Source organism: Apteryx mantelli, chromosome 5 (assembly GCF_036417845.1).
Source record: "Apteryx mantelli isolate bAptMan1 chromosome 5, bAptMan1.hap1, whole genome shotgun sequence".
Lineage (NCBI taxonomy): Eukaryota > Metazoa > Chordata > Aves > Apterygiformes > Apterygidae > Apteryx > Apteryx mantelli.
Genome location: NC_089982.1, coordinates 73,686,336 through 73,823,779, shown reverse-complemented (window position 1 = coordinate 73,823,779; position 137,444 = coordinate 73,686,336). Strand labels below are relative to the sequence as shown.

The 137,444-nt window shown below is 41.4% G+C and overlaps 2 protein-coding genes across 4 annotated transcripts; one reads left to right on the top strand and one right to left on the bottom strand.

The window, feature by feature from the left end:
- The first annotated feature begins 20,261 nt into the window (after nucleotides 1-20,261).
- CRMP1 (collapsin response mediator protein 1) lies at nucleotides 20,262-71,915 on the top strand. 2 transcript variants are annotated; one of them, XM_067298244.1, is made up of 14 exons: nucleotides 20,262-20,633; nucleotides 37,653-37,741; nucleotides 43,012-43,196; nucleotides 45,161-45,325; nucleotides 50,511-50,572; nucleotides 51,699-51,779; nucleotides 54,592-54,660; nucleotides 57,026-57,146; nucleotides 58,817-58,973; nucleotides 62,252-62,393; nucleotides 64,088-64,258; nucleotides 65,918-66,097; nucleotides 69,002-69,167; nucleotides 70,911-71,915. In XM_067298244.1, the coding sequence occupies exons 1-14, from the start codon at nucleotides 20,262-20,264 to the stop codon at nucleotides 71,000-71,002; spliced, it is 2,052 nt and encodes a 683-aa protein (XP_067154345.1). In that variant the 3' UTR covers nucleotides 71,003-71,915. The 2 variants fall into 2 exon arrangements, with proteins under 2 accessions (XP_067154345.1, XP_067154344.1); XM_067298243.1 differs by lacking the exon at nucleotides 20,262-20,633 and adding an exon at nucleotides 23,014-23,279.
- Nucleotides 71,916-77,281: 5,366 nt separating this feature from the next.
- EVC (EvC ciliary complex subunit 1) lies at nucleotides 77,282-134,141 on the bottom strand. 2 transcript variants are annotated; one of them, XM_067298241.1, is made up of 21 exons: nucleotides 133,944-134,141; nucleotides 130,344-130,454; nucleotides 127,903-127,986; nucleotides 127,151-127,383; nucleotides 125,976-126,060; nucleotides 123,627-123,725; nucleotides 121,134-121,271; nucleotides 119,013-119,171; nucleotides 117,262-117,478; nucleotides 114,808-114,956; nucleotides 112,227-112,325; nucleotides 98,968-99,180; nucleotides 92,986-93,095; nucleotides 91,407-91,617; nucleotides 87,888-88,094; nucleotides 86,977-87,121; nucleotides 83,916-84,024; nucleotides 81,846-81,972; nucleotides 81,068-81,161; nucleotides 79,225-79,336; nucleotides 77,282-78,210 (listed from the first exon to the last, which is right to left on the bottom strand). In XM_067298241.1, the coding sequence occupies exons 1-21, from the start codon at nucleotides 134,121-134,123 to the stop codon at nucleotides 78,129-78,131; spliced, it is 2,964 nt and encodes a 987-aa protein (XP_067154342.1). In that variant the 5' UTR covers nucleotides 134,124-134,141; the 3' UTR covers nucleotides 77,282-78,128. The 2 variants fall into 2 exon arrangements, with proteins under 2 accessions (XP_067154342.1, XP_067154343.1); XM_067298242.1 differs by having other exon boundaries at nucleotides 83,916-84,021.
- Nucleotides 134,142-137,444: the final 3,303 nt, after the last annotated feature.

Here is a 137,444-nt window from a genome sequence, read left to right as displayed (position 1 = left end):
AAGTTCCCCCTTTCAGAGATTTACCAGCAAGTCTTGCTATCTCTTATCTGTAGCTTTATGTCTGTTGACAACTGTTCTTTTCTCACTTACCTATTCGTAGCAGAGCCTAAAAATGCAGAGATTATCTGCATCTGTAGCCTTCTCTCTGCAGACAGACCTAGAGGATCTCTGATAATAAATAGCATCCTTGCTCCACGGGATTTTAACTGCACTGAAGGTGACTAGGGGATGCAGGAACGTGCTGCCCTTATAAACTCCTGGGACTGTGTGGTCAAGGCATAGTGTGATCTCTGATACCTGTCTGCCACTGGTGATCTCCAAGAACTCCCTATAAAATTACAGTCTAATGCATTAACAAGGTATAGGAGGGAAGGATGAATTTTATGTAAATTTGGTCAGAAAGTCTTTGGAACTAATTGCTTAAAATGGGTGGGGAAAGCTGATGGAGCATGATAGACACAGAGACGTTTTTTCCTGCTTTCAGCAGAGATATAGTGTTGATTAACTGGGCTTAGTATAGCGCTGCATATATTACCTTAGCAGGGAATTGTTGTTAGTCCTGGGGAAATGCATTCAGTGCTGATGGACTTAACAGGCCGTGCTATGGAAGTTATTACAGGTGCAAATTTAGAAAGTCTTAGAGCTATATCCCTGCAGATAAAGCCACTGTTCTTTGGTGAAGTTAGTTGGTATTGAATTATTGTTCTATTCTATTGTTAATATTTTAATTGATGATGAAAAATGGAAACGAGTGCAAAAAGAGGTGTTGAAACCATATCTACAAAATGGACCATATCTACAGAATAACCTGATATCTACAGAATGGACTCCCATAAAGCCTCAAACTCAGGAGTAATGCTAGGCAAATCCTCCCCACTTCACAGTGGAGAGGTTTTTGACAACATGCGAGTCCAAATAGAGTCTCCTTAGTGCTGGCTCCTGGGCAGACATATAAAGTCCCTGACCACTGCCATGACGATTTCACAGGGATGACTGGGGGATGGGAGGCAAAATGTAAGAGGTTAAAGGAAAAGGCAGTGCAAGAAGCAGCAATAAGAAAATGTGATGGAGTGAGCTTGCAAGTTAACAACTGAATTTAAAAGAGTGTGTTAATATATAACTGACATAAAATAACTCAAAATCTGATCTCTCTCTAGAAACAAAGCCATAGTTGGACTGATGGGCAGTAGCGGAAGAAAAGTCTCGTGAAAATGATTCAGTGTCTCTGTTTGTAAGCACCAGGGTGAGAACATATAAGGGCTACAGGTGTCTGGAAAATTGAAGGTTGAGATTTCAGTGGGTATCCTTTAATAGAAAAAAAAAAAAAGACAGATATGAGCCTTTGAGCAGAGCACAAGGTTATGTAGCAGTCACGCCATATTCTGTTTTACTTATTTGGGACAGAATGCCAAATGCATCACTGTTACATAAGCCTGCTGACCTGTATATAGAGCTTTGTGCTAATAGGAATTTGAGAAGAATAAATCATTTTCAACTCAGTCAATGTGCAGATGTGAAAATAGTGTCTTTTTAAGTTTTATTGCTGCTTTCTGTTTGCTTTCTCTGGAGTTATATGGCTATACAGGATGTGTTTAAGGGGGAAACCCCCCCCCCCCAAAACTTGTTATTCCCTGAAGGGCTTGCTTTTGAAAATAGACTGGGAGGGGATGAATACTTGGGGTAAGGAGGAAGGGCAAGGAGGTTATGAAGGCTAAGAAAGTGCAGTCTGCTGAGTGATGGGTCAGTCTGTAGGTATATGGGTCTGGACCACAAGATGTGCTGCACACCATCCAGAATTGCATTCTCCAAGAGGAGCAGTGTGGTATAAAGACCATTCCATTTTGCAGAGGATATTGATAGATTTGTTTAGTTTGTATTTATTCTGATTTGAATTGAAAATGAGGGCTTTTTTTGTTTTGTTTTGTTTTGTTTTTTAATTAAGTTAATGCCACCTAGAACTGGAGGCATCAGAAGCCTTGGGGTCCCCAACTCAAGGCAGTCTGTCTGGGTACGCTGGCTGCCTGGGCTGCCAAGGAGTTGCACATTTCCAGAGCTTCCAGACTTGCTTCTTCTCTCTGCCTGGTGGGCTAACAGGGAGCTGGCAGCCTCGAAATTTATGAGCAGGGATCCTCTGCTCCGAGTTTCTTGGCAACCTGCCTAATGAGATCTGTAGCAGAGCCAGCAGCTTAGAAGCTCTGAGATCTCTGAGACAATCCTGGAGCAATAACTTCTTTCAAACTCCCACTCTCTGTCAACCTGCCAGGAGTACTGTTGAAGAACAGGGTTAGGGACCTGGCAGGAAATCAGGCATGATTCCTGCAGCCTCATCAAAATTAAATGTTCTGTGTAAAATGTTTGTGACTGCTTTTAGTTATCCCATGCTGGAACCCTTGCATTTTAGTGCCTGATTCTGGAGGTCCTGCAGCCTCTTACTTTAGATATAATAGGTACAAAGCCCAATGAGGAGGAAGAGAGCAGGAAGAGATCTCTGCATCACCCTAGCGGTTCTGCTAGTTCTGAATCATCTCTGCACTGGTCTGGAATTTATTGGTTATGTCCATACATAACTCTGGCTGGGTCAGGCTAGAAACCAGCTCACTCCCTTGCCCCCTTACATAGCTCTATAGCGGGAATGCAAGTCAGCTGCAGCTCTTCATGTAGCGCTAAGTCACCTGTAATCAGATGACCTCCAAATCCCAATTGCCCTCATGGCATATGAGGACATGGTTGTTCAGAAAGTCTCTTGACTGGCCTATCTGGCTGATATGATGGTACTGCAATGACAGATGAAATACATGTTAGCACTCTGAGCTTTTTTCTTTGCTTGCCTTATGGCTGACCTTACAGCCCATGTCTGAGTAGAGATATTGGTCCAAACAATGCAGACAGGAGAGTTGTCTGTGCATGTGTGTCCCAAGCATTCACTTAAATTTTAATGCAGACATTCTGCATATAAGTTATAGCACCCTGAAGGCTACTCTAATTTATACTTATAATCCATGGCTATGGAGTGATGTTTCAGCAGTCAGGGGTCACTGGTAGTGAGCACGCTCTAACTTTTTCTAGCCATGGATCAGGAAGATGATGGTACCACAGGCTCTGTGGATCACAGTTGTGACTGTGGCCCCTGTAGGGTGAATTAGGACTACTGATGCAATGCAAAGCTGCCCGAATGAAGGAGAGAATCTGGGCCACTGTGTTCATCTTGTCTGATTTCCACATTTTTCAGTGCTCAGGGGGACAAGATTGTAACAAAGTTGACTTCCTGCTATGTAGGTCATTTGCTATATGCTGAATCCTTCACTACAGAGCATAAAACTTGACCATGGAAGCTTGCTCTGCCTCTGTAAATATTGATAGAAATAGCAAATGCTTTTTTTTCATTAATAATTTTCAAGCAGTTAGATTTGGGATACAATTACTTAGATTTTTACTGTTGGTGAGTCATTTAAAATATGTTGTAGTGACATTGTGTTGCAGTTACTAAACTCAGCAGTCTTTAGATTGCTGCATCTGAGTGAAATTCACTGTTGATTTGGAGATCTTCCAGATGATACCTGGGCTACCAGCAGGTGTCCCAGGGTACTACCCCATAGCACCCTTGAGACCATGGCCATATATTCTCTGTGGCTGGCAGACAGGGCTGTGCAGGCTGGTACACAAATCTGCTGTAGCTTGATCTGGCAACAGGGTGAGGAAGGAACCATAGAAAGCCATTTGCTATTAACTAGCTCCCAGACTTCTAGTGATATTGTTTTGATGGCTACTTTAAAAAGAAAAAAAAAAAATCCAGGCTACTCTAGCAGTTATTCTGGCTTTCAGCAGGCATTTGTAAAGATCAGGTGGAAGAAAAAAAAAGAAGCTCAAATCTTTGTGTGCTCCTGTCTTCCTGTGCTCTTGCAATGTCATGCAGTGCATCTAGAAATCCTCTACCTCATCTGTTCTGGGTGACCATACATCATTTCTCCCTGCATGGCTGGAGCGGGCTACGGAAATGCTTTGCTGAAATGCGATTTTACCTGAACATTTTTCTTAGGCTGACAGCAGCAAGGCAAAGCTGCTGATGAGTTATTCATATGACTGTGCATTTAAGAGGAAGATATTTCTTTGTAACTGCTGCAGCTCCATTACAGCAATTAAAAAAAATGTGTCTAAGGAGGTGGCAATAACTCTGAGACTGTCTTTGGTGACTAAACATTATACTCCAAATATTGCAGTGTCGCTGATGAATTTTTCCAGCCTGCTGTGAGTCATAAAGTCTTGTCTCGTACTGAGCAAGCCATTCTTAATAACCTTGACTTTTAAAGAAAACGCCTGTGAACAGACTCCCCCTAAATCAAATAATTTATATAAATGGTTTTCTGTTGGACATTTATAGTGCTTTTCAGATTATCAAAAGGCCTGAAGGACAGACAGGCCCACATTGGCATGGCACTGCTGCTCTTCCCAGGACAACACTCCTGTGGAGCAAATGTTGCTGTGAGTTAGACAAATGCGACCCTTGTTCTGGGCAGCCTCTCCCCTTGCAAATGTGGGTACGTCTGGCTGGGAAGATCATCTAGTAAAAACCTAGCATGTTTCAGGGACTGAAAGTCTCAAATGACCTCTGCTTCCAAGGACCTTATTTTGTCCTGCTCACAATTTGTACTCTTTCTGTCCTGGCAGATCTTTCAGATTTTCACGGTTGCACTTACCTCCTCAGCTTCCCCAGCATCGCCCTCAGGCCAGGGTGTTATTCTGAGGCATGGGGTTTCCCCTCATAGTCTGTCAGTCCAGTCTGCAATGCATTGCTGTAAGGAGATTCAATCAAGTTCAGCAAATGAAGCACATTTTTACAAGCTTCATAGCTATTACATGTTGCAAATACATGTGTTCCACTGGTGATTTACAACTGGTCTGTGAAACTATATTAAACATTGCCAACAGAACCTTATCATTAAGATTTTGATATTAGAATAGCTCTGTGAGGCACTGCAAGGGAAAACAGTGGCCCAGTGGTCTGAAAGTTTGGAGGTAACTGAGCTGGGCTCCCTTCTAATGCAAATTGTTTTGGAGCTGTTGTATGTCAATCTGGATGTTGTGTTTTCAGCACTGGAAGAAACACCATACGTTCCCTTTGCAACTGGATGTGTCGTGGTGCTAAAGCACACGGGCTTTGCGGTGAAATGTGTTAGATGTGAATATTTGTTGTGGTTGTTGTTACTGTCTGTTACTCTTAGTAATTTTTGATAATGCCCACTTCTTTCATTAACCTCAGTGAAATATGCATATGATGGGGATTGTCTCCATTCTTGACTTTAAAAGATGATCCTTTTAAAATATGCTGTTTCATTGTACTGAGATATGTTATCGTTTTGAGATGTTTCTCAAAACCAATATGCCTGCTATATAGAAGGTAACATACTAATATTGTATTTGGAGGTGTCATGCTGTTATTGTCTCTATAGTATGAGGTTAACTCATTTGTATTAGTCCTTAAATCCAGTACAACTGTCTTAGTGGGAGAGATGTAAGTAACACTGGGTTCATGTCCTCAATTTACCTTAGCACAAAAAAGAGTCCGTACTTAATAGGTGCCACGAGATTTTCAAGGCTAGGAAAAGCTCTGGGGTGCACTCCATAAATGGAGTGATGACTGTACATGAAAACTGAAACAGTAAGGTAAAGGGGGTCCTGTGAAAGATACTTTGAATACAAGGGTGTCTTAATTATTGGAATAGGGCCATCCTTTAATTAGGAATAGCATTGGGCAAACTCTTTATCATTAAAAAATGAAGTTGGTTCCAGCTGGGGTTTTCATTTTTTGTGTGTTCTGAACAATTTGTGACCAGACTTTGAGATTTCCTCATTTATCATTTTAGTGTTGGACTGCTTTATGTCAGTGTGTTTCACCCTAAGCTTATTGGCAAGCTGGCTTGCTTTGTCTGCATTTTCACAATTTTGGGTTGGTGACTGATCTCTTAAGTTTATGTTACTGCTGCCTGCCTGCAAAGTTTTGGAATATTTGATGAGCAGGAGGTTAGACATCAGGATTTCTCTGTAAGCATTTGCATCTCAAAGCTGGGTTCTTGCACAAGAACAAGAAGTTTTTGCAAGGATGTTATGTTAGAACATATTTTGAAAGCAAATATATTGTTTGTAAAGATTTTTATAGTCCATGAATAGAACAGGTAAACTTCTAGAGCAGCCCTCAGCATACCAGTGAATTCATCTGTCACATAATGCACATCTATGAGATTCGATATTTTCAATTCTTGCTCACTGTGTTTACCCAACCTTATTCAAGACTATAAAATTGTTCTTCTCCAAATGGTGTGAAAATGAGTGTGTGACATTTTACTGAAGAGTTCCATAACATTTAATAGCAGCACTAGTCGTATGTTTTATATTGATCATATTGTAGATTCAACTGTTTATGAAATTAATTTGCACACAGTATGATTAAAACAAACCTCGTTCTGCCCTGCATGAATTCATTTTACCAGAATTACTATATTAGTTTCATAAGAAAGAAACTAGCATAAAGCTAGAGCTGAACAATGTTCAGTCAGGTCTGTACATGCAGTACTACTTACTATGTTATAGTATTTACTGTATAATACCTTTTTTAAGCACAAAAATGTAGAATAATATAATTTCATTTTCTAACAGAAGAGAATATACTTTTTTCATGGTTTTCAACAGTCAGGGTTGGTTAGCTGCTTTTTTTATTGCTGGGGATGCAGTTTCCTGGGATGCAGCTGACAAAGCTTTTGCTTTACTGTGAGATATAGGCAAGCTCTGTTGGCCTTTGGTTGTAATTGGGATCAATACATCTTCATTCAGAGTTTAATGAGATTCTTACATCTCACAACATGAATCTATCAATTAGATACGAACTTTATGAATAGCAAGTCGTTCATGAGAAGAGTACAGTGACTACTATTTGATTTTTTTTTTCAAACATGGAAATCTGAAAATTAAGTGTTTTCATAAGGATCAGTATGCTTTATGGAAATGCTGGGGGAACCCATGTGTATTATGAAAAATGCAGCTTTGCAATATTTCCTTTCTTGCGTACATTTTTTTTTCCATTTCTTCTATATGCAGGCCATGATATTTTTTTCTAAAGATGTTTATATTATGAAATAAAGATGTACTATAAAATACATATGAAATAATTTAACATAGATAATTTTCTATTGAGTTATGTATGACACACACACATTTGACTTTCTGTAGTTAATATAAATGGTAAGATTACTGAATGTTAATGAATGTGTTAGACTAAGCAAAATATGTGTTCCCTCATATCAAATATTGAAGAATAGAATAAGTCTTAATGCCTGACATTTTCCTCTCATTTGTTCTGCTGTAGCTCAGGAAAAGTGGGAGGAGCCAGCTGAGCTTCAGTGATACCAAAGTGAGGATAATATGCAGTGCTTGGTAGGGCAGGGGTAGAGCAGAGTAATTCTCTTACGTTTTGCAGCAAGAACTCTTTTCAGTTGTTGTATAGCATCTTCTTTAAACATTTGTTCAGAATAGCAAAAATATGTATGTCCTTGTTGGGTATAAAGAGATTTATTAATACGTTGACTTTTGCGCTTTCTTCCCTTCAAATATCTCTAATGATACAAAGCAATGGTAATATGGTATAACCATCCTGTAGAGCAGGGGGGAGACGTAAAGCACTTGCTATGGACTTGTGACTTCAGATCAAAGATGTTAACAAACTGGACTGTGTTCAATGGAGAGCCACCAAGATGGTTGGGGACTGGAGCACATGTCCTGTGAGGAGAGGCAGAGGGAGCTGGGCTTGTTCAACCTGGCGGAGAGGCTGAGGGGGACCTAATAGCAGCCTGCCAGTGCCTACAAGGAGGTCTTTGAGAAGACAGAGCCAGGCTCTTCACACAGTGCATGTTGGGAAGATAAGACACAATGGGCATAAGTTGAAAGAAGCAAGGTTCAGAGTGGATATAAGAAAACCTTTTTCCCATGAGGACAGTCAGACATTGGAACAGGCTGCCCAGAAGTGTTGTGCAGTCTCTGTCCTTGCAGGTTTTCAAGACTTGACCAGAGAAAGCTCTGAACAACCTGATCTGACCTCATAGCTGATCCTGCTCTGAGTAGGAGTTTGAACTGAATGACCTACTGATGTCCCTTCCTATGATCCTATAATTTCCTGAGACTTAGCACGCAATGAACAGGGGTAGATGAGGAAGGCTAGGAACAGCCAGAACAAATAAATGCAGGTGGTTCACAGAGGTCGTAGAAGATTTGGAGAATGTCAAGTGAGAACATGAAAGTGGATCACTGATTTTTGTTATGCTGGAAATGATTCAGTCCTGACTAGTATTATAAGGCTATGTTCCTCTGGAAATTGTCTACAGCTTACAAGATGCTCTCTAGCTTCCCTTTAGTATCAGCTATCCTCATCTTCCTGTTACACCTGTAAGGTAAACAGTTTTGTTGTGTCCAGTGTGACAGTTCTCACTGTTGATTTAACTTTCCTTGCATCTGTCTTGCAATGTCCCAAGATGCTGTTGGGGTTCAGGGATCAGATGGCACAACCTTATCATTTTTATTTTGTAAGGTTTCCTTTAAGACTCCAGTGTCATGGAGAAACCACTTTTGTTTAATGACCTTCTCCATTAGCAGTTCTTTGCGTTAGTGACTGAAATTGATTTTGCTCATCTTGTGATATGAAGGAGCCTGAGCCCAGTCTCTGCACCATTGCTCAAGCATGTGCTTTAGCCCTAATAAAGAAAAGGAAGCTAGCAGATTTCTGAGCACCAGAAATACCCATGCTAAAGGTCTTGGATAGCAGGACTGTTGATAAAGACTCAGCTGGTTTTCAGTGATGCACAGCTGGAAACTGCGCCTTTGGGCTTAAGCACTATAAATGTTTGGTCAGTATTTTTCTCTGGTAAAATGACATCGTGAAGACCTTTTTTATTTGCATCAAGCATTTCACAAAATAGACTTCCTTCCTGACAAGAGGAGAGGGATTATAGGTAATTACAAAACAGTTCAGTAGTGGCTTATGTTGCTGGGTTACTTAGAAGAGTAGTGTGAAGAAAAAGAACAAGAGAAGGATGAAGGATAAAGGTGTCAGCAAAATAAGACTGTAAAGAGCAAAAGGATTCAGAAAGACCTGGAGAGCAGAATAAAGGGAAAGATAAATAAAGTCACATGGGAGGGAGCAAGGACACACTTAGATGGAAAGAGTGTGAAAGGGAAGGCAGAGTCAGACAAAAATGAGAGAAGAAATGTAATTGGTGAATATTTCAAGAAAAAAACATAAAAATGGAAGGAAAAAATATGCAGAAGAATGACTTTTAAGTTTTTGAATGCTCATGTGTTTTACACTACTTTTAGCAAATATCCTTTATCCCTGATTTTGGAAAAAGGACTGGGTTATTGGGAACTCAGTTTAAATTCAAATTGGTGGATGGCAAAAGATGTGGTCACTAACGTGCGAAAGATACATGATCCTTGAAAGAATGAAGTTTGAATCTGGTTCCACTGTTCTGGCCACACCTGCTTTCAGACCTGATATTTTAGGGACTGTTTTCCCTTTGAAAGAGTCAGTAAATATTGGCAACAACGGGTGGCTCCTTTGTGAGCAACAGGAGGATGAAAAGTGTAAACTCTCTGTCTTCTCAAGTAACGTGAAGTTTTAGGAGGACCTAGAGAGAAAGAGATCAGAGACATCTCATCCCTCTGATCCTCCCTGATAGTGATGGGATCGCAGCAGGGAGAATTTGTGTACAAGTAAAAGGGCAGAGACAGGAATGTATTTCAGATCATCCTAAAACGCAAGACCAGCTCTGCTGTTACCACAACATACTTCTCTTTGTAATATTAATTATAAAGGGGAAAGTGCCTGGTGTCCTGCAAATGGTTCTTGGAAACTGTGGATAGCAAGTGCTATAAATGTGTGCTGTTGGCTCTTGTCCCATTGCAGTTAGCCTAGAAGGATTTTAATACAAGAAGATAGTCCATGGAGACTGGTTTTTCATATGGGCACACCGGTATCCTTCCCTTTACTATCTGAGGACAAGAATGAACTACCATGGACTCTGCTTGTTTACAGTATGGCCTGGGCTCTGTTTGACCTTAAAGAGAAAAGGGATTTCCAAACCTGTTTCATTTGGACCGACTTCCAAAGGATGCAGAGAGAAGGTATAACATCTTAAGAAGGCTGCAAAAAGCTCCTGGTGTTGTTTTGAATCAGAAGCAAGTCTGAACTTTTGCTACCTTCTGATCCAAGCTGGAAATCTGAACTAGAGAGTGTGGAAGGGTGCCAAATGCCTCTCATCACTGGGCTCATAAATTTGCTCACAACTGGCAGTCTCCTGGCTAAGTTACTGGTTCTTGCATACCTCGCTGGTTTTGTTTTCTACAATATCCTGTCTAGCTGCTTCTCCAAAAAATAGTGGTCTCCCCTTTATTACTCTGCTTCACTCTGCAGGATTTTTTCAGTTCTGTTCTTCATGCTCGAAAAAAGTTGCCCACCTGAAAGTACAAACTGTAAAGGCTCTCGCCTTTCTCATTTTTTCTCTTTTTGGGGGGAATGTCAGTGAATGGGACATGTTTTAAGAGTGACAGTTAATTACTATTACCAGCCTGTTATCTAATAATAATTAAGATATAGTAATTAAAAGAAATCCTTATGTTGTTATCATTTTCTATACTCCTGATGTACTAAGATGTATATTTCTCCAATAGACATTGAGTTGTAGCCAGGGTTAAGTATGTAGGCAGTGCATCACTGATGATATTTAACAACAACAATGATAATAATAGTGACAGCCAGTGGAAATTTCAAAGCCAGATATAATGTTTTGCAGGCTTTGAAACTTAATATCTGAAGAAGAATTCAAAAGATTAATATTGCTCTGGAAAGAGGCATAGAAATAGGAATTACTTGGAAGGTTGGATTTGTGATGGCTGTCATCCTTGGGATGAACCTTATCCAAGAATCGTCAACATACCATGAGTCTATTTCTGTGATCCCTGCCAAGGGGATTATGAAATGGTGTTAGGAAAATGTAGTAAGTGTTCATTCTCATATTAATAAACGGATGAGAGGAAATTGTTTACAAGTAGGAAGGGCAAAGTGGAAAAGTATGGGATGTGTTCTTCATCTTAAAATTAGTAAATCACAGGAGAACATCTCAATCACAAGATAACAATTCGGTTTCCACACTGTGTTCTCTCAACATGGACGTTATGTTAATGTTTGAAAGGGAGCACCAACGTACACTGCTTTTCAAATGCTTTATTTTGGCCTTGAATGAATAGCGATTCTTTAAATTATGGAAATCCGATACTTATTGTATGTTTTAGTGACTTTGTATTTTTCCCTTCCTCTTATCCAGGGAAGAATGTATTGGGCGTGCAGAAGAAGCTAATACTACTCTGAGGGAATGATGAAAGGTGCTTTTGACCTGGTGGTTACCACAGCTGCTTCATTACAGGAAAAGCTGAAAAGCTGCACCAACTTATCAACTGCAATGACTTAGGCACATCTTGTCATGGAAGCTGGTGACACAAGCCAAGCCAGTTGTGTGGTTTGAGGGTTTTTTCTGTTTTGTTTCCTTAGAATCTCAGCATTTGCATTTTAAAGGAATTGTCATGTTTAGCACAAATCTCAGTCTTTGCTTATGTGGGTATGTAATATAGAGCCTTATATGGCTTTGAGCATTCTTGAAAGAGGTGCTGGCTTTGATCTGAGTTCAGATGTTTGGTGTTTCTGAGGATGTGGTACTTGAGGGTACAAACTACCCCAAGGAAATGAGACAGACCTGCACTTTACAAGGGTAGGTAGGAACTGAGGATGCATTTAATGTGCACTGAGAAGCACTTGGAACATCAAAGGACTGTGTCCTAATACTCTAGATTGATTATTTCAATCACATGAATAGTCCACACTGAATTTAACTTTCAGATAAGGTATTCACATGCATATGTGTTTTTTCTGAAAGAGATGCTTTTGTACACACAGGTTGGTAACAATTTATGCAGTGCACATACATATGCAACCACAATGTACAACACAGATTTATGAACCCATAATCCATGCTATTCATACCTGAGTAACTATTTGTGAATGCAGGGAGATGTGAACACAGGCACAAGACTTGTGCATAAGAGGTCGTACGGATATGCACAGTCGTTCTTTGACTAAAAGCTTGCACACAGCCTCCTGCTATTCTGAATGGGAACACCTACTTTCCCAACCTATCCCTTACAGTGTAATGCACTTCCAGTTTTGATAACCATTTTGCAACTTGCATTTATTCTTAATTTTTTTTTAAGTTAGCTAATTGCTAGAATGTGCTGCTCTTTACAGTGCTTAGTCTCCCAGTAATTCCAGTTATCCTTTGAAAGGAGGCAGAAGGATAATAAATTGTGGAATCCTAAATCAGATTAATTTAAAGTGCATTTCTAGGTTATGATTAGTAACAAGATGACACGTTGGCATGGTAACACTTGAAGCTTATCTACAAGTTCTTAAAATAAAGCAATGACATATGTGTAGGTTTCTCTCCATTTGCATACTATCCACCTGAAAACATATCCTTTCCACAACACACATGCAATTAAACCGTACTTCTTACTTTCAAGTTAAGTGTTCAACAAAAATATCATGCCTCTTTCCTAATATTTATGCATAACCTCCTACCATGAATTATAAATGTTGGTAATAAACCTGTCCATTTTGTAACATCTTAGGCTTTCTGCCATTTGGTTCCATTTTAAAATGATTAACATAAGGAATATAAAACGTGCTTCATTCTCTTTGTGGTGCATACAACATTCATCTCCCCTAAATTTAGCCACCTCCTAGTGTGAAAATTGTTTTACCAATATTGGAAAATTCTGCTTATTAATTAAATTGATAGACCAGTGGATACATTTCATGTGGCTGAGGATGGGGAATTAAAATCCCAGCTTTACCTCAAATCACTGTAATAAAGCAGTAAAGCTTTTAATGTGAAACTGTTCTTAGCTGAGACAGAGCACCTAGCTATTATTTTCTAGTTGCCTTATGGTGAGGAGAAAAGTCTTGCCTATAGAGTCTGTTCAGTTTTCTTTCATTAAGCAGAGTTAACTTGTTCAGATATGTTATCTATGTGTGGTAAAGGTGCTGATTTTCAGGGACTGTTTTACTTGTATCATTTTTTCATGTTAAACTGTTTCTCAGAATGCAAAATTGGGCACTTTGTTTCAATTGCTTTATATGCACAGTATTACTTTGACCAAATTCATTGCAGTCAACATTAAGATGCTGCTATAAATTCAGCTTATGTAAATACAACCTTCTTCTGTCACCCTGAATGGACAAAACAGGCAGTGCTACATGTGAAATATGATTTCTTTCTCAGTTCACTTATTTCCATATACTCTACTGTATAAAGCATGGCAGGATACTGAAAATATAGCTTACAGTGTTTCCACAGCTCTTTACACAACCTGAAAAACCCAAATTCTCTTGTTCACACCACTGTGGATGGCAGATGCTGGAAGTACAGAGATTGACTCACTGCATGATAATCATGTTACATTCAGAGTAATACAATTGGCTGGGAAATATTTCACACACACGGTAGAGTTCCCAAGATAAACCTCCTGCTAAGGCACAGTTGATGTTTGTCCTTGTGGCCTTTTAAAAAGTGGAAACCCTGATCTGTATTTCATAAATCTACCTGTATTTGTAACTTGTAGGTGAAAGATTTTAGTATTTGAATTTACCATGGTTGTGGAGTGGAGGGAGGAGGGACATGTGCATGCTGGGTTTTGCCACTAATCCTTTGGAAATCCTTTAGTGCCTTAAGGAGGCAGAGGAGGAACAGACCTTAGGATTACAGAAACTTCTTCAAACCTCTTTCCAGCTTCAGCAGAATTCCTTTAAAAAATATTGTGCCTTTGGCTCCAAACATATTTGCATTAGAAATCAGTAGCCATGGGATTATGGACAGGAATTTTTGTCCCTGCACTAATCTTAGGAAAGAGAGTATAATGTTTCTTATATAGAACATGAAGTAAAAATATAGATAACTGAGGTTCTACCACTGGAATGCATGCATAAATCATTATTTGACAACTAGGAATATTGCAAGTTCGAGATTAAACCAAAAAAAAGATGAAGTTTAAATGTAGTGGATGAAATACTTGTACCACTGAAATGACTGGCAAATTTCCACTGGCTTCCCTGGGACCAAGATTTCATGCTTTCTCCTACTTGGCTTACAAAATGCTCATGTATGATACCTAAGCATCATGCTCTCTTTAATGTTTTCTATGCACACAAGAGAGAGGAAAACAGAGATTAGTAGTTGTGGAAGCCTGCTTTGATCTGGAGTTGTTGGGATCTGTGGTATAAATCTCTATTCACTATTGTTTCTCTATGTAACATAGACTCTTGCTGTGGGAATATGAATATGCAAATGTAAATTCCAGTGCAAGAGGTTACTGCGCAGTGTGCACTAATGCATACTCAACAACTGCATTCCTCTGCTCTCTGAATTGTGGTTTTGTCTTTTTTTAAAAAAAGAAGGAAAATGTAGTTAACAGGTGAAAACCATTCCTGTGCAAAAAGCCTGTGTGAGGCAATTCATGCACTCATTTAGGATCCTAAGCAGATCTTAGGTAAAGCTGAATAGGCCCTTGCCTCATGGATGAATTTTACCTTTTAGTAATTTAGAGCAATTTATTGGTACAGAGCTGAAAAAAGAAAAAAAAAAAGAGAGTTTGAAAGTGGGTGTGGTGGTGGTCTTCTATTTTGCTCCCTGTGATAAGAAACAAGTTTTAAAGAACATGTAAATAATTAAAAGAAAATCATTCCATGACCATGGCTCACAGTATGCAAGACAAGACTCAGCATGGAACAGATTTTTATGACTTTTGTTTTGTTTGTAAATTAACAAACTTCTGTCTTTTGTTTGGAACTTTGAAAAAGTAATCATGTAAATAAGACTTACTACACACATTTCTTTGACTGGAAAAAAAGATATTTCCTCACCCCCTTTGGTATTAATGAAAAATCTGGGATGCATAATATATGCAGGTTTTGGCTTTTGAGCTCTAGTGCCATGCAGCTATTTAACTCTTTCGCACAGCCAACAGTGATGCTAGCCAGAAGTCATGAAAAGCAGTTTTTAGGGACACAAATTAGGATCCATTTGAAGAAGTGCCAAAGAATGCACAAAAAGCTTGGGGTTTATGGTTTGATACTTATTAACCAGATGAACCAGCTTTTTTTTTTTTGTTGTTTTGGTTTCGCTTTTTGTAAATAAGTGCAAAAAGTTTAAACTCTTACCCATGACTGCCCTGCAACTGGGTGTCAAGGTAGAGAAGCTAACTGATGTTTCAGTAATATCAAAGACGCCACTCTTGTTTTGATCTATTCCATTTAAACCTTATGGTTAACTTTTCAGCAGTGACTTTCACTTTAAGACATTTGTCACAGATATCAAATGTACATATGTATTAATTTTCGGTGTAACTAAGGAGGATGCAGAACTGTAATGCAGTCACAAAAGTCTACTTGATGATTACCACAGATTTGTAATTCTCACTTAAATTATGTAAGATAAGTTGACATTTTATCTTGTTAACAAGATGTATTTTTCTATGTTAGTTAAATGTATAATTTGTATAATTTTGTATATTAAATGTATGCATATTTTAAATTAAAAACTTTATAATTTTAATTATTTTTAATGCTAAAATGGTGGTGGAGATTCTAAAACATAATTGTAAATACAACTCAAATTAAGTGGGGAATTATATGAAAGGTGACACATTTGTACATTTGGGAACAAATGCAGAGCATCAGGTGTGCTTGTCTTTATGTGTTGTGATGTAAAGTGAAACACAGGGGTGAGATATCACAGGAAATGTCACAGGATTTTGCAAAACATGAGCTGGTTTTACGTGACTGGATCTAATTTTAGCTCAAAATACACTGGTATAATGTCAAGAGGCTAGTTATTGTGGATCCTTAATTTAAGAGTTGTGTTCTTTGAAAACTAGCAGTCTGGTACTAGCAAGACCATATGTGGCACCAACCTTAGATACCTAGGCTTCCCTACTCAGTTGAGAGAGACTGTATCCCTGGACTCCAACCTGAAAGTCTCCGTTCTGAGGAAGGGGCCACCAACCACTAGCTAATTGGTCTGCTAAGAGAGAGGTAAGGCAACAGCTGTGTCTGAGCTCTTGCCTCTTTTGGTGGGGGTGCTGCCATTTGGCTTTTGCTGAGCTAGCAAAATTAATATGAATTAGCAGAATACCACAGGTTTGCTTACTTACGCTTACTCGGGAAGGTGGAAACCTGAGCCTTCTTCAGCTGGTGAGGTTTTGGACCCATGGTTCCTACATGTCAGGAGACAGCCCAAACCACCAAATTGTCAGATGGGATTTTTGGGGGGAGGAAGAGGACACAGCAGCTAGGAACACAACAGTCCTTTAGAGCAGAGAGAGGGAGTGTGACCCTGTGACTTAGCAACTCAGGTCACTCATCTAGGAGAAAGAAAACCTGAGTCCAAGTTGCTGTCTCATTCTCACTTGCTCTGGACTTTTGCACTTTTTTGTCTGATGATTCTGTTGTAAAATGCTCAATACAACTTAGCAAAAATATGTGGGAAATGTGCATTGCATGTACTGTGAGCACCGTGGCAGGATTTGCCCCTGCACTGGGGGAGTTTTGTTCTAGTTTATGGTGTTCACACTGTTGCAAGAAGAATTCCAGGTACAACCAGCAATCTGGTAAACGATGCTTTTCTCGATAGACTCTTGTTGAAGGTTTTTGTGGAGTGCAGCAAGCATGTCTCCAGGTTTTCACTGCCTCTCATCTAGCCTACTCTGAATATAATTCGTTTATCATTGATGCTGTACAGGTATAAAGATTAAAGATCCTATAGGAAGAGGGGGTACTTTCAATCAAGTTTTGTTCCTTTCTCACCACATTATGCCAAGACAGGATGAGAAGCAGTGTCTGCAGGAGAATGTACCAAGACAGTATATTTCTCCAGAGTCACACATACATTTTTTAGATAAACTTGCAGGGTTGCAGGATGACAGGGTATCAAGCTGTAGCTATGTCTTCCTCTGTAGTGGCTAAAGCTGCAATTTCATCTTAGTGAGCAGAACAGTATGCATCTGTCCAGTTAGAACACAGTTCTTAATAAACTAAGGGCTATAATTTGAAGAATTTCCATTTAAAAGCAAAGAAAGATTCTGATAGGATTTTATGGTGTTATTTCTCACTTGAAAGTTTAATGCTGTTTTCTAAAGGAAATATTTGACATGTTCTGAGTCTTGTGGTCTCTTTATGTATTATCACTAAGAAGAATATGCTAGCTAATGCCAAAACCGCCTCCACTTTTCTTTGTTACTTCAAAAAAGTGAGCAGTTCTAGAAACCTGAACAATGTTATCTAACCAGATCCTGAGTGTAAATAAGCCCATCTTTCTTGGCTTTATGGATATTAAACAAAAGATGCTATTCAGCTCTGAATTCTTTGTCAGACACATGCACCATGTACTGTGGGACCTACTATGGGATCATCAGAAATATTTTTTTCTGGAGGTTCTAATTCATCTCTTGACTGGAAAGAAAGGTCCAGTAAAATGAATGATTTCCCCAATACTTAAGAAGACATACAGATCACTCATGAAGTTACATGTACTGCCTTTATATTTTACTAACTGTCAGGGTTTGTTATCCTGTGGAGGAACAAAATGACCTTTTTTTCCAACATGAACCTCAATATGAATCTCCAACATGAATCTCAATATTACCATTAAGAAAAAGAAATCAATATTTGCCTATACACAAGTATTTAAGAAAGTGATGTCCTAGGAGCTATACTTATTTTTTTCACACACCAATAAAATTTTCATATAATTATAATATGATCACGTTATGTGTTAGCATTGTTAACATATGTTAATACAGTAGCAAGGCTTATTAAGTAAGCTGTGAAAACGTATATATGTTCAGAAATGTCAGTCATGATGCTGAGACTATTAAAATCAGTGTGTTAATAATCAATGAACTAATTCCCTAACTCCCCTGACATACATACACAGTGTTCCAGGGCATTCAAGGCAGGAAATACTGCTGTATTATAAAAAGCTCAGGAGAGAAAGATGTTGTCCTCTGATGTGTTACAGCACTATTCAGGTACGTTATATCACTGCTTATTACATGGTTTCAATATATGGGTAACTGTAAATGAGAAAGATGCTTATCTGGACTTGCTTCCTGTGAAATCCTGGTGACCTCTGTCTTTAACCTCCCTCTTTTCCTCATCCATTTATAACTTGCTGTTTTTCTCATGCTGGGACCACCAGGCACGCCTGTGGGCCATAGACAATAGTGCTGCCTGGCTGGGCTTGTATTCAAATGACATGAGTATGTTGCACATGAGCGGTAAACAGTTCTTGTGGTTGATCCAATGCTTCAAATATGCTTAGCCATTTAATCAATTGCAGAACAGTTTGTTCTAATATATTATTTCAGAGCAACAGAGAATGTTCCTTATGTAACTGCTGGTGTGTTCAGGGCCTGTCAAAATTGTCTGAGATGGGGGAGAGGGGGGAATAGGAGGGTGGAGAAAGTGGGGAGGGATGGCCAAGGTTTTGTGGTTTTAGGGGATGATCTCCTTCGGCACCTAGCGTTATAAGACAAGTAGATGTGTAAAGACAGACTTTCCGAAGGGGGCAAAGCCCTCTGAGTCAGATTTCGCCGGTTGTCTCCAGTTTGCTGAAACGAGCCCCGGCGAGAGGCTCCCGGCCGGGGTTACACGTACGCGGGAGCGACCCTCCCCGGCGCGGGGACAGCGCGGCCGCCGCAGCGCCGCCCGCCTCGGGGTGCTGAACGGACAGCTCCGCGGGGGCGCCGCGCTCCCGCCGCCGCCGCCGCCGCCGCCGCCGCCGCCGCCGGGCTCCGCGGGGGCGCCCCGGGCTCCGCGGGCTGCTCCGTGGGCCGGGCACCCCGGACGCCGCGGGCTGTTCCGCGGGAGGCGCCCCGGGCTCCGCGGGCTGGGCAGCGCGGTGCGCGGAGCCGACGCGCGGGCGCGGGGTGGCGGTGGCGGTGGCGCCGGGAGGGCTGGCCGCGCAGGCAGCGCCGGCGTTACCGCTTCCGTGTCAGGGCTGGCCGCCTCCGCGATGCCTGCTGCCCCCGCGGCGCGCTGCAGTCTCGCAGCCGCCCCCGGACGCCCTCGCCGTGCCGCCGCGCCGCGGCGGGGGGGCCGGGCACAGCGGTCGGCGGCAGCCGGGCGAGCAGGGTCGGTCTCCCCCCCCGCCCTCCCCCGGGCACCAGCTGCCGCGGCTCGGCACGCACGGCGGGGAGAGGGCAGCGCCAGCTCCCCCTGTCCCGGGGCCTGGGTCTGCCTGTGCTTCCTCCCCCCCGCCCCGCTCTGCGCTCATCGCAGGGGCTCCCGCGGCGGCCGCTGACAGCCCTCGGCTGGGGCGGCCCCCCGGGGGGGGAGCTGGCGGGCCCCGCGTCCCCCCACCCCCTCCCCGAGGGCTGTGCCCCCCCGCCCGGGCAGCGCTGGCCCCCGAGCCGCCGGCGGCACCGCCGCAGCCTCCTCCTGCAGAGGAAGGGGAGGGGGGAGTGTGAGTGTGCGAAGTGGGAGAAACTCCATTCGGCTCCCTCGGGGGGAGATTTGGGTGTCTTTTTTTTCTTTTTCCTTCTTCTGTTTTTTTTTTTCCTTCCCCCGAAGCCACGTAGCTGCAGGTGACGGGTGATCTCTCCGGCGGGCCCGCCAGGAAGGACCCTGCGCGCACGGGCTGCGTGTGCAGGCGAGGGACTCCCCCCTCCCCTCCCTCCCGCCCCCCGGCTCATTCTTTATACCGGGGGAGCGTGTGCACTGCGGTCCTTGCTCTGGGATTGCTGCTTCTCTTCCCATTCGTCAAGGGCTTTCCAATCACCTGCCACTGCCACCCTCTCCTCTCCTCTCTTTGTACTTTATTTTCACGTGTTCTTTACTAACACGGCTATTTTTAAATTCCGCTTGGATTTATTTCTTTCTCTTTCTTTTTTTCTTTCCTTTTTTTTTCTTGCAGGGGGTGGATGGGGGGAGGGAGGTTAACGTTTGCATCTCCCTAAGGGAAAGATCCCACCAGCCAACCCAGCTCCACCACTGCTGCATCCATCCATTCATTTTTATGGTCACTAGCAGCCTATCCCGGTAGTGGAAGGTGCAGAGAAGAGGGAGGCAGAAAGAGAGAGAGAGCGGGAGGGAGGGAGAGATCCGGACAGCGAGAATGGCCGAGAGAAAGAGGAACTGGAATAAAGAAGATGACCTGCCTGTATATCTAGCCAGGCCGGGTACGACAGCCCAGACGCCGCGGCAGAAATACGGGGGGATGTTCGCCTCTGTGGAGGGGGCCTACGAGAACAAAACCATCGACTTCGACGCCTACAGCGTGGGGAAGAAGGGGTCCCGGACCCCGCGGAGCGGCAGCCGGCACGACATGCTGGACGGAGGGGACAATTACAGCGAGACCGCCAGCGACATCAGCGAGGTCTCCGGCTCCGTGATCAGCTCCCCGGGGGACCGGGAGGACAAGACCCCGGGCGTGGAGATCCGCTACCCCATGGGGAAGGAGCTGCTGCAGGGCCACGACAATGGGCAGGTACGTGAGACCGGGGCCGGGGCCGGGGCCGGGGCCCTGCTCGCCGGCGAGCCCCGCTGCAGAGCCCCTCTGCGGCGTGCCGGGGGCATCACCGTGCCGGGGCGGCCGCGGGGCAGGGGCCGGGGCCGGCTCCGCGGGGGAGTTTGGGCACGGCAGGCCGAGTAGGCACGGCCTCCCCCCGCCCCTTTCCCGGCACGGTGATGCTGGAGGAAGAGCCCGTCCGGCCCACGCCAGGACCGTGAACTGTCTCACTTGCCTCAGCTTGCGGCGCGGGGAGGGAGCCCCAGCAATGGTTTCCCTTTGTAAGCCATGGCGGTGAGTTTCCTCCGTTTTCCTTCCTGCCGGCGGAGCGCTGCACGTGCCGGGGGGCGGGGGCGGCCCGCGCCCCCTCCGGGGCCGCCGCCCGGGACGGGGCCGGCGGCGGAACAAAGCGCAGCGCCCCCGGCCCGGCCCCGCCGCGTCCCGCCGCCGCCGCCGGGAAGAGCCCGGGTGCCGGGCCCGGGCCCCGCGCGGCCCTGGCTGCCCCCACCGCCCCCTCGCCCCAGGCTCCCCTCCTGCAGCCCCGTGCGCTTTCACCGTCTCCCCGGGGCCTTCTGAAACCTTTGCCCAAGGGTTTCCCACCTCTCCGGCCGCAGCCTGGGAACGTACTGGAGACAAGGGAAAAGCCAGGCCCGTGGGGCTGGCTAGCAGGAGCCCCTGCCAGGTGTGCTGCTCTGTCTTGCCCCTGCCAGGCTCGCTTCTCCGTCTTACCCTGGATAGGGCACGCAAGCCGGAGGCAGACCACGGGGGTGGCTCCCCAAGGAATGGAGACTGTGAATGGTTTCCCCTTATAAATAAATGTGGCCTTGCAGTGATGTCCCTGCTCAATACAGCCACTTTGCACTACATCATAGATACATCCTTTCCTTTAGCACCCAGCCTGGAGGCTCTATGGCCTGTCCATGCTCTGCCCTTCTGACAAGCTAAACCAAGAGTTTTCATTCTTTTCTCCCACTCTTCAGTTGCAGCATGAGTGGGGTGCTGGCCTGGTCCCCGTGGGGCTGGGGCAGGGCATGGGGTGCAGCTGGGGAGTGCCTGCTGCGCTGTGTGTGCTGGGGAGAACCAGTAGCGCCAGGCTGGGCATGGCACCTGCGCTGTCTCCGCTTGATTGCAATGACCTCGGCGTCACCTATAGCGGCTGCCACCTGCAGTGCAGTTGTCTCTTTCCCGGCTCACAGTAACCCCGGCTTCCTTCCCTCCAGCCACCCCCAGGTGGTGGGGGGCCAGGGCACACCCCGAGTGTCCCCTTCCCCCTTGCTCTGGGTCCTCTGGATGCCCTCCTTGCTCCTCAGGGCTGCTACTTGGTCCAGCCTGGGACCCAGGGGGGGGTGGCCAGGCGTTATGTGCTACCTTTCCAGGTCTCACTGTGCTTCCAAAGTTGTCTGGCTCTGGATTGGACTGGGAGGTGGGGTGGGGGATTGGGGGAGATGGGGTGTAAAATAGGCAATATATGATTAGTGGCCGAGGAAGGTGCACTGTAAGCCACATGCTTGCCCGCATTGGGGGTCAGGGTTTTCTTGCAAACCCTCAACAGCCATTTCAGGGGAGAAGTGTCAGGGATGTGGCATGGGTGGGAGATACCTTGCATGTGTGTGTACTGGGTGTGTGTGTGTGCAGCTGGCTCCTTTCTGCTGGGAAGGGCAGTAACTTGGGGGCAGGTGCGCAGTGCCTTGGACCCTTTCTGCGGTTGCACGCGGAGCCTTAGTCAGGCACAGGGCAAGGGGGAAGGCATTCTGAGTCGGAGAGATGGAAAGGTTTCAATCAGCAGTGTGTTTCCTCTTCTGTGGCTGCTGGCATAGTGTCCACCTGGCCCGGCCTGGCTGTGCTGGGTTGTGCCAGGGGGTCGGGACAGAATGGGGCAGTGCCATGGGGGGGAGCATGGCTGTGCCATCGGGGGCTGTGCCAGGGAGGCAGAGCGGGGCTGTGTCACAGGGGAGCAGTGCCATGGGGGCAGAGTGGGGCTGTGCTGTCGGGGGGCAGTGCCATCGGGGGGCAGTGCCATCGCCATGTGCTGTCCACCAGGACCCCCCCCTCGCCGGGGTACCCCCAGACCCCCCCGCGGCCCCCCCCGCGTGGGACCCGCCAAGGCCCCGCAGCGTGCGAGGAGGGCGGCGGCGGCGGCGGCGCGGGGCGCGGGGGAGCGGCGTTGCCAGCGCCGGCGTGGGAGGGGGCTGAGGCTGGATTGATGGGCTGGGTAGGGGGGGCAGGGGGACAGGAGGGAAGGAAACGCTTCCTGGGTTGAGCCGAGCGAATCCTGCTCCGACCTGCAGCCGGGAGGGCGCTGCTGCCGCCTGGAGAAGCAGCTCTCGCCGACCCCCCCCCCGGGAGCCGCGTCCCTGTTTTATTGCAGCCGGAAAAAAGGTGCTAGGTTTGCCTGGCTCCCCTCCTCCGGGCGAGGAAACTTTGACTCCATTACACAGCTCTCCCTCGGTCGCCCCCTCCCGCCCCACCCCATCACCCGCACAGGCTCTGAATTACTATTCTTTTTACTATTATTACCATTTTTTTGTTTCGCTCGGGTTGGTTCCCGGGGTGTGTTGCGTGCGCCCGGCGCGAGCAAGAGCCGACATGTCTTACCAGGGCAAGAAGAGCATCCCCCACATAACGGTAAGCGGATGCCGCACGCAGCGAGCCGCGGAGTCGCTGCCCTGGCTCCTTTGTTAGCGGGGCGCGAGGCGGGCGCGCAGCGGCCGCGCAGTGTCCCCGCGCAGCCCTCCGCGGCGGCGGCGGCGGCGGCGGTGGGGCTCGGCGGGCCGGTGATGGCGGCGGGGAGCCCGCAGGGGAGGGCAGGCTGCGGGATTGCGGCCGAGGCTTCCCGGGGCTGGGCGGATGCGGGCTCCGGTGCCCTCTCCTCCTCCTCCTCCTTGAGCTCGGGGCTGGGAGCAGGAAAGTGCAGATTTCCTCCGTCCCTCCATTATTTTATTTTATTTTATTTTATTTTATTTTATTTTATTTTATTTTATTTTATTTTCGTTTTCTCGCCCCCCGCGCAGCCGAGGCTCTCGCCGGCTCGGAAGCGGCGGCGGCGGGGCGGCTCGGGGAGGCGGTGGTTCGCCGCCGGCGGGGCCGGAGCCGCGGCCGCCTCCCGAGGAGCCGGGCCCGGGGAGGCTCGGCCGCCGGGCGAGGCAGAACAAAAGAGGGAGGGGACGAGCTGCAGCACGACGTGCCCCCGCCGCCGCCGCCGCATGCCGGCCCCGGGCAGGGGCAGCGTGAAGCGCCCCGGTGGGGCGAGGGGCGGTGGGGTGGGATGGGCGGGGGGTGAGGGAAGGGGGGAGGTAAGGGGAATGGGTGGGAAAAAACGTGGAAAATCAAAGAGCGCCATGATGCCAGCATCAACACCTCTGCGCGCTATTAATACATCAGCGTGGTGGGGCTCAGAAGTAAAAGAGTTAATATCACACCCATCCTCTTCCTATCTGCGCCTGTATTCCACTAGACGCTTTCATCCCCAAGCAAGACTACAATAGGTTGTGGTTTCAGTGCCAGAAAGAAAGGATTTGGGTCCTTTGATTCAGTATATTGTTTCCCTTACACACGCCGCGACTGACAGAGGCTGAGGATAAAGAATAGGCAGAGCTGGCGGGGGGGAGGAGGATTTCATGGGAAATCTCACCCGCTTGGCCCCACAGAGCCTTCCCCAGCCCCTGTGTCATCCTGGAGGCCAGGCCCGGTTTCCTTTCTCCAGGCCACATCGGCAGGAGCCGAGTCACTGCTGCAGTGGCGCAAGGGGCAGAGATGAAAGGGGAAGCGGGATGAACTCGAAAGAGGCTTTGGTTCTTTGAGCTTTTCCTGGAAAGCTGGCACCATTCAGGGTGTCTGGAAGCAGGTCAAGTTTTAATAGACAGAGAGTGGGTTAATGTGTGGGTGTGGTGACTTAAGCAAACCTGATGGAGATTGGAGGGACAGATTTTTAAGAATGCTCTTTACCTCAGGAGATGGTGAAATACACTTTTGAGGAGTTATTTTAGCCAGTGTTATGATATTTGCAAACACCTTGGGGCCTTCTCATTAGTAAAAAAAAAAAAAAATCCTTTAACCAGAGTATTTGGACAGCAGTGGAACAGTCCCCTTCTAAAGGAGGATTTTACTGTACCAAACTGGTGCATACATACAGTTTTACATGATCAACAGGTAGTATTGCCCAGTGGCCAAGGCCTGAGCCTGGATGTTGCAATGACTCTTTGGGTGACCGCTCTTTTCACCATGGGCCTCATCGGCTCCTGTGACTTGTCGTAATGCAGGTACCTCTTTGCTCACCAGCCTTTTCCCCTGCCCTGGGGAGGGCACTGACTGCGCTCTGCATGTGCATCGTGCTCAGGGTAATGGCTGAACCTTTATTTGCAGCAGGAGTGCGAAGGTTCCCATCCATAGCTAGCTGTTTGCTGTCCAGTTTGGAGTAAAAGAAGAAACTAAAAGAGTTAAAAGTGTTTGCCTTGGAATCAAGAGTTCATTTTAATCTTTTCACTTTTTTCCAATTTCCTTTTCTGGGCGGGTGAGAGGATGGCTCACAAAAAGAACCCCTGCCTCTTCTCTTTGAAATGGGATGTGTTGAAGTGTCTATAGATGAATATTCATTAAGGCTAGTGTGGAGTTTTATGACCAAATGAAAGGCATAAATTAACATTAGTGAAGCTGGTAGGCATCAGACATGGATTGCCTTTTTTATTTTAATGTTTTACACTCTGTCCCTTCTTCCCCTCCAGCAAAAGCAAATCAGACACTCTGTGTTATGCCTCGTGCACACTTCCCATCCCAGGACAGCCCTCAGGATCTGTCTGCATGTTCTGAGAGCCCTGTTCCAGTGTGGTAAATTAGATATTTTATCCTGCCACTAAGGAAACACATGGCAGCTTCAAGACTGGTGGGCTCTCAGTAAATGTGATAGCTCTGTAAAGTTATGTAACTACAACAGCAAAGAACAAATCATATAAAAATATCATTTGATTCTGCACTTAATGTTCCCCCAGCTCCTGCTTTTTGGATCTACACCAGCCCCTGGGCTTATTGAAATATTTATATAATATGCATAAAATATATGTGTAAAAAAAGAGATTTCTGATTGAAATAGTATGAAACTCATTATTGATGGTGTCCTGTGTACTGATATTTGGCTGTGGATTTTTGCATACTAAACTTGCATTCCTCACATAGGGGCCAGGAGGCCTCCTGAGCGTACAAGGGAAATAGCACACAGCATCTGATGCTAGGCCAGTTTTGGCAGGCAGCGGGGTCTTCAGCAGACTGCGGTCGGTGCATTGACAACCAAACAGGAATCCTTTACGAAGCACACCCATGCCAAAGGCAGTCTCTGCAGTCAGTGCTAGCTGAAACTTCCCTCTGGGAGTTTGCTCTGGGTCAGGTCTGCAGCATCAGGAATTTTGGGAAGGAAGAAGTAGGGGAAGGTTTCAGCTCTGACTTTGCCTCACCTCCTGACCCCTTCAGGCTATCAGCAATGCCTGGCTGATATCCCCTTCACCCCTTCCTCCCTGAAGTGGCTCGATTCCCTTCTCCCATTTCTCCTAGAAGTGCCTAGGACAACAGAGACACTGTGTTTCAGATAGGCCCCTGTTTACACAGACCAGCTCCCTGCTCTCATGTGCTGAATCTGCCTGTGCTTTTCATTTCAGCCCCTGAAAATTCACGTCTTGCAATTTGTCCTGTTTGTGACTCTCCTCCTTCCCCTCCAGCTCCTCTCTTTGTCCCCCTCCCCAGCATCCTGAGCTGGTGTTGGCTAAGCCCCAGGACTCCTCTAGTGTAGAGTGCTATTCAGTTGTGAGTCAGACTGGAGAAATCAGTTGCTTTCACTTTGGGAAGAGCCTCTGTCTTTTTCTTTGAAGCCCCAAGAAAACTTCTGGGTGATGTAAAATAATGATACACTGAAGCAATAAGTGTAAGCACTTCCAGTCACATCCTCTGCACTGCGCTGAAGTCCTTGGAGGGGGGGTCTCACCTCCCTGGTTCAGGAGTACTAGGTGGGGAGGGGATGGTATGTAAGGAGAAAGGATGGCCAACAATGCATCTGCAGAAGCATATTTCTCAGTATGCGTAGGACAGCCAGCCGTCACAACCATTTCTGAGGTCTTTTTCTGCACACGGTCACAACCCTTTGTGCATCAGTTCTGCAGCCATGCTCTCATGAAGACCAGATTCTCCAGGATGCATTCCCATTGCTTTTAATTTTGCTCTTACACCTCTCCTGTGTATTATGGGGAATCAGTGCTGGGGATGACACTGAAATATTTGTTGCATATTATTTTGCCTTTTGTGTTTTGGTAGTTTTTCAGGCATTTAAGCTAAGGTCTCAGCCCAGATGAACTCAGAATTATGTTATATACAGAGCACACATAAAGAAAGCATGTGGAATGCAAAATGTGCTTTACAGGACTAGTTAGTTCCAACACTGATTGCAACCATTAAAACATAGTCAGAGTGAGCTCAGTGAAGAGGAGGTGTGAAGACTACTGTGCAAAGGGAAAACAGTCAAATGCAAATGCAAGGAGGGATAGGGAAGAGAAGGGAGTGGTATTTCTGGGAATGGTCCAAGAGTTGGCACTTGAATGGGGGAAGGAGGTGCTGGGTCCTGAGCTGGCAGACTGTAAGACATGGGGAGACAGAGAGCCCAAAGATGACATGTAACAGAGGAAGGGTCTCACTATTGAGCTCAGAAAGTAAAGAGAAGAATTGGAACTGTATAAGAAAAAGAAGCAGATGTGAAAAAAACGAAGAGAGGGTGGAGAAATTCAGAGGAGTGGGCACAGTGAATAATTTTAGTTTTAGCCTTTTGAATTGATTAATGTGAAGAGAGCTGAGAAGTAAACGGGCTTCAGCTGATGTAGCAGAATACTTTGAGAGAAGGGAAAAAGCACTGGTCTGTTTTTTTCCTGTGTGAGACGCATTGGTCTCAATCTCACTACATAGGGTCAAGACAGGTAGCTTTCTGTTTGGTCTGAGTAAAGTGCTGGGGTAATGTAAGGTGTTCTGATGTGAAACACCAGCAACGTGTGAGCAGCCAGTTTTTTAGCAAACTCACTTTGGACACCAAGGGTGACATTTCCTAGAAATCTGAGGCATGGTGAATAAACACCAGGAATGGGGAATTTAAGCCCTGGTTTGAATATGGATCTATTTCATATCTCCCATGGCCATGCTATTTTCTCACCTACCTTTATTTAACAATATGAAGCTACATACAGACTGGTGTGTGACTTGATGAAAGTGTTTGGAAAGTCTCCTTTGTGCTGGGCATGGGAAAATTTTCTCACTCAAAGACAATGTTAGAATTTCTCACATGTTGGTGCAGGATTTATCCTGATGTTTGTTCTGTTTTAAAACACCTAGGCCTGGAATTTGTAGATCACTTCTAGCTCTCGAATATGTGTTTAATACACAAAGTTCCTTCTTTTCCATCAGTAGCTGTTTAAGAGACTTGGTCCTTCTCAGTTTACCTCTCTGCTCTGAGCATTTGTGAATTCACATAGTGTACTGTACTGGACTTGAACTTGGCAGCTCTGGAGATGCTTTAGCTGGTTTGATAGAAGTCATTCACCTAACAAATAGCAGGAGTTGCTTAAACATATCATCCCATATTGTTCTTGCTCTACTGAATCCCCTAGGATACTCAGTCAGATTGACTAGCTCTTCAAAACCAAGTATATCTAGAAGAATGTCTCACCAGGACCTAGTAACTCAGACTGATGACACATGAGATCAGGTGTTTCTCACTCTGGCAGTTCAAGGAGCTGCCATCTCAAGCTCCTGCTCCTCCCCTCTGTCAGAGGGTTGCTGAGAAATGGAGATGGTCCCGACAAGAGCTATCAAAATGCTGCAGAGCCTGCAGCACATGGTGCACAAGGAGAGAGTGAAGGTGCGGGACTTGTTCAGTGGCCTCTTGAAGGGGACTCACAAAGATGGAATCAAGCTCCTCTTGGCAGTGGCATGTGGTGACACATGCTGCAGTGGTCATAAATTTCAGCTTTAAGACATAGCTTCTTTAGGAGGGTCAGCACTACAGCGCTGGAATGAGTATCCAGGAAAGCTGTGAACTCTTCATCTTATAGGTTTTGAGGACTGAGCTGGACCTGATCTAGTGCTGGCAATAGTCGTAGGAGCAGGTTGGACAGTCAAGCAGCAGGCTGGACTTCCAAACACTGTTTTTATGATTCTGTGATAAGACTTTTTCTTTCCTTTTTCTATGGGAGAGTGTGCCCTTGTTTCTCTTCTATGAGAAGTCTGGTGTCTTAAATTACATTCACAGTAGGTCTTTTCAGTGGCATTTCTATGGAGATCGAAACCTTTGGCAGAGGGACAGAAAGAACAGTTCAGGGCAGTGCTTTCTTTAACTACCACAGCAAGTTTGTCAGTCAATGCCCTTAGCTGTGCACACCAGTGTTTTCAGCATCATGGTTACTGCCAGTGGGAACTGAACTGCATTTTGCTGGAAGCCATGCAGGTTTGGAAAGGGAACAGTTGCTATCTGGGAAGACAACTGATGCAGTGAGGTGGTTGTTCAGGAGGTCTGAATCTCCCCCTCCCAAGTGCTGAGAGTGACCACTGAGAATGCACCACCTTCCTGACAGGAGTGAGGGGCCAGTTTTCTGATATGCCTTTTTTTCTTTCATAAACAAGTTCATACAAGAAATGAAAGTGAGAAGCTTCATTTTCTTTTGTGGCGGAGGGAGGTAAGGGAGCCCCTTGGCTTGTGAAGCACCCAGGCATTGTGAGAGTTAATTTGGGATAAATTCCTCGCTATTTTTGTAGGTATGAGAGAGATGGAACTGAGATGAGCAGGAAAATTCGCAGGTTTCTAATCTTGATGCATGTAAAGATGGTGGCATTGTCCCTTGGGACAGCGATACTTCAGGTTTACTTTTCCTTGTCACTTGACGACCTTGTTGCAAGATGAAGTTTAGAACTGTAGGATGTATCTGGATGAGGTTTATGGGCCTCAGTTCTTATGTTTGTAAAGAGTAAAAAATGCCTTCACCGATTTTAGTAAAATCTACATTCTGTGTAAAATCTTTTCCTCAGTGTAATAGTGAGGACACAAGTAAAGAGGATAACCTTAGGCCACCCTGTGTGTGGCTCGCTAGAGGACTACACAGAGCGCTCAGAGGAGAGAGGCTGCAGAAGGGTGATTCATGGACCAGGGCTAGGAGGTGGAGCAGCAAGCATAGTGACTTGCTATGACTTAAAGAAAAAGTTGATCTGCGAGGCAACATGACTGTAAAAAGTGCCTAAGTGCATACAATATATATCTATATCCACTGCATTTAGCTGATCATGAATTACCATTTCTAACATCTTATTCAAAGACGTTTTCCATTATTCTGTTTCTCTTGCATCCAGCTCCTCTGCCAGAAAACGAGTTCCTACTCCTTATGCTCTGAGCCAAATTCCATCCACGTATAAAGCTGCTGACTGGTGCATCCTGGTAACCTGATGCAGGTTTCTGAGTAGAGCTTAGATAAAACCAGTCTTTGATTCAGTGGCTCATGCAGCTAGCTTTGCTGAATTGTTATATTTTCCCCTCCAAGTTTAACTTTTCCTGTGAATGTCTGGCTGAGATTTTGAAATCAGTTCTAAATGACATAACCTGGGTGTAACCCCAGCGATCAGTATAATGACATCCAATGGGCTCAACCCTCCGGTCCGTACTTTGGTGAAACTCCTCCTGATGCCAGTGAATATTGTCATTAATAAGGTGTCTGTTGTACTGCTATCCTAAAAGCAAAGCAAAGATGACATTTAAAGAGAAGAAAACCCCATGGAGTTTGTAGCTGTAGGAGTAGCCCTTTTAGATTGTATGATTAAGGAGTGAAATTGCTAGCTGAATAAAAAGCGAGGTCTCCAAAGGGGAAACAAAAGGAACATGAGATCTTTTAAATGAATAAACATGAACAAATACATTGGCTACAGACCAAGATACAACATAACTACAATCAACATAATCCTTCCCAAATGAATTGCCATATATAGGAATGCCTTTGTTAAGAAAAGGTTCTTGAAAGCAGGGGTCTCCATTAGTGGGCTAGCAGAAATGATGCCTCAAGGATACAATGATTTGCAACCAATTCCATGAGTTGATTCAAGCATCACCCTAGCTAAAAATTACTTCCTATGGAGAGTAACCTAGACATGAGGATTCCAGCAGAAGGATAACGCTGATTAAAAACAGATCTTCTTTAAGCAGGCAGCACTTTATGAAATCCCATTTACAGCTGTCTTTGATCCTTATGAGAAGGATTTTAAGCAAACATTCCTCTTGGGAAGGATGTCTTTCTTCCTTTGCCATTACGTTAAAAAATGATCCTTATTTGTAAGTACAGTACATTGCTAAAACCAAGGTAACATGACTGTATTGTAGCACATCTGGTTCTGAAACAGGCCAGGTCTGACAACAGACAACCAAATATATGAGCAAAAGAAATCTCTTTTAAGTCTCTTTTTTAGTAGGGGAAATAACTCTGCAAGAAAGAATGTGCAGAAGCACAAAAGGATTCTGAATGTTGACCTCCACTCTCCTTTAGTGGGATTTTGCCTTTGAAAAACTGTTCTCTAGCAAATGTTCATATTGAGATTTTGGTAATCCAGGAGAACACAAACACCAGCCCATGGCTTTTAAACTTTCCCTCTAAAATGGGGATGCCATGTCTGTTCTAACCCTTAGTGGCCTTTTTAAAGACTTAGCAACAAAGGATCCTACCTCTCAAATGCTAAAAAAGTAAAGATGAATGCCTTGGCAGGCTGTGTGATAACATTGCCTAATGCCTTCTTATGTCTACTACATTTAATCTGGCATCTTCTAAACCACACATACTTACAGGCAGAGAACTGGAAATATGGGTGGATTTGGAATTTCAGCTGGTTTCTAACTGCTGTGTAGTGCAAAATCCCTAGTCATCTTCAAGGCCATTGACTAATCTGGATTTTAGAGAATACACACATTGTTGCTCTGGAGATCTAAGGACAATGGTATATTCTATTAAATCCTTAGAATTATGCAAAGGATGAAATTACTTCTAAGAGTGTTTCCTCCTCCTTTATGACCTGAAAAATCAGTGTTGCAAAGGTTTTCTCAGCTGGCAATGGCTGCAACTGCAGCAATAGTGAAAGTTCAAATCCAAGAATGTAGCAATACTGAGATCCATCTGCTGGGTGCGTTATGTGAATTTTGTTGTAGTTAAAATAAATTTCAAAGCAAACTGTGGTTAATTAATATGGCTTGATTTAGATCTGGAGACATTTCATTAATGGAAGACATTTCATTAATGGAAGAAAAGCAAAAATATAATAACATATATCAGAGTTGCAGTCTGGACAGATGCTGCTATTTTATTAAAGCATCACTCTTGCAATCTCATTGAATATTTTTGTATGGTTAGAATAGATTGAGTAAATTCTTTCTCTTTATTTTTCAGGCTCCATCTTGTATAACAGGGGTGTGGTTTTCTTTGAAAAGTGCATGCAAGTGCAGTATAATGGATTTGATACTACAGAGAAATGTGTGTTTTACCATAATGTGTGGTGCACTATATTTTGTCATGATGCACCAGTACGAAATTATATTTGTTCAGTAAATCTTATATCAGAAGGTGGCTGTTTTGTTTCTGCTGTTACTGTGCTTTTCAGCAATTCTAGAAGCCCATTGACAATTGCATCTGTAAAAAACTGTATTTGTATTTTGTGTGTAGTATTTTTAAATACTTCTAGCTCTGAGTGGAAAAGGTGAATATAAAAATGAATAATTTTAAATTTCTTAGTAGTTGTTGCTCTAACATTTCAATCTAACATTTGGATCATATTTTCAAATAAGCCAGAGCTGAGTGTTTTACTGATGAAAGGAATTTGGGATCACGTGTAATTGTAGAGGGCCAGTGCCGAATTCAGGCCCGCAGTGGGGTTCAGACCGTGGTCATCTGGGACAGGTCAGTTCAGAGATCCTGCTTGCCTCTGCTGGGCTTTTTACCATTAGGGAGAATGTGAAAATGTGGATGTAGTTCACAAGAGCTCAGTGGAGCTGATTTGAAAATACACAGTAAAACAGGAAATTTGTACAAACTGCATCCGTCACCGGCTTACAGATGTCTGGTGCTGCTCGTGCTGTCAGGAAAACAATAGTGGTAAGCGAGTAAAAGCTGCGGTCTCCTGCCGGCGCAGCCTGCCCCTCCTCCTGCCGCAAGCGATGCTGAGTTTGTGACCCAGCCTTCCGCTGCCATGAAAATTGCTGTCGTGTCGTGGGCCAAGCTCCGTGGCTTTGCTGCCAGATTAAGCAGGAGAAGCTGGGCTGCGATTAGCAAAACACCGCCAGGAAAGCAGCGCGCAGGGTTTGAAGGCGGATGGCTGCGGATAGGAGGAAGCGCTGTTTCGTGTTCAGCAGAGAGCTGAGCCGCAAGGTGCCGGCGAGGCAGGCGCTCGTAAAATGGAGCTGCGGGAGACACCAGATAGGCATCGCGTGTTGGGCTGATGCTGTGTCACAGCCAGGCACGAGACCCGGAAGCAAACGGCTTTGCTTGGATGCGGTTGCAGCATTGCAGGCAGGGATAGGTGGAGGAGAAGTGTCTCACCTCCAGCACTCCTCAGGAAACGCTGAGCAATTGCACAGGTTTCACGGGTGCTTTCCACATCCCCCGTGCCCATGAGAGCAGGATTTTATCCTTAGGTCAGTTCTGGTGTGTAATAAATTGCTTGCTTTATGTGTTCAGTGTGATATCGCCTCTGTGTTTAGCTGTGCTCCTGCTGTCTGTCCTTGGTGGCTGGAGAGAGGAGTGGGTCTTGGCGACTTTCCTGGGCTTGCATGGGAAGAGCGGAGCCTGCGCTCGGCTCTGGCTGACAGCCGCTTGCGCTAGGCACTGCTGGCCTTGCTTTGCCAAGAGGGGAGGCCAGACAGCACCTCGCTGAACCCCCCTACTCTGAAAACTTCCTAGGGAGCCCCTGAGGCTCAGGAGCCAGGGCACAGGAAGCTGGGATGTGTTAGCAGATGACGATGGTGCAAGCAACCCTATAAAGGTTTTCCCTCTCATCAGCTCCTGAGTTAGCAGTGTGGTGGTGTTTCTAGCGTGAGAGCACCCTGAGGTCATGCTAATGCCTGAGGCCCCGCGGTGCGTCTGCAAGCTAGGCAAAGAAATGCCCTGCCTCCAGGGATTTACAGCTGGGAAGGGGAAATAGGGTCCAGTGCTGCATGATTAATTCATGAGCTTTAGCTCCCCCCTCGCTCCCCCTTCTTTCCCAGGGGTGCTCCGGAGTGTGGCTGTCCTCCTCTCTAGCCTCAAATGCTGTCAGGGAGAAGAGGAGGACTTTGGTCTCTATTTTTTCTGGACATTTGGCACTTGGTAAGAAAACTCCAAGCAGCCTGCCTGACATCAGGCCCCTGGTAAATAATAAATGGCCCCTGACCATGCACAGAAAGGCTGCGTGTCTAGGGAGTCTGACCTACTTTGCAGACCCCATATGTGTCCAGATTTCTGTCCAGGATTTCACTGAAGCAAGTACAGGTGACCTGAAACGGTGTGAGAAGCATCCTGACCCTGGCTGGTGTAACAGCGGTGCAAGATGGCAGAGTCTCTTTGCATTTAACCTTCGTCTCTGTCTGTGCCTGAAACCTGTGCTTAGCATATGGAAAGGGTTGTTTATTCACACGTTGGCTGGGCTGGGCTTTACAGGAAAGTTTATTTCAAAAAGAATTCACCATTGCTTGCCTCACTGTTATTCAGTTATGATTGTATAAATTTTTCCAGCATGTCCATGGAAATGCATCCATATGGATAGATGCATGCAGACATTTGGTACCTCTGCTCTGGCTAGAGACAAGCCACCTCTGGTCTGGAGCAGGGGGGATAAGGCAGGGCCATTTGCTTGGGCACACCGAGGTGTCCATGGGGCACTCAAACTCAGCCTGGGTTGCTTGTGTCCATCAGCACCATCTATGTAAACATATCCTGCTTTGCTTGTACTCATGGCTTGTAGCAATCTGTAACATGTTCTATAAATGCTCTTAAAACGAGCTGGTTGGGAAAAGTTCCAGCAAAACACTTTTTCTTCAGGATTTGCTGATTCATTGGAACTGAAATGTGTGTCAGAGATGTTTCCACGTTTATGAAGTCCTGATGAAAGCTGGGCAAGGCTCCACAGAAACCTGCCTGGCAGCTCGCCTGCCTGATGGCTTGGCAGGCTACCTGGGGAGCAGCCCGGGAGCCGGGGGCTTCCCGCGTTGCTGGTCGCTGGTAGCCTCATCTCCCACGGCTCCCTGTTCCTGACCAGGGGCAACCTCAGCCACAGGCCATCTCAAATTCAGACCTGTTCCCTCCTGCAAAAATTCTGAAAGGTTTGTATTTTGGTCTGAGTGGGGAGATGTCAAGAATTGAATGTTGAAAATCTCCACAGAGTACAATCTCTTTCTTTGCTAGAATTTCTTAGAACCTCTGAAGTTCTAAATTATGCTTGTCTTTCTAGCTAAACGTTCAGTCATCCGTTATAAACTGTAAGTGAGGCTTAATTTAATGGATGACTCATGTAACTGAGTGTTTTCTTGAAGCTGGGTTTGCATCCTTTTTAGTTTCAGATTATTTTGGCACCTTTGGGTGCTCTCACAGTAGAATACTACCAGAGTTTTCTGGTAATACCTGTTTTTGCCACCTATATATATATTTATATATGAAAATCATATATAAAATCTTTTGTCTCCCCTTATCCTTCTGGGGTTGCATTTCTTCTTTACTTTGTTTTTTCTTATTTTCCCAGCCTGTTACATTTGTTGCTATTCATTATGCATCTTCTCCTGTTTTAAAAGAAAAAATGTGAAGAATCTTGATGAGTGTGTGGATTTTTTGACTCATTAGCAGCAGCAGATGCGGTGGCCTGGTAACATTCCCTGCCCATTTCAATGAATTTTTGCCTCCTTGGAGTTGGACAGTATTAATGTTTCGGGAGGTAACTGAACAAGCCGAAAAAGAGCTCACAAGATGGTGGTCTCTGCAGGTCAGCAGGCCATGTAGTGAATCATCATGGTGAGGAGATGCAAGTGCAGGCACATGGCAGGATAATTCATTACCTTTCAGGCTGCTGATTCACAAATCCTGCAATTACAAGTGACAGAAGTGGCTGGGGAGAAAACACGGAGCCTGGGACGGCAAAATCCAGATCGAGGACTTGCACACGTCCCCATCCTTTAACCGGAGGCAGGTCCTGGGGTCATGTTTCACTGTAGGTCTGGCCCTGGGTCCCCCCCCAGGTTCACCTCGCTGCTTTGGCACACCAAGAGCCTCAAACCTTCTGTGTACATGCTCTTTTCTCATGCATTGTATTTAAAATGTCTTTATAAAAGATGGCTGGTTTGTCCCTTCTTTCTTTTCTAGAATGATATAGACAGCTATATAGGCTTTGAACCTGCAAAATGCTGAAGTACAAGCTGAAGTTAAAGTAGATGTTCAGCATTAGGCTTATAACTGAAAAGTTATGCTGAAGAAAGACTGTTGTAATATCCCTAACTCTGACGTGGTGTTTTTTTATCTATAGATTTCAAAGGAGCTTTGTATCGTTGTCCTGGTTTTATAGATGAGGAAACATAACAACTTGTTTAATTGTTTTCTAAACTGGGAACATGAGACACACATGCTTTATATGAGTCATGAGTCATCCTGGAATTAAACCAAGAATCGAGTCTGGAGTGAGGAGTGTAAAACATGGGACAAAATGGAGATTCTTAGTTATTTGGTGATCAAAGGGAATAATTTGCAATAAGCAGCTTTTTTTTTCCCTCTATGAATGGGAAAAGAAGGTTCTGACTGCTGTAGAGGTTCTCAGCATTCACAGTTACTTGACAAAGGCCTTTCCAAAAACATTATGTATTGAAGTTACAGGCTTTCCTTGTTTCTGGGTAGGTTGTAGGGTACAGGCATTTCCCATGTGACTTCTTGAAAGAGGCAGCTCAAGTATTGGTTATCAGGAACATGCAGTAGTAAAATTTGCTTTCTGTAAAATGTATTTTTTGCCAATCCAGTGTAACCATTTGAACTAAGAAAAATGAAAACAGATGGTTGTTGTGAACAGTGCCCCAGCAGACTTGATGTTTGAACAGTTCTTTACAGAGCAAATTTTTTGCTTAGTGGCACTATAAAAAATACCAGGACACAGTAGTTCTCTCTTATCGTATGATATTTCAGGTAAACCTGTCTTTGGAGACTGCCCTCCCCTCCTCACTGATGGCGTGGATAAGAAACGCAGTGGGGAGCCTCAGTACAGGCTGCCCCCCCGACCTACCTAATTAATATGCTTTGAAGTGCATCTGCAGGAATCACAATCAGGCAGTAATTCATTCTTCATGCCCTCAATCTGCACGCAGAAATGGCCAACTAGAGCCTAGATTTGCTGTTGCATCTCAGTAACACAGGAGAGGATATGCGAGCTGTGGGCTGTGCATCTTGGCTGCTCTGGGGAACAGCTAAGTAGATCCTACTGAGCTGGCTTGTCTGAAAGCAGCTTCCACAGCCAAGGACTTCTGCATTACAGAGCTCAGCAGCCTCTTCGGACCTTATCCCTTCCCATCCAAGCTCTGTTACTGCTCCAGGGCTGATAAGAGTCCCAAGTAAGTCAATCTTGGCCGTTCCAGTGTTGAGCAGTTTATTCTGGGGTGGGGGTGGGGTTCTTTTCCCCTTTTGGCCTCTGTACAATGAGGAGGTGGTAAAAAGGGGATGTAGCAGGATATCAAGACCAGAAATTATTTCTACGTGCAATAAATTCTGCTTTGAGGAAAAGACGACTGTGATGACCATTGTTTCCCAAAAGCCAGTTAGAAACACTCAGTGAAACTACGATTTTCCCCTCCACTGTGTATGTATCCACCTGAATCTGTGACGCAAATCTATAGAATGAGTGCTATGATGTCAGTGGCTTTGTATATTATGTAAGCCTATTTGGTGTCATCAATTCATTGTTATGTTTATTTATTTCAACAAAACCACATTTCTTCCTTTTTTTTTCCCCCAGAGTGACCGACTACTCATTAAAGGTGGAAGAATTATCAATGATGACCACTCCTTCTATGCAGACATATACCTGGAAGATGGACTTATAAAGTTGGTTTTTTAAATATTGAACTTTTTTGCATGCCTATTAGTGCAGACTAATGTGATTTCTTGATGGTGCTGACATGAAATCTTGCAGCCAGCATCTTGGTTACTTCTTGATGGGGGGTGATAGTAGTGGAGTGTTTAATTATGAAATTCTGCCCCCCTTTTTTTTTTTTGCTAAGATTAGATAAGCAAAAATTCCTTTACTGTAAGTTGAAGGTCCTTACTCTCTGAACAATTTCTTCAAGACAGTCAAGCATAGGCAGGCAAGTAGGATCTCTCAGTGCAAGAGGTAATGGTAAGGACGATGGATATTTTCTGAGTCTATGTATGGCAGGAGGCTCATTACTGCATTTTTTTCCCACACCTAAGCTGGGGCAGATGCAGCCATGCTGTACAGGATTGTGTGCTGTACAAGCATGCCTTGTGTTACACGGTACTGATGGGGACTAACTCCTTCTTAGTCCCCTTGGTGGTGAATTCCTAAGCACACTATGTTCTCTGTGTACAACAGTGTTGAGCATTGCTCACATGTGCCTTTTCTTGCTTAGAAAAGGGTATTTGATCTTTAATCTTTGAAAAATTAGAAGGAGAATCCTACTGATGTATCAGGATGTAAAATACAGGATCTGGGAAATTATTCTGTAGCTAAGTATGAAATACATGTTACTGATAGCTGGGGGAACAGTAACAGAGATGTCTGTTCATCTAGCTTTAGTGGTCCTACCCTGAGCTGGTAGAGATAAGGGCCTCCTAATTTTGCTGGGTTATGCAGTGTGTACAAGCATTATGGTGTATACAAGGATCAAAGCCGCCTTTTTGACTGCCAAGCTTTTCATTAGTGACCTAATCAAGTTTGGTCTCCAGAGGCTGCAATTTAATTCACAGAAACATGATTATGATTATTTAGTAAATAATTCATTACCTGTTTGTTTTCAGAACTGCTTCCTAAGTAGATATCATCAGATTAAAAGTCTGCTTCTTTATATGTCTGTGCCTACTTGCATCATTCATGATTCAGGTTATTATAACAGAAAAAATGTAAACACTTGTTTTCAAGGACTATGCAGCTTTCTTTTTAATGCTTCACTCTAGTTTTCCTGAAGTAGTGTTACATGCATTGCAGAAATGTAAAAGGCACATATTGTTTTAACTGGAAAAGGCACAAAACTTCGGAACATCCTTTTCTTTCTTTTTTAACAGCAACAATCAATTATGTTGTATTCTCTCTCATAGGTGTTTTAGTTGAGTTTTTCTCTGTTTTTGTTTGGTCAGATGCACATTTTTGAATTGTCATTTGGAAGCATCAGATTGGATTTAACAACTAAGTGCATGAGATGCTGTGAGTCTGAAGCTGACGTGAATTTTTGGCCTTCATTCCAGAAGAGTACTTGCATTGGTTCTTGCTATGTTAGCAATGACAAGCTTTCAGGTGCCCTGCCATTTAGCGCCCCTTGGTTAAGTGCAAAGACTCCCTCTGAAATCCCTGTGCGGATCCATATCTCCAGGGTGTATCTCAGAGACAACAAATATTAATAATGAATAGAGGGACAAGACCTTAATTTTTAAAATGTCTGTGTCTTTGCATAAAGAAGCAAATTCGCTATTCAATATCCTGAGTTGTGACTGGTTTCCTGGATTTAGATGACCTGAGAGTTTCCTGTGTAAACTGTGTAAGAAGTCCTGCCTGGAGACACTCTGTACCTAAGCTGTGAGGGCATCTGGGTGTGAGATGGGTTTGAGTCCTACCTGTGCCTCGTTCAGAAGATAAGTTCTGCAGTCCAGGAAAGTGCTGTATTTTCTAGGGTTGGTCTCTTTTAGTTTCTCCAGCTAGAACTGCCCGTTGTGTCTAAATATTTAACATAGTTTTTAAATGTTGCTTAAGATCCTTGGAGCAGGATCTTGAACCACAGCCATGCACATTTCAAATGATGCCCTAATTCTCCAACTGTAGATCCTTCTGATAATATATATAATACTTTCCACAAAATGGAACAGACACTAAACCACTCAGCCCAGAATAGGTAATGGTGCGGCTGTTTTGCTGGGGTACAAAAGATCTGGGTTTAACTTCCTATTTTGCAGTGGAAACTAACTGGAAAATAGAGGATTGGGTTTCTCTTGCAGACTAATGAGGTAAAGGAGGGTTTTCTATAGTCTGTGTACTGACAGATTATTCTGCAGAGATGAATGCACACATAATCTTTAATGTATTTGAAGAGTATCTATAGCTTTGGAAGAATATATAAGATAAATGCTTTTTCCTGCCAATCAAGGCTCAAAGTGGCTCCCTAGGTACAAGGCAGAATTGGTGCATGTGCATTTTTGCTAGCTGAAACATAACTCTGTGCAGTCAGATGGCAGCTGAGAAGCAGTTCTTTGGTATCCAAATAGTAATTTAGATATTTAGTAATTTAAATTGCCGTTGGTACATAAATAATAGATTTTGCCTACATCTATCTGGCCTTGTTATCCACATGAGGAAATGAGCCCTGATCTCTGTGCCAAGCGGGAGGGCACGTTGGCTGGTGCTGGCTGTGTCCCCGCCAAGGGAGAGAGTCGGGTCAGTCTGGACTGGGGTGGGCTAAGGAGCGCGCAGGGGGGCAACTGGGGCTGGGGCTCCAGAGCCGAGCCCATGGCAACCCGCCTGAGAGACCTGGGCTTTTGCAGGGACCCTGATAACAGCTGAAATACCTCCACTGACTGCTGGAGGAATTTTTCAGCCTCATTAAGTTAAGCTTATGAAGAGCTGAAGCTTGATCTTTCCATTAAGCTTTAGGCAGCTTGTATATGACAGAATTTACCAGTTTGTTTTACTGGAGATTAAAGACTATATCAACTTTCTGTGAGTCTGAGTTTTCTAGTTAGCTAAGTGCTAGCTGGTGCATCAGAAAACCAACTCAATCATTTATATAGTGCCTAGAATACAGTGATCTGTATTATCACATTTTTCACCCACGAGTAACTGAAACCTGTGCTTATTAACACACACTTATTAATGAGTGAGCAATTCAGGAGACCTGACACATTTCCTCTTCCTCTGTGCCTTAGTCAGTCAGAAGAAAAGCCACCGTGGATGTTGGTGAAGATCACCCTTCTCCCAGGCTGAATCTTGATGCCAGGGCAAGCGATGAGGCTGGCTCCTGCCAGGTCACAGCACAGGCGCATCCTCAAAGACCATTTGGCCACACATCACTTCAGCAGAGGTGACTTTCCCAGTCACCAGATACGCTGGTAGATAGTGATTGTGGAAGAAAATATAAATGAATTGCATTTGTATTTTTGCGTAGGTTTTCTTTAACATTGTTATTTTCAGAAGGTGTGGTAGTCCTCCGAGTGCTGTTCCAGTTTTAACATTGTATTTAAAGGAGATGGTAGTAGAATTTTTTTTCCACTTTTTTTTTTTTTTTGTTATAGAAACACTGTACAGAGCTTGAGGAATTGTTCTGATTAAAGTTTTAGGGATGGATTCAACTAATGGACATTAGTGTAGCACCATTACTATCCATGGGGCCACAAAACTTCATGCAAGCTATCAAATTGCCCACTGATCTTGGGTTGGAGTGCCCTGTGGTAGGTCCTAGCAACTCAGATTTTAGCAGCAGAGGAGTCTCTTGCAATCTGTTTGTGCAATTTGATGTGCTGGCCTGCTTCTGGGTTTTGCATACATACGAGTTCCCTGTTTGTCACCGTACCGTTAGCACTCCTCACCACTGTAAACAGGTTATGACATGCTCCCGGTGCAATATGTGTTGATGAATATTAGACGTTAGACATGGAATTGTTCAGCTTCATGCTGTGATACTGTCAGATCCCACTAGCTAACCGCTTTTGGATTTGTTCAGCACTGAACAACAGAGACCACAAGTCTGGGTACTGCAGGGGAGTTTGCTAATTGAGTGACTGTTCTTCCCTCCAGCCAAAACCTAGAGCACTGGGGGAGCCAAGCTGCTGGAGGTGACATTTTTGCACAAGATATGAAACAAATTCTTGACCTCTTGGGGCTATTTATTAACTCTGGTGGTTTGGCTAAATTCCAGTCTGAATAATTTTCCCTGTTATTTTCACTGGTTTTAATTAACGGTTATATTCCTTTTCTGTTCTAGCTTGTTGCAGTTGGCTGTTAATCAGTTGCTGTGCCTTACTCTGTAGGTGGGAGTTGCATTTTAATATAGGAGAAACAGCTTCAGCATCTCAGATGTCTGGGGTGTTTATTGCTGTGGATAAATGTTATTTTATCCCAGACAAAAGGAAATGAAGACCCGGACTGTGTGTCAGTACCATGAGATAACTAAATGAACTTTTACTATCTTAGAGGTAGCTCTAGCCCCAAATATACTAAGGTGTAGCAATGCAGGGATATGGCTTCCACACAGAACCATATCTTTTCCTATTTGACAGGAAACCATGAGAAGAAGACATAAAAAATGTAATATGATTTAAAGTTAAAAGTTAATTTACCCTGAGTTGGGTCCATGAACACTAAGGGTATTTTCTTTGTAAGTGTCTGGGGTTTGCTTGATATCAGCATGGGAGACAGACTAATATTTTTAATAGTTAAAAGAAAAGTTGTTTTGGAAAACCGAAGGAAAAAAGATGACAACAGTTAATTAACATTATTTCTATACTATTATGTGGAACGTTTCACTGAGTTTTAACTGTGAGAGGAGGATGAAGAATCTGTGACATAGCAGAATAGAAGTGTTTGGTTCTCAGATATGTATTTCTATATCTTAGAAAATGTAGATTTATTTTAAGAGTAAATCTGCATTAGCTGGTTATAAGGTAATTATAACTTCCTTCTGATGTGCACTGTGATTCTGCAATATATTTACAATGCCAACCTGCCGTCATTTTGACCTGTGTTTTTCGGTTTTCATTTAAGAACTTAATATGCAAAACTGGAGCCCCCAAGATAATGTTAACTATAGACATCTGTAATTGTTTAAAGATAGGACACTTAAGTCTCACCCTGAAGTGTGTAAAAAATACTGTTTTTATGGATGGTGCATTATAACTTCTTTACTGGCCACTAGAGCAGCACAAAGCAACCAGAGCACAGGGACCAGCTAAGCAGGTTTGAAAATGCTTTGTTCTGCCAGTGCAATACAGAGCAGCCAGAGCGTGTATTTGAGTTTTCCCTCTCCTTCATGTTCCCAGTTCTTTCTGCCTCTTGTATGGCCCCATGGTTCCTCTCCCCTAAATGCCTCAAATTGCTTCTGTCTGCTGTGCTTCTTTGTTTAAGGAAAATAATATTGCCTTTCCTTACTGCCTAGGCAAATAGGAGAAAATCTCATTGTTCCTGGAGGAGTCAAGACCATAGAGGCTAATGGGCGCATGGTTATTCCTGGGGGAATAGATGTCAACACTTACCTACAAAAGCCCTACCAAGGAATGACTGCTGTTGATGACTTCTATCAAGGCACAAAAGCAGCACTAGCAGGAGGCACCACCATGATCAGTGAGTACTAGAGATACTAGCTCTTCACATCCCAGGCGGAAGCTCAGGTAGCACTTGTGGGGAAGCGGTAGCTACAGAAATTTTCATATAGATTTTCTGAGGTCTTCTCCAATGAATCTTCAATTTTCTGGGCACTGTGAGATTTGAGGTCATTATGGCTGCAGAGATGACCTGAAAATGAACCTACCCTCAGAAAGAAGCATCAGCATGGGAAAATGTCTCTTGAATTACCTCTCTTAAATTCAGAACAAGCATGAGGAATACTGTCAGGGATTTTTTTTTAAAAATGTAGTTAGTGCTATACCTATATGAGACAACAAATCTGATAAAGTTGTTTTGTTCTTACTTAAACACTTCAGAGACTTTGGAAATGACAAGGTGCTTATTTATGAAACTGAGTATGAGACCAGGATTTGAGGAAGTCCAAACCAGAGATGTCCTGGAAGAAGATCCTTTTTGGTGGAAGGGAGAAGTGTTTCTTGTTGTTTAACATCCTTCTTCTGCATATCAGATTGCAGAACAAGATTCATCTCTTTCCTCCCAGCATTTGTTTGGCCTAGTTAAGACTTTGTGAGGGAGTTTTTCAGGTAACATAAATTGTCATTGCTTCCTCGTGCAGAGGAGCTGCCCAGTAAGGTTTTGCTCCCACTGAATTAAGGGATGTGGCTACTTTTCTGGAGTGGTGTTATATGCTACTGAGCAAATATGTGAAAGGCAATGAGCACAAAATACACTGCTATTCATTACTTTTGTTAATAACTTCTTCAGTGTATGTTCTTCAGTTGAGGCTTCAGGTGTCTTTATAGCCATCTCAGAGATTCAAGTCTTCCATTACCATCTTCTCTGTGTGGATAAAAACTTTTCACTTTGAAGCTAATGTGCCACATTGTACAGTATAATTTCAGCAAATATGGCAGGAGATCAGTAATTTCCCCTCTGCTCTCTTTCTGTTGTCCGTGTGGCTCACATTTGTGATACTGTTTTAAATAGGTGCTCCAATGCAATCACTGGAAAGCTTATTGCTTTGTTGACAAAGTGACACTTAGCTGCTCATGCAGTTAAGTATGTCTGCATCAGTGAAGACGCTGAAAAAGACTTTTCTTGCTGGATAACTGTTTAAGAGTTGTGCTTTTGGTTTGTTTCTTGATGCGTAGTGCTTAAACCTTACGGTGGTTATTCTGATCACAACTGTATGCTGCTTAATCAAAAGCCTGAAGCTCATACATCCATTTGTGCAATATAATGTTTGCAGACATCACCAGTAAGCCCTTACTGTGTTTCCTTACTTCCTTTTGACCCAGTCTTGTCAAAGGATAACTATATATATGCATGAGTAATCCTGTCTTTATGTCATTCAGCTTAGTGGGATCACCAGATGCAGCAAGCCTTAAGACAACTAAGATGCATAGTTTCAGCACACTCAATCTGCCATGTAGTGTGGCTGAGTGTTTATGCTTTACATCTTTTCTGTTCAAACACTTGGCTGTATTCCCAATTCTGTCTGCTGAGAAAGCATGCAACATCTCCATTGATTTATTGGTAAGGCTGAGTGGGCCAATTCAGTGGCTGTGAGGCACTGGTTAATAATCATACTAACTATGAAATACTTAGAAATAAACACATCAGCCAAAAAATGCAGATAAGCTCAGAACTTGTGGTTTCTTAGAGAAGAATAAAAGGAAGAGCAAATGTTCCCTAAACTGTGGGATGTTTAAATCTACCCTTGTGTGTCTATTGATTGTGCATCAAACAGGTTGCCAGGCTCAGCTTTAGCACAGACTGTTCCACAAAATCTGCTACACCTAAGACAGTAGGATGAGGCTAACAGCCTGAAATTACAGTGTGCACTCAAAGTGCCTCTAAGGAATGCTGTTTTGTCCTAGATGCTGGAAGACTAGTTACAGACACCCAAGAACTATGACCAGGAAGTAGTCTGGGTAATGGACACTCAATCTCTTTTTCAGTTGACCATGTGCTCCCAGAGCCTGGATCAAGTTTACTGACCTCCTTTGAAAAGTGGCATGAGGCAGCTGACACCAAATCCTGTTGTGATTACTCTCTCCATGTGGACATCACTAGCTGGTATGATGGGATTCGAGAAGAGCTGGAAATACTGGTGCAAGACAAAGGTTAGTGAATGAAAATGAACAGTATTTGTGTTTTTACTGAAATGTCATACGTAGGTCAAATTTTGAAGTATTTTGATGGATACATTATCTAGAAAAGAAATGCACAGGTACAAGGTGTGCTGCCCAAAATTCTGCACTGCCTTGAACTTTTGTATTCATTTGCTGTTGTGTGAAATAGACCTAAGAGTTTGTGAATTAGTGATAATCAGCAACAAGGCCACTGGAGGGAATGGATTTGCCCATATAGGCAAGGAAAACTAACAAACACATTTGTGTTATCAGGTAGAAATATATCACTTCACACTTGCTTGTGTGTGTGGAAATAACTATGCAAGGTTCAGGCACTGCATAGTTAGATTTTATTGGAAGATAAAACTCAGACATCAACATTTAGGGTAATCCGCACAGTCACCTCAGATCCTCCATTTGATGATTGGAGAGAATGAGACATTTAAAGGTAGCAGTTCAAATTTTAGCTAGACTGGAATCTGCCCATTTAGTTGTCTCGAGCTAAGCCCAGATATCAAAGGCCAGATCATCACATGTCTGAAAAACTAGCATCACAGGCTATTGCTCATTTATCAGCAATGACTGAGGGTACTTTACATGCTTAGACTAGAAATTGTTATAAAACATGGTTATATTTTGAAAATGGGATCAAGATGTTAAAAAAAAGACAGCCTAAAGTTAGGTTCCTAATATTGAAAAAATGTCCTGATTTTCTCAAGTGCTTGGTCTCCTGTGGCTTTCCCTGAAGTTACTAGAAAATACTTTGTGTCAAGACTTAGAGAAACCAGGTCACTTATTTAGGAATCTATTTAAGACATTTACGGGCTTGATTCAGTTCAATTAACTACTGTCACATGAGATGCTGTAGGTTATCCTATCTGGACTCCAGCTACCACTCCAGAATAGCATAGATAAAACCTCCCAGAAATCCTGTCCCACATATGCCAGCTCAGTGTGAATATCTATTATATGGCAGTAGCACCAGATACCTATGTGTGGGCAGTTGAATTTAGCCTTCAGAAAATAATAATTTTGATCTAGTTCCTTGAAATTCTGCCTGCTAGCATGGATTTTCTGTCCAGAGACATATCTTTTCAAATATTTTTTGCTTCATAAATTCTTTGAAAATTTATGGGTATTAACTAGGAAATATTTTCTGAGACTGTACCATGGGTAAATCAAAATGACCCTTGTGTTGGGAAATCTAAGTTAGGTGTAAGCAGCATCCTTTGCAAGATGTAGGGCTAGTGATGAATTAGATTTGAAAATTCTCTTTATATAAAAATGTACTGTCAAGGTAGAAAAACAAAGTAAAAACCCATCTTTTGAGTGGGCAGTTGTTCACTGAGATACTACCGAAGTGCAGTCACACATAAGAATTCATGCTGTATTGCAGCATGGTAACAGTACGTTTGCTATATAATCAGATTTTAGGCAACAAAACACTTCAATCAGCAAGATTATGTGTAATTTGAACAAACTGTAGCTGGTCTTACATAGTTCTTTATAATATAGGTGATTTTTTTCAAGGTAATGACATTTGTCAACATTGATGGTGCCTATTTGTGCTTTTCCCCTGTTATCAGCTTTGATAACACGGATACACCACTGTGAATTAGCTGACTGAGCTATCAAGGAAGTATACTGCAGCTTGTTTCAAAGGTTAGCCGTTATTTTTCAGAGCTCAGAGATCACAGATGGCTCAGCACTCCCAAATGTGCCTGAGGGCTTACATTAAAAGCCTGGTGCAGACAATTGGGTTAATAGTTTTCTCCAACTATTGAAATGTGAGTTTTCAATAGAAATCTGAGCTGCCTTTCACTCTTCAGGGGAAGCAGGGATCTGCTCTTTGGTTCCTGACCAAGGACGTGTGATGGGGTCCTCAGTGGCTCTTTGATGGGAATAGCATTAGGAGGTCACCTTCCTTCTCATGGATGCTGCAGTATGTCTCCAACCAGTCAATGTAAATTACTCTCATGTGTTAGGAAACACAAAGTAAGGGAGGGTAAGAAAGCACAAATGCAATAGGAAATATTTCAGCACGGCAGGAGCTTTCAAATTAATGGATAATATCTGTTGATAATTGGAAACATTTGGGCCAGATTGTTGGTCTTGATGTCAATGGAGAGACACTGGTTTTCATCAGCTGAGAATCTGGACTGAATTTGTTTTCCACTGATTGTCTGGTGGGTTATTTAGCCAAATACAGGGCTGAGTTAATCACGTTTCAATGTTGAGCGTGCCTCGTACAGTCTCAGTATGAATCACAGGGGAGCTCACCGAGCAGCTGCTGAGATGCCCTTGTCATGAGTTATAATTGAACAATTAATCAGTCTCAAATCAATACAAAGCTAATTTAAAGAGAAATGCTTTAGAAGGGCTTGGAGGTTTTGTAGAACCAAACGTTGATCATAAAAGACTCAGGCTTGTAAATTTTCAACAGTCCATCTGTGACTATGAATCTCACATATGTGTAAAGGACCAACAGACCTGAACTCTGCTGATGCAGAGAGCTCACTGGTTCCTGTAACTACTGTGCTTTATCACTGTTCGAAAAAACTTGTAGTCTTGCCTGAAATTTGGAGAAGATTCTGCTAAGTGCTCCTGGCACTGAGAACAAGCATGCACCTATGACATTAAGAAGAATGTAGTGTGTAACAAATATTAAGCATTAAGTTAAATCAGTAGTGGACCAGATCTTCTCTAGCTCCACATATTTCCTTCCGGTGACTATATTGAGGGATTATACGTAAGCATTAGGCAGAGAATCTAATCTTGGATATCTATATATGTGTACTGACTTTATTTTATCTTGGTATCCTATAAAAGGACACTATTTGCAAGATAGAACAGTTTAAACTGTCTCTCCTGTTAGCTGTAAAGACAGCCTGTGAGATGCCCTTCTACTTTGTATCTATCTGATGCAGTAACTGGGAGCATAGGTTCACATTAGATTAGAGTACTCTTTTTCTGCACTGTAGGAACTGTAAATAAAGAAGCAGCTCAAGATCCTGTGATGGGATCCCTCCTGGGATCACTTCTACTCTCACTGACTTCGGAGAGAACATTCACTTGACTGGGAGCAAAACTCATACTACTTTCATCAAGGTCAGGAAAGGGCCTAAGAAGATATGAAGGCAACTAAAGAAAAGGGGAGAGAATTTATATTACTTGGATAGATGTATGTCTTCCAACTATAGTACCCAGAGAAAACTGCCTTATTTCCTGTGGGACTGTGATTAAATTAATTACCTTTGGCTAGATCTCAGTGGAAAAGGGAGAGCAATACATAACCTAGTTCTTTGCTCACAGAAAGATGTATACAAGACGATCCAGCAGCTTGCCATCACAGGGGCTAGTTTGCATACTTTGGACTAACCCAGATATGTCTCTCCCATTGCCTCATGCATGCATAGTCAAACATGCAAAAAGTGGCTCTGAGGTCCAGGTGTGGGTTTGTGAAGAGAAAACAGAGCTTTCCTCAAAGACCGGTTGAATACGTGCTGAACATCAGCAGGGTGGTGGCAATTGGTCAGAGGGAGGCTGTAAGTATTGGCCTCAGTGAAGGTGCAAATCAGGCTTAAAGGTTTCAGAGCAGGAACATATGGAGTACATCGAAACTGTGTAATGAGGAATAGGCTGAGTGATCATAGTTAGTAAAATCCAGGTGTGGTTTTGGGGAATATGAGAAATAGGAAAAAAAAAAGTTATTCTGTCTGAGATCCAAAGGTCTCATCCTGGGGGGATCTAGCAGCCCCAGTGCCTGTGTCGCCTAGTGGCACTCAGGGCATGGATGGCTGCTCGAGACTGGCAGGGCTGGTGGGGTCTGGCAGCTTGCACTCGATTTGCTCCATGCGAACGTCAGTGGGGGAAGGCCAGCTCTCTGTGTTTCTTCATGAGCTGCTTTGGCTTAACAGGAAGACACAATAACACAGATTGTTTCAAGGTTTTATCCTGCATGTAAAGTGTATCCTCAGGTATTTTAGATTTGAAATTGTGAATAAGCAAATTTTCTGCCTGAGCATGAACAACCAAACCCTCTGCCTGACGGTATGTCTGCGCATGTCTAGACTCACAAAAATGTGACATCTTCATCAGGCAACCTTATTCCTTTAATGTAGCCAGTGTGAATAACATGAACAGCTCTCTTTCTTTTTCCTTCTGCCCCAGGAAGCACAGTTTTCATGATAGCTATTTTGAAATGTAGCATACATGGCTTAAATTTATTTTCCTTTAAGCTAGAAAACTCTGAAATCAGTCCCTGAACCAAACTGAGGAGGCTGTTAGTAGACTAAAGATTAAGGCAAGTTTATAAACTAATATAATTTCATACGTACAGAAGATATCAACATAAGATGTTTGGAATCCCCATTCTCTTAGAATATGAAGCTGTGTAACCTCTCTGGGCAAATCTTTGAAATAAACAGGAAAAACATGTAGTGATTCGAATACAGTTGGTTTTTGGCCACCAACACTCAACACTAGCATTTCTTACTGATTTCTAAAATTTGGAGCTGTCATCTTTCATAGTTCTGTATTATTGCCAACATGAATCCCTTCATCTTTGGAAGAAAGAAGAAAAAGTGTGCCTAGCCTCACTTGTAGCTGATTTCAAACTTTGATTGATTGATTGGTTTCATTCATTCCCAGCATCTATCATCAGCTAAGCTGGGCACTTGGGCAGCAGGGTCAAGAAAAAGCAAGTCCATACACAAATTCAGATAAACAGTTCCCACAGCTTCTCAGCACTTTGGGGAAATTTAACTAGAAGTATCTTGGCTAAACATCTTCTATACTGAAAAACACAATTTCAGGTCAAACTGAAATGATTTACGGATTAGCTAAAGAAACCTAAAAATTTCTTTTTAGGCTAGTGATTCACAAAACCCTAAACTTCACAAGTTTGATGAGGTCATGTTTGTTTTAGCCACTGGCATTTGAGATTTGGCTACAAGCAATTCTATATGCAGTTGAGCTGGGTTCCTCCAGGACTGAGTGCAGGCAATCCATAGCAGTCCAAAGAGAAGAGGAGATTCAGGCTTCTAGTCATAATAGCTGTAATACATCTGTGGATTCATGTTCTTTTGATTTATTTTTCTGGAAATTTGGGTTTGTTCAAATAAGATGTAAGAATTCACTTAACATGGCAACACCTTTATATTTTGTCTTGAAACAGGTGTGAACTCTTTTCAAGTCTACATGGCCTACAAAGATCTTTACCAAATGTCTGACAGCCAGGTATTGCTCTGAATCCTTTCATTGCTGTGATTTGTCCTCTCTTTCATGATCTCCCTCTCAGCACCTGAGGATTTGTTAAGGCTGAACCCCAGGGAAACATTCCCATTGCCTGGAGTGGAATTAGGGGAAAGGTACAACTGAGGAATTTCTCTGGAGGGTCAGTTCAGAACAGGGCTAAACTGCCAGTGTTCCTTTGAGTGCATGACATTCAACTTCTGCAAAGATTATTTGGTGTCTCCCAGTATTGCAACCACTCAGCACCACTCAGGATTTTGCCCGGGACTTTAATTTGCTTTAGCTTTGCAATATTCTGGGTCAGAGAGAGAAAAATAGATGAAACACTCTAGGCGGTGACAGTGTTGAGATTTCAAGAGTTTCTCTGTTGCTGCAGACAGCGAAAAGTGTGGTGTTCTCTGGAGGAGGTTGCCTTTTCTTGTTCGGATTGGAGATAACAATGAACTTGTTTGTATAGCCCTCATTCCAGATTCCAGACTCTTCAGCTTTCCCATTCACAAGTATCAGGTCACTGTAAATGGACAATGGCATCTGTTAGTAATAATAATGTTTGCTTATTCAGTTGAGAAAATGTTTCATTGTTACTTATCCTGGAGCTATACTTCTCAGGCTCTTAAATAACTGTTGTTACACCTCCAATGTATGTGGTTTTAATTGGAATTTTAGACTTAATAATGCATAAATATTGTCTCAGAGGCAGTGCATGCCAAATTCAACTTCCTGATGAGATTAGCAGGAGAAACATCTTTCAAAATGTCAAATGCACAGGTAAACTCATGCTCATTAACCTTTTTAAATGTGCATGTCAATCTGTGTATTCCTACCCGTTTAATCCTAGCCGAAGTGCCTTAGTGTGAAAGTGGGCACAATCTCATCCTGTGCCTGGCTGGTATACAAGGGTATATAAGCTCAGTGGTATATAAGATGGATGCTTACCAGTGAAACCTCTGGCTCTCTGTAGAGGTAAAGAATGGAAGAGGGAGATAATTTCCTATTCACCAAGCTAATTACCAGCACAAAAGGAGCAAAACTGAGATGAACAAAGAGGTCTGAGTGTTAAGTAATGTGTTTTCCTTATTCAGCAGTGTTTCCTTCTTTGTACTACCTGCAGCTTTATGAAGCCTTTACCTTTCTAAAAAGTCTTGGGGCTGTCATCCTGGTGCATGCTGAAAATGGAGACTTGATAGCTCAGGTGAGTGAACTGTGGTTTTTGTTTCACTTTGTGAGAAGATTCACATGAGCGAGGAGAAGTAAATCCCTCCAGTTAGGGTATGGATGGGAAAAAAGGAACTTGCTAGTGATGCATCTTTATTGGGTCTGATGTCTTATACACCACTGGTACAAACTGTGGGATGGCAGGACGGCGTTCCTCCTGCGTGCTTTGGCATAGCACCTGCGAGGTGGAGTAGTGATCCAAGCAGCTCCCGCCTTGGCAGCAGATGAGTTCTGGGTGAGGGGGCAAAAGGAAGCAAGAAGGTGTCTCCTGAATCCAACAGAGGCAAGTGAAGCAGAACAAACATCATAAAGCCTTGCTTGAAGATTTGGGGACACAATGAGGAGCTGGGAAGCTTTATGCTGACATTGCTGCTGCAATTACCAGCATAAGCAAGCATAGTGAGTTTAGAGTGGGTGGTAGAGCTCTCAGACCTATTTATTTTTTAGAAGGCACTTAGAAATCTCTAAAATTTTAGTATAAACCACCATCATCTTCTAAAACACTTAAAAATGTGCTTCATAGTGTAAGTCATGCTCTTGGAAGAGAACTCTCAGAAGCAGGAAATTGGACTCAAACTGATCATGTTCTATTAAAATAAGCCAGTTTCTCAGTGTATGCTTCGCAGGTGAGCTGAGCCAAGTAGCTATAGGCCTTACACTGGGGCGTGCTGTAGCTGTGACCTGTGCAACAGCAGATCGAAAGAGGTAGCCTGAGGACCATAGTCAAAAGCAAACCTCCCACCGGTCTTTCAGCGGCCAGCATTCCCCTATAAAACAGAAAGGGCAGGTTATGGGGGGAGGTATCATTATGATTGTATAAATCTGTGGCAGCTGAATATTTCAAGACTGTTGCAGAGATGCCTTCCTCTGATCCCTCATCTGTGCGCTGGCAGCAGGGTAGAGCCCCTCTGTGAGGCTCTGAGTGAGTGGACTGGTTTATCTGCTGAGCTCTTCAACTGCTGGCTTATCTGCTCAGGACTAGGCTGCAGAGCTGACAAAGAAATTACAGTAGATAAAAACACGTTGTCTGTCAGCTCTGGACTAGGGAAGCCACATTGTCTTGTGGCTGAGCCAAAATTTCAAGTGAATGTTTCATATGGTTAGGCAGTGCATATGGGCTCTTCCCATACAGGTTTGTTTATTTATTTGTTTATTTTTCCCTCAGTGGGATTCTGCCCTCTACATATCTGGTAGGAATTTAACACCTTTGAGAGCCTTCTTTCCCACTGTCATGTTTGGCCAAACTATTCATTGGGCACAAAAGGTACTAGTGAGGAATCAACAGGCACATATGGTGCAGTCGTATTCATCCCACTTTGGAACCAGGTGAAAACAGTCATTTCGATTCAAGAGGGGGAAAAAAAAGGAATTTCCCAGCAAGGTTAGTGTGATTTGAAACTACCAAAATATATCATTTACATTTTTAGCACCACACAAAATAGAACCAAAAGAGTTTTGCCATTCTTTGCCATTTTGATAATTTTTGTATAATTTAGTTTTAATTGTTTATTTATTATTGCATTTTAATTATCTGAAGTCTTTAACTTCCACTGTTCAGAGTTGTTGCATTTGGATTTAGAACATCTATTTTTAATAATAGCTATGAAATATGATTTTCTAACCCAAAATAATCTTAATTACACAGACAGATTAATAGGGTCCTCTACAGCCTTGACTGATTGCAGTGAGGGCAAAAATATATGTGAATATTAAGTTGCCCAGGTTTTGTTGAAGTATATTGGTAATGAGTTAGCTTTTCACCCTCAGGGACCTGGGATCAAATCTTTTTTAGATTACACAGTAAAGTATGTTAGGTAACTTCATCCTAGTCTCTAGGGGACATTTGTCTGTATCACAGAGTCATTACATTTGTTTTACTCTGTTCATTAGAGACCTGTGGGCGAGGGAGGCCAGGAATTGAGGCACATCATTAGCTCTGTATTTGCACCTTTGCTCTGTTGGTGGACCTGTATCCAACCTCAGATCAGAAATGGTTAATTATCACTTTCTATGGACAAGGAAATTTATTCCAGTGCCACTGCTTGACCTTAAATTAAAAGATTATTGAAGCCCCTTGTCTGTTTTTAAAAATTGCTCTCACTGGTGCAAAGCTTGACAGCACAAATTTTGTCTGACAACCCTCCATTTGCTTTAAGTAAGGCCTATTGAGGTGGACACAGTGCCACAGTGACCAGAGGCTGGAGGAAGGGTGTTTTTTTGCTTTCAAGAAAACATAATTTTAGTGATTCAACCTGTAGGGGAAAAGTGTTACAGAAAATCGGGTGACAGAAGAGAGGCTCCATCTGATAAAAGTCAACAATGCTGAAAGTTTAAAGAAAGTAACAATGCTTCATAGTTTGAAGATGGAGAACTTCTGTGAGTAAAGAAAGAATTACCATATGGAAACATCCATAACTACAATTTAAAACATTGATACCTGTTCCCTAGCCTGGTGTCCTGGTGTCAAATAAGACTTTCTTGTGGGCAGAGGAGACTTCAGATGGTGCAATCAAAATGGCCTGAGGCACAAATATGCTCTATCAAACTGCAGTGACAAATCCTCCTTTGAAATCCTGGCTGGCTGTACAGCGCAGAGGCCGGGGACATGGGGACAGTGTATTTAAAGCTGATGTTTTCGGTTGTCCTCCCACAGCAGCAGGCTTACTCGGCTGCATTTACACAGAGAAAAATGGGGCAGTCAGAAAATACAGTTGTTAATCCACAAGAGGATGTTGGATAGAAGCATCTTATGTTGTAGCAGTTGTCAGCATTCGTCTGTTATGTTTCAGGAACAAAAGCGTATCCTGGAAATGGGAATCACAGGACCTGAGGGACATGCCCTGAGCAGACCCGAGGAGGTAAGAGACTTCACTCATTTTGTAGTTCATGGAAATATTTTCTGTCGAGTACCTAATATCAGAACTTGGCTTCTGCTATGTGCAGATGACAGGCAGGCATGCGGGGGAAGGTGGCAATCTGTTTGTCCTGTGGTCTCTTCCAGTATTATTCGAAGTTCTAAAAAGTCTGAGTCCCCTTCAGCCCGTTTGCCTTAAATACCCTTGCTGCTGGCAGCAGCACGTTGCTTTGGGGTGGGAAAGGAGTGGCTGCCCGCGCACCCAGGAGTCACAGCTCCTTCTCACCACCCTGCCCGGAGGAGCGGACCCGTTGGGTTGCGAAATGTCTCCGTTTCCCAGGTCAAGTTTTTCTAGCACTTTGTAATCATCTTGGATCCCTACTGTGACCCCCACTTTGAAAAGTACAGCTCTGGCCCAAGAATGTTGTTATCTGCAGAGTGTTTCGGTTTTACAGCACAGGCGTGCAAACATTTTTGACTGTGATCCTTGCAATTTGATTTGCAACTGCAAATACCAGAATGAATTTCAGATTTCTTTCCATTTCCTAATCCCACTTCAGTTGTGATCTCATTCAGGATTGTGACCTCTAGTGTTGGACATGGGGTATCAGGCAAGTCCGTAACAACCTGTGGGTTAGGCTTTGGAGATACTGTACCTTGATTCATTAGTTTGTTTTGGCTGAAAAAATCCTTCTATAAGATGCATGTGTTTACATATACCATGCATATATGCACTCCCACATATAAATCTACACTTATGTCTGCAGATACATTTGTAGTAGAAATGCAGACTATAGAAATGCAAATATGTGAGAATGTGAAGATACTTCAAGGCAGCTCAATTTATGCAATTCTCTTTATAATAAAACCAGCCTCTTGCAAAGATCATCCTCGGCATCTGGAAAGCATTCTTTTTTTTTTTTTAAGAAGAAAAAAGTGAAGATATGTAAATGTCTCTTAATGTACACAATTCACACAGTTAATGGCATGATTGGGGGCAGTAGTGGGAAGTGACTGTTTTCCTTGAAGACTAAAGAGACAAGGCCTTGGGGATTTGAGGCTAAACTCAAAGAGATTGTTGTGGTTTGCAGATCTTTATATAACCTCTCCCCAAGGCAAAAGGAATGAACTTAATTGGTTGCATTCTTCTCTTGAACTGTTTATGTATTTTTTCATTTTTCTGTTTAACTTCCACCTAAATTGTTCTAAAAGAATTGAATCTTTTCCTTTTAATGAGAACAAGGGCCTAAGGAAAATCTGCCTTTGCAGTTTCCAGAAAGGAATTTTACATCTTTCTGACTATGACTGACTATCTGATTCCCAGTGCTGAGGTACGAGGGTCCTGCTTTTCTTCCTCTGCCTTCTGTGGGCACTTTTGGGGATCTGGGGATAAATTTTGCAATATAAGTCCTAGGAGAACCTGAAGTGACAGTGTTGGAAATGAGCACTCTAATTTTAAGACAAAATGTTTTACAAAACTGTGACAAATTAAGCCATGTGTTTTCAAAGAGGTTATATTACTAAATCTTTCCAGCACAACATCTGGAGAGAATTTTTTGTACTGTCACATCAGTATTTTCAGTCACGACAGATTCTTAGGTATTCAAATGCCGACGCTGTGAGTCTGTCTGGAAAGGAGGTATAAAACTGATGGCTGAGGAGGGGAGTCTTCACTGGAAGCAATGCTTGTCCACCTGCAGACAAATGTTTGGCCTGTACATCCCAGATGGCTCCCTTGAAGGAGATTGCGTTTACCCTTGCTGACAGAGGGGACTTACTGGGGGATGTTTCAAAGGTTTTTATGGATTATGTGCTAAATTTGGCCCATAGTGCTGAAGCTGCTGTTTGAGAATACTTTACATTCGCTCCCTCTTATCCTTACGTAAAGATTGCTTAGGGTAAGCTCTCAGGGAGAGCTCAGAGACTGGCTCGGTGCTAGGGCATTGTTTCCTTGCTCCCTTCTCCTTTTGTTTGCAGGCAAGAGGGAGAGGTTTGAAGTAGAAAGGAGAGAGGGAGGTAAGAAGGTACCCAGCAGCCATTTAGATGTAGCCTTTCCTGCAGGGCAGGCAGTTGTGTCCCACTAGAGAGTGCAGCCAAGCGAGGCTTGGTGCTTGGCGGGAGTGGGCTGCAGGGAGCAAGGCCTGGTGTGTCCTTTGGCAGGAGCAGAGAGGCGGTAGGTGGGTTTACCCCAACGTGAAGTGCCTGCGAATGGGTTAGCTCCCTCTCTCCCAGCTCTGCATATCTCTGGAATAAACAGAATCAACTCTTGGAGAACTGTTGCTAAACAGTGAAAGAAATGGTTCGTTCCTCCAGTTCGTTTTCCCTTCTCTCTGCTTTTGTAGTTAACATTTTTCCTCCTTTTTCCCCAGCTCGAAGCAGAAGCGGTTTTCCGTGCCATCACCATTGCTAGTCGAATAAACTGCCCAGTGTATATCACCAAAGTGATGAGTAAGAGTGCAGCTGATATCATTGCGCTGGCTAGAAAGAAAGGTGAGACACTACCTCCTTTCCCCCCAGACTTGGATTTTGTGTTGAATAGAAGCTCAGAGAAAAAAAACTGCTGCTGGCAGACTGATCTGTACATCTTGACCCAAATCACAAGACATAGGGAGAGATTAACAAAGAATGGTAATCCCAGCACAGACACTAAATGTTTAGGACTGAGAAAACTGAAGGAAGACCCTTCCGCTTCATTCAGCTGAGAAAGTCACCCCACAGACTATAAGCAACCTCCCGCCTTTTGAAGATTGTGCTGTAACCCTTTCTCCTGTGTTTCCTTTCACCTATAACTTAGACCGCTATCTCTCTGCTCATGGGAGAGAGATATTTTCTGCTGGCAAGGCCTAGCACATGCTTTTGAGGGTATCTGAGGGTATTAACCTCTGAAGGGTTACTTCCACGTTACAATGTCTTGGGCAGTGAAGCTGGTGTTAGAGGTTGCCGGTGCCTTGTTGCTAGAGGCTGATCCCATTGGATGTGCCACTGGGGGCATCTGTGGGTCCACACTGTGCTCTGGGTCCGTGGAGTGATCCAGGTTAAAAATAACCCAAAAGGGAATTGTGAACCTAGAGGCAGCAAATTTTTTAAGGCCACTTTGCTTGCGGGAACTAGTGTATTGTAGAACCAGTACTGGAGGTGCTGCCTCTCAGACGTATGGGTAGATGCAGCTCTTTGGAGGTTCACACCTTGCAGAGAGCGGGACAAGAGGCAGCACGAGCTCAGGGCCTGGTAGGAGGGGTTGCATTCTCTCTTGGGTTGAAAAGCTTTGCTCTTCCATAACTAATCTTTCTTTTCCAATTCTCACTTTCTGCCTCAAACTGTACTATATTGGAAATTCCTCTCCGCAGCTCCCTTCTTTTCTCCTGAGTTGTCATTGTTTTTTCTTTCTTACTCCTTTTGCTTTCCTTCTCTCACTTTCTCTTTTTTTGGTTCATTTTTCCCACTGGCCGTTTCCACAATGCCTTTCCTCTTCTTCTACCTGGCCCTTTTTAAAAAGATGGTGAAGGCCAAAGTTAGGCCAAAAAAGAGCTGATTCATACTTTTTGCATCTTTTTCTCAAATTTAATTTTCCTTGTGTTTCACTTGAGAATGAAGGCTGCAGAGAGAGGAGTCAGAACTGTTCTGCTGGCCAGTGTTACAGAGCACACCGTCCTCAGTGACAAATGCTCTGGGGGTCACTATTGAGTGACGTGGAAAAGCCAGAGACAAAATTCTCTTCTTGATTTTTGTGTCCTTGGAGACTTGAAGCATGGTGTTGGGAACCTCTGTGCTCCTACCTGCTGGTGCTATGCTCAACCTGACAGTAGTAAAAAGATATGTCAGCAGGAGTCCTCCTCTGCATCAGTTCACGCTGAAGCAGAGCAATAGACAGAACATGGCTCTGATTAAAATAGTGCAAATTAAAAACAGATCTGAATTGTCTCCTTCTGGATTAGAAAGAGAACTTTGTAAATATCCTGATCAAAAGCATGTATGGCTCAGAAAACTTCCTGATTAATTTTTTAACATGCAGACAAAGCCAGGGCTGTTTAATTTTCTGGGAGCTATGCTGACTGTGTAGCAATGCATAAATTAGACATAGCTGCATGCAGTAAGCAGAATAATGTTTTGAAAAGAGAGTGGATTCTAATCAGTTCATGTATATCCTTGCTTTCCCCAAGGTCCTCTTGTTTTTGGAGAGCCGATCACTGCCAGCTTGGGGACAGATGGGACACATTACTGGAGCAAAAACTGGGCCAAAGCTGCAGCTTTTGTGACCTCGCCACCTTTGAGCCCTGATCCTACCACTCCAGATCACTTAAATTCTCTCTTAGCATGGTAAGGCCTTCCTTTCTTCACAGGCTGATAGTCAGGCAAGTGCAAAAGCCACATGGTTTGAAGTACCTAGGGATCAACTCAGAATTTTATTTAAAACAGTAGTTTCCTTTGGTATCTCATACATGAAAAGGCAGAGGGGCAATGGTAGAAAAACAAGGCTAGTTATGTCCCTGTGGTTAGTCCACTCATCAGGTGAGCAGGCCTGGACATTCCACGTTCCTGGTTAGCACGCTGAAGATCCAACTGTTGGTTACTCCAGGATGATTTCTTTTTCTCTCTGCTTTTCAAGTGATTGCTATCTGTACAGCAAGTCTTTAGCACAGGACTTTGAGCAGGCTTTCTCCCTACTTCTCCAGTTTCTTCTGCCAAATTGTTAATATATAATTGATTAGCACTTTACTCTGTCCAGAGTAAGTAATAGCCTGGTGGGTAGAGCCCTATCTGTGAGGACAGACTCAGTTTGAAGTCCCTGGTCATATCTAGCAAACAGAGCATCTGAAATCAGGTTTGTCCCATTGCAGAGATTCCTGGAACTGTGAAACCTTTCCTGAGGCTGTTTTTGTCAAAGCTGGTGTGGGGCTGTAAGCTGTGAGCACTTCTGAAAATTAGAGTGTTCTGAACTAAGCTGTAGGTGTTTGCAGTAAGGTTTAATGGTATTAACTCATGCATACTGAAAACCTCTGACTTCTTGGTAGCTTGCCTTCATCTGGGATGTGCCAAAACTGTATTAGCTTACCTCTCTTTAGTTCTTACAGTCTTGTCTTTGCTTTTAGCTTGCCTTGTGTTTTAATAGTTTTTGGACTCCTCAAGCAGGAAGTCAGCAAAGATACATGGTACATATAAAGAAGGCATATCAAGCATGGGAGAGAGGCCAGAATGGATTACTGAAGAGATTATTAGGGATTCTGGTGGAGACAGGCTGGTGATTTGAGGTCATTATTTGACATGGTAGGGGTAAAACTGTGCTGTCTTCAGCTTGGCAGTGAGAGAGTCATCAGTAGAGGGATGAAAAGATTGTGGACAGCAGAGTGACAAGTATCCTCCTGATACAGAAGAGAAGATATCTGCAACACCTTGCCAACATCCCGGAACTGTAAATCCATTCCTGAAACTGTTTTCTGCTTTTAACCAATTGCTTTCTTCTCTAGCTGAAGTGGAAGACCAGCTGCTTTGAAGTGATAAGGAAATTCACTTTTCAAGTCCCACCAGGACAGATTGCTTGCACTGAAGTGAGGCACTCAGTTTACCACTCAAAACCCTACTTAACACCAGGTGGGGACACTTGTCTCACCTGCTGCCTCCTCTTTCCAGGAATTCCTCTGCTCTAGACCAAGTAGTACATTTTTAACCCTAAAAGTGACCCATTGGTCTTCAGAAAACATCTTCCTGTGATTAGTTTTCCATGAGAAATTGAGCAGGCTGTATGGCAGGCAGTGGCAGTTTCTAGTAATCTATCTCTGAATTACATGCATTTCTGGTTAGAAAGTGCAGGAATTTGTTCTGTTGTGAAGGGCTTGTGGCAGAAATGATCTTCTGTAAGTGAATTTTCTGTTCCTTAAAATAAAGACAAGGAAGAAAAATGTCTTTTCTGGTCTGTCCCAGCACCATCAACACTATAAAGAGTGATGTTCATTGTGTGAGGGTAAGGCTCTTATCCAGCACATGGAAATGCTTGGCTTTTTACTCTAACAGAAACAGCTGTAAGTTTTCAGAAAAAGGGTCCCAAAATAATATTATCTGGGTCAAAAGAGAGTAGTTAAAATAGCAATAGCATTTTTAGAACTGGAATCCAAATAATGACATTTTTAACACCAACAGCAGAAAGACAAACTGAGGAATCAGAGAAATTTTCATCATCCTCCAAGCATCAAAAAATGGCTCTTTTTTCCTAGTGGCTTAAATCCCTAGATCTTAAATGACAGCAGCTTAGCCTGCTTTTCATTTTAATGCTTTAAATCTACATATGAAACTAAAAGAAGAACAGTATATATTATCACTCTGCAATGCATTTGTGGAGAATTTTATTCAAGGATGATACTAAAGATAGTATTTCACTTTTATATTGTACTGGTCATCAGGAGACCAATATTTTACAATAATTAAAGAGTCCTCTCACATTATTGCTGTGCAAGTGAGCACACTTGTTTTTCTATTTTCCACAGAAAATGTTGATTTTTCACTAAAAAGCTGAATGTATGAAAATCCAGGATATCTCATGGGGTTTACAGTTTGTATTTGCTTCATGGGATTTGCATCTGTGTTTCATCTGTGGGCCATGAACTTCAGGTGGCTTTTGTCTTCGTGGTGTACTGCTGTGCTAGCACTGCCACCTTCTCTTAACTAGATGTGTGAGATCTTGGTGCTTCATGTCAGACATAATTTGCCCTGGAAGCCTAGTTTGCAGAGAAGAGTAAGATCATGAGGTATTGAAGTGGTGTTTAAGAATATGCATGGGTCAGCTATTAATTCCCACCACGCTCTCTTTGAAATGTTCTCCTTGGTGATCTCTTCTGGCCTCTCAACTTCTTAGCTGTTCTGATGCATGTCCCCCATCTGACAGTGGAGTACATCTAAACAGGAGAAGTACTCAGGAGAAGTACTCATGTGCTCTTTTTCTTTTATTCCATGCCTTTATCTGTGTAAGACCATTAAGTTAAATAAGTCCAGAGCATATGTTTGACTTGCACTTTCCCTTTCTTTGTTTGATTAGAAGACTATCTAGTAAAAAATATTCCTCCCTCTTCTATTTTTCTGCAGTATATGGTTTTGTTCCAGAAAGTCAGGCTTTAATCTGCTGGAAAGTGATACATTGAATATTCTTGTGAGAATTGCAAGGAAAATATATGTGTAGGGGAGAAATACAGGGAAGCAAGCTTGATGCTCATTACTTTGCACTGAAAAATTTGCCATTATTTTTCAACATGGTTATGAATTTATCTTGAAAATGGCAAGCATTTCGTACAAGCTTTTGATCATTTCCTTAATCCTATAATAATCTTTTGTCCTGGTGACTGGGTTTGCGCCTGATCTCTGTCAATAAGCAGTCTTAAAACCAAGGGGACTATAATCTGGGAATCTAGGGTGTTCCTGGGGGAAAGTGGAGATGTCTGATACCATTGTTGATCTTCAGTAATCTGTAGCCAACATTAAAGGCTGTTGATGTGATTTAGAGCCTATACAACTAATGTGGAAACTTGATAGGACCATTCACAACTAGTGTGTGATCAAGGTAGCCTTGGTGACATGTGGTCTAAACCTTCTGTGTGTTAACTCCACAGTGGGGACCTGCAGGTGACGGGAAGCGGACATTGCCCATATAGCACTGCCCAGAAAGCCATTGGAAAGGACAACTTCACTATGATTCCCGAAGGGGTCAATGGAATTGAGGAAAGAATGACTGTTGTCTGGGACAAGGCCGTAGTAAGTAATTACTTACTTTTATGGACTAAAAAAAAATTGACTGTTGGCGGAATACTGAAAGCCAAGAGACTCTTGGCCGTTAGTGACTTTCTAATATATTTCTGAGAAATCCCAGAGAGAGCGCTACTATGAGGTGAATTGTTTATTTCAAAAATCTTCTCCAGTTTTATAAACTCTGGACTGTGTTTCACTTTTGACAGTGCAACACCATAGTTCTTTATTACACCTGAGGCTTCACAGACTGCACCACTGTAATTTTGCAGTTGTGTCAGAATGAATGCTTCTCACAGATGTAGGATCTGAAGCAGCTTGATGATTTTGAAGTGGACCCCATATAAACCTGATGAATGGATTTTTTGAATTTGGGAAGTGTTGCATCATTTTTGAGGAATTGCAAATGGATGGCAACTGAGCCTGAGGCTATACTATAATAAGCTTTATACTTTTATACTTTTTTTTTACTTTTAAAGCTCTATACTTTTTTACTATAATAAGCTATAAAAAGCTTTGAAGGAGAACGTTGCATCTAAATCACAATGATGTATTTTGCTGTGGGGTGCTGGTATAAGTTAGCAATTTTTTGATGGTTCCGTGGTTCCTAATATATAGTGATATCCTCCCTTCCTTGTCCATATTCTCAAACACGCAGTCTCACACGCACACACTCATTACATTGCATTGCACTGGAATGCATACTGCAAGCTGGAAAGTGGCAATATTTACAACGCTCTCGTGAGCACCTCTCCCAGACTGTTTAATAACCTCTTTCTTCAGGGACCACTACAGAGCTTCCAAGCATAGAAGCAGCTTCATGTATCTGCTATGTAGAAGCAAAGCAAAGAAGCCAGCAAAATCCAGCTGGTCAGGGATATTTCCTTTTGTTTACTCCCCAAAAGGGAAAAAGCTATAGCAAAGGTTGCAAAATGGGATTTATGGGTGGTAACATTCAGTTCCGTACCATTGAGAAATTTATCTTTCGGGCATCTTGTGTTTTGCCAGGCAGGAAATAGATGTTTATTTAACATTGAAAAGCTTGGCACTCGTGTTCTTCCTTGGAATTCTGCTCTCATTTGTTACCAGGGAAGACCCCAAAATACTGAAAAATCAACACGCTGCTGTGTACAGCTGTTATTAGGCCATCACACACTGCATAAAAAGTTCAATTGATGGTGACATTTCTTCAGGCAAGGGCTTTATAATCGGGGTTTCATTGCTTAGATTTATGGATTTGGTAATGCTAATAGTAGAACAGACTTAATTTCCAAGAAATGTTTCTGAAAGAGCCTGAACATATTTTAGACTTGATCTTCTAATTCATTGAGTAATACCCATGTACGTTTCTCTGTTTTAAAATGGTTAAAGTGGTTAAATAGAAATTACTTAGAGTGGCAACAAAGCTCTCTTATGCACCAGTGTGCAGTAAAGGGACCCTAGATAACTGAGGAACTTGATGGTATCATCTGGATTAAGGTTTTATTTTCTGTTCTTTAGGATACTTGAAATAACTCATTCACTTATTTGAAACTCCAGAGTAACATGCCTTGTATAAACTCCTGCTGATAAAGCTTTTATTTCAGGCATCATCACCGTATATATGTACTAAATACCTTCCCATATTTCCCTGACCTTTCAGCACTCTGAATAGTCCATCTCTGTTTTGTAAGCATGTTTTGCTCTAGTCAAATTTTTTTTAGGCCACAGGTAAGATGGATGAGAGCCAGTTTGTAGCTGTCACCAGCACCAATGCTGCCAAAATCTTCAACCTGTATCCAAGAAAAGGCCGGATTGCTGTGGGATCAGACGCTGATGTTGTTATCTGGGACCCTGATAAGGTGAAGACTATAACAGCTAAAAGCCATAAATCGGTAAGAAGAAATAGAAAACAAGCAACAAAAAAGAAATGCCACTGCTGCTTTTGAAATGTTGATCTAATTCACAGTCCTAATGCCTGGATATAGAGGAGCAGGGTGACTCCTTACTCCTATTCTGGAATGTGTAAATGTTCTTCTGAAGATGAAAGCAATGAAATCTTGCATTGGTGATACTGGCTTCAGGCAGGATTTCCTTTCTGTCTGCTCATACCATTGCACTATTTTTTTGTGTGCTTGTGCCAGATCTGTAACAGGTGTGAATCAGCAGGTCTGAAGCTGAGGTTAATAAAGCTGTGAATATAAATTTGAAGCCAGCTCACTCTTTCGCTTATCTGAAAAGCACGTAATATTATAAATTGCATGATTAAATCAACAATATTCTAATCTGTTATAGATGATTAAATATTTTGATAACCCAGCTGTAGTCAGCTTCATGGCTGGGATTTTCTAATTAATTCCAAAGCTTTGAAGTATATTTCTCTGCCCTTAGCACAGAGTACCAGTGACTCACAGTCGCTTTGATTTTGGCTGCAACAGGTCTCATATGTTTATCTTGTGTTATCTATCTCAGAGTTGTTACATCATTGTTCAGTGCTTTGGTCTTTTACATTGGGAAATTTTTCCAAAAATTTTCACTGCAGATTGAGTAGTATGGTTTATATTAAAGAGCCATGAATCTTTAAAAATTAAGTTTAGCTGATTCAGTTTTTATTTTTCTATCTTGAGATATCTCAACATTTTCTAGAAAGTGATAAACACCTGCGCTTTGACAGTCACTCTCATTTGGACTCAGGATTTCATGGTTCTTTCTGGACTTTTTCAAACAGAAATATATGTGCTGGTCCTGAAAGCTCAGTGCTTACTGCAAGTCTGAAGCATACTCTGCTGAGCCGCACAGCAGCGTGCTGTGTGTGCCCTGCCACGTGTATGACTGTGCCTTTGAAATCACCTGGCACAGCCACAGCACATGCATAGTGTGGCCACGTCTGGGCTTCTGGATATTTGGCAGCTGAGTTAGAATTCTCCTTCCTATTAAGATTATCACACTTTAGAGGTTCTGGATAAATATAGAAAGTCCTGAAAAGCCAATGAGATAAAATCTCTATGGAAAATGAGCAACGTATCCCGCAAAATCTCATCAGGCAATAGACCTTCCTTTCAATTGTTTCAAGCTGTACAGCTGAAATCCTTGGTACTTCTGAAAGGTTAAATCTGTTTTGTTCCAATCCCATCGCTTGCCTTGTAGGATGGGCCATAACAGTAGGCAGAGTAGGGGCAGGAGTCATTTAGCATCTTGTTCTGCAAGAGGAATGTGCTTAAAAATAGGCATGTCCTTTGAGCTCTGTTGTACGTGTTTGGTGGGTCAGCAGGGACTTCCACAGTTTCACAGGATCTTTTCCTAACTTACACACCTAGGAAGTCAATATGATTTGAAACTTTTGATTTATCAGAACTCTGTTTTTCATGTAACCTTCAACTGGAGTGGATCCACAGACGGATATAGAAATGCATTGTTTTTCCTTCAGATAAAACAGTTTTATAGGTCTACTAATGGAAGCTCTCTAAAAATATGGTCACAAATATGAATCGTAAGTTACCAGCTGGAAGAGATTTTGTACTGAACTTGCAGTGTGTGTGTTGGTTGATCCTCAGGCTGTTGAGTACAACATCTTTGAAGGAATGGAGTGCCATGGTGCCCCACTAGTGGTCATAAGCCAAGGGAAGATTGTATTTGAAGATGGAAATCTGCACGTAAATAAGGGAATGGGCCGCTTCATCCCTCGCAAACCTTTCCCTGAATACCTTTACCAGCGCATCAAAATCAGGAATAAGGTAGTGACAGATACAATTTGATCTTCTTTCTAGCCATACCATCTTGGAACCACATTAGCAAATGTTTTCATTATTATTGTACTAACGTGAGTACATATCAGATGGACTGTATGTGGCATCAAAACACCATCAAAAGGCCGCAGGGTCTTTCCTCTGAAAGTGTTAATTAATGTAACTCACCTTGTGAGCTTCAGTGGGGTGTGACAGATAGTTGCCAGCTGGGAATCTGGCCTTATGTCCAGCTGTGCAGTCTTTTGAAGGGAGGTGGAAAAGTGGTAAAATTTACTTTTAACTAAAAATTAGCAAAAAGATAAAGCCTCTTCAGGGGGAGGGGTGGCAGAGGACAAGCAACTTTTAAGTTATTACTAGACTTTGTATACTGCATCGTAGAAAAGAAGAAAAAGCATGTAATAAGTCGGAGATAATCATTATATTTGGCATCTTGCTTGTTTTGAACAGTTGTAGTGCACATTTACTATTGCAGCATGCAAAATTCAGAGCTCAGAAAAGCTTTTCTCTTGTGTTTGATAAGTAGCTTGGGAAATGACCAGGATTAAGAATGGGTCAGATCCGTTTCTGAATTATATCAGTGCTCTTCTGTTGAAAACCAGTTGCCTTGGCACTAGTTTGGTCTTGTCTGGGAATTCTTTTTTGGTACTGGGCAAGAAAGTTACTGTGTGAGGGTATGTAGCAAAGACAGACTGATGAAATAAACATATTTTCCTCAGCAAAACATGTATAATTGCTTATAAGGACAGCAGCTGAAATTAGGTCTACGAACAGGTTGATAGGTTTTATGTTCATCATTTTTATACAAATTCTGTCAAGTTGTGAGATACAAAATGCCTGCTCTTCTAAAGAGAAAAGGCATTGTAAAAAATAATAAATGCATTGCATTTTTTTACATTTTCACTTAGATGACAGACTCTTCAAAATATGGGCCCTGTCTTCACGCCTGCCTCTCAAGGGTTCAGGACATGGAAGTGTTATATAAATTAAAGTGACAGTGTTATTTAAATAGTGAAGACAGCACTTTAAAAACAAATATCAAGAAATTTGTGTCTTGCGCTGGAGTCTGCACAAAAGCCTGGGCCAAATAACTTGTGTCTTGCAAGTGGGCCTGGATTTTGGGAGAGACCTTTGATTTTAGATACTTAGGAAAAGGTCTGCAAAGGCACGTAAGAAGATATGAACATTTTTGCTCTTAAAGCTCCCTCTGCTGCCTTCCTGAAGCAAGTGAGATCATTTTCATGTCTGCGTTTCTCTCCCCACTGTCAAATTTTATTGATTGAAAATATTAAAAAAAAAAGCAATAAAAAAACCACTGATGGTCCTATCAGCAACCATATCTCATGTGAATGTCATTGCACCAGAAAGGGGTATTGAACGAGGATCTACAAAGCTGTAACTGACTGGCACAGGAAAAACTCCTGGAATTGGGACAGCAAGATAAACTCATGCCTTTGTTGGTCCCTGGTGGATTAGATTCACTGCTGCGATTGGCAGCTGCCTCCATCTGGGCATTAGCTTTGGTTCATCCCTGCCTGGGATGTCTCTTCTGAGCCTACTCACAGAAATCAAGGAAAATGCATTGATTTCTGTAAGAGGTGTGTCCTTCCTACACAGTATTTTAGTTTCACTGTTAACTTGTTGGGGAAATGATTTTGAAATAATATCCTTGTAAGCCTTAGTTTTTTTAATATTTTTTATGAGATTTGGATTATACAGTTAAACCTCTTCAGACTCATGCAGAAAAATGGAACTGTTTTTTAAAATATTGCTTACTAGATTCCTGGGATGTTAAGGTCAATGAGACTGCTATGATTGCCTTTTCTCACAATCCTCATAGCAATTGTACAGGGAGAAAAACTAGAGACCTCAAGCTGAAGTCAAAGCTTATGTGACAGATACTCTACTGACAAATAATGAAAGATGGGCCCCATCCCACAGTCTCCCATACAATTTTTATCCTTAATTCATGAAAAGCAGTGGAAAGTTTTGAAATTTTAATAAATAAAAATGTCCACCACTTTTCATTGAGTTCTAGTGAAGATAATGGGATTATTAAAGAGGCGGAAGAGAGAATACAGATAGGAGTGAAATTGTTACAATTACTATAGTGGATATTGGTCTTGCAACAACTCAGCAACTCAGAAGTGTCTAGGTGTTAGATTAGCTTGAACCAGTTACCCTGAACACCCTCTGAATGGAGAGAAAAAAGGTGACAGTGACTGATTTTACCTAAAATAGACATCTTAGGTCAGATCTACTGTTCTTCTGAGATCCCATTTCTCCCCATGGACTGAGCAGGAAGCCTCATAGGGTTTGCTTGGTTTTAGAAGTCTGGAGTTTGGAGAGATGAAACCCAGGCCCATTGCTATCTCCTTTCATTTTTTCTGGGGGTGTCACTAGAGCTAAATTTTAGGGATATTTTCCTGCTTGTTCTTTTGGTGAAGTATAATCTCTACATGTTACCAATGTACTTTGCCTGGTAAATGGGCAAAGGTAGCTCTGCCGGTATCGGAGTGCAGAGAACACAAATTCCAGCCTCCTGCTTTGGCTCCAGCAGCCACACAATGGGGCGCCTCCTTAGATCAATTGTTTTTATGAACAATGTTAAAAGCAGGAATCTGAATAGTTGGTGTAGAGGAATTGAAAGGATTTCTCATATAGTTATATAAACAATATAAAATGTATCTGTATTTATAAATGGGGGGAGGAGGCTTTATAATTTCCTTTAAATATGAAGCAGACTGTAGCTTTGATGAGAATACATGTGCTTTTACTTCAGCTAGTGCAGAATATATCTCTGTGCTCAGTGATCTTGGTGTATAGATAGGAGTATCATTAGGGAGCATTAGCAGAGCATTCAGCAACCGTGTTTTTATTCTTCTCTTGACCTAGGTGGGAGAACTGCAAGGAGTCTCCAGAGGAATGTACGATGGGCCTGTGTATGAAATCCCAGCTATGCCAAAATACGCAACTCCTGCACCCTCAACTAAATCCTCCCCTGCCAAAAACCAGCCTCCACCAATCAGAAACCTCCATCAGTCCAATTTTAGCCTATCAGGTAAGTCGGCCTGACTTGGTAGAAATGTCTTGAAAGCCTTGAGTATGGATTACGACTGGTGCTCACAAAATATTTGTGGTAAATTTCAGTTATAAAGAATTAACTACTGTTTTTATCAAATATGAAAGAAATATGTATACTCATATATATATTTTTATATACTCTTTCCCTGTGCATATTTTATAAGTCTGCCAAATATTCAGAATGTCTGCAATCTAAAATACTTCCCTGCATGCACCATTTTTAGTATTATTTACCCTGCACATTACAGTTAGCTGAGATCTCTGGTTGATGTGATTGAGGCCCTGTGGTGATCTGTGTGGCTGATGGGACAGGTGCCTTGCGTGACTGTCATGGCTCACACGTCTCACATTTCTTGCTGCATCATGAGAAACTGCAAGACATGGAAGCCTCAGCTTTCCTTGTCCATGGTTGGCAAGCCATCTGCAGAACGTATTAGTATACAAATTCTTGTACTCTTTGCTCTTGTTGCCCAAAATTTTTTCCATGTTACATAAGAACTAGACTGGAAAATCATCCTGTGGGGGTCACTGGAAATAACTCTTGTCATTAGAACTTAATTACTAGTCCATCAGATCTTACCCTCCAAAAGTCAATAGCACAGTGGGTGAACGAGTGTCTCCTTACGATGTTGTAATGAAAGTCACTGGCTCTTCTCCCATATGGGAGCCATGGTGCAGTTTTCGTCCCTGGCAGATCCTGCCTTAAGAAACTAAATAAAACTTCTAGAGAAAGCCCAAGGAAAGCAAATATTTTAAATACCCTTCTGATGAGCTGAGGTATATTTTTACCAGTCCGCTCTGGGGCCAAGGTGAGCGTATACAAAATATGAAAAAGCATATAAAGCAAAACTGCTTACAGATTTGATCTCTAACAATAATAAGTGATGAGTGGGATTTTCATATCCATCTAAGGCTGTGGTTTCCCAATCTACTCCTAGATCTGTGTATTATCAAGACAGCTAGTGGTATGAATTCGATGGGAATCAGGCAAATGCACACAATTGCATTCTTATGGAATTAGCCAGAACTGGAGAATACGATAGTGTTTATAACAGTCTTAAGCTTTTATGGTAGTTTTATATTGCCTTTGGGAAGATATGTGATAGCTGATGAGTGTGATCAGACGTTTAACCTGGTATAAAGTTTGCTGTCGCAAACTTAACCTTTCAAAACTTTTAAATACAGTGTGCAGTGGATATGAGTTTACACCAGATCAAAGCTCCCTTTTCACCTGGATTTATCATCCCTAGAGTCAGATTTACTGTATTGTTAACCCATGGATTCAATGGGAACAGGTAAATAAGGCAGGTTAAATCAATAAGACAGGTTTGAAAAATCCACTGTGCACATACATGCTTTAAATTTTTCTTTTACTGATGGTAAGGTGTTCTCTCAGGGTCTGATCGGACAAAGGGGATACCTTCTGCAGGCTGCCATCCCTGCACGGTTTCTTCTTCAAGTCAGTGGAAGGCAATTCCCCTTGACAAGCATCAGTCTGGTCCCAAACAGTTAAGGCTATACTCCTCCTTGAAGACAATTGGGGCTAGGCACACAAATATGCTTTGAAGGTCTGTTTAGAACTTCAGTCAGAAGTCTGGCTCAAGAGACACCAGCTGCTGCTGATGTTAAGGAAGAGTAGCTGGAACTAGCCAGGTAAAATATCACTGCTGATGTTTTTTTCCTTTTCATATCCTTGTTTCCTGAATTCCTCTTGTTACAGGAGCTCAAATAGATGATAATAACCCACGCCGTACTGGACACCGCATCGTTGCACCTCCTGGTGGTCGCTCTAATATTACCAGTCTTGGCTGAAAATGCTGATGGACAGAAACACAAGGATGAAGGATCATGGGAATAATGTCCATTCCCTTCAGTGTCCATGTTACTGAACCCACAGTTTTATTTGGTACTAATGGAAATAAAAATGAAATGTCTTTCTTTTTTGCATAGGAAGAGGTGATAATAGTGTGGTGTGTTTGCTTGGAACTACTTGCCTCACAATTGTGCTTTCATGCCATAGTCACCTTAAAGCATGGTGCTTCCATTGCCCCTTTAGTGACTACAGGTTTTAGCTTTGTCTTGTAACTGAATGATGGTTCCTTTTCACCCTTTAGCTGTATTAGAGTAGTTAATGCATGTTACTGAGTTATTTATGCAAGTTACATACTGTGAGTGAGCCCCTTTAGAACACGTTGCCAACAATTGACTAGACACAATGCCAAGATAAATGTCCATATTTGACAAATGCCACTGAACTGCTTATGGAGGAAGAAAACGGCCATCTTGAAAGTATGCAGTAGAGTAGTATAGGCAGCTTCTGTTTTTATCTTTAATTTATTATAAACCCAAGAAGCACTTCCCTCAGGCATAGAAAATCATCAGGACACACAATGACAAATGGTCTCTGGAGCACCTGTCTGTAGCCATTCATTGCATTCCAAGTTGGTGTCTTTGTTGTTTCCATTTTAGACAGAGCCATAATTTATACATAGCATTGCCATTGCCACCCCGCAGGGATTTCTCCACCTGGGCAGTAGTGCTCTCCTTCTGCATGAGTTTTTTGGTACTTACAGATAATCCAAGTTGCTGTCAGATTTTTAAAGTTTTTTGTACAAAGTTTTTCCTTTGTAATCACATGCATTTTTACTTACTCTACCGTATCAGGTCTACTAGTCGTGGTTCTATTTCTGAATTCAAAGCTTGTGAAATAAAGGAAATGAATTGATGGGTAAGCGTCTTCCTCTGCTTTCCAGTACTGTTGCTCAGTGGTTGAAAATTTAACATGGAGGTACTCAAGAGAAGTGTATTTTAAGTTGACACCATGTGAAAGAATAAACCTCCTCAGATCACAGAGGGTGTTAATATACCTATCTGCACATTCCTATTATGGCATGCCATAATCTGGCTTAATTTCATACAGCTCACAGTAAAAAAAATACACTCACCTGTTGCATTGCAACTGCCTTGATTTTGGCCATATCACAACTAAAGTATCTGCCAAGACCTTCAAGTATGCATCTAATTTGCTTGAAATAGAGCTCATTGCCATTCTCTTCATCTTTAGTATACTCGAGAAGCGCTAACAACAGAGTTGAGAATCAGTATGTGATGCTCCAGTTTGACCTAAGCCCTACTCCACTTAGTGCTGGTTGTTTGGGCCCATCCTGGTGTGTTCTTTGCTGATCTGAACTGGGGTGGTGTCTACCATGAACAAGATGCAATGCAGGAAGGGTGAGAGAAAGTGGACTGCATTATCTCTTTCGGTGAGAGTGAAGGAAATGCTTTCTCCCTTTTTTCTTCATTCTCACAAACTGCATAAAACTTTTTTTTTTCCTATCGCTTCTTACTTGTCTGTGTTGCAGATGTTGTGGGAAGTGTGGGCTATAGGGAGGGTAGGGTGCTAAGAATTTAAACAGGTTAGCAAAACAGCTCCCATTGGCCTTGTGCTGCTTCATCCTTGTCTGTGCTGCAAAGCTGCACCAGGAAAACTCCCGAGCAGAGCTGTGTGCCAGCAGACTAATTCTGTCTAGTTGTGTTCATGCTTGACTACTTTGCACTGGTCTGTCCTTTCCACACAGCAATAAATTGTGTTGGCAAAAGGCATGTGGTGCACACCACATGGGCATGAGGGATGTACGTGCCTTGGAAATAACATACTTTAAGCCTGTCATCTTATTTTGAAGCCAGTATGCTCATCTTCAGCTTTCCTGGGAAAGGAACAAGTATCCTAGAAAAATCTGTTTGTATTAGCTTGGTCTGAAAAACTGGCAGCAGAACTGGTTGAGTAACCAGCTTTTTTTTTTTTTTAAACTTTGGCATTGATCTGAACCATTGAAGAAACACTCCATTTCAGAGAAATGAATTGAATCTATTTCCAAAATAAAGCCTTTCATTAACAAGTTCAAATATTTTGTTTCTGGTGCTTGTGAGGGGAAGGAGGGGGGAAAAAAAGAGAGGAAAAAAACAACCCCAAACCTGGATTCATGAAGGGGAGAGGAGAGACTGGTGAGGATCTCTTCCCATCTGTAGCTCAGGTGTTACATATCATACCCACTGATTTGGATGATCTGCACCTGGGATTGAGTCAATTCCCCACCCTAATGGTTGGCCTTGCTTGCTCACTGTCAGTGGTGGTTCAGATATTTTATATGAAGTAAAACATCACTAACAGAGAAGCCTGAGGACAAGCTGCTCAGGAATAACTGACAGCCCAGTGGATAAGGCAATTTTGAAGCATCAAGCTCTCCACCTCCACTGCCCTATTCCAACCCATTTGCTAAGAGGATTGACAGTAAGACTAATAGTTTTGGTAATCTAACCCCCCAAATAAAAATGAAGCTGACTTGTGAAACTACCAGGCAAATCTGATGTAGTGTGAGAATTCTGGAGCTGCTGGTAACAATAGCGATACCCTTTTGTGGGTGTTTGTGCTAACAGCAACGATGATTGCCTACCTCTGCGTAACAGTTCTGCTCCATCTGTGAGGCTTTTCACACTTGAACCAATAGATAGAAATAACCGTTGTGTAACTAGTATTCACAGATTCCACTCTTCCTACACGACAAACAAAATCCTAAACAAAAGAACCCTTTGCCTACAAACCAGTCAAGATTGTTGTTAACGTGTTTTTTTCTTTTTTCATGCTGAAATGCCTGCGAATTCATGTTTTGGGTGTTTGTGAGGCATCTCACGACTCTGTGGTTCTGTGCTAACATGACTGTGCTTGTCAGGTCAGTGTAACTCTGTTATGTTTCCTTAAGGAGAAATACACTGACGTGCCTGTGATGCTCAGATGCTCCCAAAGCTCAGCTGCTGCTCAGGACAGCTTGCAGACATGCAGCCTGTGCTGTGCCTGGGCGTCTCCACTGCGGACAAGCAACAGCACATGAATGTGATTTAAACACCTCTCCTTTTTTTGAACACAGGTCACCATGCAGAGAGCTGGTGTATGTCTTTCTTATGAGGGTTTTAAACAAAGTAAGGCAAGTGATGTTTTCTTGCCATATGGAGGACTATTTCACAGCAATGCCTGCTGCCCTTGCATCATCAACCTGTCATTTAAAATATAAAAAAACCCCATTAAATAAAGAGTGGATTAACTTGTGATCCTGAGTACATCTGCAGAGCAGGAAACTCTCCTTGAATTTGCCTCCATGCAGGAGCCCCAAGCAGGCAGATCTATTTGTGTGCACCTGCATGGGAAGCAGTTGTTATTTCCCTGCTTTCTGCTTGTAGTTTGAGAAGTCTGTCATGCTTTTTCAGTCATCAAGCTTCTAAGACTTTGCAGCATGCGCTTTTAATAGCTTATATAGGCCTAATGATGTGAGATTAGCTCTTCTTTATTGCCACTTGCCAATCCCCTAAAACTAGTCCCTATGGCCCAAATAAGTCTGAGGATTATTTTCTTCAGTCAAGAGAGGTGGAAGAGAAGGCTGGACCCCTAAAGGGTTTCCTGAGTCAGAATTTGGACTGTTGTCTACTACTGGAGCAATGCAGTTGCATGTTATTTATCATTTGTAGCAAAGTCTGTTAATAAAGATGCTAAAATTGTCCCCAAACTGATATCTGTACCAGCCATTAAATGTTTCTCAAAGCAATACACTGATCTTTATCATTAAGATAAAAGAACAGGCTGGACCAGACCAGATGTCCACCTACTCTGGGTTCCAGTGGCCAACAGCATAAGCATAAGGAAGGGTATAAGAAAAAAGCAAACAGGTAATGCTAATACTCCTATGAATGTTCCCCTAATTTCTAGTGATTTGTAACTTCCTGAGTGAGAAGTAGCATCTTTGTATTTAATAACCCTTGGTGGATATTTTTACTATGAATTTGTCCCGACACTTTTAGAACCCATGTAAAATCTTAGCATATATAAATTCTTGGAGCAAGGAGCTGCACAGCTTAACACACTGTGACAAAGAGCCTCCTTTTGAACCTGCCACTTGCTCGTTTACTTGACACCAGCTAGTTCTTGACATTTAGAACTGGCCAATATTGAAACTCTAAGCAAAAACATTTGAGGATTTTTTTTCCATTGTGGTTTTGGTGAACTTCACACAAACTTTCCAGATATGCTTCAGTGATGATAGTGAGGGGCATTCAGTTAAAAATAAATTTTGTGTGGGAGAGGGAATAATATCTTACAATTTAGTAAATGTGCAGTTTGGGAGACTGTTCCTTTTTCTTTAAATATCATATGCCTCATGAAGTATCTGGAGTGATACAGATGAAGTACCTAGGTCTCAGCACCTCATTCCCCCCCTCCCATTGCATATTCTGTAATTTTCTTGAAAAATGAGATGTTTGTGCAATGCTATCTTTAAAATACACAGACAGAAATACTACTTCAAAAAGCTGTAAGCCCTGGCAACTTCTTCCTCACAACATGTGGTAAGCCAGCCTGCAGTTACATCAGTGACTACAGTGCTATTTCTGAAAGTCTTCAGCTAAGAGGTCAGGATCCTTGTCCCCTCTCCTGATGCTCTGCAGCACATCAGTGGTCATAGCTGCTGGGGTGTGAAGACCAGAAGCTTCTTGCAGTGCCGCGGGAATTCCCACGCAATGCACAGGCAGCTGCAAACCAAAAACCCTTTGTAGCTTCTGGTGTTCAGACGGAAGACACTTTTGTTCAGATGGAAAAAACACAGCCAAAAGGTATTGTACATAATGATCTCTGGCTATTGGAACGGCTCCCAAGACTGCTGTAGATTTGCTCATGGAGCGAGTGAAGGTGCTACCCCGATGTTGGCTCAGGTTTCTGCTTAGTGTGTGTCCAGGCTGGATCAAAGGACCTTTTTGTGGTTGTCAGTTTCAGGACATAACTGGGAATTTTGGTCCAAGACCTCAGACTGTACAATGTCTGTCCTCAACAAATAAGTCTGATGACTTGCACCTCCTCAAGAGTGTTTGTTTATCTCAAATCTGAAAGTGCCCACTTTGCACAGGAGCTAGTACCAGGTTTAACAATCCACGTAGAAGTCTTTAAAGCCACACTACTCTTCAGTCTGGTGCAGGTTGCCTTTCAGAGAGCTGTCTGTACAACAAGGCTTTCCACAGGTTTCTACAGCAGAGACAGTGACTTCAGATGGCACTTGCGGGGATGGCACTCACGCTCCTGCGGGGCCATGGGGATGGCACTTGCGTGGCTGTGGGGACGGCACCGCAGGGATGGCACTTGCACTCCTGCAGGTCTATGCGGATGGCATTTGTGTGGCTGTGGGGACGGCACTTGTGGGGGTGGCACTTGCGCTCCTATGGGGCAGTGGGACTGGTGCTCGCGGGGCTGGTGCTCATGGAGATGGCACTCGTGGGAACGGTGCTTATGGGGATGGTGCTCGCACTCCTGGGACCATGGGCCGCCGGCAACACCTTTATCAAATGCAGCCAGGGGCCATCAGAAACCCTGCCTGGGTGATTTCAAACAGTGAACCAGGACACCCATGCTTGTTCCCCGGGAGAGGGCACTGCTGCCTCACTTTTGGGATAATCTGAACACTTCTACATTTTTAAGGGAGATAAAAAACCATTTAAACCCTGCCTAATCAAATGAATCACAGTGCATCCAGGGAAGCTGTTTTAGTGAGTACGTGACATCCTAATTGTGATTGGAGCCTCTGTGGTACTGAATGGTTTAAAACAGTGTATTAACAACATATTCAACTCTAATTTTAAAAGCTTCCTTCCTGTTATCTGTCTAGGGCGCACTGCAGAATTAAGATGTTCAGATAGAGGTAATCAGGCTGCATCCATTTAGAAAAAAAACACATTAAGCAGGCAACTAAAATGTCTAGACCTGTAAGACAAAAAGACCATGACAGCCAATTGCTGAACTAGAAGAATCAAATGCTCAAAGTGGTACAACTTAGGAAAAGAGCATAAGTTATTTTGATAATGATTGACATTAAAGATAGCATTTAAACAATTGTGTGTAACAAGCTTAGTGAAGTAATTTGTGTGACTGTTCTTTAATCAGAGGTAAATTTTATGACTGATGTAGTATTTTACAACATGTGCCTATGGACAGCCTTTTAGTTAGCAAAATGTACGTTCATTTTAAAATGATGGAGAATTTTAATTTCATGAAAGCTGTAAGGTTGCTTAAGTGATGTAATTTATTGCTTTATATAGGTGTTCTGTACAGCTAGTAAGAATTAGCTGCTTTGCATAACAACAAAATTACCCATAAGAAACATAATGAGCATAATGAAGTATACTGAAAACAATGAGTTTACTTTAGGAAGAATAGGAAGTGAAGTGTAAAAATGAAACAGTAAACAGGTTTTGTCTCATTTTCTCTAAAACAGTAATTTGAAATCTGAGACAAGCACAGGAAAATATATTTACAAAATCTTTGTACAAATTTTAAAAAAGCATACACAGCCTGAGAAATATTAAAATACAACAAGAGACTAAATTCAATCTTTTGATGTACCATTGACATCTGAAGTCTATTTAAATATTCTTTACATTTCGCTTTTTTTGTTTTTTAGTCCAAAGCAGCAATCAAAATATTAAGACCAGATCTACCATGTTTAGGGCTCAGAAGCACATGGTACAATCACTATTACAATGAAACTTTCCTGGGATATACCAGTATTGGCAACCAGTCTAGTGTAGATCTGTTCTGCTACAAGCACACGTTCCTCACGTATAGTCCTCATCTAAAACTACCTCCACATTCCCTCAGTGATCTGGAAGAGCTTTTATGAAAGACGTCCTTGTTCCTCCTTACCAAAATCAAGTGAGAACATTTTATTAACAGTCAGAGGCACACAGGATTGATTTTTGGTCTGTTGCTAAAGAAGATTTCTCGGTTATTACTGATGTTCTTCATTGTTCCTCAGTAAACCAGCTCAGTAAGTATTTATAGCTGCTGAGATTGCCCAGAAGAATGCTTTGGTACGCTGTGTTCAGACAGCTCATATAAATATTTTTACTACCTGTTGCCTCTTTTTTTCAGCATCTTTGAGTTTTTCCTTGGCTCAGTCTCCCCTTCATGTGAACTCTGCGATTTATCTCTGAAAGAAAGAAACAAGAAAACAAAACAAAATTGTAGATCAAGTTTTTGAAGGCTATGATTCTCTCTTTAACTAAATTCATTATGATATGTGGAGAAAGGAGCTTGTTACATGATTACAATTTTTGCACTTGCAGGTTTCAGCTGCCAAAACAAAGTTGCATAAAGATAAATGTTCCTTTGTTGTGTTCCTGCTCCCTACACATGTATCCCTTGCTGGCTGTGGGAAAGCAGTGTGTGAAAAGGGTTGATGCCATCAGGGAAAGGAGCCATCTTCTGAAGTCAGTCCCGGGCTGAGGTCACTCAGGGGATAAATACTTTTCCCCAAAGGCCTGTGGCTCCTGAGAACCAACTGTTTGCTTTGCCTGTCAACAGGATTTTCTCTGCTCAATATATCAAGCCCCAGCGACCAGCTGGCTGGTTTGATCTGCCCATAGTAATCAGCTGGCATCTTTCAGGTTTGTAGCTATTTTTCCTCCTCCAGTTAGCACCCCAGCATAAGCCAACCGAAACATCTATCAAGAAAATCATTGTTAGAGCCGCTACCCCGATCAGCCAAAGACTGGCGCTTGCCTTTGTTTGTGAAATAAAGGTGGTAGTTGAAAGCCTAAATACCACAGACCATATTTTGGTTGCTATAAGTCAGCCTAGTTCCATTGGATTCAATTGTATGTGCTGATTTATGCTCTCTCTGACCCAGGTTTTAAGAACGTACTTAGAAGAAATTTGGAAACATAGTATTTCTCATTTCTCTACATAAAACAAAGCTATTTATAAAGTATGTAACAGCATAGACAAGCAAACTCAGATGACTTTTGTAAACTTAAAATGGGGAAATGGGTATGGGGAAAAAAAGGTGAGGTACACATGAGAAGTAAATACTAAGGAAGAAGATCAGCTAATGTAGGTGTTATATTTTGGTTTTGACTGACATACTTGCTTAGGAACTAGATTTTTGTACTGTTTTTTATAAAAGGCTTTTTCAGGGGACATTGTTTTTTAACTTCTACTGTACCTGTATAAGCCAGAAGTCTGTCCAGGGGGCTCTTGAATATTTTCATGAGAATCACCTTTGTCTTCTGATTCTGGAGATTGAAAGGTCTTTCTTTTTGAGTTTGTTTTTTCCCCTGAATAGACACAGATATGTGAGTTAAAACCTCCTACAGATATTACAGCTTGTTTCTTTCTGATTAATCTGAAGCAGAAGAATATACTCTAATTTCTAGCATAGTAACACTTACATATATATATGTTGTTATGCCAAGGGACTGATTCCAATTTACATTAGTACAGAGTATTCTTTTTGACTATCCATTAGTTACCACAGAGTTGATCTTCAGCTTGCATACTTGCCAGACACTGAAGCGAGTTTCTGTGAAGTGGAACAGCTGAAAGCACTATCATGCATTTTCTTAGCAAATAATTGCATGTGGTTCTTAACTACCAGCAAATAGAAGAAAAGTCACTTCATGATTTTATGTGATTTGAGACACAACAATCTGATGTTAAAAAGTCACGGTTTCTAGGACCTTGAGCTAAGCTTCCATGTGCATCCCTGGGGTCAGCGTGCACACCAGGAGAAACAGCTCTGCCTGCCTGGAAAATGATTGACTGGGGAAAGAGACTTCAAAATTGCCCAGGTGAGTGAGCTACTTTTCCCTTTCAGAAACCTGTCTCACCTTTCAGCCTCTTTCAAATGTAATGCAAAATGTTTCATTTAGATATTGACAGAGGGATTCCACAGGTCAAACGATGAGAATGTGCACATTCAGATCGTGCCAAGTGTGGATTAGGGAACACAACTGCTATTCTGACAACTTGTCCCTAAGTCTCTGTTGAACTAATGAATTAGTTTAATTTGTTAAAATGGCAGGAAATTAATACAATTTAAGATTTCCTGATTCAATAAGGTTTTACTTTTGAGTATGTGTGTCTCAAGGTTAATTCTTGCATTCTATCCTGAGAAAGAAAGTTGAGAAAAAAAACTCAGCTCTGCTGTCCTCCAAAAACTTAGTGATCAAGCTGAAGACAGTCTTTTTGAAAGAAGATGATAAAGACGAAAACAATAGTTGTGGTTTGAACAGTTAAGTCAAAGACTTACCTCAATGGACACAATGTCATCTATTGGCTAAAGAATTGCCCTGGAGTGAGGAAACGTGACATTTATTTGTGGTTCTGCTACCAGTGAGCTGGGTGACCTTAGAAGGTAACCTTACTTCTCTACATCCCAATTCCCTCATCTATTAGGAAATGGCATGCACAAAAAAATCTCTACTAAAACTATATTGTGTTGTACTGAAAGACATGCACTGCTATGTGGAATGATGTAGTAACTTCCCTGGAAGCAACATTGTTTAGCTTCCACTGAGTGTACTCTAGCAGGTAAGCACTGCTACTCCAGTACTAACTAATGGATAATTGTCCTTGGACACATTTGCCAGAGGAGATTATTCATAAGAACAAATGGGAGCTTTAGCCTATTGGGATATGGTATCTGGCTAATATCAGTGATGTGGAAAATCACTGTAATATGGGCAGGGCAGAATATAATCAGTAGAATAATACCAGATTTTTTTCTATTTGAAAAAAGAATTAAGCATTTTACAACAAGGCCCAGAAGACTATTTACTTCTAAATGCTTGTGCCTTGTTTTCCCTTTTGTTATATTGATTTAAGGAGGGGGAACATATTCTGGTCCAAATATCAGATGGCCCATATCAGCATTGATTAAAATATTAATTGCCTATTCATACTGCCTCTTTTCTGAGCCCAGTCATTAAAATATGGCATAAGTGTAAGCAATCTGCTGACATTGTACCAGGAATAAAGCATTTAAAACAATTTGGGACTGTATCAACCTGTTGGCTTGCTCCTTTTGGAAAGCTGCTTCTTCACGGTGAGTGGAATGCGGGCCAGTGTAGCTAGCTCTGTGACAAAGTCCTGCTCTGCTTCCTGCCCACAGAGATAAAACAGAAGCAAATTAACAAAAATCAGCTTGATTCTGAATTATGTCATTCTACACAGGGGATGACAAAAAAAGGGCATGTCATATGTCATTGCAGAAACACAGAAAACAATAGTTAGCATCAGGGATGTGTTTCCTAGTGCAAAGAGATTCAGTAAGGAGAACTAACTATAGCTTCCAGTTAACAGCACTTGACATGAACACATGTGATGAGGAGCAGCAGATCTGCTGTCCAGCTGTGCTGATCACATCCACACTGTGTTTGGCCCTGGTTCCTTTGCTGTGGCTGTGAACTCAAGTGCACCGAGGTATTAGTAAGAAGGCTGTGGATCCTCCATCTGACTAGATGGAAAGAGATGTCCAAGTAACCAAGAAGTGAAGCTGTACTTGCAACAGACTCAGTACAGAACTGTCAACAAGGAAGACAAAGAATATGATGCCTCCCCCACATTCTAGTGATCTTCTTTAACCTAATCAGTATTCTTTGTGGGAAATTGTTTCAAACCATTAACTTGCCTGTGTTACTGGGTTTTGAGCCATAGCTTCAATGGTGAAGACAGTGGTGAGTCTTAGCACCGATTTCAACTGGGCCATAGAAAAGACCTGCACAACCTGTCAGAGGTTTTGCCATTGACTGCGTCAGATCCGTGAGTCATTTTACCCTAATTTACCTGTAGCTGATTCTCCAACTCAGTTTCTAGCTGATGCAATCCCAGTATCTTCTGTTTCAGAGACTCCAGACGAATCTGCTGCTGCTGTTCAAACTGAGCCAAAACCTTCTCTTGCTGCAGCACCATCCTGATAAAGGGAAATTTGAGAGTATCCATGTTGTTCAGTTCAAGGAAGGAATACAAAGCATATGTATAAGATTTTGTAGAGAGAAAGGCTCATTAACAATATCTGCTCATCCATCTCAAGCTGAGACAACTAATTTTGCTGTGGGTTTTTATTTTAACAGCCTGCATTGGCTGTCCATGGAATACTGGGTCCTTTCTGAGGAAGGAATTGCAGTAGGAGTTTGGGTTGTCCATCCCTGGACTTCAGGAGTTGGATATTAGTGTTCTAATGTTAAAGTCTGCTTTCAAAACCATGGTACATTTTCTGCAGTGAATCCTCAGGTCAGTTTTACTGTCTGGTTGCCAAAGAGACAAGCTGTTAGAGGATCAGGTGGGAAGATAAGGGATTAAGAAGTACATATTTCATTGAGGCTCTTCAGCACCAGGTTGAGACTGAGCCAAAATCTGACAATGCAAAACTTGGCATCTGGAGCATTGACGTCTGTATTATTTGATTGTATTATTTTGCTGGTTAAAGATTAATATTAATACAGTAGAACCTGAATGATTGCAACTTTGTTGAATCTTTAATTCTTCTTTTCTCTTGCCTGATCTAACTTGAAGTAACACTGTCAATCAACCACCATGGTCCTTCAGGGAAGGAGGTACCACAAACCGTTCCTGGCAGCTACACATCGTTAAGTTGCTATTGTCATGGTCAATGCTTGCAGAACATTAGCTTTTAAAATTTGCTCTTTGAACTTGTACTCATAACCTTGCACCAAAGGCCAAAACACATAAAAGAATTTCTATTGGGTTTAATAGGCATGAGGTAAATTAATGGAAATTTTGCCATTGATTCACACAGGTCTGGGATTTGACCCTAGAAGAAATCATAATAGCAATAGGAAATGGGGCTTGATTGCTGACTAAATGTTATGAGACCAACTTAGATACAAAATAACTTTCCTCATTACTGCATTTTCTGCTTGCATGAAGGCCATTTTAACTGTATTTTATTTTAAAATACTGGAATATATTATGGGAGAAAAAAATTGAGACAACAGCTAGAACTGAATTTGTATGTGAGAATAAATGATGAAGTTGATATTGAATGACTGACCAATCTTTTCTGAGACCCTTCATTACAGGAATCCATTTCTAAACTATTTCAAACAAGGATGAAAAACAGAAAGTGGGCAATGATTTCTTTCAATTTAGAAGCAGCAGAGTATCTAAAGAAACTATTAACGTTTTTACCATGTCAAAATTGTAGATGCTATATTGTTTTGGATAATAAAGAAAAAGTAAAGAAATAAAATGATTACAAAAATATATCACATGCTTGCCAAGTCCTGCAAACATACAGAATACAGCTTTTTATGATGCTAACTTATTCCTTTGGATTTGCAGTGCTTTTTTTGTTTGGACTCTAAGTTTTGTAAAACCATATTTAATTTATTACTGATTTTTATTTAATTCACATTTGAGGAATTTGGCCTTAAATTTAGTGCAAGTAAGCCTGACGGTCCAAAGTATTCATTGAAATCTTGGCATTTTGAATATTATTCATGCATTTACATTTATTCAACAGCAAACTAACAAGTACCTTTGATATTTAAAGCAGAAAAGATGTAATGTAATGAATCGAACAGCATCAGTTCCCATCCTTCATTTTAAATTTCTTTTAAAAATTGGCGTATGTTTTGGAATCGTTTTTTGTTCTCTCTTTAACTGTCTATACATAGTTCTTCAGTCTTTAAATAATGAGCATCAAAAAGTTTAATAAGAATGTAATTTTCTGTGATCAAAGGGCAGACATAATTTGGCAAGAGATGCTTCTTTTCTTGCAAAGACAAAACATAAAATGCAAACCTAAGACATTTATTAAGCTAAACATTTATACAGATCAACAACAAGTAGCAACATTAAAATAGAGCCAGCATTACTCCTGCCTGCTCTTACCTTTGATGGACTGCAGACAACACGTCCAGGAGGCCTTTGTTCACTTTTCCTTTCAATGCCTGTTCATTCTCTTGTTTCTTTCTAAGTCTGCTCCTTTCACCTCTTTCTGCTGAAATAACATTTCTGTAAAACTTTCTGCTCAAAATTACAAACTCTACTTTGAACTGGGGCAACTTTTCAATTTATGTTTTGCATCAGCACAAATTAATTAATTAAATTAATTTAAGTTCTAGGTAGTCTTTCCATAGTAATTGCTCTTGAGGGGTACCAAGTACTTCTTATGTACACCTGCTCTGCCATTGTAATTTGTTGCATAATCAGACATTATGATTCATTTCGCTCAGATGCTAATTGCCAGTGAATTCCGATTTTTATCTGTTCTTCCCACTAGGCTGACTGATTAATGTGGAAGTCAAAAGAGACATTTTAGGAAAAGATCTTGATGCCTTAAGTGGGACCTGAAATACCTGAATGAAAATTGCAATGTCAGACATAGGGTAGTTTTCCTCACATCCGCTGTTGTGGATGGCTGCTTTTTTGGAGCATGCAGAAGGAGTGAGGTGGACGGGTACACCATAATATGTGGCTCTACTGCCAATGTTGCTGATGAAAAATTTTGTATTTTAGAGAGAGGTTACAAGTGTATTTGGTAAGGAGAATCATTCCCTCAGTATGGTAATTGTGCCTGGAGACCATCTGATGGATCAGCCCCTTTAAAGAAGGAAGAAATGCGTATGCTCTGCCTCCGGGCTGAGCTCGGATGGGAAGCAGCTGGCTGGCAGGGCTCAGGGCATCCCGGCTGCACCCAGGGGCGCAACTCCAGGCTGTTAAGTGTCACAGACAGACATTTAAGTGCTTCTAGGGTGACACAGCAGCTGAAAGAAGAAAGGCACGAGGATTGCATCACAAATTTGGACTTTAATTAAAGGAGGGCTGGGGCATATTAAACCATCAAAGTTCCATATGGGATCTAGTACTTGCTTCTAATGTGAAAAACACCAACAAAGGAGAAGTAGCCATCCATCGTTACTGAAAAACTCAGCTGGATTGTAGCACACACATGTAGGTTTGCAATACTTTTTTTGCTGTAGCTATTCATTTGACCTGTGACTTTCTGGGTTTTTCTCTGGCCACCAAAGTCTAAAACACTCTTGTTTTTATTACCAACATAAATACTCTCATCATTTCTCATGCCTGTAGGCTTATACTGCAGCAGAAGGGATTTTCTTTTTCTTCTGTTGAAAAGAAAATGTGGTCTCGTAGTAGCTGCTTGCACATGTAAAATTTTTCCTTGTAATTCAAGGAACAGCAATACACTGAAGCAATAATATACCCATACAAACACTGGGAGACAAAATATCCTAAATGAGCAATTATGAAAAGATTAACTGTGGTTTTAGTGACTGGTTTTCTAGATTCCACAGTGTCTTTGGGAGACCAACTGAGAGCAATAATCCAAATGCTGATGAAGCAAAACATTCAAGTATGTAATGGTATCCATCCTAGTTCAGATGAGAGCAGCATTCTGGAAAAGGCTTTGGGTTTACCCCTGCTTAAAGGAACACCAATTTTTTCATTGAAGACTATGTTTGTAGCTGGCTGGATCAGGGACAAAGAGGTCTTTAGAATGAATTTGCGAGAATTTAGGTAACTGATTACCTTGCTTACTGCCAATGACTAAAACACAGATTGTCAAAAATTCCAGCACAGATTTTGCTTAACCTTGGCTTCCAATATTAAAGTTTTAAAGGTTTATAATAGGGCAGTGCTAAAGAGACCGGTTCTGTCTTACAGCCAATGTATGTACCTAGCTCCTACTGGTAATAGCAGATCCTTCCTACCAAAGTATCCGTCCAGCCTCATCTCTGGATCTCAGCCTTGAATGAATAGGCCTGCTCTTAAAAAAATCTCTTTTGTGGTTAAAGAATCAGTTCTATTTAAAATGGGTATCTTTATTTTTAGAAAACAGCTTTCATTAATCCACTCCATGTGTCTCAAAAACTTAGTCTTTGATGTTATTGTCATTCTGCTAACTTGCTAACTTCATTCAATGCCGATAGCCTTCATCCAAGGGCGGGAGAGTCTTTACAGAAGAAGCCTATGATCACGGCTTGCTTTTGTTCTCTTGGGCTGAAGGAACTGAGCTTCTGCCAGCAATTAAAAATAATTCCAGGAAAAAGTGGCTGTATTTATGTTAGATCCAGTAGTTCATAAACCTTATGAGCAGTTTCGCAACCTGTGAGTGGGTTGTGGTTGATAGTTAAGAAAAACCGTGGTAGCTCACAAGCTATTCCAGGCTGGGAATACTTGACTTTTCTCTGTCTCCTCATTCTAATGATTTTTGTCTGCTTTACAGAGAGTAACTTTTCATTGAGCCAAAAAAGGAATCAATATGAGAACCTCTTTCCTAAAGCTGAGGGCATGCATCTCAGAGCAAGCAGACCGTCTGCCAACAGTATTTGTGTTTTCTAACATGGGAGCAGGGATTGCAAACCTGGATCTTCCCCCTTCTGGGCGAACGCTCCAGCTAGTGGGCTCGTCGTATACCCTCTCTCCCTGCAAATATTTAATGTGTTGATTCATATTATTTGCATATATTAATATGCAAAGTTGAAGAGTGTTCATGGTAGAGGTACATGGTAGGTACAAGCTACACTTAGGTTATACTTAGGAGTAACACTTAGCAGCATTAGAAAAATCAATTGCTGGTAATTGTGACTGTGGTGGTATCTCTGATCTTAACTCGATGAACCAGAGTTTGTGGTTATACCATAATCTCTTTGACAGAGAGCCATCTTTCTGTATGTGTTTGTACCAAACAGAGTAATGGGGTCCTGCATCTATGATTGTAATTCAAGTAGTTATTAATAATAATAATTATGATACTTCTACCACTTCTCCTTCAAAGAAGGAAATCGACCTACACATTCATTTTACTTTGCCACTTATTTTAAATAACATATTTCTGTTACCTTTGAAAGACATCTTTACATTGATAAGAAAATGAATGCTATCTGTTAAAAAGCTGTTATTACCTCATAGTTGTCAATATGACACATACCTTGCAAGGATTTCAATTGTTGATGTTTTTTCCCTTCATAAGCTTCTGTGATTTTTCCTAATTGTTGGTAGTAGTTTTGCACGAGTCTATTGATATTATTGCTGGTCCCGTACACACTTTCTACAGCTATTTCCACCAGCCTCTCCTGTATTAAACAAAACAAGTAACTGCTCATTTTCTAAGTCAAGAACTGAAGTGCTTTATCTGCCTAAAACTGAAGGGCTAATATAATTTTGTAAATGCACGCAAGACTGAATTTTGTGCTTTAGAAATGTGGCAGACTGACATGCTGGAAAAAAAAAATTCTATATACCCAGGGAACATTTCAACATGAAAAATTACAGCAAAATCTTTCTAATGTGCCTCACCTCCATCTGGCAAAGGACCATTCCTTTAACTGCTCAATCTCTATAGTTCATTTTGCCTTTTACTTGCAGCAAAGTAAATCAATATATGTGTAGCTCTACTACACTTTCCATCATACAGAAAATCTGAATATTTACTTTGCAAGAATTTTATTAATCTATGAATTGTTTTAATAATCTATAAATTAATATTAAGCTATTCATTATGAATACAATTAATTAACCTTAAACTCTTGATCAACAGATAATCATCTCAATTTCCTCCTCATTTTTCTGATTCCCTTTGTCATCAAGAACTCTTTCAATTCTTTTATATTCTGGGGTTTGGCTTAATGAAACCTGGTTTGCCTGCTGAGTCATTAGAAAATACTGTACTTCTACACTGGTCTTAGTTTATGAATAGTTTGTAAAGTATCTTTAGTTTTAAAGCAGGTTGCAATGTTTTCCCGCTGATACTTCCAAGCATAGGCTAATACATAAATGAAGTTTCCCTCCATTTTATCAAAGTAGTTCTCATTTTGTTAAGAAAGCTGATGATTTCAATACCTTACAGTCCTGTCCATCATCTGAATTCTTTTTTGCAGCTTCCTGTCGGGCATGCTGCAGCAGTGTCTGCCCGATCACTTGCTCCATGTGTTGCTGAAGAAAATGAAGAGCTTCTTGGATTTCGGTGACTAACTGCTGGTGAAATTCTAAATGTGTTTGCTGTGTTTCTTCCTCGAGCTTCTCTTCTTCTTCCAGAATGTGGGACTCCTGGCAGTCAGACAAAATTATAGCAGGCGCTGTGTCATGTAAATGCATTCATAAATTTACTCAGGTTCACTGTGAAAAATGTCTCATAACCATTCAGAATGCTATTCTTTTAATGCTTAGAATCATCTAATTTCCAGTGTAAATTTATGTACGACCACTTAACACATTTGTCTTTGCACTAAAACCATTATTTCAAATATTAATTTTCCCTCCCTGGTTTTTGCCTCCCTCATGATATATATGTGATAATAGTTGCATCCTGTCTCACCAGTCATTCCCAAGCAATGTATTCCCATCTTTCTTTGTACTAGGTACTGTTGAATTTGGTCCTATTTCTATTTCAAATAAGAACAATCTATCTCAAACATCCTGATTTCAGTAGGAGATAACTGTGGATGCCTAGAGAAGAGCAGAAAATGAGGCAAGTATACAGTTAGATTCCTGCAATACTCATCCCATTTGTGGGTGTCTACCTGAGAAAAAGTCAGTGTATTTTTGCCTAAGGCCTTTGAGAGAGTTTTCTGCCACGAACATATTTAATAGCACTCAGAGCCCATTTACACTTGTCATCTACAGCATCCTGTGGTTGTGTATTCAACAGTTTATCAACATATTTCTTAGTTTTGAACCTACTGTGTAATAGCTTTGCTTGATGCTCTCTTATTCTAGTATTAAAAACAAGAAATTAGAAACCAATGAACAATTGTTCTGTATTCAGATATTTTATGCCAGTTTTGAAACCTACAACCCACAAGACACTCCTTTTTTAGGCTGAAGAGCTGTAGTCTCTTGAGTTCCTTTGACCATCCTTGCCACCATTTTCTAGGCTTCTAGTTCTATTATCCGTGAGATGGGGAGGACGGCAGCGAGCAGAGCCATACACCATACTGAAGGTGCGAGTACAACCACAGATTTACGCAGTGACATTCATATGTGGTACGTAGCCTGCAAACATTTTCCCCCTTTGGCTGCCACTTTTATTTTCTTTTTAAATTTCCTTCTTCATTTTTTATGCAATGCTTCTTCATGAAATCAAGCACCATTGCAGTGTTTATTTTGTCTTCTGGTTGTTGTGCCAGGACATTGAACTCAACTGCATTATGGTCACTGTTGCAAAGTGGGTTTTTTTGCAGCAATGGTTTTAAACCAGACTTTGAGCACTGCCCTGGATCAGGCTAAGAGCTGTGTCTGATTTTGCTGTGCGCCTGACCAGCTGCTTCACAAAGAGTCATGATACTGTCTTGGGGTCCAGAAGTTTAACTTGACTTCACTCCCCAGTCTATGTGTAGGAACCTCAATCTCCTCTACTATTTGGACCCAGAATTTCAAATGGATTGAGCTTCCGCATTACTTTCCTTGACAATTAACTTCTTTAACCCACTTTTACTCTATACGCTCTTTAGCACACAGCTGTACACACTCTCCAGCATGGCCTGTTCTTTCTTATGTGTACCCTGGTACTACAGTTTTCCACAGTCTTCTTTTGAGTCGCTGATGTCCCTCTTCTATCAATATTCTCATTTAAGGCTAAATAAAATGAAATTATTCTGGGGGATTCTATAGTATCTACATTCCTTCTGGGAAATAGGAAATGCTAGTATGAAAAAAACCTGCTCTGCCCACATTCATCTGTGAAAAATAATGAAAACCCTATTAATGCTGGGTTATTCTGACATGTCTTTCTCAATAGCTCAGGCATGTGGTTTTAGTTTTGTTTTTTTTTAAGACAGTGGTAAGTCATAAAACAGTTTCTCTTTTTTTAAAAGACCCAATGTCATGTCATCATGACTCAGGTAGGCTTCTGTACTTCTGTTTTCCTGAATGAAACTTACATTTTATATGAAATTAACAGATTAATTCCCCCATAATGCTGTCTGCCAGTCTAAAATTGGCACAACCTCAAATTAAATTTAGCTAAAAATACTGTATCAGTAAAACTCTGGCTGAGGGTCTGTAAATCAACTCCTTATACATTAGTTGTAGTTTTGGAGGATCTTCCAAAATCCACATCCAGTCCCTATTTCTCCTTTGGCAGCATGGATCTTATATATATTTTGAGGTATTTCCTTTCTTTTTAGCTGGCCTTGGAAAGAGGCTGTAATGGAGAGAAGCCAAAAGAACACTAATACCTGGGGACATTTGATTTTTGTTAGGGAACACAGTGATTGCATCAATTAAGGTCTCTGTGGGAGCTAAGTGACTGCATGGGAGAGAGTAGTGGAAAGCACATAAATACAAACAAGATTAATGCAGTCATATGTATTTATATTTTATTATTCAAGATCTTTACACTTAACAAGTACTAGTTCAACAGAAAAATAACCTGTGAAACTGGCAGCAGACAGAATTGAATTTCCTTATTCCTCTTCCAGGTGGGGAATTAGGGTTTGTATTACGTAAATAGGAATTAGAGGAACGCACAATATTATCTCAGCTAATTATGCAGGGAGAGAATGGAGCACAGAGCTACAGTGTGTCTGATGGGTTCAACCTATACATGCAGCAACACTGGGTTGGGCAGCAGCTAACACTGATGCCTGCTAGGAGGGTCCTCTGAGGGGGAAATCTGAAATCCAGTATTGTTCTAGGCAAGTATCCAACACAGGTAAGTATATTAACCAACAAAACCTAATATTAACCTGAGAGGTTAACCCTAAAACACATAGTCACCAACTAATTTGAGACTGACTGGTGGGACCAGTAAGCCTAAAAATCACTTCAATTTTCTCCTGTCTCCCAGAACTACAGGAGTCAGACCATTTGAAAGGAGGGCAGGGGAATGGACGCTGAGCCAGCTCAAGGACAGAGAAGAAAGAAAAACGGTGACAGTACAAAAGAATGTGCTAGGTCTTCTGGAGGAAAAAACTTCTTCGTATGACCCTCAAGTAAGGACTTTCCAAGTGCGTGTTAGGATCACTAGCAGAGTCAGTGGGAATTTCTCTCACCCTGAAACCGACTTGTGTAAAACTCCTTCCTTATACATATTGCCACGACTTACTTCAATTAGTATTTTCATATAAAATAACTAAATCAGTTTGCTATGATGACTTTCCCACTGAGGAAAGATGATACCTATCATATTGCAAATAGATAAAATACTAGGGAATTTAAAGTGTCTGCCCAGACTAAAATAGGTATACACTTAGCTACCTCCCTTGTTGAGAGTGGGTGCATTTTTTGACAGAGAGAATTCTCCTTTCTATTCAGAACTTTAACATTTTTATTTCTTGTGATCTCCTACAGCTACTTCCAACACCAGACGTCACAGTGCATGAGAAGGCTGGAAGGAAACCAGCAGAACCCTGTACCTACCACTGCTTTCTGTAGCTGCCACTGATCTTCATCTTGGCAGTGGGAGGAGCTCTTCTGCAGGACATGCTGCTCCCGCAGCTCCTGAAGCAAGCTCTTCTTCCTGGACATCCTCATGCGGGTCAGAGTAGCCATCCCAATGTTTCGGAGACTTACCCTTCTGAGTACTGAACTCAGCAGAAGCTTGTGTTTTTGCATTATATAGTTCACAGACCTGTAAAAAGGACCATTAAAAAAAAAAAAATCAACCAACTAAGCTGCTTGCTGATTTTGCAGGTTCCACAAAACAATTGCACAAAGATAACAAAATTGCTATTTACGCTATGTAACATTTTCCCATACAAAGCATGTCTTAGAATGCTTTTCAGTTATAAAGTATGGGTACCACAGTGACGGATTTCTAGTCTGGTCATGTCAAAGTTAAATTAAAATAAAAATATGAAGAAAAGAGAAAAATAATATCTCTCATAGCTCACATCATTTATCTCATAATAAAAGGTGTTTTAATAGAAGATTTTAAATAAGATAATGAGAGAATGTAATGAGAGCTACAGGAAAGATATTTTAAGTTGTATGAAATGCAGGACAGCATGCCTTTGATTAGCAGTGGGGCACTGTGTGAAGAGACCTTGAAGAGGCTAGTGTTAGCCAACAGGGCAGACATGGCTGGAGGAAGTTTGTGGTGACTTTTAAAAAAGGAGAGCCAATTTTGAAGTTGATTCTGCACAAAGTGAATGAAAAACTATTAGAACTGTTTGCAGATTTGGATAAACTTGATATGCTTCAAGGTGGGTTTGTGTCTGAATCTAATTTGTATGTATGTGTAAGGCATCATGAGCCCTTTGTAAATACTAAAGTCTGGGGAAATGGAGAAGTCAGAGAAGGTGAAAAAACATGGTTGATTTAAAAAGTAGAGACAAAATAATGGAGTGCAATGGCAAAAATACCAATATTCCAGACACATAGGTCTTCAACTGATTCTTTGGTAATGAGAAGACCATGGTGAATTGATATCATTTGATATCTTAATCAAATCAAAAAAAGGCAGATAACAAAACTTTGGTTTTTGACAAGTATCTCCATTAAAGGGACTTTTAGCTGAACATAGGTAAGATAAAGCTAAAAGTTTCTTTGGTGAATACGGACAGAGAATGCAGAGGAGTCATTACTATGCAAAGATGTGGTCAGCTGCACTCTAATGGCAGAAAGCAAAGGTAAGGTAATGATGCTGGACTGAGCATTTTATCTTGAAGGACAGCCAAATCCAGTGTGACAAACAGTGTGCAAAGCGAGGCTGGTGCAACACTGGGAATCATTCACAAACACAGGAGCAGATATACAGAAGCATATCACCTGACAAATCACAGAAAACTTTACTGTTCACACTGACCAGGAGACATGATATCTGATGTTTTTGCTCCATCAATGCTAAACAGGGCAATTAATACTCATTCAGACAAAAACCTACAGTAACTGCCTCTTTGGCTGAAGAAGCGAAGAAGCTTTCCCCAATGGACTGTACATGTTTTTTTTATAGTGCATGCAGTTCTACAGCACTGCTTAGTGATAAAACCATACTTACTCATCACTGAGGCCTCCTAGTCTGCTTACGACACCTTGAATGATCTTCTCTTGTTTCTCAGACAGATGTTTTTGTATTACAGCAGACAGGGCATACTCCTTTAGCCATAGCTAAAAGCAGGGAAAAGAGTTACAATTGTAAGATACTTTGATTTCAGTCATTCTAACATTATATTATGAATCAGCATTATTTTTCATTAATAGTGCTACAGACAATCAATCCTCCCTTTGAAATATCAAATTCATACTTACTTGCAATTATTCTACTTAAGAATATTTTTCTCAGTGCTCAAAGTCTGACCCAAAGCTCACTGAAAAGAATATGAGCCTTTGCACTGATTTGGATCAGTTCTGAGCTGTCTCCTACAAATTTTCTAGTTTCTGCAAACAGAGGACCAAGGGAAAAAGAACAATGACACACAAAATATTGCATTGACTCTTATTAGCATGTTTCAGTGGGCTTTTTGTTTGATTCTTTTTCCCTAGTAGAGAAGGTAGGTTTTATTTTCACTGAACAAAATAAAGATAACATCTTCCATCATACTTTTGTATATAGTAAACAGTGCTGTCTAATAGTTAGAAATGGAGATTGGGTGATTAGGTGCATGGATTATAAGTATACAGCTCCTTCAGGGTGATATGTAGATCAGAGAATTTTTAATCTCTACAGGTTTTGATGGATTTTCCTTTAGACTGTAAATTTTTGGAGATACAGACTTTGATTTTGTTTAGTGTATTACCAGCATTTAATGACTAATAAGCCATAAATGAAATGACCGTGAGGCCTAAACTCTATTAGTGTGAGGTGAAGAGTATATTTTAGGCTATATTGGCAGTTGGATAAATGCAGGCTGCTTGCAGACATAAGCAGAGCCCTAAATTACATATAATACTCAGGCTCTCTGACAGTTTCACTTCATATTCTAGCCTCATTGGGACTAAATTTTCTGCTATAGTAGATAGCAAGACTGCACTAGATCAATATATCTCATCTCCTAGCAAAGAATTAGATGTGTAAGATGCAATCTCTGCTAGTATTAGGAGTGTTACTGGGCTTTCATATTTGTTAGTCTTTTCCTTGGGAAGGAGTGATCTGTGTGGGAGAGAGACTTTATCTGTGAACGCAGAATGACTTCCCCCAGGAGGTACCGAACATCAGAAACCACATCATCAGCCACTTGTAAAAGCTAAGTGTATTTATTTCTTTGATAGAGCATTCTCTTTAGTATACACAGCAACACATACATTGACCCCCCTCTGCCCAGAAAACCTTGCCAAAACACACGCTTCTGAGCCGGATGCCTAGGGAAGGATGGGCGAGCAGTGAGCCCGTGACGGACAGAAGGAGTTCAGCCGAGCTGGGGAAGCAGTGTGGGGAGGAGGGTCCGTATGGCCCTGGGGAGCCCGGCAGGTCTCCCGGCCAGAGCTGCAAGTCGGAGCCGTGCAGCCGGACCTCCGTGCTGACGTGTCTGGGCGATGCTGCGAACCACAGACCGCGGGGGAGCGCAGCATCTGACACCCCAAGGGTCAGATTAAGGGTGGACAAGTGTCCAGGTTATCATCATGGCAGGTGCCAGCACACGCCTGAGGCAATAACTACCGCAGCATTTCTCTTCAGCAGCTCTGTTTGCGGATACCGTTTCCTAGTGTTTCACACCTCCGCATATGCCTAGTTTACCAAGCCCATCCATTGTAGGGGGTATTGTAATGGCTCTTTCAGCAGTTAAAGAAGGAGGGCTGCAAATGACCTTTTACTTTGCAGAAGGATATTTTCAATGACAGACTGCTTGTGGCTCAGTTGTGGCTTCCCATCATTTTTCAGAGACTTGCTTATTAATTGAGAAGTTGTTCTTAAAGTACCTATCTGCCCATGTACTCTCAAACAGCATGCAGATTAAATCTGATGTAGATTGCTGAGATAGGGAAGACAGGAGAGTTTTCTTTGATTTATAATTGTAATTGCAAATGTTAGAATATTGCAGCCAAGAAACAAAACACTGCTGCTGCTATCAGTATATCCTGTCCAAAAAGGCACTCAGAATGGTAACAAAGACAGGGATTGCCGTACCTGTTTACTTCTTATTGTTTATTAAGAAATAACATCGTTCTGTAATGGTGAACACTGACTTTCTTTTAAAGGCAAAGAATGAGTCATTTTCACTGAGAGTACATCTAACACAAGCTGTATGCAAAATATAAAAAAGGTCTCTTGACCCCTCTGAGACCAATGGGAAGCTTATAATGCAATATAGAATCACCCCTGGCACACCGTTATTAAACTGAACAGTGGAAATGTATCAGCCATTTAAATAATAACAGAACAAATTTAGAGGAAAGAAAGGGGATTACTATGCATTTAAGAGGAGGTGATAAATAAGGAAGCTTTAGATTTAGACCAAATAGTAAACTACTGTTTTGTCTCAGAAAGACCATTAGGAAGATGATCAAGATGGCAAGGATAAAATGGGAATAGGAACAGAATATTGTATGTTTTATTGGTATTGACACTTCAGCTGCTCACTAGGATGGACTAGGAAGGGCTGGACATTTTCCACCCCCAAAATACTAGAAGAACTCAAACATACAAACATAAATGCAGCATCAAAGATTCTCCGTGAATCTTAATTTGAGGCTGGTGGCATATGGCTGAAAAATAGCAAAAAGGGACAGCTATTTCATCAAACCAGGGGAAAAGGTCAGCCTTTGAGCTGCACTGATCTTCCACCACTGGGCCAAGTTGCCTGGGGCCTTTTAAAGCTTTTCCTTTTCTTGGGGATGGTCCTACACTGCTGGGAGACTCAAAACCATTAAGGGAAGATGGGGCTTCCCCCCATTACATTATACAGAGTCCTATATATATTTCATAGTTTTGCCTCTCCACCTTCCTGCCAAAGGTGCTGGGAGCACTGGGAGAAGAATCAAAGAGGCTGAGAGAGGCCACCAGAAAGTCTGCATCTTCAGTCAGACTGGGCTGCCTGAAGAGGAACTGTGTTGTACCTAAATTACAAGCTCTCTTGATGCAGCATCCCACATCACTTTCTTGTTCATCTCAGCACTTGTCCAGTATAATGTCACCAAATATTGCTCAATACTGCCAGATCAGTACAAACAGGATTGAGAAAATGACTCTGTTCTGCACTCGGTGACTGGAATGGAGCATGGGATCTCTGATTCCTTGCCTGCTTTTAACCGTTAAAATCAGGGACAAAATCATTGCCAGTGGGAGAGTGTTTGGGCTGGAAGACATGGAACTCCAAGGAGCGTTAGGCTACTTGAAGAGTTATTCCAATCACCATGAAAAAACAAAACTCTATGGAAGTGACAGAAAGCAGTAAAAAGCACACCACGTCAGAATTGATAAGCAGATGCTGACTGACCTCCGTGGGTGTCAAGCAATGATGTGGGTATGGATGGAAATCTCCTCACCTCCCTGTGTCTCTGCACATTGCTTGGTGTCTGGTTTCCTGGCAACAAGTCAATTATAAGATCTTCTGGAGCATAGCTAACACTGAGTATTAATCTTTGGCAGTAAAGGTTTTGAGTATGCCTTTGGTAAGTAATGGAAACCTTTTTTTTATTAAACCCAGGTAAGCTCACTCTTTCTGCAACTCTCAGTTTGACACTTTTAGCACAGATTCTTTCAGGAAATCGAAGGAAAGCAATTTTGCTCTAACAGTCTGTAGATGGTGTATGACGCATGCTGAATGCCAAGTAAGTACGCTAAGCAAGTGCAGCACTTTGCCCCGTGTAACTAGTGCACAGACATGAATGCTGTTCTAGAGAAATCATGAGACCGCTAAGATTTAACCAAATAACAAGATCAAAAAGTTTTAAGAAACTCCCATGGGCTCACAAAGGGCTTGATCCAGCCTCTGGTGCAATCAAGAGGTAAAAAAAAAAAAAAACTGACTTAAATACAGCTATCACGATTTACACCAGCTGAGGATCTGTTGCCCTTGCAAGTGGAGGGAAGGGTGGCGAAGGAGGGTGTCCGCATGATCACTAGATTTATTCCTATTTGCACCACTCATATCCTCAAGCTTGTAAGGCAAAGTGAAATAAGAAACAGAGTTTTTCTTTTCCAGCATAAAATAGATTCTGTTCCCTCAAAGGACCTCATATCCCAGACGTGTTTAAAATGCTAGGAATGATAAAACAAATACACCTCAGGTTAATGGGAAAAATGTCTTTGTGAGTCACCTTGGTAAGCACACTTAAATACCCTGGTGAAAAGCTTTCTGGTGTTAGACAGTCTTCCCAGTTCTGTAGAGCAGATGACTATGTAACTCTTAGTGCAGCATGTTTATCAAAGGGCAAATGAGAGACATATCTACTATAGGAAAATGCCTGGTAAATTAAAAGGCCTGTCGATATGAATGTAGATTTATGGACTCTTCTGTCATACTCAGCACTGTAACATCTGCAGGATCTCCCAAATGACTTGAACACCCATCACAACTGTTTAATCTCTTTTCTCCTTCTTTCCCAAAGGGGGGAAACCAAGTTGTCCTTTTTGTAGGGTACAAGTGCCTCTTTATTGTTTAAATACACATGCTGCTGGGTTTATACTAGGGAAGGTCCAAGAAAAGCACTTTGCATCTGAATGTAAGATGCTGAGCTGTGTGATATTTTTCAGACTCGTTTATACAGGAAAATCTCCAGCCTAGCTGGAATAGCTATCCCTCTGCATGCTCTCTTTGGAGATACAGCAGACTTTTTTCTAGTTTAGTTCAAGCTACTTCTAAAAAGCCACATGCTAAAGTGGAAAAGCCACTCAAACTCATGCAAAGAATATCATCTTGAGGAATCATATGTTTTCCCATAAAGAGGTCTCCTCTAAAAATTTATTCCACAGAATCAGTCACCCTTAGGAAAGCTCTGTCTGCTGTTCAGGCAATTTTTATGTGGAATAAGGCCCAACTGCAGGTGCTGGTGACCCAGAGAACAAAGTGGCTGTTCTGTCATTGCTCAGTGAATATCTCATTTGATAGCTCAGTAATTATTGTTAATGATGTCAGCAAACCCTTTATTTTTTTTTCTTCAGCCTGAAAGCCATCTACTTTATATTATGAATGCTAAGACATACTGAAAGTGATGGAAAGTCAGCCTTCTAATTTAAATATCCTATGCTTGGGCATGACTTGAACATTGGAATTCATGTACAATGAATTGACTCAACTCCATCAACCTTTCCCTTGAAAAACTCCATTTACTCCATATATTTCAGCACACACTTGAAATTTGGGAAGGGCATACCTTTGTATAGGAAAGGTCTTTCTTTACTAAGCCATATAAGCCTTCAAAGCAGTGTTAATAAAGAGATAGCATTTCATGGATAAATTGAAGGTTTATTTGAGTTCCTGCCTAATGCTAAAGATACCCGCCCCTGAATTTATTGTTGCTTTTCTCCTCCAGTCTCAATGCCCCCTATGCTGGGCACAGACAGAACAGAAGAGCAGGCTGCGTGTTTCAGCACCTTCTCAGAGTAACCATCAGTTTTATACAACATGTGTATCATGTATTTGCACTTAATATAGTATTAGGCATTAGACACACGTAAGAGGTATTGATTATTGTAAGGCCTCCTGTCCTGTAAACTGTATTCATATGTAGCATTTTTACTTGCTGTGAACAAACCAACTGAAGTTTTTTTTGACCTGTGTGTGTTTCTGTAGATGCTCAAGGGTTAAGGACAATGTGGAATCAGACACAAGCCTTCCCAAAAAAAGTTTCTGTGCTCGCAAAGCTGTCAAACACTGTGGACAGATGTTCAGTAATTACTCTTTGACTCTTCTGTGCAAGCCTACATGCACAGCATATATATTCACTCCATACTGCAGTTTGAACTGCCCATCCTGAGGCTGGACCTGAATGGACAATATATTTGCATACAAAATATTCCCCACAGATAAACAGCTTGATAATTTCTTCCCATATTGCTGTTTTCAGAAACAGGGATACCAGAACGCGATACTGGTCATACCTTTTTCTCTTGCAGCAGCTGTTCCTGGAAAAGCTTCCAGCGTCTCTGGCGGTAGACGTCCCATTTCTCCAGCTGAGGGACCAAATTCTCCTGCCATTCCTCTTTCAGAAGTTCACATTCTCTTACAGAGAGGCCGGTCACAACGGGGAGGGTCTGAAGAAACAGCTCCTTTACCAACTCCGCTAAAGCATGGGAAGCTTTAGAGTACAGTTCCTAACAGCGGGACAAGGAAGGACAGAGTGACACAGGTAAGAATGTGGAAACCCCAGGCTCTTTGGAGCTGTCTGTCTGCATGTCCATGTCTCAGTTAACACACTTAGCCACTGACCTCCAGAGCTGCAAGCCAATGCCACTAATGCTTGAGCTAAAAAGAACAGATTTTGTAGATGGAGCCTGCAACAACTTAAATGTTCTGGTTTAAGGCACACAAGAGTTATTTATAATGCAGTAGTTGCATTATAGTTACAGTTATAATGCAAGTAGTTGCATTATAGTTGCGTATTGCAGTATGAGATCTAGAATCTTAACTGTTGCCCACATGCTACTGCAATACAAATGATTTCTTGTTTTACTGGCTATGGTGATGTGCTATAAAAGCCCCACTTGTTTTGAATGTTACTGTGGAAACAATCCTGCACAGCACAACATCTCATAGACATATTTTAGAAGGTACTGATACAAAACGAATGAAGGCAAGAGATAAAGAAGAGTTAAAAGGGACAGTATGGCATTTAGTTAGACAACATTGACACTAGTCAATTGTTCAAATTCATCCTGATGTGGAGCAGGTGCAAGGCTAGGAAAACAAATATTTTCTGGTGTTGTTATTAAACTAATCCCATATGAATGATTTTCAATTGCTGAGGCTGTTTCACTTGCAAGAAGTGTTTGGGTGATTTAGTCATATGGCATCCAAGCTACTAAGTCTTTTCAAAACACATAATTTCACTGTCAAATACATAGTGATGATGTGAGCTATGTTTGCAAACTTGCTAGAAACTTGTGATCAACCCTGAGGAGAATGACTGAGTGCAGGTAGCTTTCCCTAGAGGAAGAGAGAAAACAAAGACACCTTGGAAAGGTCACAGACACTGCGACGCTCCAGCAGTATGAAGAGCTATTTTTGTGCAAGTTCCACATGTTCTTACCAATCCAAAAAGCTTTATTGCCTGCCTGTTTTTGCTTTTATTGTAAATCACCGTTAGCCTTCTGGAAAACACTTCAATTTATTTCTTTTCCTTTAAAATATAGCTAATACTTTTAAAACTTTTTTCAGCATTTCTGTTGCAAAAACAAGTAAGTCAAGTCTTTCTAGCTGTTGTCTTCCCTTAAATATGGGTTTAATCATAATCTCTTAAGTAATGAAAAACCAGACTCCCTCTATAGAAACACAGACATATTTATCTAAATGTCAAAAACATTTGCCTGCCACTCATGCACATGAAAAGTTTCAGTGGAGTTGTCTGTCGTTTGGAGACACGCTGGTACAACAAACTTGTAAGAGCCCATTCTAAATCCTATATATGGTATCATAAAAAACACAATAAAACAACAAAGAAAAAAAGAAGTTTAATTTGCAAAGTCAAGGTCTCAGAAATAATGAGTGAGCAGAATTTAGGCTGCATGTGAATTCTTGGCCCTGTGCATGACTGCATAATGATAAATTTTGGGATCCTGTACTATTTCCACAGCACCTTTCTCCTATTCAGTGTTTAGGATTATCAGTACTCACTGAATGGGTAGATATTTTTGTCTTTATTCTGTATGTAGCCTCATGTCTCATTTATTGTAAAATATCCAAGCTGTGCACTGAATACAAAATTATTATTCTCCTCCTGGGATCACTCTAGGATGCTAATCACCATATTAATGAGCTGTTTCACTAACAATAGTTTACCTTAACAGCTCCCTGCACTAACCCCATTTTATGAATAAAATCAAGACACGACACTATCAAAGGTGTTCACTACACCTGCAAGATGAGGCGTCTTGATCTTTTTTCCACTCTTAGCTGTTTAAAGCATGCAACATTTTCAGAACACAGCTCTCACTGATTTTGTTTAATCTCAAAGTGTTCTGAATGCTTGTATATTGGGCTACAGGTTTCTGAATTTAGACACTGGGCATGAGTATCAGAATTCTGGCAGCACTGGAACAGGGCAGTGGAAGGACAATGTAAGGGACCATACTGCAACTAAACTAAATACAGTTTTATGGGAAATTACAGTCCAAAGAATTTCTGACATCTGCCCACAAGTGCATCCTATGCAGCAACTGACTATAGTTACTTCAGCTCTGCTAAACTTTCCCCAGATGAAATAACTAGACTAGATGTTGGGAAACACTGAAAAGTGGAATGAAACCTGCTACTCCATTCAGGAGCAGGTTATCGGCTGAGAGATGCCCCAGAGGGCATAGGAGTATTCTCAGACCTGACTGTACATATCAGAGCACAGACAATTCGCAATGCAGGTTTATTCTGTGCTGAAGAAAGGATCTCCCCCACTCCTTTATTATTATAGTTACCAGTTCGTGTTACAAGAGGCAGGACTTATACTATCTTAATAATCCGTGGACCTGTGGACCTGGCTTAGCTTGCCAACACCAATGCAAAGTGGTTTGTTTGAAATCTCTCTTCTGCTGCTATTTTTCTACCTTAAATCTCAAGTCTCCAAATTGTAGGCTTTAGCATAAGCTCAAAGATCCCATGAATCTAATCTCAGTATCCCATACAACATTTAAACAAGTATAATTGTATCTCCTCTAAACCATCTTTCTCTGAGCTTTTCTAGCCTTTCAAGGCAAGCTAATTCTCCTGCCTTTACTCAGTTTTAAGATACAAGAAATTCTCTTGGGTCTAAAATAGTTCAGAGGCAGCACAGAAGAGTCCGTGGCCATTTCTATTGCAAACTCAAAAGATCACAGGCAGGGAGTCAAAGGGCTGATTCTTAAAGAAATAGTTCCCATTATGGCAACTATATCACTTTGTAACACATCTTGCTGCAGCCTGACGGCATTTCTTTGGTGTGCTGACGGCCCTGTGTTATTATTTACTAGGAAATCTTCTGCACAGAACATAAAGAAGGTATTTTGTTACTTGTTGGCATGCCATTTTGTTTAAAGACCACAGCATTCTGCTTGCATTCCCTGCAGCTTCAAATTGTTTTGAATACTTTGGCACTTCCACTGTCGGTGCATAGTTACCCAAGAAAAATGTGACTAGGTCCTCATCCCACATAATTACATAACTACATAACCTCACAAGTGTGATGGACGTAGTGATCTTTAGATCTTCACATTGAAGATGCTTAACTTTGTTGGTGAAGTACTTCATGGCTTTCTGCTGAAAGTGGTGTGAAAGGACAAGAAAGTCAGATTAGTGGTATCAACAGTCCCCAAGCTTCTTTTTCTCTAGAAATGAAAATGCTGGGTGCATAAATGGTTGTCCATTTACGCAGTCCTCCATTATGGCCAGACTAAGCAGTAAGTATTTTTCATTTCTTGCATGACGAAAACCAGCATGCAAGAAGGAGGAGGACCATTCTGGTGCTGCACCCTCAGACAGAGTGCTACTTAACTGTACTGTCCACTCTAAATTCTGCTACAAATTCTGTTCTGCGTAGGGTACAGATCCTGTACTTATTTGAAAGGTCATGGAGAACAGGAGAGGTGCCCGAGGACTGGAAGAAAGCCAATGTCACCCCAGTCTTTAAAAAGGGCAAGAAGGAGGACCCAGGGAACTACAGGCCAGTCAGCCTCACCTCCATCCCTGGAAAGGTGATGGAGCAGCTCATCCTGGAAGCCATCTCCACGCATGTGGAGGAAAAGAAGGTGATCAGGAGTAGTCAGCATGGCTTCACCAAGGGGAAATCATGCCTAACCAATCTGATAGCCTTCTATGATGGAATGACTGGCTGGGTAGATGAGGGGAGAGCAGTGGATGTTGTCTACCTAGACTTCAGCAAGGCTTTTGACACTGTCTCCCATAGCATCCTCATAGACAAGCTCAGGAAGTGTGGGTTAGATGAGTGGACAGTGAGGTGGATTGAGAACTGGCTGAATGGCAGAGCTCAGAGAGTTGTGCTCAGTGGCACAGAGTCTAGTTGGAGGCCTGTAGCTAGCGGTGTCCCCCAGGGGTCAGTCCTGGGTCCAGTCTTGTTCAACTTCTTCATCAATGACCTGGATGAAGGCACAGAGTGCACCCTCAGCAAGTTTGCTGACGATACAAAACTGGGAGGAGTGGCCGATACGCCAGAGGGCTGTGCTGCCATTCAAAGAGACTTGGACAGGCTGGAGAGGTGGGCGGAGAGGAACCTCATGAAATTCAACAAAGGGAAGTGCAGGGTCCTGCACCTGGGGAGGAATAACCCCATGCAGCAGTACAGGTTGGGGGTTGACCTGCTGGAAAGCAGCTCTGCGGAGAAGGACCTGGGAGTGCTGGTGGACACCAAGTTAAGCATGAGGCAGCAATGTGCCCTTGTGGCCAAGAAGGCCAATGGGATCCTGGGGTGCATCAGGAAGAGTGTTGCCAGCAGGTCGAGGGAGGTGATTCTCCCCCTCTACTCAGCCCTGGTGAGGCCCCATCTGGAGTACTGCGTCCAGTTCTGGGCTCCCCAGTACAAGAGGGATGTGGCACTACTGGAGCAAGTCCAGCGAAGGGCCACAAAGATGATTAGGGGACTGGAGCATCTCTCTTATGAGGAAAGGCTGAGAGAGCTTGGCCTGTTTAGTTTGGAGAAGAGAAGGCTGAGAGGAGATCTTATCAATGTGTACAAGTATCTGAAGGGAGGGTGTCGAGAGGATGGGGCCAGACTCTTTTCAGTGGTGCCGAGCGACAGGACGCGAGGCAATGGGCACAAACTGAAACACAGACACTTCCATCTTAACATGAGGAAAAACTTTTTCACTGTGAGGGTGACAGAGCACTGGAACAGGTTGCCCCGTGAGGTGGTGGAGTCTCCTTCTCTGGAGATATTCAAAATGCGCCTGGATGCAATCCTGTGCAATGTGCTCTAGGTGACCCTGCTTGAGCAGGGGGGTTGGACTAGATGATCTCCAGAGGTCCCTTCCAACCTCAGTGATTCTGTGATTCTGTGATTCTGTGATTTGTCTCAAGTGTAGTCCATGATCACAAAATAAAACATCATCAGTGAGGGCCATGAAACTACTTACTAACTGTTCGTCAGCGTTCAAGGAACAATTGGTCACTGGCTTCTTTAATCTGAACACTTAACCATGTGGACATTAGCTCCGACGCAGTCCTTGCAGCTCAGACCCTACCACGATAGTATGTTCTACACAAAGAACTATACCACAAATATAGTATGATGTACACTGTTTAATGCAGAGCTTGTAGAAATGTAGTAGAATGGCCTTGTAGAATATGGTAAGGGTAAAGGTAAGACTAGATTTAGGAAAAAAATGCAAATGTGATTGAATTCTACAGGTGTGATTCAAGCTGGCAAAATAGTTTGAAATTATCTGTGCTGTAAGGGAAGTACGAAACAGCAACAGAGTCAGGCTGCGAATGGGGACAGTGCACAACATATTATAAAGTTTATTGTCTACAGGAGAAAAAAAAGAACCATTAAGAAATCCTACTGCTTCCAATATCTTATTTTTGGACTAGAAGCCCTACAAAATAGTTCCTATAAACTTCCTGATATGCCATCTTCTTGCTTTCAGAACTTTTACTAAATGCAATTTATTCAAATTGATTCTATTAACAGGATTGCTGATTGCAATGCTGAATGAACCTGTCTGCAGTATCTGACAGTCAATCTTAAACCTTTTCAAAAAATCTCCAGAGAAACTCATCAAGCATAAAGAAATACCACAGGGTATGTGCAGAAATAAAATGGGCTCAGATTTAAATGCTGAGTGCATCTGAATTTCAAACGAGGCAATAAATATATAATTTTGTGAAAAACCAGGGGAAATACACAGCTTATCAGACTTCACTACAAAACAAAAGAATATTAATGCTTTTCCCCTCCCCATTTCAAATGATTAGAAGGTTCCTACATGTAGATGAAAATAAAATGAATAATGAAATTATGAAGCAGGAAAACATATTTAGAAAGGTTGGTTGGTTGTACTGTAAGCTAAATGCCAAGAGATTCATCCCACAAACTTTACTGTATCTGATTAAGGGCAGGAACTCAATACACAGATCATACATCCCATGGATACTGCAAGCTTTCTTGGACAACACTGGCCAATAGAAGATACTTTGCATTATCAACTCAGGCTGAATTGGGAAAAGTTTGATGCATAGCCTTCTGCCTCTCCTCCATGTGAAGAATATTGGAATGTTAATTGCTAAAATGCATCCAGTACCCTACCAGTGAAACACAGTGCCTTGCTACTAGGCAGTTGATACTGAAGTCATCCTTTGTGCAAGCTAATCAATAAAATAAAAGTATTTAATTTACATGCATTAAAAATGAGAGTTCACTGAAATTCCAGTTTTGCCACCTCATTGGTCCTTGATTTATTCAGAAGGCAGGTTCAACCTTCTCTTTTGAACTCCCCATCCTTTTTTAAAAATATCCCTTCGCAGATAAGGTTATGGGCTACACTAGATCTAACTATTAACAAATTCTAAATCCATGTAGAGGTTTCCCTATGCAATAAGGCAGGAAGCAAACTTCAGAATGAAGCCTATCCATATCGAGTATCTTGTATTTCACATCAACACATCCATACATCCACAGTGACTCTTTGTAAAAACATGCAAATGAGCTGAATTTCTGCAGCTTACTGCCAACTCTTGATCAAGGCCAGACATGTAGGTAATCAGTCACTTTGGGCATAAAGAAGGAGCCAGGTTGTTTGGTGGTAAGATAGGAAAGGCCAAAGAAGGATACTGGGCCTTCTAGCAAGGTGTGGCATGCAACTGCAAAATCATAAACTTTGTAGAAGCTTTAGCAGTGGCTAACGCAGGAAAACTTTAGATATGATTGTAGCAATATTACAGAAATGTGTCACAGAACTGTAACAGAATATGCAAACATAGTGGTAAAGATCTCAAAGCTTTAATTGAAATGAACAGACAGCATTTGATCAGTATTAAAAAACAGAATTAGACCGAGCTCGCCTGCTAAGAGGTCACAAACTTAATCTATTAGATCACAGTGTCTTTCAACCTTGTAGGTTAAATTTTCAAAAGTGGCCTTTAGAATTGGGGGGGGGTCTCTTGAGTGTGGTCTTTCACCTGAGACAAGCTGTGGGTGATTCATCTTGAAAACCAGCTAGCTCTGGATACCCACAAATGTAGTCCAGTCTACACAAAACATCCCTAAGCATCTCATGTTAATGAGGTTACCTAAGGCAAGGAATGAAAGAATAAGTGTCTAAGAACCTGTACTTCATATTTTGACAAAATTAAGTTTTCCCTTTTTATTAACTGAGGAAAAAAATCAAACACTTTACCTCAACCTCACATTCATGTTTACCCATTCATAAAATGTTTATTGCCTTGCCTGCTGATAATATTCATTAGTTAATACCTATTAATCTAAATTCCTGTGCATTTCTATGTCCTGTCAAGTCAAATGTAATAACATTCTGTTGAAGTGCTATCAGCAGAGAGGAATTATAAATGACAGTAAATTGTGTGTTTTCATGCTTTTGATGTTAAGGTTGAGGAAGAATAATTATCTTACCAGTGACTGTGTAATTCTCAGCTGTTAACTGATTTCTTTTTGCGTAACCTGCACGTGTGTTTTCTTAATAATGAATTGTTAACCACCAACCTCTTTTCACACTCTCCTTTCCCTGCTGAAACAAGCAAGTAGTTCACAAAAGAAAGGAGAAAGAAAAGATTAAAGGCTAGGTAACATCCAATATGCTAAAGTTGAAACAGACTTGTAAGGAGTTAGTCCTTAATCTTTTTAAGAGATCACAAGAAACAGAAGAGGACATAATTGGGGGAGGAGGGTACTTTTACTGCCATGTAAAAACAAATTACAGTAAAAACACTGTAATTCAAAAACTACCAAAAGCAATGCAAAACTGTTATTGCAACGCAATATCCCTTGTGTATGGGACAACTCTAAAGATTTTCGCTTATGAAAATATTAGGCTGAGCTTTCAATTACCTCTTATATTACTCCTCCTTCAGTTATGAGTTAGTGTGAGAGTCAAAATCACTTGCACCCATTGCTCAACTTGCACTTCAAAAATAGCTTTAGTTGTGGCTAACAGAGGGAAAAATTAGCTACGACTGTAGCAATATTATGGAAAAGTTTTACAGAACTGTTACTGAATGTACCAACATAGTGGTAGAGATAAAGACCTCAGAGCTTTGATTGAAATGAACAGATCAAATTTAATCAATGTCAAAAAGCAGAATTAGACCAAGCTTGCCTGGTAAGAGGTCAAAAATCTAGACAGACTGGACACAGACTATTCACCTATAATGCAGTATTTTAACCCACTAGTATGGCTGAAAAGTCTACACTATCCTCCAAATATAAACTCATACATTCACTTCAGGCATCAAGAGATTACATTGATCTTGGTTAAATCATTTTAATTGATTTATTCATGTATACACAAAACAAACTTATTCAATTATTATTTTCACAGTCAGCCTCCAGATCATTGCATTTTTATATATTTATTCACCAATTTGGATAATTATTTGATGTACTATAGCACTACAGGCTACAGTAGTACTAGAGGGTTGTATAAATCTGTCTTGGTGAACTTATGAACTATTTATAAGATGCAAAAAATGGAAAAAAAATAAGCAGAGGAATTTGAGAAAAGCTTAGAAGAACACAGTGAAAACAAGATAAGAATGGTCTCCCGCAGGTGAGTGGCAATCACAGTGAAGTGACATCTCTTCTTTCAGACCCCAGGATATTCACTGGTCCCCTATTTTGTCACATGGTGACCTTTTCCTGATACTATCCCTTGCACTGAGGTTATCTCTCTACTTTTGCATGTATTTGAGTCCATCAGGTTTGCTTCTCTGTTTGCTTATACCAAGACAAACCAAGATAAATCTGCTGAAATAAATCAAGCCATACTAGTGTACAACTGAAGGAGAAAAGGAGGTCTGAAACATTTTATTAAGTATATTTGGACAACCTAAAGCTGAAAGGCCAAATCCATTTCTAGTTTATTAAAGAAAATTAAGGCTTTGGTGACCTGCTTTTAAACTACAACCAACCAGCATTTTAGTGGCTGTGATAATGTAAATACATTAAATATACAATGTATTATATACACACATATAATGCATATATACAACATACATTATATATATAATGTATACAGATTATTATATACAATACACCCCTCATTGCATTGTCCTTGAAAGAGTTAATAAAAGGTCTAATCATCTCCCTCAGCTGTACTAAAGGAAAAAACTACCTAGAAACAGGTGCTATAAACAATTGCAGGTCAAGTAGAATAAAGGGGTAATTACAGAGTTGATAAAGGTGTTTAAAAGTGGTGTCGGAAAGGTAGAGTGAAGGATGCATAGTAGAAAAAATGGTTTTGGGAGTGCTGAGGTGGGTCTTGGAGAAGAAGGTACATCTGAGTCTTGCTACATCCCTTTCTCTTGGTGGGGGAAAAAGGTCCAATGGCTTTTTGAATATAGTAGTTAAGGACCATGAAGTTAGGGCTGTGGCTGGGCATTTGAACTTCTGCAGTTGGTGGAGTGAATTTGACCAAGTTCAGTTTTTTGAGAGCTTTGTGCCTTTGCTGGGTAAAGCAAAGGGCGGCTCTGCTTGTGCTTGCACAGAGATGTTACAGGTACAGACCTGCTGAGTGTCGAAGGCAGCGAACTTATCGCAAGGGGCACAACAAAACAGCAGTATTAGGCTGTCTCCTTTGAGGATTTACTCAGGTTTAAGTAATCCACAGTACAAGTTTAGGTACAGTACTTAAATGGGGATGGGTGATTTAGAAAGTTAATATGGGAAGGAGGCACCTGTGTGCTCTAAGGCAGCTGGTTTGAAAGAGTCTGGTAACTGAAGATATATCTTAGAAAGTGACTTAATTCTATATAACTGGATATTATGCACTGGTCTAAAACATCTGGTGCTGTTACAGTGCACAAACCTATTGGATGTTACACCAAATGGTCTTGTGTCTGAGCCAATACAGATGTTCTTCTGTAGGATACTGGTGTTTACCTGATAATTTGCAATATTGACAGAGCTCCTAGGACTTCATAAAAATCATAAAAGTAACTTAAGGAAATAGAGGGCTTGGATGTGTTTAAAAACATGATTCAGGTTCTAATGCCATTAATCTGAATGGTGTGCTGTGATTCATTTGAATTCTGTGGGTTTCTAATTAAAGTCAGGATGGCAACTTGTAGACAGGCAGGAATTTGTCTGGGACACTAAAACCTATAGGTGTGGGACAAAACTAGATTGCTCAGTCCAGATGAAATGTGTCATAGATTGCCTTTAATCCTGTGCCTGTAGACGGTATAAAAGTCTGTAATAACTTCTACTTGGTAGGGCATATGGAATATTGTTGCTTAAGTCTTGGTTACGGAGAAACTATGATTTAGACAACATTTCATCTCCTCTTGGTTTTGGGTAATTAGCTCCTAGAAAGACATCTCACTTTTATTCCCCTTAAATCCAAGGGACATTTAACTTGTGGAAAGGAGAGAAAAAAAAAAAAAAGCATAATCACTTTGTGCAGTCTTGCCAGGCTAATTTTCATTTGCAACATAATGAAAATTGCTTAACTCTAAATATTTTGCTACTTCTAGTTCCTCCCTCTCTCTGTTTATGAAAGTATGAACATATCTTTTTGAAACTGTCTTGCTGTCTATCTCTGGATGTCTTGTGGACCATAGGGTGGGGAATATTTATCTAAATATCTGAGTAGTATGCTAGAGTGACTACAGAGTTTCATTCAACTCAGTAATATTGCTAGGCTTCCGTTTCTAGTGAAATGGTAAACAGCAACTTAACAGAATTCTCTACATATTAACTGAAAAGGGCTTTTTCTTGCCTTCTAACCTCTTTAGCAATATATACTTGCACGTAGGAAAACACGGAGATTAACTAAACAGCAGAACGCTTAGCCAAATCTTTCAATTATCCTCTTCCTTGCCCAGATCAGCTTGCTCTACAAACTAGCTGGTTCACTGCATGGCTCTGGCAGCACAGTACCAAACATCGCCTTGGGAGGGTTGCTGGTACCTGCCAGCTGCTCTAATGTTGGCTTGCTCAGGTCTACCTGAGCTGCAGTCGCACCTCTGCCCACAGTGTGGAGCATCTTCTCCCTTTCCCATGGGTATCTTGCTTTCACTACTGGTAGCAGAAGCTTCTCCCTAGCAGAACTTGGGGAAACCAAGTGAAGAGGTGCAGCCCTGCTGTCCAGGGAAAGGTTCCTGTTTTTCCACGGTGCACTTTCCCTCCGAAAGCATGGTGGAGCAGAGTGAGAAGCAATGGCACTGTGACTGAGATGCAATTCTTTTCCTTAGTGGCAAATCTACTTTTGTTTCTGTGCTTCAGGTAATGGACAAAATTTATAACTACTGCACTTCTTCCCTCAGCTGTGGAAGTCAGAATAGCCCTACTTCTCTAAAGTGGGGCTATGCTGACTTGTACTTTCTCTTCTTTCTAGCTTGTGCTGCTTACAAGATATATGCAAAAGCAATTTGTTCTTCTAAAACGGTCTGAAGTATCTGTATTCAGGGCTAAAAGGAGAAAGTGCAGTTGTTCACTGTGTTAAATATCACAATAAAAAAATGGTTTATTGTAAAAACAGGTGGAAGTTAAGATTTGTGGACTCTCATCCATTAGATGCCAGTTGGATCACAGAATTTGCCATTTTTCATGTTTGCCAGGGTTTGTATGGGTATAGGAATAAGGAAGCAGTTGTAATATGGAATATAATGGCTTAGAGCTGGGTAAATTGGCAGAGTTCAAGTCTGTGCAACTTTCTCAGAAACTTGGCAGATCTAGAAACACTTAATTCATCCACACCAGTTTTTCTTCAATAGAAAAGAAAGCTTAGCTAAACATTGCTGAAAGAAATAGGATTTTCAGTCTGGTCTTAGTGTCAGTAAAGCAAAGTACACAATAAAAGAAAGCAATATAATTTCACAAATGAAGTGGAGCTGTGCAGGGCAAACAATTGCTTGGTCTCCACAGGCTTCCTGTGAAATGAGGAAAGGGGTAGAGAAGAACTCGGTAACTCCAGAGAATGGACTGTGTGCACCAATATCAGCAAGCATGTTGACTTTTCCTAAACTAAATAGCTTTGTACAAAATCTCAGATTCACAAGCATAGCCCTCTAAGCAAATTCCACTTCTCTCTAAAGCAGTAGTTTTCTCAGACACTCAGTTGCCTGCAGTAGTACATAAAACTACTTTAAAACTATTTCTTCTAAAGATGGTGACTCCAGTCTGTTTTTTTTTTCCCTCCAGTTGAGTTTGAAAAAGTGCAAAACTTCTTATAAAGCAAAATAAATGCACTATCAAGCTACTTCTGCTAATTAAGACTGTGGGTATCTTATCCTGAGGTGATGGGGACTGCAAGTTTCCACAACATCCAATCTGGCCATAATTAATCATAACAAAGATCCTGTTGAGCTGAAAGTGATTAGTTCCAGCCTAATTAAAGGTCACTGCTGGCTACAGCTTTGTTCTTCATCAGATAGACCATTTATCTTATTTCTTTTGTGTGCACACAGAAAATAGTTAATTGAAGATGATGCAAAAGCATGAAGCCTCTATATATTTTCCAAATCAGTAAGATTAAGTGTAAAAATATTACTTTAACAAAGATCTGAACTTATTTCAGGGAACTGAGCACTGTCAAAACAATTTCCCTGAGAGGAGATGAGAACTACTTTTAGAGATGTAGTGAAGTCAGCCAAGAATAGTATCATCCTACATGGTGCGGAAGAGATAATTATGGTACATAAACGAAACTTTTTATCCTGGTAGTAATGCCAGACATAGTATGCTGTCAACATTACTGCAGCCTCATCAGCCACCTAGGCAGCATGTTTTGGCAGATCACATGGACGCTTTCTGACTAATGCAAAGTTAAGAAACACTGTGTATTGGCAAGATAATGGAGAAGGCAAGCTATATGGAAGACTGTCCTTCTGTCTATATCTACTGGTTTGCCAACTAGGTTTCCTAGAACTGCCACAACTTTTTGTAAGTCTCCTGCAATTTCACCTGGGATACCTTACTCTGTGTAATGGGATTACAGGATTTTCAGAATTCATTTTAGTAATTAAAAGATATCATTGGAAGTGGCACCTTGTAGAGGTCAGTAACAGCCTCTGCGCTCTCACAGTCATCCTCCTCTTCCAGGTCCCACTGTATCTGCCGATGCTTCTCTAACAGTTCCTGGTAAGCCTAAGAGAAACACAGGTCTATATAAACAGCTGAAAATGTTGCCTTCGTAGTTTCTTGTGATCCTCTCAGACCCTGTTGTAACATCACAATAATAATCTAATTGCTAATCTGGAACTGCAGCTCAGAGGGGCATGAAACTTGTCTTTAGCACCTTAATCTGGGCATATTTGGGCTATAAGGGAAGACTGAATTTCATGAATTAAAAACATCTCATTTTATAGACTAATGAGGGGTCTTGAAATGAATATTCCATGTTTTGAAGACACTTAAATTGCCAGTGCCCTCTTGCATTGCATGGTTACTATGGCTTTCATTGCTAGGTCTGTGAATAGAGCACTCCTAAAGAACACAAAAGTGCTCTTAAACTCTTCATGCACAAGTTACTCTTCTAGAGGTGGACTTTAAAGTTTGCTCTTATCATGAAACCATAGTTGACTGTGGAATTTGACTTAATTGCTGTAACTTGTTTGTCCACAGGAGTAGGCTGAGCAAGACTGGGTTACTGTAACTTTGGTACTTTTTGGCTTGTGTGCCTCACTGGATCATTCCTATGTTCTCTGCTCGTAAAAAAAAAAAAAAAAAAAAAAAAAAAAAAAAAAATCCATTTCCAGCAGTGAAAACATAGATGAAGGAGATGCCATGATACAGGGACTCTAACCTTTATTATCTAGGTCATTCTTTCATACAAAAATCAGAATTGCAGCAATCAAATCATTACCATCCAACCTGTGCTCAGAAGAAACCAATGTGAAGCAATTGTGAAAGCCATCTCCCTAATTGGCAACCAGTTAAAATTCAGCAGAAAGGTCAGTTACTGTGCAGGCTGCTACCATGGTGGTAGCAGCCCTTTGAGGCAGCAGGGAGAAATAGGTGTTAGACGGGAAAAGCTCTGGGCTAATGGTGAGGCTTCAGGCCAACTCTACTGCTGGGCTAGCTATGAAACCATGGGCCAGACTTAAAACTGCTTCTCTCTGCTAAGGGAATTATTTTTGCAAACAATAATTATTTGACTATTTAAGTTAAATCATGGGAGGTGCATACATGCATATTTTTCTTTTTATCCAGAGAGCCTCTGGACTCAAGGCCCCATCTGTTCTAGGCCAAAAGGGTTTCTCCACTGTGGTAGTTGAAAGGCTTAAATCTCTGGCTTTTTTTACTTGCACATGGGCATGTCATAACATTAAGAATCATTTGTGTTCTGTGCTGCACCATGAAGTGCAAACTGTCACATCTCCCAATTCTCACTCAGCCTGTAATAGGCAGATTGTTATTCTACAGTTTAACTAAGCATATTTGTTACCTTACTCAGCTCTGTAGAATAGAGCATCTCCTGTACAAAGCTGTGTGACCTAAGCTTTGTAGGGCAGAGATCTTAACATAATTTCTAAGCTTCATTTAACAAAGTTGAGATGTGTCCAAGAATCTTATGAATGATGTGCATGAAGAAAATGCATTCACAAGTGGTCAATGGATACAAAAATGGATGATAAAAATTATCTGTCTCAAGAAAACATGAAAAGCCAAAGTAGTAAAATGTACTGTCTTAAAGTGCCTGGAATCTTTCCTGTTCATATATGGTAGTGAAAGGACTTCTGAAGTGAACTACACCAGACAGGTGTTGCAGTAAAAGAACAGTAATTGCATTATCTAAATCATACAATATAATTAAAGAACCTGGCCTGCAATACAAGATTGAAGTGTTTGATATCAACAAACTTTGACAATTAGCTACAGTAGGAATCTACGTCTTCTCATAGAGCAATTTATCTAAGCTATTAGGTTTCAACAAAAGTTTAATGCTGCCCGATGTAAGCACTTTAAAGTATTTCTTTTCATGAAAATTGAGGATTGATTTTTTTCTTAACTTGGGTCTGTGGTTCTCAACTGTTATAGAAGTTTTGCAGCTCTCAGCATTTACAACTCAGAACCGATTTTAGTATATACGTTTTGAAAACTAACACTACAGTTCTATAGAAAATGTGGCCAAAAAACCATTACATTGGTCATTGGATACTGTATCAAATGATATATTGCAAATCTTCTCTAAGGTATCCTGTCAGCACTCAAAATGAGTTTTCCTTCTGCTTATGTGACATTTAATAGTCTTCTGAGCCTCAGTAACCTCACTCATAAAAAGGCAATTAGATCAGCACAGTCTGCTCTTTTCTGTAACACAGGCCATAGATTTCCTACTTTAAACCAAACATGCAGCGTGCAAGTAAAGGATGTCTTGTAGAAAACATCCAATCTACAGTTAACAAATGCCCTTTGACATTTGGTTCCAGCATCACAATTGCAACACGGGAGGAAAAGCCTCTAGGCAAAACTAGGTGATATGATCTCTTCCCCTTTCCTCCCTATGCTACTGCACATGATTCTCAGGAGGACCCCAAATCCTAATTTTATAGGATTGGGAGAAATCTGAAGCAAGTTTGGCCTTACAAACTAATAGAACAGTGAAAAGAAGTCTTTACGTGCTCACCTTAAGAAAATCATGAAAATCTTCAGTATGAAAAGTTTTACTGAGGAGACTCCCTTGTTCAGCTTTCTGTCTGTGTTTGAACTCTTCTCTCTTCTTTGCATGGTACTCCAGTTGTTTCAGGATCAGGTCTTTACTTTGCTGGACACATTCTGGAACATAAACCACCAGTGATCAGATGCTGTAACTCCACAGGGAAAATGTGGCATCTGCTACTGTCACACAACATAAGCTCACAGAAATTTGTTAGTGAGGGAAATAGCCAAGTAATTACCATGCAGGATTTCAGAGCTGATTCTTACCCTGATGGTCTTTTTAGATAGGAAGTTTTGTGTTGTTACACAACACTTAAATCTATCAGTTTCTGGATCATTATCATCCTGCACCCTCCCTTTCCCTGGTGTTGCTCTTCATGCAAAGGTAAGGTGGTGAGTTAGTGCAAGAAGCAGATTCCCACCCACCTGACCTCTGTCACCCTCCACCTTAGGGGAGGTCTAAAGTGGCTCACTGTCTAATTGCAGATATGCCAAAGCTACTGCAAGGACAGGGGTGGTAACACATGGTGGGGAGAACAGGTCCAGAGCAGAACCTAGTTCAAATTAAACTAGCATGTAGCCATACTGGGGTTTCCAAGTGACTCCTCCAAGAACCTGCAGCAAAAGGTTTCAAGGTCCCTCTGATTCTGTGCTAGTATCAAAAAATAGTTGGGGCTCAGTTCTTCCTTCCTTATCCATCTTTTTGCTCCAGGGGACTTATAAGTCCATGAATCTGCTATCTAGACTGTGTGCTGCAGAGTGGAATCAGTCCTTACAATGTTCTGCCACTTCTTCATTTCATATTGCCTTCGTACCTAAGAACTCTATTTGTTTTTCCTCCATAGTTAGATTAGTACTTCACTCCACGATTGCAACTAAGGGAGAATGCAAAAGAAGAGTTGGCTCTTGTTCTGCAACCACATTGAGCTGCTTTTAGAAATTCTTTTGTGGAGAAATATAGTACAGTATTGTAATATCGTGCACATTACTCATTTTCTAGGTTAATTCATTGCGCTTATCCACAGGCTGATGATTCACTGGAAGTGTAAGATTCACTGGAAGTGTAAGAAAGTCTAATAAAAATGTCATCTGAATAAATGTAGTAACTTATTTTTATACACTACTTGATTCTTTACTACTTCCCTCTTTGTTTCCTAGGAGTACAGATTCTCTCTGGCTTTGTGTTCTGTGTGTGAATTATAGGTACAGTATAACTACTGCATTTAGGAGCTCCCAACCAAGGTCAATTTATATTGACTCTTTCTTGTGAAGATACTGCACTCTGGCTGTGTGTGTGTTTTTGTGTGTTTTTTGTTTTTTTTCTTTTAAAGAAAACTAGCATACAGTATGTCTCACTTGTCTCTAAAAGCAGGAGGTTGCTGAATACTAATGCCCTCCTGCACAGGCTTTACTCTTTATAACTGTAAGTGCCCACTTTGCATAAAATCAAGGCTATGACAGAGGTATTTCTGCTTTGAACAAGAGAAACATGACTGGAAAAAAAAAACACTGGCATAAATTCACACTTAAATTTTAATGGTTGAACCAAAGCAAAGACTGTGCAAGGCATGCCAGTTTTAAGAGCAAACATCCATGATGTACTCAATATTGTGGTATTTATGAATCCATGAGTATCAGTAAACTGTTGGTTCATACGACTAATAGATGTTCTTAAAGCAGAGCTAGCCTGCAGAATGAAAATTTCTGACCCTAAGATATGGCACAATTTCACTTTCAGGTTTAGTGATGAGAATGAGCAGCACTGCAGCAAAAACTTACTGCAACAAGAATATATGTTCTGACTATTCAGTTCATGGAACTCTAACCCTGATGTCATTTTAGTAGAAGAGTGTTTTTCTATTTCTTATTTTAAGGGTAAGATAAAGACTTCTAGTTTTTAAAGTATCTTAGTCTGATATAGTAAAAGCGGTGAATGTGTGAAGACTGTAAGACTAAAAATGATATCTTGTAAGAGTGACAGCACCACTATGTCTTGCGTGTCTTCTCTTGGCTCCACATGCTAGCGGGAGATCACGGGACAATACTTTGCACATATACAGCTACTACTGTCCTGAAGAGCTGCCAGCATCACCAGTGACATCAAGCAGGTAAACATGAAATGGAGAAATCTCTCAAACAGCTGCAGTAAATGGGACTCTGTCTTTGAATTAAAGAAATAAGATAAAGATTATGTGAAATGTAGAATAAGTTCATAGCCTGGAACAAGACCTGGAAGGGATGAAGCTAAAGTTCCTGTTCTAAGCATCTAGCCTTCATAGCAATAGTGTTCTGGGCCGATTCATCAATACCCTTTTAAAACAGCAGGCTATACAGCCAAAACCATAATTTTTGTACGACTTAAAACAAATGTGAGAATGCATACCCGTTAGTTACATTATGAGCTCTTGTCTAAAGTACTCACCATTACTGAAATGTGCTAGTTGTTCCCAGAAGGCCTTGTGCAGGTCTGTTAAAAGCTCTTCCTTTTGTCGGACTGAGAGATTATTCTTCACAGTTAAATGGTCCAGAATATTTGATACAGTATTTAATCTGCATTTGCACTCTTCTGGTATATATGACTTCAGTGAATCGACCACTTTTACCATAAGCTCCCAGTTAAATAACCTTTCCTGAATGTCCTGAAAACAAACAAGAAAATTGCAGGTAGAAACTAAGTATAGGTCTTAGGTTATGCTTGTCCTTTCATTAGCTTATTCAGTCTCAAAACAATTTAGAAAGGAAGCTTCTCAAGACAGTGTGAATAACAACCTTCATACATGTAAACTTCTGAAACTCTGGACTGGTATGGCATGGCAGTGGGCTCAGTTGTGTGATCATTTGCATCAGGAAAAGAGTTAATCTAAAGCTATCAGTATTTTTAATTATTTGTAGCAGTCAGGAAGACAATAATGATGGAAAAACCATAAATACTCAAGGGGGGAAAAGGGGCAAAGAGACCACATGGAGGACCTGGACCTCTTTTCAAGACCCTATACACTGCACTAGCGTGTGCCTTCATTTGGCAATGAGGACAGATGTCTGAATTTGATACGGCTGGGATTCCTCCAAATACATGCTGGAGTTCAGTGAATGTATTTAAAATGGGTATAATTGCATGTGGTCTAGCAGCTTCCACTGTGCTATTAGAGAAGAATCTCAGGACTGCAGTAAGCAGTGAGATCTATCTTAAACTGAAACTGCTTTAAACAAAGATGCTAGCCTGTAAAGAGAGTAACAGCTATCCTGGTTAACGGAGACCCACAGGTGGTGACTTTTGCAATGAGATGCAAGTGTCACAGTAGTGACTTCAGGCAGGAAAATCACTATATCTCATGTCCAAACACATCATTTGAAATCTGCCCATCTGAGAGATGTTCCTATATGGTAGCCCAGTGTGGGTCAGGTGTGATCAGCTGCAAAGACTGTCTTCATATGTGGCCAGCTTAGTCTATGTTGTTCTACTGCAAAACTAATAAGTTAATAATTACTGTATCTTTTATTAGTAAGCAAAAATAAAGTTAGCTGTTCATTTATTCTCCAAGTCACTAACAAATGCAGTGGGCCAGATCGTTTGTACAGTTATCTATAAATTCCAAGCAACTCTTTCAGTATTCAAAAAGTAAATAAAGATCTGGCCCAAGGATCTGTTAGACGTGCCGCAATGAAAAGCAGAGTGCCGATGCATTTATAAACATATTTGTCCTCTAAAGACTATGTTCCTAAGAGATGCTGTGGGGTTTTTAATTGCAGTTAACACAGGACACACAGAATCACCCTCAATTGAAAAATCTTAATTTAAATTATGGTTGCCCGGGCAAAGTGGAATAAATAAACTGAAAGAAAAAGAAATGTCCTAATGCCCAGGGAAATGGTTCTCTTCATTGTGAGGTCTAGCACTCTTGCTGCTGGCTCACTGACTACATTAATATTGTGCACATCACTTTTTCCTAACATGACTGCCTAAACTCTATTTTAAGAAATAGAATTCAAGTGAAGAGTTTACCCTCTTATGAGCCTCTATAAACTGCAAGGGAAGCTCTTTGCAACAAAGCTGGAAGAGAATAGTTGAACAGTCTGTTATTCATGATACAGGACTGACAGATGCTATTTGCATCGTGCTTTGTGTTTAGATTGACTAAATACCTCTCAACTTTTATTCTTTTTGTACTTTACCATTGCATGCAAATCCTGTGATTTACTTAATAACCCTTCTACTGCAATCATCCTTTCAGTCAGATCCATAGTTATCTTTGTTGCTTTGGCACTTGAGCATTTTGACTGGTCCAAAAGAAATTGCTGGGCTTTGTCAGCCTGCTTCCAGAAAGCTTCCATCTGTGGAACAAGAATCAAACCAGAAACCATTTTCCCTCATGAATCATCTAATATTTCATTACCCTATAAGATACAAGTCACTGAGATTACAGCTTTCAATATCAATTATAGTGAATATTTTGCAAAACTATCTCCAGAGACTATTTACTATATAATGGCACGTGTCGATGGCACATAACCAGTAAGCGGTATGTTTGGCCAATCCTGACCTTTTTTATGGGAGTCATTCAGTACAATTTTTCTAAGAGTTTGCTGTTAGCTTGCCACATGTTGCATCCACTAAAGCCTAGTACAGCATGTTATTAGTAATAATAGGAAAAGTAAAGAGGATAATAAAATGTAACCTTTTTTCTGGGATGTTTCTTTATGTGTAGGACTAAGCATTTTGGACAAACAAGATTGTTTTCCTTTTTTTTTTTTTTAATCCAAAAATCTTCACTGCTTTTCACCATCTAAGCCTTTTATAGCTACATGCTACATAACCACTCAACAATCCAGAAATTAAGTACTTCATACAGTTTCAAAAGTTGCATGTGCCCATTTGAATATATTATCATATGGGTAATCTCTAGTTTGAGACTCTGATCCCACAAACAACTGCATAACTCTGTACGTGTGGGTATTCTGTTGCTTTCAGTAGGATTACTAGTATGCATAAAGCTAAGAAAATGTATTCATCATGAGGATTTGTATTAAGAATCTGAGTTTTTTATTTTTATGGTAAAGAATACCTTTATATTACTGAGGAAAGAGATGAATAGTTCAAGGTCCTGATCTTTGTATAGAATCTATAAGAATGTGTGTATAGTATAGCCATTTTAAATACAGGTGAAAAGCATCTGCGGGTACAATAGTGACAGATCCACTAAAGAATGACTGCTGATGGTGAATAACTGCCTCATGCTGCTCAGTGAAGCTGTCATGCAGGGTTTTTTTTATGACTAACACTGCAGGGCCCTAAACAATCAATTTTTCATTGAACAAAGTTAAATTGCAAAAGAAACTTTACATGGGTCTACTATCATTACCAGATCTTCCACTATAAAATGAAAGGCACAGAGATTCAAAAGAAAGCCAAGAAAATTCCCAGTGAAGCACTTAACCATTAGACACTAAAAAATGTTAAGTCCTCTATGGAAAATGCCCAAGGCTGAGATAATGGGCTGTTCAGTTCGACTGAAGTGCCATGGTCAATCAGTGCAGATAGTCTACAGAGCTATCAGCCTGACTAGTCTCTCATTTTCATCAGCAGTCAATTTGCTCATATCTCAAAAAAAGGACTGGAAATGGAGATTATCTTTCAGATTATCCAATTTACTAGAAAATAATATGCAGGATACTTTTAACCTCCACTTTTCTAGCCTATAAACTAATTTGGACACAGTGAAGCTACTGAAGGGAAAAAATATTATTTTGAGGATGAAATGTCAACAATCAAATTATGTTTTTCACATCAAAAACTAAGTAAATATAGTATAATGTGCAAAGCTGCTAAAGCAAAGTTTTTGCTAAAGCAAATGTGCAAATCATACTAAAAGGTCATACTGTAATTATTTCATTAGTAATTATTTCAGCTGAAAATTTTTTATTCTCCTATTATTCTCTTACTCAATTATGGAGTATTGGAAGCTAAGTGTTATCTGAATACAGATGTGGGGAAGAAAGCAAGGTGCTATGATAAAATTCCTAAAAGTCAGGCTTGAAATGCACCTTACCACCTGGTAAGCAATGCACATTCATCAGCTCTAAACCCAGCATGATGAAACAGTGTTTGTATGAAAGATGTTGGCTCCCAAAGGGAGTTGGAAATACTTTGCTGGAGCAATGAAAAACTGTTCAGGACCCATGCACATCTAAAATACTAACTGTGGACTAGTCAACACAACAGTAAAAAAGAAAATATACCTCATCAAGAGAACAACATTAAAATGAAATTTCAGAACAGAAAAATTAGAAAGTTACATTATCTATTATGTGCTCAGAATATTCTCTTTCTTTTCTTTCTAAGTCTTCTAGGGTCTGGTACTCTGAATTATGGGCTCCTGACATCTCAGTATTCTGGAGTCTAGAGTCAAGTTGTTTCTGTAATTCTTCAAAATCCTAGAAAAAACAAGCAATTTTTTAAACAGAAAAACATACATCATCACTCTTTGTGAAGAGAACATGTTCTAATAATAGATACAAATGTGCTGCCATAGAGTTGGTAAGTTCATTTCTAAATTCTGGAGTGAGTTTGTATGTCAAGTCTGGCTCATGGTTAAGGAAACTGAACAACAGTGTTCAGAAAATTTTGTCTCTGGGTAATGCATTTCCTGCAGCAAGGAAAGAAAACACAAGACTATATGTATAGGGTATCTCTGAATTACACCTACTATAAATAGGTATATCTCTACTTCAGTTTAACCAGTATGTGAGTACAATCAAGTACCATATCCACTGAATTCAAGTTTTAGTAAATACTGATCCATGGGCTTTCATATTGCCAGTCCTTTGAATCTAAATAAATATTTTTATTTTAATGCACGTGTCCCATCTTTAAATGGCAGCTATGAGTGTACACGCTGTGTTTAAAAGTACAGCTAAGTACCCAGATATGATCATCAGATTGTGTTTCCTGCAGAGTGCTAACACACATAGATAAAATACACCTGTAATGCTTGTAAGGGACAAATCGTAGGCTAGATGATTATGTGGGTTTTTATGGCTTTTCGGTACTTTGAAGCCAGGATGATGTTTTCTCAAAGCTAATAATATCAATAAATACTAGTTCTCAGCCCTTACTGAGTAGTTTGGTACTGAAATGGATGATTCTTCAGTTGCTTAAACATGCCTTCTGTAACAGGCATTTATGTTTAATATCACACAATTCTGTTCGCCAATGAATTAACTCAATACCTTAAGCCTTAAGGAAATGTAACCGGGTTTTGACAAGCCTCACAAACAATTTCATCAAAATCCCATGAATTCTTCTTACAATGCAAAAATAAGAGGAAAATGCTGTCCACAATAAATCATATAATCCTCAGCCTTGCCAATGCAGGATTACATGCAATATTTTGCAATGCTAATGTGTTTGCTTATTACTAACTTCTCTTTTAGATGGTATTCATAACCAGTCTTTTCCATCATGTGATATCCCAACCTTAAGGCCATCATGTTTCCAAGGCCTTTTTCTATAGAACATAGGATGTCAAAATGCTGGATTACCAAATCTGAGATTAAACACACTAACAATTGGACTATTTTGGTATTGATTGCATCTAAGAGGATTTAGTCTTTGCCTTGCAGTGGCCTCAGTTAGCTGCATGAAGAGACCCATGCTGGCAAGTTTTATTGAGAGTTAGGCTATACTGGGAAAGATGCCTAACCTATATTACTTCTGCATTTGTAGTTTAAGGTCATTAAAAAAAGTCTGTCAGAAAGAGGGATGCACACACCATGTCTTACTTTTCACTTAGTAAATACTATTAACTTAAATACTAAACCTAAGGATTCATGGCAGTGAAGTGGTCTTAAGGCAAAATCCAATCTGATGTAAGCTATTAGGTAAAATTAGAGAGATTCCCAAAATTAATTCACAGACTGTGAGAATGCACAGATGAGATACATCCCAATCACTACAGCTGAAAAGCTGACAGGCTTTAATTTAATGTCTAAGTGTGATATTCTATCTGAATTTAAGAAAAAAAAATCTTTACTGTGAGAACAATTAAATATTGGAATAGGTTGCCCAGAGAAATGGTGGAGTCTCCCTCACTGGAAATATTCAAGACTTGGTTTGACAGGGCACTGGATAACTTTAAGGCCCCGCTTTCAACAGAAGGTTGGACCAGATGATCTCCAGGAGCGCCTTTCAGCTCAGCTTTTTATGATTCTAATTTGGAAATCTTCTAGTAATCTTAAAAATAATATTGTGACCCCAGTTGAAATGCATACTGACCATAAATGTTTATCTTCTAGTTCAGAAGTGGAAAATGGATTCTGATAAAAGTATATGGAAGAAAAAAGGACAAAGAAAAATAAGTATATTTTTCCCTTGATAAAAACCTTGGGTTTCCTGTTGGCACTCTATTTCCTGCTATGTTGTTATTAGTCATGATACGTGGGCCTGGACAGAGACCTGATAATGAGAAGTCATTAATTATAAGTGAATAAGGTCTGGAACATTCTGTTTTCTTGAGTGGATTGAACTACAAAATACTTCTGTTCTTAACAGATTAGAAACAGCATTGTCCTCCTGACCACTTCAGACAACAACAGGGAGGAAATGTGGATACTAGAGGGAATCAGCTAAGGAGTGAGTACCTTTGCATTAATTCTGAAATAGACTACCAATGACATAGCTGTACAAAAGACAGGGTCAGATAGCCTGCTGTGCCAGCTTGCACCAATTGGTGGGATTAATTCTTATCTTCTGTTGTCTGAAACACTAACCAAAAAAATCCAGCCACTTACATTTTCCTGAATTAAAAGGATCTTCTTGAACAAATCATCAGTAATCTTCTTTTTATGATAAAAATCTGTGAGGTATATTTTGAGAACCTGAATAAAAATCTATTCAAAAGGAAAGAAACAAAACCCAGGATAAGTGCCTATTGAACATTATAAGAACATCTTCGTGATAACTTTTGCTGCTTTAAGTCAATCAGTGAGAATATAGTGAATCATAAGTAAAAGAACAGAAACATCATCAGCAATTCTGCAGTACTTCTGTTATGAAAAATCCTTTGGCTTTGTCTTCAGTAAGAGTACTGGAAGATCGTGTTATGTTCTAACAAGGACAATGACATAATCTCATATATATCTAACAAAGCTGACAAATTTGTAATTGTGCTTTACTGGAAAACACACAGATTACTTAAAGCCTAATGTTTCTAAAGTTTAATGATCACCTAAGCTGAAAGTTGTTAATAAATTGTTTACCATGATTTCAACTGTAGCCTGCCAACTAACCAAGTATCAAACATTTTTATGTACAACCTGCAATGAAAAAGTATCTATCTCATTTTCTTGCTACCTTCTCTCACAAAAAGTAATTATTTTCCAGTTGATTTTTTTCAATTGCAATACCAGTGTCTACAAAAAGATATTTTTGAACAGCCTCTTCCCCCTTGCCTCTTCTAGAGTGTCAATGTAAAGACAAGTCATTTCATTACTAACTGTTGTTGTGTTCTCCAACATGAACATAAAGATGTGTGAAACATAACAGCAATCTGTCTGTTACTTGTGTACATGAAAACAGATGATGAAGTTGCCTGTTTTTAAACATATTTTATGCAAAGGCATAAATAAAAACATATTTATGTAAAAGAATGTTCTCCAAGCCAACATTTGAGCTGAGCAAAATCTGGAAAATATGTTATCATTAAATATATGCTATCATGTGTCAGTCAAAAAAGAGCTCAGTAGAAGAGAAATATGATAAAGTTGTCATGTTTTGGATCTCCCTTGACAATGCTGCGGATAGGAGTTTGGCAGTTCTTGAACACACAACACCAAGATACCACAAACTATAGAAAAATAAAGCATCAGAATTCAGGAAACACTGAAGGAAAGGAATATTTCCTTTTCCTAGACCTGACTCTAAGAAAGATTGACTCTCAAGCCTGAGAAAGCAGAGTGGAAAAAGAAGAAATTATTCTCTAGGCTTAAAGTTTTTTTTCCCCCTTGTTCACTGCCAGTAAAAATACAAATCCAGCTATTGAAAGCTTCAGATAACAGTCAGTCACCTGCCTTTTGTGGTGATTTCTCATGGCCCACAAAGTGTGTTAAATGCTCATTTTCTTAGTGTTTCTGTGATTACATCACCATGTCGTGACTTTACCTTCACCTATAAGGTGATGATTAACTTTGAGATCAAGTTTGATCTCCCTTAGTGAAGCTAAACTTCTTTCCGGTATCTGATCTCAAGTTCTTCTCTTCATCTATTTATGACTACATAAGCTGAGGGGATAAAACCAATCAGATCAGAAGTGGCTTTCCAGGTTTATTTTCACACTTCCTCTTCTGGGTCATGTAGAAATTTGTTCTGAAAACCCCACCCCTTGAAATATTCTCAGTGCACTCAAAAAATTACATCAGAAATGATCAGTATGTTTAAAGAGAGGTCTGGAAGGAAGAGGAGGAGAAAACTATATACTTTATATTCAGATTTCAACTACCTGAGCTAAAACTCAGTAATGACAATGTTTCTATACTCCATCAGAGTACCTACTTACCATAAACAATTCCCCTAACCCAGTATTCTGTTGCTTTAATTGCATAAATCCATTTTTGTTTCTTTCTTTCCTGTCAAGTTTGCATGCTGTGAACTGATGTAAGTAGCTATCTATGCTTTACAGGGGTGCCTTAATTCCTCTGTCCTGCAAAATCAGGGCTATTGTATTTATCACAATGGTACTGATTCAGCTGAATTTTCAGTTTTATTCAAAGAGCACACTGTCCTTGGAGTTGCATTGCACAAGCACTGTCATTAAAACATAAACTAATCTATTAAATATTTATCTTTTCTTTAATGAACACTGAGTGCTATAGGTTATCCTATGGAGTAAATTTTAAAACCAACTTGTTACATTATCCAGTCTGACCTCCTGTACTTCATAGACCATTATATTTCACATGGTTACTCCTGGTATGAACCTCAGATACGCAGAACAGACAGAAAAATTAAAGAGAATACTGTAGAAATACAGCTCTGCTATAGTACTTCCCAGCTAGCCAGTTGTTTATGCTGATTATTTCCTAAACTGATATTCAACTAAGATGTTCAAATCAAATAGCTACAAATGAGACATGAGTACCTACCACATGTTTTTCTTTTCTGAGTTCAGTATCAAGAAGCATAAGATCTTTCAAAAGAAGACTGCAGAGGCAGAGCTTAACATCAAAACTAAAACAAAGATTAAAAAATTGTTAGTGTCAATCTAGATGACAGGCACATAAAAGGGGCAACACCATATATTTCTTTTATTTGATAAATTTTTCTAAAAGCAATGTCCCTAGAATAGCAGTCAAGTCACTTCATTTTGACATTTCTTTCTCTTTTGAATAAAATATCTCTACATAAAGGTAAGCAAAACGAGATAATGCTTTAACAATATTGGAGATGCAGTTCCCTTTAGAAAAAGTCACGATAAATATAGGCATGAATGGCTACAACATAGGGAAAAGAAAGCTTTAAATTAAAATAGCTATAAGAAGAGTGCACATTTTGAAAGCATTTTTCACTGCTAGTACTCCCTCAACCCCATAGTGACTTAAATATAATTTTTTTTTTTTTGCTAATGAGAATACAGACATATTTATTCATCTAAGCGTACCTTACCATTATGTGGCTAAATGAAAATCAAAACAGATAGTCCATTTGGGTTAGGTCAACGTGCTCATCACCAGACTATCTGAGAGAGGAAGCTTTCCCACAATATTATTTAAGTAGTTCTTATTAAAATTGAGAGAACAGACTGCTGGCGTTTGCTGTTCCTGAGACGCCGGTTGCATAACTTGATTTTATATGGTGCAGAGGACTCTGGCCCTTGTAGAGGCCATATGTTTAGCATTCAGCATGTGAACTAAGACCAAAACGCTAAAGACTTATGGCTCAGCACTTGCAGAAAATGGTCAATACCTTGCAGTATTGAATCCGGAGTTACTAACAATCTTTCATAATTAGTAATGTAGCACTGATGCTGTATGGGCAAAAAGGGATCTCCTTATCACAAATGTGGTATACCTTTACGAGACTCCTTTTGCATAAGTTCTGATTCCCAGAATTTCATAAAAAATAAACTGATTTTTAATATATAACATGAGGCATTTCTTTAGTTTCCCCAGCCAATTTTTTAAGGGTCATAAGCACATAACCCTTGATGTGGTGAACGTATGCATCCAGCCCTAGTCATTGGTTTATGCCAGACCTTTAGTGGTTGTCTGGAAAAAAACTACCAGGGCACACCAGGAAATGACCAACCACAACTGGTTACCTCTCGCAAGTCAGCACTTCAGGGAAGCAGGTCACCTTGAGGAAGGTCCGAGCCTGGAACCTGTCGTCGCTGGCTGAGGAATGAATCGTCGTGGAGGAACTGCAGTCCTCCTTGTCTCCCTGGCTGAGGGAGCCCAGGCTGCCCGAAGTGGACGTCTCCATTACCTGATTAGGCAGAACAGCCTGCTTTGGATTCTCGTGCAAAGACGGATTGGATGAGCCATCTGCCAATGGCTAGAGTCAGAGAAAATTTACAAGGTTAATTAATACAACACAGTAAGGAAATAAATGGCTCATCAATTTACTGCTTGCTTTCACACAAAAAATTAGTACACAGCAAAAATGCTTCCACACAAATTATGGTTCATCATACTGACAGGTTTCTGCGTTTCCTGTAAAAAGTTCTGTTGTGGTTATCTGCCTGAGGCATTTTTCCTTACTGAAGGACAGACCCTTGTTTTTTTTATGCCTCCTTGGACAGATCCAACTTCCACTAATGTTAATGGAAAGAAAACGGTCTCTTGACTGCAGTGAAAATTGACTGGACACCATGTAAAGCGCTGAAGGTTTCAGGGGGAGATGAAGGCAGTTGATGCTGTATAGAATAAAGCCTGAGTCAATGGATTATTAATAAACAAAACTCCCTGCTAAGCAGATTGACAGTAACTCTTTTGCCAGTAATTCTTAACTCTGCAATTTACATTGAGACAGAATGATTTCTTTAATTTTTGTAAATAGAGTCTAAAACCTCACCCTAAATTTCTGGTTGATTGGATAGATGACTTTTGCCTTTAATGCAAATGCTGTGACGTTACTGTCCAGAGGAGACTCATCTTCCTGTATGGAAAAAGAACAGAAAACTACTGTAAACTTTGAGAACAGCAGTAGGTCTGACAGTTGTTTAAGTACCATGTGCTCCTTTTAGTTACATAACTTAGAAATTCTTATCAATAACTGACTGTTTCTTGACTGTTTCAGTCTTGGCACGAAAAACCATGTAAGACTCATTCAGGTCAGAGTATGAAATCAAGAAAAGAGAACAGTATTCTCCCTATACGTTATTATGACTCCAAAATGTTTTTCCTTCCGTAGGTGAAAATGAACAGTAGCTGGTATTCACAGAATATTTGCATTCCCTTTTTTTCCCCCTTCAACACCAACTAAAGATTTCACATGGGAGACTTAGACTACCTTAATAATAGAAATGACTAAGGAATAAGCTGGATAGATACCATCACGGCTATAAATTCTGGCTTTCAATTTAAATAAAGAAACAACAGATTAAACAAAACCAGTCATCATTTTTTCCAGGAAGAACTTTCATAGTACACCGCTTACCTATAAGTGGGAGAAAATACCAATGTTCTTCTGAAGAACTTTTTATAGATAATGCATTCTTTTCATACAAACAGCTGTTGTACACAATCTGACTTTCTGCTCCTCCTCTTTCCTATCCACTGCTTTATGCACTGGAACAATGGGATAAGCAGCTTTGTTTTGTTAGGTTATACATGGCTCATTGAAAGGATGGCTGTAAGTAACAGAATGTTTAAAACCAAATTTTAGAAGATTTCCTATTCTAACATTTTTCCTTTTCCAGATCAAATGAAAGAATCTGTTTTGTCAAAACAGTTTTCTTTATACAGATTTTTCTAGGAAATACCAAAACACTAATAGAGTCTATAAACAGAGGTGGGAAGAGAAGAGCAAACTACATCATTCATTAGAATCTTTTATCATAGCACCTCTTCATCTTTGTTTCATTTATTTCCAGAAGTAATTTTTGGCTTCACTGATAAAATAAAAAGCATGGGGTCAGTTGGTAAAACACTTGCTCATACCGAGTAGTCCTATTGCTATACTGGATATCCAGGGATAAAAGCCAAGAAATCCACTGTTCTGAAATGGCTGGAGGCAAAGCAGCTCCAGTCCGAAAGCCATAAAGCCATATTGCCGTGTGCTACAACTAAGACATCCTGATTCTCAGCAGGCATGAGTAATGCACGGTTATTATTAATATGGTAATTATGGTATTATTGCTATCTGGAAGGTCTCGGAATGAAAATATCTGATTTTTGAAGTGTTCTAGCCTAACTAAAAGCATTTTTCACCTATGCTTCTCCCTGAACTGTCAATCTGATGCTAGGCTAAAGCACCTGGGAATTGAAACAAATGAATGGAAAGAAATATATATATAACTACAGTAGTCTGGCAAATAGATGGGAGGAAGCCCTCTGAAATAACACTGTTAGTTCTTAAAGTGTTATAGATGAGCTAACCTGTTTGGAAATGGATACAGTTGTGAAGGCTCACATTTTAAAGACTATGATCCCATTTTAAGAGGACTGCTAATATGCATAAAATTATATCATTCCATAAGTTCTCTCACAGGATTTACACTCCAAAAGAGAATACAGTCAATGATCATTTGTTATTCTGTACTTTAACTCAAGAAAAATGAACCACCGTCTGTCACCATTCTTGACCACAAATCTGAAATGAAAATTAATTTTTTTCCTAATTGTCCTTTAATCCCAGCTCACCACTCTGGTATTTCAGTACTTTTGATCATTTGACCTTTGTCTTCAGTTGGCACTTGCCTGGAGATCTTCTATGTGAGAAAGTCATTGAAGATGCTGGTTTCCTCCAATATACTCAGTTTGCTTCGTTTATTTTTGCTCCCTCCATCAAGCTATCAAATTCAACTCAGATCTATACCCGTATCCTAAGGAGACACTAAAAAAAGTATCTGTTCCAGATTGGACCTGATGAGGGAACTCTGTTACTGTCAATTTTTCTCTAACAACCTCTTTCTCCAGGAAAGAATCCATTACCAATTATCAGGACTACATTTCTGTGCTTAAGTACTTTTTCTGAAGTCAACAGTGTTTTTCCACCAGCCTTTTGAAATTAAAGACAATGTAGAGAAAGAAGTCCACACCCAAAGAGAACTCAGGATCTTGAGTAAAATACCCACAAAGAGCCAAATGAAATGGAATTCATAACGGGAACAAATGCCACAAATGGTTGCATTCCTAAGCAGCTATAAATACTCTTTTTTTTTCTTTCTCTCTCTTTTTTTTACACTTTTTTGAATGCCTTTTAAGGTCCCAGTTCCAAGCCCACTAAAATCAAGATACTTTGGACAAGACCATGAAGCAAAATGGACATCCACCACCAAAACATAACTTTACCTCCGACACCATTTCCTCTTTTGAGGTATAGGGCTCTGCTCTACTTTTTGTGAGTGTATGCCCTTTCTCAGCAGAGTTGAAGCCTTCCAGAAGTCTCTGGGAATCATCCTTCTGAAATTCCAAGAAAAAGAAAAAAGTATATAACACTGAGAGCAGGCAGATACGTTCATGTCTCCACCCTGAAAAAGTTAAATATTGGTTGAAAATGACAATTTTAGAAAAATATGATGAATTGTCAGGAACAAACAATCATCATAAAGTACTAACCTTCTTCTTTCCAAAAAAAAGTATATAATTGGCCTTTATTTCTCTACCAAACACACAACATCTAGTAAGGCCACGAATTGTAACATGCTTGTTCCTGTGCACTGGCACAGACCAAATAATAACAGTGTTAGTCAAGGTATCCAAACACAGCATCTCAAGGAATTTTTTTAGTGAGGGAAAAGATGGCGGACACTCTGCTTTGCCTAATTTTTTTCTTTTCTTGTTCAGGCTGCATTCTATTAACCACTTTTTCATGTAGTCTAATGATATGGCTGCAGCCACTACGCATGTAACCACCTTACGGAAAGATTCTCCTTGACTTATTTATCACTTGGTATATAAAGTAGTTCATTTTCTCAGAAAATAGAGAACTGCCTAGCCTTTGAATAGATTTCTTTCTTTATAACTTGCCTTTATCATATCTCTGGAACTTAGTTGCTCAGTAGTATGTGTCACATTCTTGGGCTACTCTCCAAGATGGGGTGAACTGAAGACCCTGTTTCCTAAAAATCTACTAAAGACTTAAGAACAGCTACAAGTCTTCCTTAAAAATCTTGTCACTTATTTGTCCCAAACTAGAAGTTCACAAAATTTAGGTTGAGTGACCAGAAGTTATGGAAGTAGCCACATCGGATTCACTGTGGTACCATCACACCATAGTCATTCCAAAAAAAGGCTTTGCTTTTCCTAACTCTCTGAATGTTCATACTGCATCCCCAACATACTTTTACTCCTTTGTATATCTCCATCAGTATCACTTTAAATGTATTTGCATTTTTCTAGGATTAATTTTTTTCTGCTAACATTTCTAATCTCAATGCCTTCCTTTGTTTTTTTGTCCCTTGTTATTTTTGCAACACCTCCCAAATAATATCTGTGAATGTAATTGAAGTGCTACTGATCTGCTACTGATTTTACTGATCTTTTAGATCATTAAAGAAAAAAGCTGAATAAATCTAAGTCTAACTGTAATTCCTGTAACAGCTCATCCAGCTAATTTACCAGAATATCATGAGACAAGCTCCAACTCAAAGGGTCACAGGAACTTCTAGGCAACGCTGTAACTCTATTATTGGCAGGAATGCATAACAGTGCATTAGCCTGTCTGAAGTTACGCACTGTAAAGGTTTTTTCTTGGAACTCTGGTGTGTCCTAGGTACAGATCACCAAACCAATACAGCACTTAACTGCAAGCATCCAAGTCCTACGGATTCAGGCTATCTATATAATAGTGATTAATTGGGGCTGAAACACAGATGTGGATGGCTTACCATGGTGCAAGAATAACTCAGCTGCTTATGAAGCAACATGGCATATTCAGGTAAACTATCTAGGCTATAATATGTGTGGTTCAGTAACTGCTCTACCTCAGGTAGGCCTGTTGTATAGCACAGGTGGAACAGACAGTACATGAAAGGAATGGACACAGGCAACCTAAGGTAGACTTGTCTGCATTTATGAAATCAGGCACATTGGATATAATCTACCAGCCCTGCAGTGTGTTCTGTATGCACCAGCGGGCAGTTATTTTTCCTTCAAAATAAACAACTCTCTTACAGTAGTAGCATTGATTTTAATGGCATTTAAGCACCTAAATGCATCTAAAGATCTAGGTCAGAGAGAACTGACAGCTTCCATTCCCTATTGACATAAATGACACAAAAGATAAAATTGTACATGGATATATTGAGCTGGTAGTGACAGTACAATACAGCTACCACCTATGAAGGCAAGGAAAATGAGCAATTGAATCAGAGGCTTGCACTCACATGGGATGCATTGATCCAGCATTTGAAGTGCATCCATTACTGGGCTAAAGCATGGCTTCAAACAGAGTTTCATACCTCCTACTTAAAAGCAGTTTGAAGCAAGAGGATTCTTCTCTTATGTCATGCTTAATGATGACCAACACTAGAACATAAGCACATGGAGCAGACCTGTCATAGCTCAAAAAAGGTGTGGTTAAAAAACAAACGGAACCAACCACCCATTGAACACTGACAGAGCACTCTGAAGGACTGAATTTCCTGGCTGTGCCAATGCCAACCATTGCTACATCCAATTAATCCAACAGTACTTGGGGCTAAATCTGATGTACAGCAAGAAAGAAGCAGAAGTCAATGGCAGTTCATATCTGTGCAGTGTAATTCTATGGGAACGTGCTACCTCAGTAATTATGGAGCCCACAAACATATAATAAAGAAATACGAACCTTATTCCCTAAAACAGCAAGACAAATATATATTAACAAAAGTCCTGTGCTTTAGAAAACCCTGCTAGCAAACTAGCATATGTATTCTACTCTAAGTATTTTCAGGTATGTAGGGGATAGCCTCAAAGTAATAGTCATGTGTACTAATATTCTGCTTGCTCTGTTCATTTTAGTGCTTTGGAAAGTGGATTGTTCTTAGTGTTTTTGGAATAGAAATTAGTGGTTATCTTCAATTATCTCATGCAGCTTCTGTGAACAGGGTACACCTTCCACTGCCCCCCAAAAAGCAACAGAGCCTTCTACAAGAAGCGATGACTTTGAGAGACAAGTCGTGGGCCAGCCAAGCCTATTTTAAAGGACACAGGCCAGCAGGGCAATACTCAGAATATACACACTTAAACCAGTCTCGCTTTTGAGTCAAGCTGTTTACTCTGTCTCAATAAATCCCGAAAGGAAGAAAATAGTAAAATCAATTCAAACTTTGCTAGGTCAGGAATTATGTAGGTCCCTGTCTGTCATGGAGTTCACTCGCAGCTGAAACCAGAATTCCTGCAGATTCATCACTGCTGAGGACATGGGTAGCACTGGGGCCAGATTTTGAGCGGGCGCACTGAAAGAACTCGCAGCTCCGCGGCGCAGCGTCTGTGCTCTGCTCCAGACCGGCTCGGTTCAGCCGAGCGCCGCAGGCTGCCGCGCCCCCGACGGCCCCCAGCGCGCAGCGCGCCGGCAGCGCGGGGCGCCCGCGCGGGGCTGCGCGGCGCAGGCCGAGCGCCCAGCACAGCGCCGCCCTCAGCTCCCTGCTGCTGCTGGCCGAGCACCCAGCTAAAGTCCGACGCCCTCGCGAGAGGCCGCTATGCGGGTGCTGCTGCGGCCAGCGCGGGCACCGGGGGAGGCGCCCGGCGCGCCTGCGGTGCTCTTTGCTGGCCTTGCTGCCGGAGGCAGCGGTTAGCAGGAGCTCCCCGGCCTGGGGCCTCTCCGAAACCGCTTTTGTCCCTTTTGTGCGCTCCCGCCCAGGCAAACGCGGGCCGCGCGGCGCTGCCCCGCGCGGAGAGGCGGAGGGGGGAAGCCAACCTGCCGCCCCCCTTCCCTTCCCCTCCCGCCCCCCCCCCTCCGGCTCGTACCTCTCTCCGCCGCCGCGGCCCCAGCGCGCAGCGCCAGAGCAGCGTGGCGGCCGCGGCCCCCAGCAGCAGCCCCAGCAGCGCGGCGGGCGCCAGCAGCGCGGGCAGCACCCGCGGGGCGCGCACCCACAGCTGCAGCCCCACGGCGCGCAGGCAGGCCGAGGCCCCCGCCGCCGCCTCCATGGGCCCGGCCGCGCACCGCCCGGCGGGGGGAGGTACCGCGGCCCCGTCCCAGCCCCCCGCCCTCGCCGCGCCGCGGTGGGAGGAGACCGGGGGCGGACGGGTGCCGCGGCCGCGGCCCAGCCGCGCGTGGGGCAGCGCCTGCAAACCGGCCGCGGCGCCCTGCGCGCCCGCGGAGCGCCCCGCCGCCGCCGCCATGGCCCGGGAGCCGCGCTCCGCGCCCGCGCGGCTGCTGGCGGCCGCGCTGCTGGCACTGCTGCCCGGCGGGCCCTCCGCGCCCGCGCAGGGCGGCTGCTCCCCGCGCAGCGCCGCGGAGCCCCGCGGGACGACGGCGGCTGCGGTAAGGTGTCGGCCGCGGCGCCCCGCGCCCCCTCCTGGCGCCGCTGGCTCGGCGGAGCGGCGGCGGAGCCCCGGCCCGCCGGGGCACGGAGGGTCCGGGTCGCCCGCGGCTTGGGGCGCGTGTGGGGCCCGCGGTGCTTGAGGGCGCGCGAGCGGCGCCTCGGAAACCGAGCACCGGGCCCGGCTCGCGGCCGCGCTGGGGCCCTTGCGCGCCGGGCGCAAACTCGTCCCGGTTCGGGGCGCCCCGGCGAGGGCAGGCAGGGGCCGGCCCGCCGGCTGCGGGAGGCTCCCGTCTCCCGGGAAGGCTTCCCGGTGTGTCCCGGCGGGCTCCCACAGCCCTCCCGGTCTGGCCGCGTCCCTGCGGGCGGCGGGGACCGTGCGAGCCCTGCTGCTGCCGGGGGAGCAGCCCGCGGCCCCGTCGTTAAACTCGGCCCCCGCAAGCGGCGCGGTCGGGCTGCCGGGAGCAGGCCGCGGCCAGCGATCCGCAGTTTTCCAGCTCTGCTCGGGGACTCTTTGTAGTTGAGCCCAGGCCAAACACATTCCAAAGACCGGCCTAAAAATTTAACCGCGTAGTCAGCTGCATTCCTGTGCTTGCGAGTCACTGCTGAGGGTGCTGGTGTGTCTGTAACCCCCAGCAGGCCCCTAGGATGCCTCCTGGGCACCGTCTGCCTTGCGCCAGGGACGGAGTCAGGAAACCGCCCGTGGGTCATCATGGTTCAGCATACCGCATCCTCACAGTGACTCCCTTCAGCTGTTTTTCTTCCTCAATAGATGTATTTGACTTATCTGGTCACAATACTCTCACCCAGTGGTGCCAGACCGCTATTAGAAATGCCATTAGATGACTTAAGATGTGGCTTGTATTTGTCTTTCTTTCTCTGTGTTTAGATATTTATCTAGCTCTCTCAGTACCATCAACATGTTTTTGTTTTGTTTTGCCCACGTGGAGAATACTTCAGAATGTGTGGCAGGGTTGAGGGAGGGAGTTATGAACAATTATTTTGTCCTGTGAGTACTAAAAGACCTAAACAACAGGAAAAATTATTGCTGGAAAATGAAGTAAAAAAACCTTGTTTTTTCCACCCGAAAGATAAATTTATCTAAACTTGGGAGAATATCTGCTGGCAGTTTCACTGCATTAAGTTAACTACTTTCCAAGTGTAATGCAGTGTTGGCCTGCAGAGTTGGCACCGGACCCCCCATTCGTCGATGTGGAGCTCCTCGTGATGCCTCTGGTGTTACGGACATGCTCTGCAGTCGAGTGGAAGAATTGTGTAGAATATCAAGTTTGCATTTTCCAGGGTAGGGTATTAAGAACAGAATGTCAGATAATGCAGAAGCAAAAACAGGGAGTGTAGTAACGTCATTTGTAGTTGAGACACGCGGGCATGCAAACACCATAGATTTTTATGCACGAACTGTTGTAATACCGCAGATGAATAAATGCCTGGATTCTGTGGAAATCCATAGTCGTTTGTACACTAATTTCCTAGGAGGCAGAAAACAAAGCTTGTTAGTTAGCAGGCCTCATTTTCTGCATACCTTTATGCATGCTTAGAGCACCATTTGTCTACTTTTATTACACGCTCATTTACAAAGAAACTGTTCACATTTATATATGTACTGATACAATGCAGAAGAGTTGTATTTACATTTATAAACAGGATTTACATTAACGCTCACTGTAATAGGCAGTTCTACTGTTGTTTTGTGTTTGTGTCAGAGGTTTATACTAGTGTAATTGCATCAGTTTAGTCGTACTGGTACACGTTTTCTTAATGCGGACAGGGCTGGAGACTGTTCTGGAAATTTCTGGCAATGTCCCCTTTAACATGTGATTTCTATTGTTGTGTATATATATACACACACACACATATAGTTGCCATATACATTATATATGTTGCCATCAGCCATTTTTTTGTTTTAAGTTTTCCACTGGAGTTTCCTGTTCTTATCTTTTTTTCTTCTTGAGATGATTGGCTGGACAAAATTTAGAGTCATATAGATTGCTTAACTAATGTGAAGAAATTAATAATGGAGTTAGAAATCTTTGGCATAATGCTGTTTATATACAAATTTTGGAATACAGAAAGAATTGTACAACTAGATATGTGAAGATTTGCAAATAGCAGCCATTGAGGAGCTCAGTGCCTGGGGTCTTGTATCTGAGCTGTTTACACTGCGCTGAATGTTCCTTTTTATGTTCAGTTTTTCTGTTGTTTCTTTTTCTTTCTCTGGAAGAGCTACCTCTCATCTAGCTATATGTACTTCCTTTCCAGAGCAATATCCACTTAAAATGCAGGGCTCCTAGTGCATCCAAATTTCTGAGATGTCTAGTATTTTCCTTGTTTTGAGAGAAAGTGCCCTGTCGGAAATAATAACTATTTTCACACAAGGTTAACTAAAGCTATAGTGCTAGCAATAATCAAAATGATGACTTTCCCAAGAAGACAAAGAATAAAATTGTCCATAACTTGCTGTTATAGCGGTGGTGTTGCTATAGTACTTAACGTTGCTCATGTGTAGCGCGTGAGAGCAAACAGAAACTACAAGTGCTGGACGTGTCACTCAGCAGACCTAGAAGCTAGCTGTTAATCAGCTTGTGTTCATAACCAGATATTTTCTCTCACAGGAAACATTTTTATTAAATGAAAACTTGCTTGTATGACTACTACTGTCCTGATCAAAACACTGGGGATTAAGCCAGGGATCCTTATAATTAAAAATACTAGTTTCTTTTACTTAAGTTTAAGAGCTGTGATTTCTGTAAGGATCTCTGTGGTCTGGGTCAGGAGTCTGTCACAGAGTGGCTAACAAGCTATGTTTTTTAGCCCATGCTCTTTCAAGGGATGCATGCAATGCTTCTAAGAAAAAATGAGCCTAATTTTAGTAGATGTGATTTCCCTCATCCAATATGGACAGATTCCTACAGACTCCTAGTGACTGGGTTTTTCTGTATCCTCAGTTCTGCAGTTGAAAATGGCA

Excerpts from the sequence above, each read along its gene's own strand:
- CRMP1 (XM_067298244.1), top strand. The coding sequence starts at position 20,262 with ATGGCCGAGAGAAAGAGGAACTGGAATAAAGAAGATGACCTGCCTGTA. Across the intron at positions 37,742-43,011 it reads CTGGAAGATGGACTTATAAA|GCAAATAGGAGAAAATCTCA; the intron begins GTTGGTTTTTTA and ends CTTACTGCCTAG. Across the intron at positions 50,573-51,698 it reads ACCAAATGTCTGACAGCCAG|CTTTATGAAGCCTTTACCTT; the intron begins GTATTGCTCTGA and ends TACTACCTGCAG.
- EVC (XM_067298241.1), bottom strand. The coding sequence starts at position 134,123 with ATGGAGGCGGCGGCGGGGGCCTCGGCCTGCCTGCGCGCCGTGGGGCTG. Across the intron at positions 127,987-130,343 it reads AAGAGGAAATGGTGTCGGAG|GAAGATGAGTCTCCTCTGGA; the intron begins GTAAAGTTATGT and ends TTTTCCATACAG. Across the intron at positions 81,162-81,845 it reads AGTTGGAGAATCAGCTACAG|GAAGCAGAGCAGGACTTTGT; the intron begins GTAAATTAGGGT and ends CTCTGTGGGCAG.